Source organism: Neofelis nebulosa, chromosome 15 (assembly GCF_028018385.1).
Source record: "Neofelis nebulosa isolate mNeoNeb1 chromosome 15, mNeoNeb1.pri, whole genome shotgun sequence".
Taxonomy (NCBI): Eukaryota; Metazoa; Chordata; class Mammalia; order Carnivora; family Felidae; genus Neofelis; species Neofelis nebulosa.
The window spans coordinates 2,103,996-2,248,174 of record NC_080796.1 but is presented as its reverse complement, the minus strand read 5'-3'; the positions used below and the strand labels follow the sequence as shown (position 1 = coordinate 2,248,174).

Here is a 144,179-nt window from a genome sequence, read left to right as displayed (position 1 = left end):
AGAGCCTGACGCAGAGCTCAAACTCATGAACTTCGATATCATGACCTGAGCTGAAGTGGTCAACCAAGTGAGCCACCCAGGTGCCTCTAGTTTATTTTATTTGGGAGAAAGAGAGAGAGAGAGAGAGAGAGCGCACACAAGAGTGGAGGGGGGCAAAGGGAGAGAGAGAGAGAGAGAATCTTAAGCAAGCTCCAGTCTCAATGCGGAGCCAGACGCAGGGCTCAATCCCATAACCCTGGACTCCTGACCTGAGCAGAAATCAAGAGTCGTATGCTTAAACCACTGAGACACCCAGGCACCCCTCAGGGCCTACATTTTCATTTGGCACTGGGCCCCACAAATTTATCACTGCAAAGTTCCCACCAGGGCACGTCCCCCCTCCCCCCACCCCACCCAACCTCCTCCCACAAGACCCTCCCCTCGACCCCACCGCACACTAGTCTCCCTCAGAATGAAATCCAACCTCCTCTCTGGGCCCACAGACCCCACCAATCTGGTCCTCAAATCTTTGCTGCCCTCGCCGCCCTCGTCCACTCGGCTCCAGTCACAGTCTCCACCTTTCCGTCTCAGTGTCCTCCCACTGGCTGCTCCTTGGCCTGGAATGTGGCTGCCTGCTCAGAGGGGCCCTCCTGGCCCTCCAGCTACAGCGGCTGTCCCCTGCCCAGGTCTTCTGCTCCCCAGCACTCACAGCGGAAGCTAGCAGTCTCCTTGTTTACCTGTTCGTGGTCTGTCTCCTCCACCCACACCCTGGCGCTCAGAGTGTCAACAGAACAGGGTCACCTTAAGCCTGCCAGCCTCAGTCAGCGGTCACCGGTCACAGTGGAGCCCCACCCCCTAGAACAAAGCCTGGCCCCGAGCAGACACTCCCTAAACAACTGGTGTCTGAAGACACACCTTGCCTGAGAAGTGATGACAAGTACCATCTAGTGTGGGGTGGCAGGCCCGGCCAGTGCGAGCCCATACATGGCAGGGTGTTCTCCCCTGATCCCAGCCCCAGAGAACCCGCACCCCCCCCCACTCCCCGCACTCCCCATCTGGATCCGCACTGCCACTGAGATCAGCACAGGGTGTCTGGCAGTGCCAGCCCCTCCCACCAGGCTCCCCCATCCTCCAGGGGGACAATGTACAAAGGGCCACTTCAGCACGGAGCTTCAGCTCCATCTCTAGCACACAGGCCTGAGGTGGGAGAGGGGAGGGGAGGGTGGGCCCCAGCCCTCTTCTGTCCTCTTGGAGCCTGCTCCAGCACAGGGCCAGGAGGGTGACAGATTCAAGCTGTAGTGCGGAGAGGCTTTGTTCCAGGAGCTGAGCCTTGCGGCCTGGGGGAGATGCCCTTGCACAGCGAGTGGATGAGACACATCAATGCACAGGGTCAGCGTGCTGGGGCAGAGGACAGTCCCTGTGTACCCAGGCAGCAGGAGTGGAGTGGCGCTCGCCCATGTGTACAGGGCACAGTTGTGAAGTGCAGCCGTGCACTCAAGAGGCTAAAGTGCCTGTAGGGTGAAGGGAGAGAGAGGAGCAGACCAGGCGGGGTCTGGGCCAAGCTGGAGGGCAGAGGCCTGGGCTCAGAGTCGGCTCCCATCCTGCCTGGGACCCTCCGCCGCAAAACCAGGCACAAAGAACTCGCTCAAATACTGTTTCCCAAAACCTGAGCTGATAACCCGAGATGTGACCATCCACCCAGTCTCCCAGGCCAGGAGCCCGGCAGTCATCCTGAATCTGGCTTCTCGTTGACCTCGAGCTCCCCATCGCCAGGCACATCTCTTCGATGCCCAGGTACTTGTCATCCCACCCGGCCCCCTGTGCCACTGTCCCATGCTGCCTGCGCCACCATCCCCGCTCACCTGGACAACAGCAGGAGCCTTGCCAGGGAAGGGGCTCCTGGCTTCAGCCCCAGGAGCCAAGCAAAAGCCACATCTGATGTTGTCCCTCTCAGCTTGGAACACCTGCTCCCAGGATAAAGTCCAAATCCTCTAGGAGGCTCCAAGTTTCTGTGTAATCTTTCACTCCCTGCCCAGGTAGGCTCAGCTGAACTGCACTTCCCCCAGACTGACGAAGGACTGAGCTCCCTCACCCCTGGCCTGCACATCAGGGCTCCTCACCCTAAACTGTACAGTGCTGACCAACTCTCCTGGGGCCCCAGGACAGACCCTGATACAAAGGAGGTGCTGACGACAGCCCCCCCTCCGCCCCCAAATCCACATACCTGCACCTGCAGTCAGTGCTGCTGGGCTCTCACAACTGGTCGGGGGTTGTAAAAAGTCTAGTCCTGCCTGGGCAAGGCACACCCCGATGAGGTGGCTCATGTACAGGAACTCGACAGGTCCCCCACAATGGGAGGGAAGTGGTGGAGAGCGGAGACATGGGGAAGGGCTCCAGCCTTCAAAGCGCTCTGAGCAGGACGGCTGATGGTCCGGAGGAGACCGGCAAGGAAGGAGGGGAAACAGGAAGGGATCTCAGTTCACCTCTGGGTGCTCAGTTCACCCCTGGTTCACCCCATCAGTGCCTGGCACCATGCCCGGCTGCTGCTGGCTCAAAGGATGGGCTGGGACCCTTGCTCTGCCCCCCGCCCCCAACTCTGGAATCCTACTCTCTTGGAGGCAGAAAAGCGGGGGCTGGTAATGCCGCCTCACGGGGATCTGGGGAAGTGACCAGGCTGCTCCTGGCCCAGATCCTACAGCTCTGGCTCTCTGGGAGCCCGATCAAGGTATTCCACCTCCTTCAGGAGAGGTGGCCTGGAGCAGGTGCGCCTGGGGAGCCTCCGTGTAGCTGGAACAATGAGCCCTTTCTCTTTTCCCTTCCCAATGCACCTCTGCCCACCCCTGCCTTCGAGGGTCCGTGGTGCCCTTGGCTCAGGACCCGACTGTCTCCACCGGGGGACACTCAAGAAGCCCTCACCAAATGGCACAGGGCACCATGCAGGGCTGTAGGTACCAGGGCCTGCTCCTTCATATGGAGCCGCCAGTCTGTTCTTGCTCCTCTGATTAGTCTTTTCCCTCTGCTAGATCCCGAGAGCATTCCAGAAAAGGGCCGCAAGTGCCCAAATGTCCCACTGAGTGTGAGAAAGAAGAGAAAGGAACAACAGTGACCAGACCATCACCACAAGGGGACAGAGTCATTCAGGAGTCAAGTGGCCAGGGTCCAGGCCTTAGCAATGCCACTAAGCTTGCCGGGAGAGCCTGAGCACCAGGTGAAGTGCTCCATCTTGTCTCACCATCACGTGACCATTTCACAGAGGGGGAAACTGAGGTTTTCAGAGGGGACAGGACTCGCACCAGGTCAGGCAGCAGCGAGCTGTGGAGAGGTCCTGGCTCAGCAGAGACCACGTGCATGCCACTGCAGCTCACCAATGCTCAAGACCTCCCCGTTCTTGCCAGACCTCAGTTTCCCCCACTGACCATCAGGGGCACAGACTGGATCTTCCAGCTTCTGGCTGACTTGAGTGTTCCAGGTTCTAGAAGGCCCACATTCTAGGTCTGCTGCTCCATCTTCCTCCTCTGAGTTCCGTGATCCCGCTTCTCTGGTCTGGATCATGGGGTGCTACTTTCCAGGTGCTGTGTTCTGGTGCCTGGTCCCCAAGTTCGCCTCTCAGAAAGGTCTGCAGCCCAGGCAGTTTCTCCAGCCCACATGCTTCATTTTCATTCCCTGTATTCTCTCCCAGCCCCCAGCAGTCGGGGCCCACAGGTCACCACCTGAAGCTCCAGTTCCGTCGGCCTTCAGGGCTGCTTTAGGGCATGAAAATAGCTGGGGAGGCCTGTCCCAGGCCCCAGGTCACTGGGCTGAAGGGGATACTGGAGATCATACTCACAGCTGGGCAGGAACACTCTTCCCCACTCTTCCCTGTGTCTCCAGGACCACGTTTCTGACCACCCCCAGCCCTGCTGGCTTCTGCCCCCACGAGTCCGCACGGCGACAGCCCCCAAGATGGCACTTCCCGAGGACAGAGACCTTGGGTCATTTTTCTTTGGGGTCAGAGCCTGGTACTTCCTTAGTGGGTGTCTGTTAAACACTTGCAGAATGAATTAACCAGGTGTGCCCAGAGTCCCAGCAGGATTACACACTGTCACAGCCTCAAAGACAAGAGTTCACATATGACAGAGATGCTCACGCTGTGTGTGCGTGCAGGTGATGTGCACAAAACACGTGCTCAAAAACACAGACACGTCACATCCTCAAGTTAGCAGATCTGTGCCCCTGGCACCTAGCCTGGGCCCTGGCACTTGGCTGAATAATAGCTGATCGAATGAATGGGTGCTCTGTACTAGGTATATGGGGGAGATGGAGATCGAATCCTCACCCAGGATCAAGGCTCAGCTGTGATTCCAAAGACCATTTCCACGAGGTCGAACTTGACTACATTGTAGGAAGACCCCCTGGAAAGGCACTTCGGGGCCGGAGTCAGTAAGGAAGGCAGTCAACAGTGCTACACACCCACCTGGGCACCCAGATGGAGGTGAAGCAAATAGCCTTAGGGCCACCTCTGGCTGGGAGGGGCAGAGGGCAGCCTGGGGTGGGGTGGCTTTCCAGGTGGAGGTGGGAAGGCGAGGGCCCTGAGGCCTAACCCACACGACAGAAAGGACAGCAGAGGTTTGAATGGAATTCTGGGTGTGCTACATCCCAGTAGTCCCAGGTCTGGACTCTCTCTGACCCCAATTCCGAGAAAGAGAGACACATAGGCTAAGCTGTCTGCCCCAGGCACGCCTGTTCTGGGGGATGGGCCCGGGGCCAGGGTCCCTCTGGAAGCCACTGACACTTGGTGACCCCAGAGTCTCATGAATGGGGAGCTGGCTGTTCTCAGGGCACCTTTTCTTAGACCACTCTCCTTTACATGGTAACTTCATTTTTCTGGCTATAAAGGTTTCACCTACAACCTAGGAAATGTGAAAATCACAGCGAAAGAAGGGTAATATCACCCACCATCCCTGGCCTAACATTTGGGCCTAAGTTCTCACAGGCTTTTTTTCCCGTGCACCTTCTTGCTAGAATGAGCTATCGATGTGGATTTCCTGCCAGCTTTTGGACAGCAAGCCTTTTCTCTAAGGAGCTTTGTCCTCCACATGGGAAGACCTAGTGCAGACCTGAGCCCTGGGGACTTTGCTCTCCTGGGCTTCTTCCCATCCCCCTTAGACCTGACCTGGATCCTGCAGACAAATGTTCCAGCCGGGGACCGGAGTGGGGGAGGGGTACGGCCACATAGCCCTGGGCTCTCCTCTTACAAGCCACAAAGGGACTACCAACCACTCCCCAGGGTGCTCTGGGTCAGTCCCAAGCACCTCGCGCCTTCAATGTTTCCTCTGTGAAATGGACGTGTTTGGCTAGCTCCCCAGCGTGGTCTCCTCTCTGGGCTGCAGGGACAGTTGCCTGAACTGGGCTGCGCCTTACAGCTGTTTTCCCTGTCCACTCCACTGGCATCTCAGACCAGGCCCTCAAGGTTCTCAGCATCTTGTGGAGCAGCCAGATGGAAATCCTGTCAGGGTGGGTCAGCCTGGCCCTTGGGGTTGGAGTCAGGCAGGGCTTCCTGGTGGGGTCTTAAAGGATGATCCAGCACCTGCCAGGAGAGGAGGGGAAGGCCACTGCAGACAGAGGGATAGCAACTGCAAAAGCCCAGCGGCGGGGCGGGGCGGGGCGGGGCGGGGGTGGCGGAGGTGTGTGTGGGGGAAGCCAGCACCTGGATTCTAGTCTGGATGGGGTGCTGGTGCATTTCACCCTCCCCACATGACAGTGCCTGGAGGCAGACCACAGAGTCTGTTACATTCCCCACTGGTGGCTGTAGGACCACTGCCCCTACTCAGGTATGGCCCTGAACTTCCGTGACAGCAATAATATGCCAGGCCCCACAGCAGTCCTGGACACCCCTGAGAGGGGGTTTGCCTGGGGGCCCTTTGGGGCCAGGCTCTGTGGTTTAATGGCTCTGACAGAGGTCATCCCGCACACACAGAATGCCCCTGCCCCATTCCCTGGACCTCTCCGCCTTGGTGGAGGAGCCTCACACCCTCTGCTCTAGTCCTTATGGCAGGTATAACCTTGGACCCGTCATCCACACCCTGTGGGCCTTGGCTCAAAGACTGGAGACTGATCTGGGCTGTTCCAAGGTCCAGATGGGACCAGAGCTGGCTCTGCCTGAACTGACCACAGGGGTTCCCAAACACCTACTATGTGCCAGAGCCCTCAACACTGCCTCTTTGGTTTCTCTCTCCTGCCAGCCCGGAGGCAGGATCTCTTCCCACCACCACCCCTTACAGACACAGAAGGCCCCTGGATGCAGGTTTTCTGACCCTGGGATGTGGGCACAGGTGAAAATGTAGAGCCACACCTCCAAGCCACAGCTAGAACCAACTGAGATAATGTGTTACTGCTTCAGAAACTGTAGAGTGCAGACTCATTTATTTTTTTTTTCACACAATGGGCAAGGCTCCGTTCTGCAGGACCCCTCCCAGCTGTGTGACCCTACTAAGTCACCTGTCTAGGGCTCAGTTTCCATTGAACGAAATAAGGATTACATCAGTACCCCCTCCCAGGGCTCCTGAGATACTGAAATGAAATCAAGCAAGAAAGCACCAGCCCCTCACTCCCATCCAAGCCATAAATGAGTTCGGACCATTAATATTCACGGTCCTCAGAGATGGCCCGGAAGGCACCTTCTCCATCTTTTGCCTAAACCGGCCAATCTGCACTGCTTCTGGAAGTGGCCCTCACCTGTCACACGACCCAGCACCATTCATTAAGCAGTTAAGAAACAGTCATCAAATGCCTTTTGCATGTTAGGCAACGTGCCGGCCCCCAGAGAGTGCCTGTGTGCCCAGCCTAGAAGCCCCACGTGTCATGGGCAGCCCTCCCTTGTTCCGCCTTCCCCGGCCACCATCGCTCACCCACCATGATTCCCCCAGGCTGTGTGCCAGGCCCGGGTTAGCAAGAGTGGGGCCACGATCGACCTGCCCAGAGTATTAAACAAGCTCTGTGGGGTCTGTGGCCAGCTGCGACCTGTTTCCAGAAGGGAACAGCAGCAGCAGCAGGTGCCTGGATAAAGGCAAATTGGGGCGTGGGGGGTCAGTGTGGTGTGGTGTGTGCAGAGCTGGGTTAGGGTAGCAGGGGGCAGAGGCTGAGAACACAAGCGGGGGCAGGGTCATACGGATCTGGGTTAAGGGCAAGGGAGTCTCTTAAAGCAGCCTGAACTCCACTGGGCCGGGCAGTGGTTCTGGGAGTCTGCAAGCCTCTGTATCCCCAGGACAACATTTTAAAATCTGGGTTTCCAGCCCCCTCTCCCGTAGTGGGACTCTGACTCAGCGGGGTGTGGCAGGGCCTAGGAAGTCTGTATTTTCCCCAAGCCACCCAGGTGAGGCTACATGGGGCTTCCATAGACAGAGCCCAGGACTATGGGGAAGAAAGGAGTGGCAATCAGGGCCACAAGGAGGGTGGCCTGGAGGCCAGGACACCAGTGACGTGGTTGTCTTGGGCGTCCAGGCTTCAGAGACCGTTCCCTTTTGAGTGACTGAGGCGCCTATCCAAGGGGCCCCATCGGGCTATGGGGGTCCTTTAGGCTGGATACAATCCCAGCCCCACCACTTCCCGGCCCTGTGCCCCGGGCCCCAGGCACACTCAAACTGCCAAAAGGGGAGAATAATAGTACCTGCTTCAAGGGAAGTTAGCAGGCATAGCTGAGATGATGCCGACAAAGTGCTTGGCCCAGCGCCGAGCACATAGTAAGTGCTCGATAAATAGCAGCAAATTATTATGACTCAGAGGTTGAGCCTGGGAAGTCATCCTTTATGGGCCCCAGTCAACCAGAATCCTGGAGTCTGCCTCTGGCCACCCTCCCTTGCTCAGACCCCCATCTGGGTTGCTGCTTCTGGGAAGTTCCCAGCCTGCTAAGAGAGGGCAACTGGAGGGCAGACCCCGAGGAGGCCCCAGCATCAGAGCAGGCTCTGGTCTCCTGCCTTGGCCCTCACCCTGCCCCTCCCAGGGGATTCCTCCTTCAGCAGGAGCCAAAGTCTAGAACCAAACAGGCTCTAAATTCGTAAAGCAATGGAGTAATTAGGGTGTGTGAATGATTGTTTCCAACTTTATTTTTCTAGATAAAACAAAAATAAGTGGGCCAACAGGGGAATTTCCACATGGGGTGGTGCAAGAAAACGTATTTTGGGACCCCGTTAACTTCCTGGGTTACAGGCAGTGCTGTGGGCCCATGTCAGCCCCACTCGAGACCACAGGAGGGTGGTCCACTACCCTTCTACCATGCCTGCTTTCAGCCCCGCCCAAAGCCTCACTTCCCCGTCCCTTCTGGCAGGTGTGGCTAAGCAGGGTCCCTGTGACCATCCCTCCATGGTGTCAGGATGCCCTCTGGAGGGTCAGTCTCCTCCCACAGGGATGGAAAGGGAGGAGGAATGGGTAAAAGAACAGGGATGCTCCCTGGGGCTGAAAGTCATTCACTCATTCATTCATTCTTTCATTCATTCAAGCTCCCATAGGATAGGGAACTCACGGCCTAGTGGAACACGCCACAGCAAACACACTGAAGAAAGAGAAGTGGTGCTCTGCCCAGCCCACAGCAAGGAGCCTCTCTGCACAACGAATGGCTGCTCAAGCCGAGAGGCAAAGGATGGGTGGTCGATAACAAGACAGAGCCTCCATTGCCCCATCTGCAAAAGGGATTATCACAGTACCTCTATCACAGGTTGTTGTCCAGATGCAACGTTAGCTACTAATATTTTTATGGGCAGGCAGGGTGCACACGAGAGGGGCTGTAAGGCCAGAGAAACAGCAGAAGGGGAGGAGGGTCTGTGGGATTTGGGGTGGAGGCTTTTGAAGGGTGACAGAGTTTCAGGGCACATAGGAAGAAGTGGGTGGAACAGACATTCAGGCAGAGGGAACAGCATAAGCAAGGGAATAGAATCTGACATTTGAGACCCGTCTGGACCCTTTCTCAGAGCTCTGTCAGGTTAATGCTTGGGATCCAGTTAGGTCATGCTGTGCAGACAGCCCAAACCAGGCTAAGGTCAAGAGGATCCAGAACAGAAGTGACGCAGGGTCAGAGGTGCAGAGGTTCCCAGGAAGGGAGGCCACCAGTCCTCCTTCCCCTCTGCCCTCCATCTCACCATGGGTTACTTATTCAGAGTGGTCTCTTTTCCTGGCCTCAGCCTGTCGGATGCCTCCCTCTCTCAGCTACAGTATGGCCTGGCAGCTCTCCAAGTCTCTGGAGCCTTCTCTCCTTATTCAACCATCATTTATTAAGCACCTACTGAATGCCTGGGTGCTAAAGCTGGCATGGACCAGCTCCCACTGCGAGATGGTTAAGCTGTTGGTAACCTCAAATAGGCCTTGCTGGAAGATTTACACCATGGAAACCTGCCAACGCTGTTTATCAGGTACCTTTTTCTCCCAGAGGGCCTGTTGCCAGCACACCATTGCCCCCTGCCCAAGCAACGGACACAGAAAGGCAAGCCCCCGCCTATAGGGACTCACACACAAGAGGAAGATGATAGCCTACTGGAGCAGGCTGTGTAATCTTCCTGGACGCAGGGGTGAACTGGGAGACCCATTCTGGAAGAGGGGGCATAAATGCCCACTAGAAACAGAACCAAGCTGTTCAAATAGCACTAGTGTGCCTTGTTCCCATTTTACAGGCAAGGAAATAGAGGCACTGAGAGGCAGAGTCACCAGTCCACATTCACACAGTAAGAAGTAGCAGAGTTGAGATTTGAACCTGGGCCACTGGATCTGGAGTCCTTGCTTTTAACTTCTGCCCTTGACTGTCCCATGGTGCAATTATTGCAACGCCCAGTCCCCCATCCCCCCAATCCCGGCCCCCCACACACACCCCTAAGCAGCCAGCACAGGGCCACGCAAGACCATGGAGGCCCGACTGGTTTTGCTGCCCAAATAGATTCCATTCTCCTGGGGCTAAGGTCTGTGTCCTCTCCACCCGGCTGCCCATGACAGTGCCCCTCGCAGGAAGATATTGTGTTTGTTGGTCTCAGTGTCTGAAGATCCTTCTGGAAGGGAGCTCTGGTCCCCCATGTGCAGGCCTAGGGCTGACTAGGAGGAAGGGGTGCATCGTGCAGCATGGAGAAAAAAGAGGCTTTGGCCTTGGGGAACACAGCAGGGTCCATTGAATGCCATGGCTAAGGTGCCTATAGGGGCACAAGGAGGGCCACCCCACCCCGGTCGCCGCCCACTGCTTCTCTCTTCTTCCAGAATAGCATGAGCACACGGACTTACAGTGCCCCCAGCCCTGGCTTCCCTGGATCACATCCAGCCCTCACAGGATCCTCATCGCCACAGGGTAAATTGAGACTGGCCCACCAGCTGACATCAATGCCCCCATTTTCCAGGTAAACATACTGGCACAGCGGCCAAGGATTTCCCGAGGCCTTCTCAGGGGCTGGGCTCCCTACACTCATCACCTCATGCAGATCTCCCCACAACCTTGTGGAGGAGTCTCCCCGTTTGACAGATGTGGACACTGAGACTCAGAAAGCAGACTTGCTTGGGGTGGTCCAGCCACCAGCAGATGTGGGCCAAGCAGCCCTGACCACAGCAGGGACCCTGGGCAGACTCCAGAGGGGCTGCTGAGCCAGATGGCAGCACTGCCGCCCCATCAGTTCCTCGCTGTCCTTGGGAGCTTGCTTGTGCCAGATCGCTGGGATGGCCTGACACCTCACCTCCACTTGGCCCTCCTTCCCTTCGTTCACATGGGTCACTCCCATACCTGACTAGCCCCCCCTTCCACAACTCTCCACCCCGACCAGGCGCTCACATCTCACAGCCTCTGTTCCAGCCATTCCCTCTACCTAGAGTGCCCTTCCCTTTAGTTCTGAGCAAGCCAACTCTTCCAGCAACTTCTCTCTCCTCCCTGGGCTGGCAGAACCTCTTCCAAACTTTCCCAAGACCCTGTGCCTATCTCCTCAGCACCCAGAGGCCTGGATCTTCAGTACCTGCCCTGCCCGGGTAGGTGACCCGCCAGTATCCACAGCTCCTCATCAAGGCAGGTCAGGACTGGTGTCCCAGGAGTGGCAAGGAGTGCTATGGGGATGGGGCAGTGCCAGTTCTGGGGGGCCATGGAGGGGTCTCTCTGGGGTAGTATTCCTGCCCACAGGCCTTCTAGGGAGTCTTCCAGAGCCAGGAGAGTCACGTGACCTCCAGCTACTAGGGCTGGCTGAGACTCACCTCTGCTTCTCATGGCACTCCAGCTCAGGTGTCATCATTCTGACTTACATCCAAGCTTCCCTCCCCAACTCAGCTTCCAGAACTCACTATTTGCAGATATTGATAGAGCCCTCCTCCGGCCAGGTTCCCTTCCCCACCCTTTGCAGTGCAGTGAAAAGCAACTGAGCCTCGCCACGCCCCCCCAACCCCAACGAAAGGACTAAGGGTGCCCTCTCCACGCCCCTCTGCCTGGTCCAGACGAGCAGCCACAGTCCCAGCCTCCGCCTCGCCCTGTTCCACGACCCCCAAGCTGGAGGCTTGGGGAGTGGGGGGCACAGCTCACAAAGAGCCTTTTGAGCCCAGCGCCTAGGGGACGCCCCTGCCCAGGCCTAGGGAGGGGATCTAAGGCATGAGGCTTTGCCCTCCAGGGCCTGGGAAAGGTCCTAGGGCCAGCCTGGTTGGGTGAGGGGGCATCAGAGCCCAGTAGTCTCCCTGGAATCCCGCCCCCACATCCTTGTCTCTATGCCCCCAATCCCTGTTTCTGGGGATCCCATTCCCTCCCATAGGGTGACGCTCAGGGAGGGAGTGGGCTGTGTGAGCCCTGAGGGCTTGGCGGGGTGGGGGTTGGGCCGGGAGCCCAGAGATGGAGGCGGAAGGCCAGGAGTGCGGGGATGGAGGGACTGCGGCTAGGGTTACCCTGGACGCCAGGGTCAACTCACCCATCTCCAGCCTGGTCTCGGCAGCGGAGGCAACAGCAGCAGCGTCGGCGATGGCTGCGCGGCACTCGAGGCCCCAGCGGGGAGATACTGGCGTCTGCTACAGCCTCTCACCCCATCTCGAGCTCCTGCAGAGTCTAGGGCGAGCGCAGGGCATCGTGGGCCTTGAGGCCCCGCGCCCGGCCCACATCCCCGCCTCACGCCCCCACTTCCACCACTTCCGCCTTCCAGGCACTGCCGCCAGGCTGCACCCTGGGACGCGGCGCGGGGGAGGGGCCCCCCCGGGAAGGGTGTGTGGGGCGAGAGGGGTGCCAAAGGGAGGCCGGAGCTAGGCGAGAAGAGGTGCCAGCTCCTGCCAGGCTCCCCGGCTCCGGACCCCACCCCATTCCCCCACCGGAGCCCCCTGCCTTTTGTTCGCAGTTCCCCTGTAGGCCCGGGGCCCTATAGTCTCCCTGGCATCCAATAGTCTCCCTGGCATCCGACCCTCACCTCTCTGTCTCCACGCCCGCAACCCCCGGGCCCGGGGCTCCCACTCTTGCCCCAAGGGTCACGCTCAGGGAGGGAGTGGGCTGTGGGAGCCCTGACGCTGTGGGAGGGTGGTTGTGCCGGGAGCGCGGAGATGGAGGCTGAGGGCCAGGAGGAGGGCATGGATGGAGGGGCTGCGGAGCGGGTTCCCTGGGATGCCAGGGTCAACTCACCCATCTCCAGCCTGGTCTCAGCAGCGCAGGCAACAGCGGCGGCGGCGGCGGCGGCGATGGCTGCGCGGACCTCGAGGCCCCCGCGGGGAGATGCTGGCGTCTGCTGCAGCCTCTGACCCCATCCCGGGCTCGGGTGGAGGCTGAGGCATGCGCCCGGCATCGCGGGCATCGCGGCCCCGCGCCCGGCCCATAGCCCCGCGTCCCGGCCCCACCTCCACCCCTTCCCGCAGTCCAGGCACGGCGGACAGGCTGCACCCTGGGACGCGGCGCGGGGAAGGGGCCACCTGGGATGGGCGTATGTGGCGAGAGGGGTGCCAAAGGCAGGCCTCAGCGCGGCGAGCAGAGGTGCCAGCTCCCGCCTGGCTTGGCAGCTCCGGACCCTGCCCCACCACCCACCGGAGCCCCCCCCCCTCCGTTCACAGTGCCACGCTGGGCCTGGGCGTGGGAGTGGGAGCCCAATAGTCTCCCTGGCATCCGGCCCCCACCTCCCTGTATCGAAGCCCCCAACCCCCGGGCCCGGGGTTCCCGCTCCCGCCCCTAGGGTCATGCTCAGGGAGGGAGGGGGCTGTGGGAGCCCTGAAAGCGTGGGGGGGGGGGGATTGTGCCGGCAGCGCGGAGTTCAAGGCGGAGGGCTAGGAGTGCGTGGATGGAGGGGCTGTGGCGCGGGTCCCCCGTGACGCCAGTGTCAACTCACCCATCTCTAGCCTGGTCTCAGCAGCGGAGGCAACAGAGGCGGTGGCGGCGGCGGCGGCGGCGTTGGCTCCGCGGCCCCCGGAGCCCCAGGCTGGGAGATGCTGGCTTCCGCCGCAGTCTCTCGTCCCATCCCGGGATCCGGTGGCGGCTGCAGCGGGCTCCAGGCTTCGCGGGCGTCGCGGCCCCGGCCCGGCCCCTATCCCCGCCTCACGCCCCACCTCCACCCCTTCCCGCGGTGCAGGCACGGCCGCCTGGCTGCACCCTGGGCTGCGGCGCGGGGAAGGGGCCCCTCGGGAGGCGCGCGTGGGGCGAGAAGGGTGCCGAGGCGAGACCCGAGCGTGGCGAGCAGAGGTGCTGGCTCCCGCTGGGTTCCGCGGCTTTGGACCCCGCCTCACCCCCCACCGGAGCCCCCTCCTCTCTGTTCGCTGCGCGGCGCTGGGCCTGGGGGGGGGTGGGGGGCATCGGAGCTTTGGTTACCGTTGACAGTTAGGCCTCTGTGCGCATGCGCAGTGGATGCCTCTTCTGAAGTGCGCAAGCGCGCTTGTGTCTGGCGGTATTGCTTGTTGCCGGTTACTGAGAAGTGGCAGCTACCAAAAGGCGGATCCTCACTGCTGGGGTGTTGTGGCCAGGCGGGTTTGGCCTGTCTCCGGCGCTAGTGTTGGGCTCGGGGGGTAGTGGAAAGGGAGGGCGGGGTGAAGTCTCTGTGGAGCCCGCAGGCTTCACAATGAAGAGGAATTGGGGGTTCGGGAGGGAGAAGGGCATGTCGCCCTTGGGCTCCGCTTCTGGCTTGCAGAGGCAGGGCAGGGGCGTTGGGCAGAAGAACAATGGAATTGACAACTTGCTGCTGGGTTACCATGTCCAAGACAGAGATCTCAGAAAGATCCACAAGGCTGCCTGTGTGGGCAACGCAGCGCAAGTGCAGCAGATTCTGTTCTTCGCGGAAAATGGCGTGGATGATAGAGACAAAATGAACAGGTAATAGGGGCTTGGAGGCTGGCAGGGAGGAGGCGGGACGGACCTGGGAGAAGAGCACACCTGGCCTAGCTCTACCTGTGCATCCGAGCCCTCCCTCGGGGAGCTGGGTTCTCTTCCCTCCTGAGGTCCCGCTGCCCCTCGGTCGTGGGAACCCTATGTGGTCTAGCACCAGGCCAACAGCGTGAGCGGCAAAAACAGAGTCTTCAGCTGCCCTGGCACGTACCCCGTAATTCCTGAATAGACCACTTGACTCTCAAATTTGACGTGATTTACCCAAATTTCAATAGTAATACACACGAAATTAAGTGTCGACAACATGTTGTTTGTAATGGACTCATTTTCATACCATAACGTCACAGAAAAGTGCATAATGGGAGAAATAATTCCTGTAATCAACTTCTGGGCTAGAAATTCTTGGGACAAAATCCAGTATCCAGTTTATGTCTGTGTACACTTAGGTATGTGTGCTATTTCCTGAGGGACCTTGGAAGGACATTTTGAAGTGGAAGATGGCTCTGAATAGGAGGACTCCTTTTTCTCAAAATGTGTGCCCTTCCTGTATTTGTCAGTGTTAGGTAAAGCAAATGAAAGCATCCTGGTTTTAAGAATTTTGAGCTACACATGCTCTTCTTGTGATGTCATTAAGGAAAGTTTTGGACTCACTATCTTGTACATCTGAAATTTATAGAACACTGTATGTTAACAAACTGGAATTAACCTAAGAACTTATGTTTTTATATAGGAGGTAGATTTGCCCTTCCAGATATCAAAATATACCTGAAATTTCCACAAATTATTCATTTACACACAGCTGAAAAGACAGATAAAGGAGTGGTGCAGAGTAGAACATGACCAACGCTCAAATATACATAAGACTTTAGAATTTCATACTGGTGACATTTCATATTAGTAGGAAAAGGTGAACTATTCGTAAGTAGTGGAGAAACAGCCGATTTGGAGAAAACTTGTTAGAATTTTATCTCCCTAAATTAAGTTCCAGATGGGATGTCAATTTAAAAATTTTAATTGGCAAAATAAGAAAAGTAACAGAAAAAAATCCTACAAATGCCTATTTACCCATCCTAAGAATGACTTGAAAAGCAAGACTTTTGGGGGGTGCCTGGGTGGCTCAGTCAGTTAAGCCTCTGACTCTTGATTTCGGCTCAGGTCATAATCTCATGTGTTCGTGTTTTCAAGTCCTTCGACGGGCTCCCTGCTGTCAATGTGGAGCATGCTTGGGATTCTGTGTTGCCTCTCTCTCTCTCTCTCTCTCTCTCTCTCTCTCTCTCTCTCTCTCTCTTTCTCTCTCTCTCTCAAAAAAAAAATGGGGCCCCTGGGTGGCTCAGTCAGTTAAGTGGTCTGACTTTGGGAGTCATGATCCCGTGCTTTGTGGGTTCGAGCCCCGCTTCAGGCTCTGTGCTGACAGCTCAGATTCTGTGTCTCCCTCTCTCTCTGCCCCTCCCTTGCTTGCACGCTGTGTCTCTGTCTCCCAAAAATACATAAATATTAAAAAATATTTTTTTATATCAAGAATTCTGGAGATTGATTTAGCAACATAAAAAACTAAAAGCCTCTATCAGAAAATAATATTATTAAAATAAAAGACAATGCACTTGCAAATATTTACAACATATTTGTATCAGACAACAGAATCTATCTTCGTTTTACAGAGAAGTCTTTGAAATCAAAATGAACAAAAACCTGTAATTTGAAATCGTGCAAAGTATTTCTTTGCATATCTACAAGGGACCAGTGGACATAGGGAAATATAGTGTCCCTGGGAAAAAAGAAATTTAAGTGAAAAAGCGACTGAAATACAGTTTTCCATCTACAACCTTTGTGAAAATAGAGTGATGGTGCTTATACTGCCGCTAAAGTTTAAGTTGTTTTCAACTTTCCAATAGACAATTTCGTGTAAGTACCACATTTAAAAAATATGTATTCCTTTTACCCATCAATTTTATTTCTACTAAAATATCTTTAGGAAATCACTAGAGATAAATGACATACATTTTGCTTTTCTCAGCACTATTTAAAATAGCAATGTATTAAGAAGAACTCGTATAATGGCTTTTATAAGTAAATGTCATTACATCCATAAGATGGATATGTGATCATTGAAAGTGGCATAGATAATAGATATACACAGAGATGCAGAGCTGTGCTTTAGTTGATCATTAAGTGAGAACAAAAATCAGTGTGATCATAGGTACACACAAGCAGACTACGGTTTTATGTTAAGCCCAAATATGCACAAAATGGGATGACATTTGTTATTTCTGAGCCTTTGTATTTACATGCATTTTTCTTTGCCTTCAAAGAAAATCTGTGCTTTCTACAGGAAAAGGTGTATAAAGGTCCTATTAAAAGTTTATTATCAACAGAAAGGGTTTATTGTCGTTGAAGTAATCCTGGAGAAGAGCAAGAATATTGATCTTATATACATAAAAATAATTTCTCACTTTGTGTTAAAAAATATTTTTGGATGTAAAATAAGAAAAGTGAGTTAATTAAAATGATTTTTGAGGATTGGCATATTTGGACAACTTTTGGCCTCTTCAGAAGTAAAGGGAGTATTTTTATTTGCACTTGTAGATTTTATTATGCATATATTAAGCATATACATATGTTTTCTGTTATAGGTAGCTTTATTACGAGTAATAGGTAAATGGTTTATATTAATCATGAAAATAAAATATATTAGTTGTGTGCTTATGAAAAAAATAAGACTTAGCAGATATAAGTGATTATTTACTGTTTCAGAAGTATGCTTTCCTTTATATACCTTTTCTTTAAAAATATTGAACTCTCCAAATGTATTTATCCACTCTTTCCATCCATTTATTTATCACCTAGAACCTGCACATATATTATTTAGCGGACATACTCTACCCAAGATCCTTTTGTTCACAAAGACTTCATTTTGCACAGTATGAGCAAGATGAGGAATTTTATTTATTTATTTTCTAAAGATTTTATTTTTTTAAGTTTATTTATTTATTTTTTGAGAAGGATGGGGTGGGGGTGGGGATGGGGACAATGGAAGGACAGAGAGAGAATCCCAAGCAGGCCCCGTGCTGAAAGCAGGAACTTTTCCAATACACTTTTCCAAGAGTCCCAGCATGGGGCTTGAGCCAGTGAACATGAGATCGTGACTTGAGCCCGATCAAGAGCTGCACGCTTAACAGACTGAGCCACCCAGGTGCCCCAGCTTTTATCTTGTTTACTTTATGTTTTAAGTGTTATTTATTGTTGAGGGTGAAAGCATGAGCAGGGGGAGGGGGAAAAGGAGAGGAGGGACAGAGCATCTAAAGCAGGCTCTGCACCAGATTTTATTTTTAAGTAATCTCTATACCCATCGTGGGGCTCAAATTTACAACCCTGAGATCAAGGTCCTATGCTCTACTGACTGAGCCGGCAAGGCACCCCTAAGATGAGAAATTTTACATTGAAGTATTAGGATTTACTCTCAATGGGAAGTTTTCCTCTTTCCTGTCAAAGTTTCTGAATATAGGAAATTGTAAAAGATAACCTTTACCTGCCCTTCTGAAATTTACGATAGTAGTAGGTACTAATATTGATCACTGGAAATACTTGATTTTCGTACAATCTGTAGACCTCAATACCTAATAAAATGAGCTGTTCCTAGTCATTGGAATCCTGAGTTTCCTGTGGCTTAAACTTTCTTGAGAAGCAAAGTAAGGAGTCCTTAAAAAATGTTTTCCTTTTGTTAATTTAGTCCTCTTTTCCTATAATGCTTTTCAGAACTAAAATTTATTTAAGTGCCAATCATATGACTAGAACTGCAATAGACCTATTGTATATACCATCATTTCACATAATGGAAGGCACCAAGATTCTATGGTGTCCCACTATTTTATATGCCAATTATTTTTTTAAAGTCCTGCCATTTACAGTTGTAAGACATTTTGAGTTATAAATTGCATTCCAATATCAGAGATATTAAAATGTGACAAAATGAGCATCTTAGAATCATTGAAACGCAGTATTCTTGCTAATCCTTAAAACATATCTGCAAAGTAGGTGTAATTGTATCAAGGTACCTAATTGAAGTGTTGTTTATGTAAAGCAGTAGTAATGGTAAAAATTATATTATCCAACAACTATTGAGATGTTATTTAATTATATTATCCAACAACTATTGAGATGTTATTTGTGCTAGGAAATGTTCTAAATACTTGCATAGATCCTCATTTAAGCATCACAACGAGGTCTTGTGAGATAACTACTCAGTATTTCATTTCATTTCATTTCATTTCATTTTATTATCTTTTTTTTTTTTTTACTAATCTCTGCACCTACGTGGGGCTTCAAACTCACGACCCTGAGATCAAGAGTTACATGCTTTTCAGACTGAGCTAGCCAGATGACACGAGACAACTACTATTTTTATCCCCTTTTGTTGAGGACATTGAGGATAAGTCTAAGCAATAACTAGTGAGTGACAGAGTTAAACTAGGATTCAAACCCAAGTGGAGCTGAATCCCCAGGTCATGCTCTTTCTCTTCAAACAGGCCACTCTTTTATTAGTGTGATGAGTAATCACTACTAAATATTGTACTTTCTCCAGAGGAAAACTGAATCTTTGTTTTGGAGGCATAGGAATAACATGCTACTTAATGTTTACAATTTCCTGAATTAACTGCAAGTTTTGAGAGAGTGCACTATCATTTCCTAAAAAGTCCTCTCACTTTTTTAGGACTGCTCTCCATTTGGCCTGTGCCAATGGCCATCCAGAAGTGGTGAGCCTCCTAGTAGAGAGGAAATGTCATCTTAACCTCTGTGATCATGAAAACAGGACAGCTCTCATGAAGGTATGTAGTACCAGCTATGTCTGCCTGAGATAGATTTGATGTCATTACTTAGAATGAAAATGAAATTATTGCCTTGAAACAAAACGAATTGGTGAAACCTGTGGCATGCTTACTTTAAATTCTCAGAATTTACACTCTGTTTCTTGGCATATCACTGACAGGCCGTACAGTGCCAGGAAGAGAAATGTGTAAACATACTATTGGAAAATGGTGCCGATCCAAATATTAGGGATGTGAGTGGCAACACTGCTCTCCACTATGCGGCCTTTGGTGATAATATATCCATAATAGAGAAGCTGCTGCTATACAATGCGAATACTGAAGCAAGAAATAAGGTAAAGAACTAATTTATACATTATTTGAAATTTTATATATACACGTGAATATTTTAGCCACAAAATGTTTTATTTCACACACACACACACGCATGCACGCATGCACACACATACTCACTCACTGAATTCTATATATCAGGCCCTTTCATCATGGAAATAACTCCAATGCCAAGTCAGGGAGGGCTAGAAAAAAGTAGTGCCCACAGAAAGGGCAAAGTTGTATCTCCCAGCCACCCTTCCACCCCAGAAAGAAAATGTTTCCATTAGTGCCTACAAGTGGATGGTAGTCTCAGAGCCCATAAAGGACTAAAGGTCTAGAGGGGAGTGAGGCGACGATGGAGGCTGGGTGCTATGCAGGGGCTTAGGCAAGGGGTGCTGCTGGGGATAGGTGGGAGGAGGAATGGAGACCCAGACCCAGCAGGGAGAGCTTGGATGTGTGCAAGCGGGAGGAGAAAGCAACAGGTTGCAGGTGCTGGGCACTGCAGGCCCCGGTGCTCTGAAGATGAGGACATTGGGGTCAGGTCATGTCTGGACATCCAGCAAAGGCATCTACTTGTGTTGGTAGCCACTCGGCCAGCCATGTACCATGTTGGGGTGTCCCACTTCAGAGAGTAGCTCCTGCTCAACCTTGTGTAGCTCCTCAGCAGGGTTGTAGCTGTACATGGGGAGTAGATGATGGCCACACTTGCTGGCCCACCTTCCTTTTCTTTGACATGCATTACCTCTCACTGCTGAAGCCCCTAGAGGAACACCCTTGGTTGACATGGGCAGGGTCAATTTTACGTATTCGGAAGTTCAAGGGTTCCCTGAATGAAAATATTTGGCAGTAACTTATTTATCTAAGATTTCTTTCTTTCTTTCTTTCTTTCTTCCTATTATTTTTTATTTATTTTTGAGAGAGAGAGAGAGAGAGAGAGAGAGAGAGAGAACAAGAGGGGGAGAGGGGCAGAGAGAGAGAGGGAGACTCAGAATCTGAAGCAGGCTCCAGGCTCCCAGCTGTCAGCACAGAGCCCAATGCAGGGCATGAACTCATGAGCCATGAGATTAAGACCTGAGCCAAAGTTGGATGCTCTACCAACTGAGCCACCTAGGCACCCCTACGATTTCATTTTAAATAAGGATACTTCTAAAGAAACAGAGAATACTGCTTTGTTTTATGTATTTATGGCAAATATTTATGAAAACAATATATTTGTTAAAGGTAAAACTTATTTTTTTTCAAATATTTTTCCCATCCAATTTTTTTTATTAGTGAAAAACAACACAGGAAAGCAAAATTTGCCCTAGGCTTTGTCTTAAAACTCAAAGAAAAGAAATGCATTTTACAATAAAAAATATTGCTGCTGTTGACAAGTTCCTATTTGATAAAAAAGTGATTTATAAAAATGGGATTTATCTTTTATTGGCCAAGGCTTAAGAGAAAAAAGGGGAAAGGAGGGAGCAGTCAGAACTAAGTGGGCCAATTTGGAAATTTGACAAGTGAGAGAAAATATCAAGAAGAGGTTGTTTGTTTTATTGTTTTTTTTTCCCCTTCAGTTTATACGTTTAGTCAAGGAGTCTTCAATGTTTGAGGGGAATAATTGTTACTTAGGGAAAGAGTGAGTTGCAAACCTGCCTAGAGACCAAGTGTAGGAGGACTCAGAGGAAATCAGATTGGCAGTGAACAGGTGGTTGATTAAGTGGTCAAGGAGAAAAAAGAACAAATAATTCACTGTCATATAATCCTATTCTGGCAGAAACAGCCACTTAGGTAAGAGTCTAAACTCTGCTCTGAAATCTAGAATATCTTGATTGGAAGTAAGAAGTTTAAAAGTAATGCAATCAAGTTGCATTTGGACTTTACATTTAGTCCCTGTTCTACCTCTGCTCAGGGAAATTAAATGCAGTTTTGATAAGTCATTTTTTTGGCTAAATCTTTAAATGATAGAGGGAGTTGGCCACATAGATGAGACTGATGTGATTGTCTGCTGCACCACCTCTCAGCTAGAATTGTGGTGGTGAATCCCCGTGCCCTGGGGAAGTTTCAATTTTTTTTTAACAAGCCTAAACTCTCCCCTGAAGAGTTTGAGTAAATCTAGTAACATGTATACATAGACATGGATATTTAGAAATATTTTTTTTGAGACTGTGCTACAACTCTTGGTTAAGAACTACTGGGGTGTGTGGGTGGCTCAGTCGGTTAAGTGTCTGACTTCAGGCTCAGGCATCATCTCACAGTTCACAAGTTCTAGCCCCGTGTTGGGCTCTGTGCTGACAGCTTAGACAAAGCGTGGAGCCTGCTTCATATTCTGTAGTCTCCCTCTCTTTTTGCCCCTCCCCTGCTCGTGCTCTTTCTCTCTCTTCCACAAAAAGTGCACATTTAAAAAAAATTAAAAAAAGCTAACTATTGAATGCAGGGGTACACAGGTTTTTCGGTTGATTAAGTGACCGACTTCCACTCAGGTTGTGATCTCATGGTTTGTGAGTTTGAGCCCCACATTGGGCTCTGCACTGATGGTGCAGAGACACATGAGAATCTCTCTCCCTGCCCCTCCCCCACTCGCTCATGCTTGCTCTCTCTCTCTCTCTCTCTCTCTCTCTCTCTCATATTCATAGCCATTTGGTTATTACAAGCAGTGTTTTCCTGATTGCAATAGGATAAAATCTTCAATCTTCTTTATTAGTTGAAGCTATGTGACCGACTGTCTTATGATGTCTGTTAAATTCATATCGCCCTGGTATAATCCAAATGGTAGTTTTAAACATGGAAATGTAGTTAGTGACAATGCAGTTGGGAATTGTTTTCATAATTTAGTTTTGGCATAGTTGTGAACTAATTTGTCTATTTGATTAACAGTCTGGGAGAATTAAACACAGATAGATTGCGGTTTTAAGAAGCGTTGGAAAAATTCTTAAAGTGGGTGTTACGAGTCTTTTTGTTGTGATTCTTTTAGACAGAGAGAGTGTGAGTGGGGGAGAAGGGCAGAGGGAGAGAGGGAGAACCTCAAGCAGGCTCCAAGCTCAGTGCCAAGCTTGATGCAGAACTCAGTCCCACAACTCTGGGATCATGACCTGAGCTGAAGTCAAGCGTCAGATGCTCAAGTGACTAAGCCACCCAGGCTCCCCTCTTATGAGTCTTTTTTTTTCTTGTTTTTTATTTATTTTTTTATTTTTATTTTTATTTTTTTATTTTTTTTTTCAATGTTTTTTATTTATTTTTGGGACAGAGAGACACAGAGCATGAACGGGGGAGGGGCAGAGAGAGAGGGAGACACAGAATTGGAAACAGGCTCCAGGCTCCGAGCTGTCAGCACAGAGCCCGACGCGGGGCTCGAACTCACAGACGCGAGATCATGACCTGGCTGAAGTCGGCCGCTTAACCGACTGCGCCACCCAGGCGCCCCTTTTTCTTGTTTTTTAAAATATTTTTTTAACATTTATTTATTTTTGAGACAGAGAGGGACAGAGCATGAATGGGGGAGGGGCAGAGAGAGAGGGAGACACAGAATTGGAAGCAGGCTCCAGGCTCTGAGCCATCATCCCAGAGCCTGACGCGGGGCTCGAACTCATGGACTGTGAGATCGTGACCTGAGCCGAAGTCCAACGCTCAACCGACTGAACCACCCAGGCTCCCCTACCCTCTTATGAGTCTTAATAGCAATTTTTATTACATGTCGGGGCCTAAGTTTTTGCTAAAACGTGATACTGATACTTCAGGAAAGATTTACATACAAATATTTGCTTTATGCACAACCAAAATACCCGTGGGCTATTGACTAAATTTGTCCCCTGGATGTGTTTCGTTTCCTCCATAAATTGAGTCAACATTTAAAATTATGACACTCATGCAGAAATCTGGATCAGACACTTCTTATAGAATCATACCTGGTACTTTGAGCCCATACTACTGTTTGGTATGCATTTCAGCGGCTGACCTTTTTATATGAGGTATGTGTGTCTCCAGTTTGCTACTGTCCCCACTTAGGTTCTTCACTTACTCAAGTCACCTACTTTGCCTCCATAAGCAATGCGTTTACAATTACTGTTTTATTATATATATGTATATATATATGTATATATATATATGTATACATATATACACATATATATATCATATATTTCTGTGATATACACAAAAACATACACACATATATTTATACATATATATATATATATATATATATATATATATATATATATATATATTAGACTGTGCTAATCAGATCTCTTTTGGACACAAAGAAATCTTGGTAATTTTTTTTAAAGTTAATTTTGAGAAAGAGAGAGACAATCCCTAGGAGGCACTGGGTTTGAACTCATGAATCATGAGACCATGTCTTGAGCCAAAGTCAGGAGTCAGATGCTTAACTGACTGAGCTACCCAGTCGCCTCTGTTTTATGGTCTATTTTGATAAAGATTTCAAGGGTTTCAAGGCAATCCATATTAATTTATAATATATATTTTGTATTTTATGTTAGTGTCTTCGGAATAGGATTGAATTTTCCAGGTTAGACTTTCTAAGTTGTTTTTGTATTCTATTCATTTTTTTTAATGTTTATTGATTTTTCAAAGAGAGAGAGCACGTGCATGAGTGGGGGAGGGGCAGAGAGAAAGGGAGACACAGAATCCCAAGCAGGCTCCAGGCTGAGCTGTCAGCATAGAGCCCAATGCAGGGCTTGAACTCACAAACCATGACATCATGACCTGAACCGAAGTCGGCCTTTTAACTGACTGAGCCACCCAGGTGCCCCATAAGTTAGTTTGAAAACAAGACACTTTTTCCTTCTGTATACTATAAATAATCGTATTCCTGGGGCGCCTGGGTGGCTCAGTCGGTTGAGCGTCCGACTTCGGCTCAGGTCATGATCTCGCTGTCTGCGAGTTTGAGCCCCGTGTGGGGCTCTGTGCTGACAGCTCAGAGACTGTAGCCTGCTTCGGATTCTGTGTCTCCCTCTCTCTCTGCCCCTCGCCAGCTCATGCTCTGTCTCTCTCTGTCAAAAATAAATAAGCATTAAAAGAAACAAAATTTGAATAATCATATTCCTATTGGAATATTTGCAAACTGTATTAGATTAATCATGGTTACAGTTGAATAGGTTATGCCTATTGCAGACAATATTCTCTTTCTCCTCAGCATTGTTCCCTAAAAATGCAAATAATGTAGTCACTTTCATTATGCTAAAAATGATCTGTATAAATCAGTGTTTGAGTTTTTATTGATAAGCCGTTATATTTTTATTTCCGATTTATAGTTTGCCTAAAATATAAAGTAAGTAGCTATTCCAGTGGAAACTGGAATACAACTAGAATACAAACAATTTTTTTAGAAGTAGATACATATTAGGGTCCCAGGATTATTATAATTGACAATAAAATTTCATATGGAGCTTCCTAACAGTTAAGATAAAAATTTAGCATTTTATAATAGGAGAAAGACCATGGGCTATTTAATATTAAGTAATCAAAGTTCATTTGAGGCTTAACTCTTGGAGTTCTGAGCCCATCTCCTTAGTGACCCATTTGGAGCAGTGATGCCTTATGTTGACATCTCGGATGTCAGTGGATCCTGATACCACTGACAGAAGACAAGCAAGTTTGTATAACTTGGGGAAAAGCTTCACCTTTATCGGAAATCTCTCCAAACTATATCCCTGAAACTCTGATTCCTCAAATGTGAATGTTTGCCACAAAAAGGATTGTCAAATGGGGACTGAGCAGATTTACATGGATTTGTCTAGCTCTGTGAGTTTCATAGTGTTCATAGTGTTGTGGTCTGAAAATATGCACGGTATGATCTCAATCTTTTTGTACTTACTTAGGGCTGATTTATGTCCCAGTATATGGTCTATTCTGGAGAACGTTCCATGTGCACTGGAGAAGAACGTATATTCTGCTGGTTTAGGATGAAATGTTCTGAATATATCTGTTAAGTCCATCTGGTCCAGTGTGTCATTCAAAGCCATTGTTCCCTTGTTGATTTTTTTTTTTTGATTATATGATCTGTCCATTGCTGTGAGTGGGGTGTTGAAGTCTCCTACTATTATGGTATTACTATCGATGAGTTTCTTTATGTTCGTGATTAATGGATTTACATATTAAGGTGCTGTCACATTTGGCGCATAAATGTTTACAATTGTTAGGTCTTCTTGGTGGATAGACACCTTGATTATGACATAATGCCCTTCTGCATCTCTTGATACAGTCTTTATTTTAAACTCTAGATTGTCTGATATAAGTATGGCTACTCTAGCTTTCTTTTGTTGACCATTAGCATGATAGATGGTTCTCCATCCCCTTATTTTCAATCTGAAGGTGTCTTTAGGTCTAAACTGGGTCTCCTGTAAACAGCATATAGATGGACCTTGTTTTCTTATCCATTCTGTTACCCTATGCCTTTTGATTGGAGCATTGAGGCCACTGACATTTAGAGTGAGTACTGAAAGATATGAATTTATTGCCATTATGACGCTTGTACACTTGGAGTTTCTGGTGGAGTTCTCTGCTCCTTTCTAATCTTTGTTGCTTTTAGTATATATATATATATATGTATATGTATACATATATACATATATGTATATGTATATATGTATGTATGTATGTATGTATATATATTTTTTCATCTTTTCTTCCCTCAGAAAGTCCCCCTTAAAATTTCTTGCAGGGCTGGTTTAGTGGTCACAAATTCCTTTAATTTTTGTTTGTCTGGGAAACTTTTTCTCTCTCCTATTTTGAGTGACAGCCTTGCTGGATAAAGAATTCTTGGCTGCATTTATTTTTTTTATTTGTTTAATGTTTATTTATTTTTGACAGAGAGAGAGAGAGAGAGAGAGAGAGAGCATGAGCAGAGGAGGGGCAGAGAGAGAGGGAGACAGAGAATCCGAAGCAGGCTCCAGGCTCTGACCTGTCAGCACAGAGCCCGACAGGGGGCTCGAACTCACAAACTGCGAGATCATGACCAGAGCCAAAATTGGACGCCTAACCGACTGAGCCACCCAGGCGCCCCTGCATATTTTTCTGATTCAGCACACTGAATATATCCTGCCACTGCTTTCTTGCCTGCCAAGTTTCTGTGGATAGGTCTGCTGCAAACCTGATCTGTCTTCCCTTTTAGGTTAGGGAACTTTTTTTTTTTCCTTGCTGCTTTCATGATTCTCTCCTTGCCTGGGTATTTTGTGAATTTGATTATGATATGCCTTGTTGGTCGGTTTTTGTTGAATCTAATGGGGGTCCTCTGTGCTTCCTGGATTTTGATGTCTGTGTCTGTCCCCAGGTTTTGTAAATGTTTTCCGCTATCATTTGCTCACATAACCTTAATAACCCTATATCTCTCTCTTCCGCTTCTGGGACCCCTATGATTCTGATGTTGTTCCTTTTTAATGAGTCACTGGTTTCTCTAATGCTTACATCATGCTCTTTTGCCTTCATCTCCCTCTTTTTTTTCCTGCTTCGTTATTCTCTATAAGTTTGTCCTGTATATCATGGATTCTCTGTTCTGCCTTGTCCATCCTTGCTGCCACTGCATCCATCCGGATTGCAGCTCAGTTATATTATTTTCAATTTCATTCTGGCTATTTTTTACTTCTTTTATCTCTGCAGAAAGGGATTCTAATCTATTTTCGACCCCAGCTAATATTCTTATTATCGTGATTCTAAATTCTGGTTCAGACATCTTGCTTGTACCTGTGTTGGTTAAATCCCTGGCTGTGGTTTCTTCATGCTCTTTCTTTTGGGGTAAATTCCTGCTGAATTCTGTGGTTCGGGTTGTGCAGATTGTTGTGTTAGTCCTCCGATCAGTGTTCTAGGTGTGTAGGATGGTTTCGTGTTGGCCTGGCTGTATTTCATGGATGGGAGACACACACACAAAACTTCCATGTTGTTCCGCCATCTTGGCCCCTCCCCCCATTCACAAATATTTTAAAAACTTATCTCAGGGTACCTGGGTAGCTCAGTCGGTTAAGCATCCAACTTAGGCTCAGGTCATGATCTCACAGTATGTGAGTTTAAGCCCCACGTGGGGTTCACATTGGGCTCGCCACTGTCAGTGCAGAGCTTGCTTCAGATCCTGTCTCCCTCTCTCTCTGCCCCTCCCCTGCTGGCTTGCTTGGTCTCTCTCAAAAATAAACAGTTAAAAAAATTATCTCAATAGATGTGAAATAAACATCTTTTAACATTCAATATTCATTCATGACAGAACTTAGAAAACTAGTATTATAAGGGAACTTCCTTAATATACTTGTAGCAGAAAGACCCTAAGTGACCCCATAATATCTGCCCTTTAGTGTTGTCACCTTTTCTTTATAAATCTTTTCGCTTAAGATCTGTGACTTGACTCTAGCTATTAGAATATGGCACATGTAAAGGAAAATTGCAGACATAATTAATTCAGTTAATTCAGAGTTAATCCAAAGGAGGATTATGCTAGGCAACCCTGATCTAATCACGTGAACACCCTTCAAGGAGGACTGAGCCTTCGCTGAAGTGACATTCTCCTTGCTGGCCTCCTAAACTAAGCGGCCGTATTGAGGAAGTCTGCGTGGCCAAGAACAAGGAACAGCCTTGCTCTAGGCTGAATATTTGTGTCCCCACAAATTCCCAAATTCATGTGTTAACTCTTAATGTTCAACGTGATAGTATTTAGAAGTGGGGGATTTGGGAAATGATGAAGTCACGAAGGTGGAGCCCTCATGAATGGGATTAGTGCCCTTATAAAGGAGGGCTGTGAGAGCTCCCTTGGCCCTGTGCCAAGCAGGAAGACCAGCGTCCATGAACCAGGAAGCAGGCCGTCGCTGTACACTGAATCTGCCAGTGCCTTCATTTTGGACTTCCCAGCCTCCAGAACTGTGAAAAATAAAACTTTTTTTTTTTTTCATAAGCCTATGGTATTTTGTTAGAGCAGCCCAAAAAGACTAAGACAAGTGTCTGGGAACGCTTAGGACCTAAGCCTCCAACTAGCCTCCAACTGGCAAAGAGCTGTGGAAATGAGTCCAGTCATACGGTCACAAGGAAATTCTCTTATAAACAAACTCAATGGGCTTGGAAGCAGATTCTTCCCCGTTGAAGCACCCAAATGGGGAAGCGCAGTCTAGCAGACACCTTGAGTACAGCCTTGTGAGAACCTGAACAAAGGACCCAGCTAAGCCATTGCTTAGCTTCTGGCCCATAAAAATGTGAGATAAATGCGTGTGGCTTTAAGACACTGTGTGGATGGTGATCTGTTGTAAACGGCAAGAGCAAACTAAGAGACTAATAAAAGACGCACACTTTTAAAAACCCCACTATCTACATAGTTATAGAAAACTACTTTTACATGCTGCAATTTCAAGAAGACATGAACACTCACTATCCTCACATTTACTCAACGTCATTCTTGTAGTAGGAAAGAAAAAAAATGAAGGCTCTAGGAATTGGAAACAAAAATGCCACTATTTATAGATTATATGTCACTGCATGTACCAAATCCAAAAGAATCTGCAGAAAAAACACTCGAGTAAGAAACAATATATTGTGGGGAATAAGCTTAGATAATTAAAAGACTAGTTGTTTGGAAAAATCAGTATAAGAAATGTCTTTCCTTACAAACTGTTGGCCGATTTGATGCAATTCCAATGAGAACCGGCTTTGGAGAGCTTGCCAAGTTGATTATAAAAGACCCGTGGAGCCCTTCTTCCTTTCTTCTTTCTCATCCCCAACATTTTAGTTCCCAGTCCTAGAAACAGAGGCATGGAGTTGTGGGGGTCCAGAGTGAGGTGTTAGAGCTTAGAATGGGGAAGGCATTATGTGTAGGACAGTCACCCTGCACAGTGTTGGAGCTCAAGTGAGAGCATCCCTGAAAAGTGAATGGTATAGAATAATGAAGTATCACAGACTGAACAGGGTAGGGAGGCATCTGCACAGGGGAAGAATAGCCCAGTGGGGGTTTTCAGAACCTGCAGGGGGGCAAGTCATCTGCAGAAGAGGTGGCCTGGCACAGGGTGTCTGAGAAAGGAGATATTTACATGTCTCAAAGTACTTCCCCATAAAATACTAAATAATTGGAAAGTGGAAAGTTAACATTCCAGGCGAGAAACCTGGCAGATACTACCTCCGGTGGCCAACATTAACATCACCAGTATGGGGACAAATCAAAATTGTAGGTCACATGATAGGATGCAAAGAGTAGGTTGTAGTGATACTCTTGCTAAACATGTATGGTCTGAATTTTACCATAAGGAAGCCTAAGAAAAATCCACATTGAAAGACATTCCACATTACTGGAATTTACCCGTCAAAAGGTTAAAAGTCATGAAAGTCGAGGAAAGACAAAGGAACTGTTCTGGAGTGAAAGAGACCAAGACACACAATTCAATATATGGCTCTAAACAGGACCTTCCTTGGTATAACGTATACTACAGATAAGTGACCAAACTTAAAGAGAATTATGAGGAATAAATGATAGAATTATACTGAACCCTTGAACAAAAGAGTTTTAATGGGTGCACTGACTACACACAGATTTTTTTTTTCAGTACTGGAAATGTAATTTCTTTTATAATTTTCTTCATGGTATTATTTTCTGTAGCTTACTTTAAGAATATAGTATGATACGATAATATACAAAAGATTACTGGTAGTAGTAGTGGTTAAGTCTTTGGGGGTCAAAAGTTGTTCATGGCTTTTTGACTGTGGGGGGGCGTGGTCAGAGCCCTTAACCCCGTTGTTTAAGAGTCGAGTGTATTAGAGTTAATGTTCTGATTGTGAAGGTTGTGTGGTAGTTATGTGGAATGTACTGACTTGTAGGATTTAAATGCTACAGGAATCAGGCATCCCATTAGCAGTTTACTTGCAAATGGCTCTGGGGCGGGGGGGGGGGAGGTTTTTTTGTTTTGTTTTCTCTAATTTTTCTTGTCTCTAACTTTGTTTCCAAAAAGCAAATCAAAAATAAATAAATAAATAAATAAATAAATAAATAAATAGAAAAGTTGAAAAGCCTTAGGCAAATCTTATTTCTCCATGTGGAAAGAGCTACGAATCAGTGTTTACAATTAAAATTATAGATAGGTTTTATGGTAGTATAAAAAAAATTGTAATATGTACACACATTGGCAATAGGCATAGCAGGAATATATCAACATAATGTCTAAATCTTTAGGCCCACATATAGTCATAAAAATTGGAAAATACAAAAAGCCATCCATGAACACTACTGAAGTATTAATGACAACTTGGTTGTTTGGGTGCTGTTCAAACCGCTGGTAGTGGAGTGGTCTGATGTATGTAAAACCCTCTAGTGCTGGTTTCCACGTACAAAATGTGCTTAAAAGTTAATGAGATGCCAAGAAACATAGTTTAAAATATTATAAAGATTTTCATTACACACATATGAAACAAAAACTTTTTCCTTTAATCAAGATTTTGCCGTATAGTGTGTTCAATTGGGAAGCAATGAAAATGTTTTGTAAGCATCCAGTAAATTTTTTCTATTTATTTTTCAAATTGTATAATTTTTGTTCAAAATCTGTACATATTCTCGTGACGCTTTCCATACTGGATCTTGATTTAGAATTGAATCATCAGTAGATACTAAAGGATTTCTACAGGATCCTCATTCAAATTCGGTAGCAGCTGAAAAGGAAAAGAAAGAATTATTTTCTTTCTCCAAAATAATTTTCAACTACAAGTGATTAAAAAAAAAAAAAGAAGAAGAAAAGAAAAAAAAAAAGAAAAAGACAAAAAGAAAGTTGGGGCCTTTATGATGTTAAGAAAAATGAAAAATACCTATGTACAACTGCAATATGAAACCCAAGATTAGTATTAAATATATTTTGCTCAGGGTTGCACACTGAATTAATTGCTATTGTGGATACATATCAGAGTTTCTGGTTTTTTCATTACAAGGTGAAATTACAAGATGAGGACACAGTCCACCCTGAACAATCATAAACTATAAACTGAAAAATCAAACAGGCATTTCCAAACAGAGCCAAGTAAACAGATGTAAGTGACAGGTATAAAACACAGCACTACTGGAACATACGGAAGGGACATCCCAGTTTTGTGTCAATATTGTCTGCTCTTTGGTGAAGGTGATATGTCAGCTGATACCTGAAGGACAAGGAAAAAGTATGCTAGGTAGAGGGAAGAAGCACATACAAAGAGCTAGAAGTGAGGAAGAACACTTGTGCAATTATGAGTAGTTTAGTTTGACAAGGTGCTAGAGCAAAGCAGCAGAGTAGGGCAAATAGTGAGAGACAAGGCTGAATCATCTGGCAAGAAGCAAACTGATTTGGGTGTTTTCATTCCATGCTAAGGAATTTGAAGTTTTACCCGAGGGCAAAAGCAATGACAAAGTCAATGAGTGAAGATTGAAACCCGTTACCTGTCAAGTGACAGCTATATGACCTCTAATTACTTAACCAAGCATTACTAAGACGACTTTGGATTTTTGGGTCTTCTATCACTAGCAGAAACAACAATTTGATAAAGCACACCTTTTCTGAGACTTGTGCAGGTTGACAGTTCCACAGGGATGGCACCAGTGAAGGAAGATTGTCGCCAGAAATAATAACAGATATATAGACTTAGGGAGATTGAAAAAACTTCTTTAACGTTTATTTTTGAGAGAGAGACAAACCACAAGCGGGCAGGGGCACAGAGAGAGGGAGACACAGAATCTGAAGCAGGCTCCAGGCTCCGAGCTTTCAGCACAGAGCCCTCTGTGGGGCCTGAACCCACCTGAGCTGAAATCAGTCGCCCAACCGACTGAGCCACCTGGGTGCCCCTAGACTTGTGGGAGATTTTAAAAGAGCTATGAAACATGAGGACTAAATGAGGAGGAATTGTGTTCTTCATTATGCTCATGCTTTTACATTTTTTATTAGATATGTACAAAAAATGTGAATGTAGTATCTATTATCCAAACAATGGAAAGGGATGACATTTACTATTTATAGTTTAGTTCAGAAATCAATGATATATAACTTCATACATTTTGGCAACATACCTTCTTCTAGTGCTCTGGTTATTCTTTTTCCAACTCCCGCTGCATCTGAAATAAGCCAAATATTATTTAGAATGTGTAAGGTAAACAAGACATGGTAAGAATTATATATAGCTTACGACATGTGGTCTTGAAATAATACTTGTAGAGATTAAACCAAAGTTAGGGATTGCTTAAATAGAAAAACTATCACATGAATAAAATAAATTCCTACCTATTTTATTTTAGTTTTAGATAACGGAGAACAGATACATACACACACACACACACACACACACACACACACACACACGTGAATATGTATACACGTGTATATGTATGTATAATACATATGTATTATATATATGTATACATATACACGTGTGTGTGTATACATATATATAATATGTGTATATTATATATATAATACATTATGTGTATTATACTAATACATATAATATGTGCATATTATATATATATGTATATATATATATATATACATATATATATAATACTATTTAAGTGAATGTGATAAAAAGCACAATCAATATTGATCTATTGAATGTGTATAATCTCTGAAACGTGATGTTTAGTCTTACTGGTACAAAAAGTTTAAACAAGAATCATATTGTATACTGAATTATTACTTGGAAATGATTAGAAAAACTGCCATTTATGAAAGTTTAATCAGTTTTTTACCTTAATGAATAGTTCCTTAAAATGGGCTTTCCATTTTTTCACTTTTAGAAAAACAAAATTTGAAGGAATGCTTTTTGCTATTAATTTTTCAGGACTGACTCTTAAATACATATAAAATGAAAAAAGTGGGACTGTCTTACTGTCATGTGGAAATTCTACTGGCAAAAAATTGAGTAAAAATATTTTGCTATCTGTATTATGACTAAAACACTTATTTCTTTTCATATGCACACAAAGATTTCAGAAAATCTCTTTGAAGAAAGGAAAAATAGAGGGTTACAACAGTTTTCAAAGTTAGCTTCTGATGTATAACTTTCTCCATTAGAGATAAGGAAAACAATATACAATTTTCAATTGTAACTTTGTTTCCTTTCTCCAAATTAGGACCAAGTTTTGAAACACTTGACTTATTAAAGTTATGGTTATCCACTTACTTATGAAATGTGTACGAATATTTAAAACTATAGGTGACCCTTGAATAACACAGGGGTGGGGTACAGTCAAAAACCTGTATATAATTTTTCATCCCCCAAAACTTAATTACTAATAGCCTACTGTTGACTGGAAGCATTACCGGTAACATAAACAGCCGGTTCATACATGTTTCGTACAGTAGAATAAGCTAGGGCAAAAAATGACATTAAGAAAAATGGAAGGAAGAGGAAATACACTTACAGTACTGTACAGTATCCAAAAATAATCCATGTGTAAGTAAAGTAGACCCGCACAGTGCAAAACCATGTTGGTCAAGGGTCAACTGTATATTACAACTGTTCCTGTCTAGAATGTTCTTATTTAGATCTTTCTTAGACAAGGTAGCCTCTCCCTGAATGCCCCAAACAGGCTCCAAAATAGTGTACAGGACATAATCAACACTGTGGTGATAAGGATTCCAATGTCTTTACAAATTTAGGTGTGAGGACAAATGTTTTGGCTGACATATTTCCCAATATTTTCAAAGACTGTTTTCCCTAATACCTTTTTTATAATTGAAGTATAGTTGACATACAATGTTACACTAGTTTTTCAGTATACAAATTCAGATTGGACAATTGTATACACTATGCTAAGCTTGCTACCATACGTGTAGTTACCCTCTGTCACCATACAACATTAATACAATATTATTGAGGATATTCCATATGCTGTATTCTTCATTCCTGTGACTTATTTACTTTATAACTGGAATTTGTACCTCTTACTCCCCTTCACCTATTTTGCCCATACCTCTCTACCCACCTCCCCTTTAGCAACCACCAATTTGTCCTCTGTAGTTATGATTCTGTTTGTTCACTTGTTTTGTTTTTTTTTTGTACTCCACATGTAAGTGAAATAAGATAGTATTTATTTGTCTCTCTCCGAATTATTTCACCTAGCATAATACCCTCTAGGTCTATCAATGTTGTCACAAATGGCAAGATCTCATTCTTTTTGATAGCTGAGCTATATTTCATTGTATGCATATTACACATTGTCTTTATCCATTCATCTGTCCATGGACACTTAGGTTGCTTCCCTATTTTGGTTATCGCAAACAATGTTTCCATAAACATAGGGATGCATACAACTTTTCAAATTAGTGTTTTCATTTTCTTTGGGTAAATACGCAGCAGTGGAATTAATGAATATCTATTTTTAAGTTTTTGAGGAACCATAACACTTTTTTGACAGTAGCATTATATTCAGGCCTTATAAAATGAATGGGACAACATGACTATACCAGACTTATAAAATTAATAACTCAATACCAGATGATGGGAGAAGGCTTTATTCAAACAATTTTATATTACCATTAATAAATACGATATAAAATATAAACCTCGTTTTCTATATGACATGACTTAAGGAGCTACCAAGGTAATGTTGCATCTTTTCCCCAAAAGCTTTTTTCCTAAATATTTACCTTTGTGACCTTTATATTTTTATCTAAGTAAAAACTGTGTTTCGATGGTGAAAATAGCTTTCAAGTCCATGAATAAGAACACATGTGTACTTTTATGTATACCTTTCCATTGATCAGAAATATAAGAGGGTGAGAAAATTATACACAGAAAAACTATATATCAGCAAATTTTAATTCAAAGAACATTTTTAAAGGATTTTTAATTAGAAGGATTTTCTCATTAACTGTTAACATTCAAATATGGCCCATAGAAATCTAAGGTTCGGTTGGGGACACTGCAGGATTGAGGGACAAGGAAGTCACAGCCGTAGTCTCCATCTCTCCTTTAGTTAGACAGCTCTACTTCTCTCTGTTTTACACAATACAGTTTAATGCAAAAAGCAAAAAACAACGTTCTATTCTTTGAAAAAAATTATTTTGAAGGTATAAAAGTCACTAATTTAGTCAAAATCCCGAATTTTGTGTAATAGACAAATAGGGCTCAGAGAGAGTGTACTTTGCCTGAGGTCATGAAACCAACTAGATGCAGACCAGGAATACACTTGTGGTCTTACCAAGCCTAGAGTTCTATGCCAGTTACTTCCTCATAGTCAGGAAAAATACGTGTATTTTAAGTATGACTCAGAGAAAATGAATACATAAAACTTTGTCATGTGGTTCAGTAATGCTTAGGTATGAGGTACACAATAGTAGCTCTCTAACTAAATTACAAATTTTAAAGTCATGAATGAAAATAAAGGAACAGAAATTATGTTAACTTCTTTTAGTAGCAGTCAATTTTTAAGCACAACTTTTCTTTAATTTTTTTTAATGTTTATTTACTTTTGAGACAGAGAGAGACAGAGCATGAATGGGGGAGGGTCAGAGAGAGGGAGACACAGAATCTGAAACAGGCTCCAGGCTCTGAGCTGTCAGCACAGAGCCCGATGCGGGGCTCGAACTCACAGACCGCGAGATCATGACCTGAGCCGAAGTTGGCCGCTTAACCGACTGAGCCACCCAGGCGCGCCAAGCACAACTTTTTTAAACCACAGGACAGAGAACTTGAAAGAGAAAATCTTTAGGTGAAGCAAGCAAGCTGAAACTGAGGAAATTCTTCCTGAAAGCATTATTTATTCTTTCCAAAGAAAATTTGGTTTATCAACATCAATCAACCAATGAGTGAACCCATGGTGTGGTTATTTATAGCAAAATTTGAAACCCAACACAGATTTCTCTTTCCCATCTAGCATGCTTCTGCCTAACCTCTCATCATTCGTTGGTATGTACAAAAGACACAATTGACTTTATTAATAATTTAAATCCAGTCGGAAATTATAGGTGAATCTTCACTTCTCACATGTGGACTTATCTCTCTCTCCCTCCCGACGGGAAAGGAGACTTACCTAACAGGTGAATTTGGGAGAAGGAGCTAAGCAGTGCTGATGTGTTTCTGAATCTCCTCTTTGAAAAGATGTGCCTGCCCACAGTAACATGAATTTGGGTCTGCTCTCAGCTCTGTGGTAAGCACCCTGCCCCCGGGGTGGGTGTCAAGCATTTGTTTCCTCAATTTACAACTGTGTGGGGAAGTGCCCAATTTGGGAGGAAGCCCAATGTGGCTAACATAACCTAAATCATATCCTCCAATTTGTTAGTGTGTATTAGTAATAAAGCTACTAAGTTTATCTCCATCTCCCTGTCTCCTGTGTTCTGAATTTAGAAAGAAAAGACCAGGGTTACTTGCCACCTACCCAGTGTCACCTGTCACAGCTCCACCAAGAAAAATGACTAGACAACACTTACAGAAACATTCTCTTCTTCCTTGACTTCATAACTAACGTACATTGTTCAAAAGCAACGCCCACTCGAAAGAGAGAAAAAGTTGATAGGAACCATTTTAGGAACAAACATGGAAGTCAGACAAACTGAGGACACAGAGAGTACATTCCAAATGAAAGAACATGAGAAAACCTAAGAAAACAACTAAGTGAAACAGAGATAAGTAATGTACCTCATAAAGAGTTCAAGGTAACGGTCATAAAGATGCTCAGTGAACTTGGGAGAAGAATGAATGGATCCAGTGATAACATCAACAAAGAGACAGAAAATATAAAAAAGAACCAATCAGATCTGAAGGATACAATAACAGAAATGACAAATACACTAGAGGGAATCAACAGCAGATAAGAAGATGCAGAAGAACAGATCAACAATTTGCAAGACAGGGTAGTAGAAATCATCCAAGCCAAAAATAAAAAATAAAAAAAAATTTAAAATGAGGCTAGGTTAAGGGACCTGTGTGACAACATCCAGTGTAATAATACTTGCATTCAAGGGCTTCCAGAAAAAGAAAAGAGAAAGGGGCAAAGAACTCATTTGAAGAAAAAAAGGTTTCATTTTAAAAATTCAAATATTTGCTTGATTTAGCTATTTATAAAATGCTCTACAATCACTCATCAAGATATTTTATAAAAATAGAAACAAAGGTGGTATAAGTCAAAAAAAAGGAAAAAGAAAAAAGAGTGCCATAAATAAGAAAGCAATTAAAGATGTATTCTCGTGTAAGAAAATAGCAAAATTTTAACTTAAAAGAGAAATTAATCTTTTTAGTGTTACAAGTTGATTTAATTCATAAAAAGGACTTACCATGGATTCTTTTTTTTTTTTTAAGTAGCCTCCATGCTTAGCGTAGAGCCCAATGCAGGACTTGGACTCATGACCCTGAGATCAAAACCTAAGCTGAGATCAAGAGTTAGACGCTGAACTGACTGAGCCACCCAGGCACCCCCATGGATTCTTTTAAATAGTAAACATTCATGTCGTTAAGTGTTTGGAGGACGAACATTCACTGACATACAGGGGTGCAAAAACTGGATTATAACAAAACGTTCAAATGTTTATGAACCACTGCCAACTGAAAATAAGTCCAAGCATCTAAGTGTACCTATGGTTAGCAGGCAATCACATTTACTTTCTAAAATCAAATTTAAATGAAAGCTTTTCAGGAAATTTTACATGGGTCAGTTTAGTTGTATTTACTGAATACAGTTAATACTAGGTGTCTCTTGTGGTGCATCTGTGTGGCTCAGTTGTTTTTAGTGTCCAAATCTTCATTTTGACTCAGGCCATGATCTCATGGTTTTGAGACAGAGCCCCACATTCAGCTCTGTGCTGAGCATGAAACCTGCTTGGGATTCTCTTTCTTCCTCTCCTTTTGCCCCTCCCCTGCATGCACTCACTCATTCTCTCAGTAAAATAAAATAAAAATAAGTATCTCTTAGAAATGAGAGATCAAGGGACTAATATTATATATATTATATATTATATTATAATATATATTATATACATTATATTAATATTATATATATAATATATTATATATATTATATTATATATATATATATAATTTTACCTCAGTTCTTTCTTAGCACATATAATTATGACTTTTACTTCGTATGTATTAGTTACTTAAACAACTCAGAATTTCACCAAAATAAAAGTAACTATTATATCAGATATCTGAAACCCAAAGTAAAACAGATAATATAACTAACCTTCCACAAGGAAGTCTCTCAGTAGTCATATGACGGCCGTGGGTTCAAGGTAGGAATCACTAAGTTTCCTCCTGGAGTAAAGTTTCCATTGAGCACTAAATTATTTTCAAAATGTCCACAATAAGGTGGTTCCAGGCCTGGGCTCATAGTAAGGGTCCTGAGTAAAGTTTGGTGCTGCTGTCTCTCCACAAGAAGTTTTGTATTGCTCTCTGACAGTCTCTCATTACTCCTGTGAAGATTAAAAAACACAAATACATTTTCTTTTTCCCTAAATCATTCCTAAATGACATACATTTTTTTAAGTTTCCATAATAGTAAATAGCATTTGCCATTGAACAGTGTTTTAGCACTGAACATGTGACAGAGCACACCTACTATCTAAAATTGTACTTTTAAAACTGTTCTAAAGAAATACTTTTGTTTCCAGGGGGATTCCTAACAATTCAAATTAGGGAAGGGAAATAAGTGGCTATCAGTGATGTACATGGCTTAACAAATAATACTTGCTGTCTTCTGGGATGGCTGTACTGACAGGATGCTTCAGGATACCATTATATATACACACTTATATTTAGTAAACCTGTTTACAGATATAAAACTAAACCATCCCTCAAAGACATTTTCAAGCATTTGCTTTCACCACTCTTGTACATTTCACTTATTATCTCAAAGAAACTGAGCATTTGACACTGAGGAATCATGAGACCAACAATCTCTAGGGGAGATAGTAGATGACAGACGTGTGATCAGAAAGAACTAAAACAGCTACAGAGGCAATTAGCTTATAACAGTTACCAAGGCACTGGAGGCAGAATCTGCCCTTTCTGTCTTCAGTCTTCCACATATCTCCCTCCCACCATGGTGCTCTTTTTAGCCATTTTGGGAATTATACTACCCTTCAGCCCTGTGTGAGTCTTTCTGTATTTCACCTGTATGCCTTTATGTAATGTAGAAAAAGCATAAAGGATAGTTTTTCTCAAGGCCCACTCTAGTAATCATACCAAAGATCACAATCAAGAGAATAAATGTACCAAGCTGCCAGGATGAATAGTAGTAGTAGTACTTGACCTTTTAGGTTAAAGATGTAATCTTCCAAAAAGAAACTCATCGACATTTCTATTTAGGGTAATTCTGACAATCAATTTTATACTAATATGCTTCTAAATGAGAAAGCTTCAAACAATGCACTTAAAGACTAGCAGATCCGATCAATGGAAAATATACAGGGCGGGGGGTGTGGGAGGGGGTGGGGGAAGAGGTCCTGTAAACCCGAAAAAAAGAGGAGGGATTGAAACTGTCCTGGACTAACATTTCAAAGGTAAGTTCACTTAGAAACATCATTTCTCAAAATGACACGATCTAGTTGGCTTTCACTTCCTACTCATCTCATGATCTTGGCTCCACAGAAATTATGCTTTAGAAGCAAATTAATAAGCTAAATTTCTTGACTATGATTCTGTTTTGACTTACGTGTTCAGCTTATTTCTCAAGGACTTTCTAACTTTTAATTCTTCTAGGTAGAGTTGCCTGTAGGTTTCCAACTCTGTTTTAGTCGAATCTTCTTGAGAAGTCTTCATTGTAGAGACCTGAGATTCCAGATCTCTAATTCTAAGTTCCATTTGACTTCTCGTTGAAGCATGAGCATTTTCTCTTAACTGGTCCAAGTCTTCTTGAGCTGCTGCTTGTGCCTAAAGCAAATTAACAGGATAGTTTTAAAATAGCTATAAACTGAATAACTAATTATACCTGTTTCCTTTAGTTCGGAGTCAATGATTCAGAGAGCAATTTTAAATGAAAAAAAGCTCAAATGTAAAATATTTATCATATCATAAATATCATATCATATTTATCATATGATTTATAAAATTAAAGTTGAATCATTCTTGTATTAGTATTCACACAATCTGATAATTCAAATAGTAGAATCAATGACAAAATTTTAAAAGTCAACAATAAACTTAAGAATAATCCAAGTACAGTGCAATTTTTAAATCATTTTTCTTTTCCTCTTCATAGTGAGACTAGTTGTTTAAATCATCATTTTTTCTTATCCTCTCGATTTAGTAGGAATAATGATGAAAACTGAAATCTTTAAAGGGGGGAACAAATGCCTCCAGAAATCTACAAATTACCATAAAGCAAGTAGAGGAAACCCCTACAATACATCTATCCAAAATGTAATTTGCAGTGAAATGAATTACAGCACATTACAGATCAATCAATTAACCTGTAAAAACAGGTTGACTTCGTGTAATTTTTCTTCTATGTCCAGTCGTGCTCTTTCTTCAATCTCCCGTTTATACTGTTCCACTTGACTGCGTTCTACCATATTTATTTCCATAAATTGTTTCAATTTTACTACTTCTTGCTGTAACTTCTTGTTATTGCTCTCTAGTTTTTCACGTTCTTCTTCGAAAGATTTCATTGATAATAACTCTTGTTGAAGAACTTGATTTTTTGCATCCAGGTGTAGACATTTTGAAGATGTAGTTTCCAGTTCTGTTGTAAGGACATCAGCCTGCATGAATAAAACACTATAGTTTGGAAGGGAGTGAAAAGAGTCTAACTCAAAACTACTATGAAAAAAAATGTTTTTTTCAGATTTTAAGTAATCTCTATGCCCAGTGTGATGCTTGAACTCACAATCTCAATATCAAGAGTAACTGAGCCAGCCAGGCACTCAAATTTTAAATAAACTCATTTGCAATAAAATGTTACCTGTCTTAGAATGTGGAACCTTAAACAACTCAGAAAATCAAGAGCCAAGTTAAAGCCATCAGGTGTTACTGAAATAGATCTTTGCTATCATTCTCTTTACTACACAACATTTGCACTCAATTCTATACTTTTATTTTCTATGATTTTTTCATATCTTTCTTTCATAAGTCCCCTCTTAGGAGAAAGTCTCTTGGCCCTTCCCCCATCTTAACACTCCATAACTTTTAAAGAAGTTTTAGCAATATCATATTGACTTATGTATGCCCACGTCAAAAAATACGTCCCAAGATAAGACTCTGGAAATAAGACTCTAATTCATGAATCTATAAGTAATGACTCTAACACCATGGTCTGTTTCTGAACTGCAAATGTTTTATGCTAATTTGAAGTGCATTCGCAGGAGAAATGATTCTCCAGGATGTGTTAAGAAATCACATCTCCCAGTATAAAACATTAATTGGATGATCCACATATTTTTTGAAGCAAAAAAATATTTAATTCAATACTGTTATCTTGTAATCCGTTGTTACTTTCCAGAAAATAAGAGATCATACTAAACAAAAACAACCACAACAACAAAACTGGTGGAGTTTCAGTGATGCTGAGTTGGGAAGGACTTCCATCCATTCTATATGATTGGTAAGACAAGGTGAATGGATGTGGTGGTTTAATAAATTCGTTGATACTTCTGTGAAAATTCCTCCCCTTAAATATATGCTGGCTTCAGTAACTGGTTTCTAGTGAACAGAATATGCAGAACTGCTGGGATTTTTTTTAAATTTTTTTTTTAACATTTATTTATTTTTGGGACAGAGAGAGACAGAGCATGAACGGGGGAGGGGCAGAGAGAGAGGGAAACACAGAATCGGAAGCAGGCTCCAGGCTCTGAGCCATCAGCCCAGAGCCCGATGCGGGGCTCGAACTCGTGGACCGCGAGATCGTGACCTGAGCTGATGTCGGACGCTTAACCGACTGAGCCACCCAGGCGCCCCAACTGCTGTGATTTTTAAGGCCAGTTTAGAAAATGTGATACAGCTTCCATCTGACTTTCTTTCTCTAGGGAAGCTCACCCTTAGAACCCAGCCACCACGTTGTGAGGAATCCTAGGCTACCTAGTGAGTCTTCGTGTAGATACTCCAGCTGAGACTAGCCAACGTCCTAGCCAAAGGCCAGCCTCAACAGCCAAACACGTGCGTGAACAAGCCTTTAGATGATTCTAGTCTCCAGCTTCCAGTTATGCCAGCTGATGCCAAATGAAGAAGAAATGAGTTGCCCTACTCTGCTTTGCCTAAAATAAGATTGGTGAACAAGAGAAATGCTGTTTTGAACTACTAGGTTTTGAGGTGGCTTATTATGCGGCAGTAAATTGCTACCACAGATACTGATACTAAAAATGGTGTGCTGCTATTCAAAAAACCCTAAAAGTAAACTTCCTTTGAGCCAAGATTAGGTGGAAGTGGAAAGATGTAGAAAAGCGTAAGGATGAGACCCAAAAATGGCCTCCACAAGACTCTTAGTGGAACCCTGAAGGCCTATGAAGAGGCTGACAGCAAGGGTCTCTAAGCAAGTGAAGAAAATGACACCGGAAGAAAGGAAAGTCATGCTACAAAATACCTGAAAGTGAAACGGATAGGAAAGAGAAACTAAAGAAAGACTATGCAACTGAAAGGAACCAGGACTTACAGGGTTCAAGTATCTGTTTCTCCTTTACAGCCTCTCTACATGTTGAACTGTCAAATAATGCTAAAATAAAGAAATGGCTTTTGGGTTAAGAAAAAATCCAGGGTGCTACCAGGAAAACAGGAAGATTTAAGGTATGCCTCCAATTTCTTTAAGGATCTTAAGAGTGTAAGATTTTTTTTTAAAGTAGGTTCCACACCCGACATGGGTGTGGAATTAGCATAAACTCAGCACCCAGAGATCAAGTGTCACATGCTCTACCAACTGAGCCAGCCAGGAGCCCCAAGAGTAGACGAATTTTAAAGGCATTTTCCTATAAGAGCTTCACAGGAAACTGAAGCGAAAAACTTATCTCAAAAGGACTTGCGAGGGTCGCTTTGCTAAAACACGACATGAAATCCAGTAATATTTACAGAAAACTAAAAAAGGTAAGAGATTTATAGTAGCAAACATACTATTTGCTACCTTGGACTAAAAGGGGCCAAATAGTGTAAAATGAAAAGAGGCCTTTGGGTCTTAGAAATCCCACAGGGAGGAAGCAGGATGAAAAAACAGCTGCAAATACAAGTCATTCCTTATGAAAAGGAAGGAACCAAGAGTTTAAAGAGTAAAGAAAGGGAAGAGACATGGAGGAAGTATTCCCGTGGTTAGGACTAAGTCCTAACTTAAGAACTGACAGCATGCATCAGGCTATATTTCAAAACTCTTATGGACTATGGTGCTTCCCATCTTCTTTTTCTGAATGGGAGAGTCTTCAGCAGTTGACTAGAATGTTCCATTTGTGAGTGGTAAATAACTGTCTCTTTCGTTCTCAAGTCCTCATATTGAGAACCCTTGCAATCAAGGGGCTATACTTGAGATACCATAACCCAGGCAGCTTATCCCCACTGCACCTGATTAAGATGGTAAGATCTTGGACTCAAGCCCTGAAGCTGATGCCATGATAACTGAGACTTGCAGGAGGTATTCGAGGAGGAGGGGAGTGAATGTATTTTTCAGGTGGGAAGAATACAAACATTTGTGGCCAGCGGGTAAATTATACTACTTTTTAAAGGTGTCCATAGGTTTTATTTTTTTTTTAAATTTTTTTTTCAACATTTTTTATTTATTTTTGGGACAGAGAGAGACAGAGCATGAACGGGGGAGGGGCAGAGAGAGAGGGAGACACAGAATCGGAAACAGGCTCCAGGCTCCGAGCCATCAGCCCAGAGCCTGACGCGGGGCTCGAACTCACGGACCGCGAGATCGTGACCTGGCTGAAGTCGGACGCTTAACCGACTGCGCCACCCAGGCGCCCCATAGGTTTTAAATATTAATTCCATTAAAAAAAAAAAAGGCCATGGAACAACCTTAGTGACTTGCTCCTAATGAACAGAATATGTGACTATGATCCTGTGTGTATTCCAAGCCTAGATGACAAAAGGCGATACAGCTTCTGCCTTGCTCTGTATCTCAGGCTGCTTACTTGGAATCTAGCTCCCCATCTAGTGAGGAATCCTAGGCCACAAAGAGGGTCTAGGTGTGTCAGTTTGTTTCTGCTGCCTCCTGAAGTCCCAGGCAACAGCCAGCATCAACCACCAGACGTTAGTGAACAAATCTTCAGATGGATCCAGCCCCAAACCTTTCAGTTGCCCCACCTGAAGCTGAGCAGGGCAGAGACTACCTGTCCTGGCCACACTTTTCCTAACAGATTTGTGAACAAAATAAATCTAACCTTTGGGGAGTTTGTTAAGAAAAAAACCAAAATGATAAATTGAAAAGTGGATGAAAAAAAAGACACATAAACTTGTATAGGAGAAATTGGTCTCCATTAAAGTAGGATATAATAAATGTTAAGATTAATTTATTAACAACCAATGGTGCTCATGAGAAGCAGATAACTAGAAGCAAGATCTAAGAAATTTTTCTCTCAGTTTTTCCCCAGCTAGGATCATATTAGCTGTTCATTTTCCATATATGGCCTTTATTATGTTGAGGTATGGTTCCTCTAAGCCTACTTTGTTGAGGTTTGTATCATGAATGGATGTTATAGTTTGTCAAATTCTTTTTCTGCATCTATTGCAATGATATGACTTTATGCTTTTTTGAAAATTAATATGAGATATCACATTCATTGATTTGCAAATATTGAACCACCCCTGCAAACCAGGAATAAATCTCATTTGGTTATAGTGAGTGATTGAATGATTTTTTTAATGTTTATTTTTGAGAAGGAGCACAAGCAGGGGAGGGACAGAGAGAGAGGGAAACACAGAATCTGAAATAGGTTCCGGGGTCCAAGCTGTCAACAGAGCCTGACACTGGGCTCAAACCGATGGACCATGAGATCATAACCTGAGCTGATGTTGGATGCTTACCTGACTAAGCCACCCAGCTGCTTCTGCCCCCGGTGAATGATTTTTTAATGTATTGTTGGATTCAGTTTGCTTATTTTGTTGAAGATTTTTGCATGTTCATCAGAGATGCTGGCCTGTAATTCTCTCTGTGGCATCTTTATCTGGTTTTGGTATAAGGGTAAAGCTGGCATAGAATGAATTTGGAAGTTTCCCTTCCTTTTATGTTTTTCTGGAACAATTTGAAAAGGGCAGGTTAAACTTTTTTTTTTTTTTTTTTTGGATTAGCTCTTCTTTACATGTTAAAATTTACGTCTGAAGGCATCTGGTCCTAGACTTGTGTTTGTTGAGAGTTTTTTGATTCTTGATTCAGTTTCCTTGCTGGTTATTGATTTTTTTTCAAATTTTCTATTTCTTCTTGTCTTACTTTGGTAAGTTATATATTTCCAGGAATTTATTCATTTCTTCTAAGTTGTCCAACTTGTTGGCATACATTTTTTCACAATATTCTCTCATAAATGTTTGTATTTCTGTGGTGTTGGTTCTTATTTCTACTCTCACATTTGTGGTTTTATTTTGGTCTTTTCTAGTTTCTGGTTGATTACTCTGGCTAACACCTTATCAGTTTTATTAATTTTTACAAAGAACCAGCTCTAGGTTTCATTGATCTGTTCTAGTATTTTCTGTTTTCTGTTTGTCTATCATTCATTTCTGCTTTAATCTCTTTTTTTAAATTTTATTTTGAGAGACACCACACGAGTGGGGGATGGGCAGAGAGAGAGAGAGAGAGAGAGAGAGAAAGCAAAAGAGACAATCCCAGACAGGTTCCATGCTGCCAGCAGAGAGCCTAACACGGGGCTCGATCTCACAACTGTGAGATCATGGCCTGAGCCAAAATCGAGAGTCAGACACTTAACCAGTTAAGCCACCCAAGGGCCCCTGTTCTGATCATTATTACTTGCTTTCTTCTGCTGGCTTCAGGCTTCATTTGTTGTTCTTTTTCTAGCTCCTTTAGGTATAAGGTTAGGTTGGTTGAATTTTTTCTTGCTTCTTGAAGTAGGCTTATATTGCTATGTACTTCCCTCTTAGGACCACGTTTGCAGCATGTCAAAGGTTTCAGACCATTGTTTTTTTTTGTTTTTGTTTTTGTTTTTTTTTTAATTTCCATTTGTATACACGTAATTTTTTAAGTTTCTTCTTGTATCTCTTGCTTAACCCATTCCAGTGTAGTAGCATGTTATTTAACCTGCATGTATTGTTTTTAATAATTAAGGCCTGTTTTTTGTTTGTGATCCATTCTTGAGAATATTCCATGGACACTTGAAAACAACGTGTATTCTGTTTCAAGATGGAACGTTCTGAAAAAATCTCTTAAGTCCAATCTGGGCCACTCTGTCATTCAAAGCCATTGTTTCTTTTTCTTTTTTTTTTTTATTAAATATATGAAATTTATTGTCAAATTGGTTTCCATACAACACCCAGTGCTCATCTCAACAGGTGCCCTCCTCAATACCCATCACCCGCCCTCCACTCCCTCCCACCCCCATCAGCCCTCAATTTGTTCTCAGTTTTATTTAAGAGTGTCTTATCCTTTGGCTCTCTTCTACTCTAACCTCTTTTTTTTTTTCCTTCCCCTTCCCCATGGATTCCTGTTAAGTTTCTCAGGATCCACATAAGAGTGAACACATATGATATCTGTCTTTCTCTGTATGGCTCAAAGCCATTGTTTCTTTGGTTGTTAAGATCTGTTGATGTAAATGGGGTGTTAAAGTACCCTATTACTGTCTTATTATCAATTAGTTCCTTTATGTTGGTTATTGTTTTATGTACTTGAGTGCTCTCGTCGTGGGTGCATAAATATTTACATTTGTTAGATCTTCTTATTGGATTGTACCCTTTATTATGATATAGTAGCATTCTTTGGCTCTTGCTGCGGTCTTTGTTTTTGGTTGTTTATTTATTTTGAGAGAGACAGAGTTGGGGAAGGACATAGAAAGGGGGAGAGAAAATTTCAAGCAGCCTCCATGCTGTCAGCCTGGAGCCCAACATGGGGCTCAAAGGCACCAGCCATAAGATCATTACCTGAGCCAAGACCTAGTCAGTTGCTCAAATGACTGAGGCACCCAGGTGCCCCACAGTCTTTCTTTTAAGGACTCTTTTGTCTAACAAAAGTATCGCTATTTTTTTTCTTTTAACGTGATAAATTTTTCTTCATCCCCTCGCTTTCATTTTTTTTTAATAGAATTTATTGTCAACTTGGCTAACATACACTGTGTATAGTGTGCTCTTGGTTTTGGGAGTAGATTCCCGTGGTTCATCACCTATAGACAACACCCAGGGCTCATCCCAACAAGTGCCCTCCTCAATGCCCACCACCCACTTTCCCTTCTTACCCACCGCCCCCATCAACCCTCTCTTTGTTCTCTGCATTCAAGAGTCTCCTATGGTTTGCCCCTCTCCTGCTCTGTTTGTAACTGTTTTCCCCTTCCCTTCCCCCACGGTCTTCTGTTAAGTTTCTCAAGTTCCACATAGGAGCAAAAACATATGATATCTGTCTTTCTGTGACTTATTTCATGTAGCATAATACCTTCTAGTTCCATCTATATTGCAAGAGATAGCACGATTTCACTCTTTCTCCTTGCCAGGGAGTATTTCAGTGTATATATAAACCACATCTCTTTATCCATTTATCAGTTGATGGGCATTTAGGCTCTTTCCAGAATTTGGCTATTGTTGACAGCACTGCTATAGACATTGGAGTACATGTGCCCCTATAAATCAGCATTCCTGTATCCTTTGCATAAACTCCCAGTAGTGCTATAGAGGGGTCGTCGGGTAGTTCGATTTTCAATTGTTTTGAGGAACCTACGCACTGTTTTCCAGAGCGGCTGCACCAGTTTGCATTACCACCAACAGTGCAAGCATCCCCTCACTTTCAATCTGCAGGTGTCTTTATGTCTAAAATGAGGTTTTTATAGGCAGCATACAGATGGGTCTTTTTAATCCATCCTGTCACCCTAGGTCTTTTGGTTGGGAGTGTTTATTCCATCTATATCCAAAGTAATTATTGACAGGTATGTATTTATTGTCATTTTACTACTTGTTTTGTGGTTGTTTCTGGAGATTTTCTCAAATCCTTTATTGTTTTTCTCCCTTTGATGTCTTTCTAATTTGCTTTAATGATATATTTGGATTTCTTTCTCTTTATTCTTTGCATGGTTATTAGTGGGTTTTGGTATATGATAAGCATTAATTTGTATATCACCTCTTCTGCGTGTAGCAGTCTATATTAAGTTGATGGTCACTTAAGTTAGAGCTCATTTTTTTTCTCCTCCCCATGTTTTGATAAGCTATTATATTGTATATCCTTTTGGGGGGCATTCCTTGATATTTTTTTTACAGAAATATACATTTTTACTGCTTTTACATTTCCTTCCTTTATACTGTCACTTTTGATCTCTCCTTTCCACTCAGAGTCCCCGATAATATTTCTTACAGGCTGATTTAGTGGTCACAAACTCCTTCCATTTTTGTTTGTCTGAGAAATTCTTTATCTCTCCTTCTATTATGAATGATAGCCTTACTGGATAGAGTATATTTGGCTGCAGATTCTTCTCATTCAGCACTTTGAATATATCATGCCATTTCCTTCTGCCTTACAAAGTTTCTGTTGAAAAAACTCCTGCTAGCCTTGTGGGTTTTCCCTTGGAAGTGAATGACTTGTTTTGCTGCTTTTAAGATTTGTAGCAGTGGGGCGCCTGCGTGGCTCAGTCGGTGAAGCATGACTTGATCTTAGCTCAAGTCGTGACCTCGCAGTTCGTGGGTTTAAGCCCTCCAGTGGGCTCTTCATTGACAGCACAGAGAGTGCTTGGGATTCTCTGTCTCTACCCCTCCCATGCTTGTGTCTGCGTTCTGTCACGGAAATTAAAAAAAAAAAAAGCAAAAAACAAAACACTAAAAAAAAAAGATGTTAGCAGTATATTTTGCAAATTTAATTACAACATGTCTTGGGTGTTGATTTTGATGGAAGTTCTCTGTGCCTTCTGGATGTGTATGTCTGTTTTCTTCTCCACATTAGGGAATTATTCAGTTATTGTGTCTTCAAATCAATTATCTGTCCCCTTCTTTCTGTCTTCTTCTTCTGGGACTCCTATCATATGAATGTTTTTACATTTGACGGAGTCATCGAGTGTCTTAAGTCTATTCTTGCATTGGATAATTCGTCTTTGTCTTCTTCAGCTTCACTGCTTTCCATTACTTTGTCTTCTAGGTCATTAATTTGTTCCTCTGCTTCTTCCAGCTTGCTGTTCATTTTTACTGCCCTCTTCATCTCTGATTCTTGAACTCTTTTATGTCTGTGGTAAGGGTCTCTCGGATGTCTTCCATTATTTCCTCAAGTCCAGTGAATATCCTTATGATCATGGTTTTAAATTCTCCATTAGGCGTGTTATTTACATCTGTCCCATTTAGGTCTCTGGCCATGGCCTTATCCTGTCCTTTCATTTGGGATAAATGCCTCTGTCTTTTTATTTTGTCTAAATATCTGCCAGCTTCTGTGTGTTAGAGAAGCCAGTTATGTCACCTGCTCCCGAAAGTAATGGACTTAGGAAAAAGACGTCATATAATGCCCAGGGTCTAGCACTTCAGGGAGTGTCACCAGTGTGTGCTGCATGCGGTCTGCTGTTGTGTTCTGGCTATGCTATCCTTCAGGCCAGTCATCTGCAGAGGCTCTCTTTGCCTGGTCTGGTGAGTGGTCCCTGGCCTGAACATAGCGAGTTTTAACTAGGTGTGCTCTGGTCTGCTTAGGAAATGAGACCTGTCACCACCTCTCCTGGAACTGAGGCCAAGGGAAACTCTCTGGTTGGGAGATGTGGTGTGGGCAGGCATTTGTCCTTGTCTTCTGGGGGAGGGGTAGCTGTGCTGGAACTCAAGCAAGAGTGATTGAGAAAGGTAGTTCCACCAGAGTGCAAGGGGGTGGCGTTTGGTGTAAGCAAGTTAGGTACCCAGTGTTAGCAATGCACTGCTTCTTACAGGTGGCTTTATGTTTGTGGTGAGGGGCAGGAGAAGGAGATGGTGCCAGCCAGCGGCTTTGTTCCTACAGACAGGTCTCTCTGAACGTTGCCTCTGAGGGACGTGCTCTGAGAAGAGCAAATAATCTCCCCACTGTGTGCCCCAGGCACTCTTCAGACCACTCTACCCATGCTATATGCTCCCACGTTGTTTGCCTGCCCTCTGTCCATGAGCAGTGCAGTACCTCAGGGCTCTAAACCAGCTAAACCGGATTCCCTTTAAAACTCCAGACTTTACGCACTACTGGTTGCAAGAACTCACGAAATTTTTCCAAGCCAGTGGCTATGGGGAAATGTTCTCTTTGTGCATTCCCTTGTGCGTTCCTCTCTCTCACCCTTACCCACAACCTCAACTCCCTCCCCTCTGCAGAAGCCAGGATCTGTTTCTCTTCTAGACGACATTTCTGCATCAAGGACATTCTTTGATGTGGCCTCTTCTCTCCCTTTTGTTGTGGAGTTTGTTCTGTCAGTCTTCAGGTCAATTTCTGGGGTATTTAGGGTGAGCTGATTGTTATCTAGTTGTATTCGTGGGATGAGGCAAGCCTAGAGTCCTCCTACTCCTCTGCCTTCTTCCTATCTCTAAGATCTTTTTCTAAGATTCCCTTCAATTCCAACAATTCTTACAAGTAGGAAGGAATGCCTCTTTAGAATGTCCCCTCAAGTTAAGGTAGAAACACAGAGACATACGATTTGAAGCACAATAGTTGAAAAACTAGAAAGAGTCAATTTGATAACCAAAATTGGGCCTTTGATCTGATTTAAATTAAAGGAAATAGGCAGTTTTGAGTATTTTTTAAACCATTGAATGCTCAATCTTCATTCTCCTTTCCTCAGTGAGGAAATAAAGAGAATGTTATGGAATCATTTTTCATCTTTTCAGTAGCAAAACAAATGCACTGTCCTTTAGCACTACTTAAATTAACTCCACATTCTCCTTTACCTTACTCCAACCTTCTTTGTGTGGGGAGGTAAGATCACTTCATCTTTGTGTTGTCCCACAATGCTTCTCCATATCATACAAGTTGGCTTCAAAAGTTTGTTGTCATTCAAATTACCAATCTACTATTTGTCTCTGATAAATCAACTTAATACTACCTCACTTTGTACAGCTGTATTATTTGAATGATGTAATGTTTATTCCATTAATTATACACTGAGCTAAAACATATAGCTATGCATATCTTTCTATTTAAGTGAAAGAAGGGGAAACAGGCTACTGTGTTTTCCAAGAATGTAGGTTCTGTGCCAAGAACAGGATTAACACCAGTGTTACACACAAGAACTAGGTCAGAAGAGGATCTCATTGTGAATTGTAAGATGATGGGTTAGCAAGATTGCTTAACAGGAAAGAGGAATAGCCCAGAGTTAATCTTTTCCTTCCTAGATGGTGAAAACTATGGATGAGTCTATGCATTATAATGAGATAATAAAACATAATGAAGTAAACGGTAGACTGAGTCAAGAGATCCTATGGCCAAGATTTGATGGAAATGAAAGTGGGCAGCACTGACTGAGACACTAAAAGTTTGCACAGGCGGGGAACCTGGGTGGCTCAGTCAGTTGAACCTCAACCTCTCAGGTCATGATCCCAGGGTCATGGGATCAAGACCCCTGTCAGCCTCCACACTAAGTGTGAAGCCTGCTAAAAATTCTCTCTCTTCTCTTCTCTCTCTGTCTCTCTCTCTCTTTCCCTACACAGCCCCTCGTCCTGCTTGTGCACGCTCTAAAAAATATATAAATATAAATAAATAAATAAATAAATAAAAGTCTGAACACACTAAAGAAAGAGCATTTTATGTTTTTGAGCCTGACTTCACATCGAGTCATGGGGTCAGCAAGGCATAGGCTGGCGAAAGGGTCCTTCAAGAAACAAAAATCTCTATAGGAGCAAAGTTAAGTTCTACTACATTGGCTTTTTATTATTACATAAGTGACTGGTAATTTGCAAGATAACATGGAAAAAGTTTTCATAAAATTTGATATGGTACTGGCATAAGGACAGACATACAGATCAATGTATTAACATTGAGAATCTAAACATAAACTCTCACATTATAGTGAACTGATTTTCCACAAGGGTGCCAGACAATTAAATGGAATAAGACTAGTCTTTGTAACAAACGGTACTGGGACAAATGGATATCCACATGCAAAGCAATAAGATCAGACCTCTACCCCATAGCATATATAGAAAATTAACTTAAAATCTAAGAGCTAAAATGATAAAACTCTTGGAAAAAAGCTTACGTGTATGTGTTTGTGACTGGATTTGACAATGATTTCTTAGACATGACACCAAAAGACAAAAGCAGATTAAGTTTATTTCATCAAAATTAAAAACTACTATGTTTCAAATATCACCATCAAGAAAGTGAAAAGGCAAGTGACTAAATAGGAGAAAATACCTGAAAATCCCATATCTGCTAAGGGATTTGCATGTAGGATATTTAAATAACTCTTCCAATAATGAAAAGACAATCCAATATAATAACGGGCAAAAGAATGGATTAGTTCTTTAAAGACGATACAGAAATGGATAATAATCACGTTAAAAGGGAGATGTTCGGGGTGCCTGGGTGGCTCAGTCAGTTAAGCTTCTGACTTGGGCTCAGGTCACGATCTCACGGTTCATGGGTTTGAGCCCCGCATCGGGCTCTGTGCTGACAGCTGGGAGCCTGGAGCCTGTTTCAGATTCTGTGTCTCCCTCTCTCTGACCCTCCCCTGTTCACGCTCTGTCTCCCCGTCTCAAAAATGAGTAAAACGTTAAAAAAATTAAAAAAAAAAGATGTGATATATATATATATATATATATATATATATATATATATATATATATATATTCATTCCATGGAGTATTACTCGGCAATCAAAAAGAAGGAAATCTTGCCATTTGCAACTACATGGATGGAACTGGAGCGTATTATGCTAAGTGAAATTAGTCGGAGAAAGACAAAACTCATAGGACTTCCCTAGTATGAGGACTTTAAGAGACAAAACAGATGAACAAAAGGGAAGGGAAACAAAAATAATATAAAAACAGGGAGGAGGATAAACACAGGAGACTCATAAATATGGAGAAAAAACTGAGGGTTGCTGGAGGGGTTGTGGGATGGGGGATGTGCTAAATGGGCAAGGGGCATTAAGGAATCTACTCCTGAAATCATTGCTTCACTAAATGCTTACTAATTGGGATGCGAATTAAAAAAAAATAAAACTAAAGATACAACAAAAGAGTAACGCCCCCCCCCCACACACACACACAATTTTTCAACCCAGGAAGCCTCTGGTTGGGGATTCAGGAGATAAGGACCTTCTAGAGAAGTCAGAGCTATGGACTGAGTTGGCTGAAAGCTATCTAAGTTTTTGTTTCACAGGGAAGACCTTAAAGTGGCAGACAATTTCATGCCATAATCTAAATTCCTTTCTAAAGGGATACACAGAAAATCCCTCGTTATTCTTTAATAAGCTTCACCAGTTTCGGATATTCTTACAAATTTTAGTTTTTGAGACTTTAAAGATTTCTTTAGGACACAGTAGCAGGACAATGCCTAGCACTCTCATTCATAGAAGACTGATCAACAGAGAGTCATGTTACTCGCATGAAAAGTTCCCTATTACTATGTGACTCATTTATAAGACGTCTAGAAAAGAAAATAATTTTCAATGCCTCTTCAGCAACAAAAAGGACCAGTCAAGAGAATGTTCTAATTCCTCTGACGGGTATAGCTGTCTAATGAAACTTGCATGTATATTATATAGCTTTTGCGACTGACAGAAACGAGTTGGTCAGTGTATCTCCCTCATTGCTCCCACTTAGGATTTACAATGAGAATCCTACAAAGGAGGGTGTGTGTTCGAGGACATTAACTGTTCTGCTTGGAAAACAGTTGGGGTTTCACTACATATCAATAAATGAGAATCCTGAATGGCACATTAGTCTTTTCTGAGATTGAATTGTGAAATCTGTGAAAGGCTGATTAACTCAAGTGAGTGGAAAAAGATAATGAGTTTCTGAACTTGCAATGGTAGGAGCACTATGTTACTAGGTAAGGCCCTGACAGAGCAGCCATTTCTCCTTTTTCACTGGCATTTCTTTTCCTTTACAAAATCCAACAAAGAGAAAAGTCCATTCCTTTGAGAAGGACGTTTGCATAACGACCTGCTAGTCATTGTTGATGAAGAGAATAAGTTGCAAACTTGTAATTACAAATTACAACAAATCATCATTAAAATAACCCGTTCTCAAACTCTCACTGAAGGGTTGAGACTACAAGAGAAAGTCAGAATTCAAGATGACATGATCACTCAAAGCGTGCGGAAGTTTGAAACACGCTGAAAAATATTAGCAGGGACTCTCACACATCTGTATGCCAACGTTCACAGCAGCATTATTAACAGTAGCCAAAAGGTGGACTAAACCAAACGCTCACTGTGGTATATATAAAATGTTGCTTTTTTAGACTCACAATGTTTTTATGAAAATGTCACTATAAACATCATTACTTTATGAGTTCAATCAACTTCATCTCTATAGAAAAATTCCATCGCTAATAGCAAGTAGGAACAATATCAACCTAACATTTTGATCAGTGAGATTTTTCCATATGATCCAAAACATTCTTATGTACTACACCTATTGAAATAAGGATTCCTTTTCAGTAGGACAGACATCAAGAGACTGACTTACTAAACTTGTCCTTAACAAGTTGCTCGGAAGATTGTGAATTGGGGCCGCTTGCTGTTTGATGGTTCCTTCTGGCCTGGCATGTTGCACTTCTAGCCTAAAATGCAGATCTTAAGGTAATTATTCTCACAAATAAATTTACAAAAATACCATATAATTTCTGACAAATGAGGGGATTACAGAAATTCTTAAAATTGTATCAAGAGGAAGATTTGGCAATTGAGCCATTTTTCTCATTGTCTTTTGTGGATAAGGTGCAAAATTGAGATATAATGTGCCACAATTCTGCATTTCAAAATAACTAAAAGCTGGAATTTGTATCCAGTTTAACAAGGATATACTGGCATAATGAATACATTTCTCATACTACATTGCTTATCTGTTTTATAAAAATCAAGCTATTTTCTTTGAGGATTAAATTATACTTTTCCATATGATCTTACATCTTCTCAGCATATCTTATGGCCTCTGCATGTTGATCCTTTGCTTCTTGCAACTAAAATAAAGAAAACAATATAATTTTAACTACTGACAATCTAGTAGAAACAATCACCTGTTTCTGTAACTAAATGTTTTTATTTTTTTACTTGAGAGAGAGAGAGAGAACACACACAAGTGGGGAATAGAGGCAGAGGTAGAGACAGAGAAAATCGTAGGCAGGCTCCAAGCTCAGGGTGAAGCCTGATGTGGGGCTCGGTTTCATGACCGCTTTCATGATGTGGGGTTTAGGATCATGACCTGAGTGGAAATTAAGGGTCAGGACACTCAACCACCTAGCCGCCCAAGTGCGCCTGTAATTAAATCTTATTGGACCCAGCCAGGCTCTCCGCTACATGCTGATTGATGGCTACTGTTAGATCGTAACAATAAAGTTGAGCTGCTGCAACAGAGACTATGGCCTACAAAGCTGAAAATGTTTCAATACTCTTCTAGAATAATGTACCAACCTTACTCTGCTACAAAATCAGAACGTTTTTAAATTTATTTAATTATATATGAGCAGATAAATGTACAAATGTATCTACTGGTGAAATGGAGGAAATATAGGAATTAACCTTATGGTAAACATTTCTGTTTTCATATTACAAACACTGCATCAACTATGATTTTACATATTCACATAGGTGAATGACATTTCTATTCTTGTGATGATAAAACTGAACATGCTGTATTCAGTGACAACAAGATATTTCATGGAAGAGTTTCAGAAGCAGCATCCTAGTAGGAGTCAGAAAGCCTGGGTATGAATTCCCAATTCTGCTCGTTATGAGCTGTATGACCTTGAGCACACTACCTAAAACTTCCGTGTCTCAATCTCTGCATCTGTAAAATGAAGTTAATGACAGCACCTACTGGGGCACATGGGTGGCTCAGTTGGTTGAGCGTCTGGCTCTTGATTTCGGCTCAGAACATGATCTCAGGGTCATGTGATTGAGCCCCACATCAGGCTCTGCGTGGACAGCGAGGAGACTGCTTGGGATTCTCTCTCTCTCTCTCTCTCTCTCTCTCTCTGTCCCTCTCTCTCTCTCTCTCTCCCTATCTGCCCTTCCCACAATCTCGCTCTCTCTCTCAAAATAAAGAACCTTTAAAAAGTTATTTCAAAATAAATAATAATAGTATCTACCCCACTGGGATGTTGGGAAGCTTAAATTAGGAAATAACAGGTGAAAAACTTAGAAGGGTACGTGGCACATAGTGAGCTCTAAGTGTATGCATTTAGCAAGATTACTTTTGCTGTATTTTGCATTCCAATACATTGAGATAGTTAAGGCAGGTGGCATGCCAATACAAGTGGTCCCCTATACAAATTATACTGAAGTCATTCTTCATACCACTGCAAGTGGCAGCAAATGGGGACCATGAGGCCCAGAATCTCTCCTCAGTACTTCACACAACTTTCGCCAATGCCACTAGCAAACAGTACTTTTTTTTCCCCCACTTATAATACTTTTAACTAACTCCCTCTCTATACTACTCAGTGGACAATACTCACGGACTACAGTACAAATAGCACCTCTTAGATTGAGTAATAGATGATTTACATGACCATCAGAGGCAGGGGAAAGCCACTGACATGAATATAATGGAGTCTTGCTAAACCAAAGTTCCTCAATCATTTCATGCCCATACTGTTTATGTTAGGCTGCTTTACTGGGTACTCTGATGAGGAGATTAAGGCTTTGTGGTAACAGCATAACAGAAAAGCTGGCCCCAGAGCTTTACAGTTGGTAAAGTGCTATAAATCTGTAAATCCTAGCACTGGGTGCATAAGGAAAAAAAGATTTCAATTTCTCCTTTTCTAGTAACCATTTGCTTAACTTTTGAAGCTCTGTCCATCTATCACGCTGCTTCTCCCCTTGCAGTGGACTCGAACATTCTTTAATGTATCGTCTCATCCACAGAATCAACTTTTCTTCACTTATTTCCTTCTTTTACACTAAAATCTAACTTTCACTCCTATCATTCCACTAAGACATTTTGAGGGTCATCAAGAACCACTTTTTAAAAAAATTTTATTGGGGCGCCTGGGTGGCGCAGTCGGTTGAGCGTCCGACTTCAGCCAGGTCACGTTCTCGCGGTCCGTGAGTTTGAGCCCCGCGTCAGGCTCTGGGCTGATGGCTCGGAGCCTGGAGCCTGTTTCCGATTCTGTGTCTCCCTCTCTCTCTGCCCCTCCCCCGTTCATGCTCTGTCTCTCTCTGTCCCAAAAATAAATAAATAAACGTTGAAAAAAAAATTTAAAAAATTTTATTAAGGTCTCTATCCTGCTTCACTTTTCAGCAGCAGCTGAGAAAAATGACCATGCCCTCCCTCTGCTCTTTTAACCACACCTTTACCTAGGCCCTTTTACCTAGGCCATGTGTCCTTTTCGCTCTTCCATGTAGGTGCTCATAGACAACATCCTCAACCGCACACTCAAAAATCATTACTTGACATGGAGTACCTTTGTAGACAGCTAATCGTGTACATTTTATTTGGACTCTTTTCTGTGTTACTTTGAGTGTGTTTTTCTTATTGAGTCTTAGGGAGCACCCTTACCCTTAGGATACTGACCAGCATACTTTGTCTCACTTTTCTTTGTAACACGACATTTATCACAAGGGCTGGATGATCACTGGCTTGCCTTTGTTTCCTTTTGAGTAACTTCTTCGTCCATAGAGATTTCAACTTATGGAAGTCTTCTGAAGTTCCTTTCAGATGCATACTTGACTATATTGTTAGGAAGGTTAAGTTGGCTAGAGCTACCTCTTCTTCCCAATCCAGATTCTTCACCTCAAAATTGTGTGCATCAAATGCCTTCACCCAGGTAGCCCCTGGTTTGGGGATTCAGGAGATAAGGACCTTCTGGAGAAGTCAGAGCTATGGACTGAGTTGCCTGAAAGATAACTAAGTTTTTGTTTCACAGGGAAGACCTTAAAGTGGCAGACAATTTCATGCCATAATCTAAATTCCTTTCTTTACGGATCTACACTAAATCCCTCGTTATTCTTTAATAAGCTTCATCAGTTTCAGATATCCTTACAAATTTTAGTTTTTGAGACCTTAATGATTTCTTCAGGACACAGTAGCAGGACAATGCCTTGCACTCTCATTCATAGAAGACTGAAAACAGAGTGTCATGTTACTCGCATGAAAAGTCCCCTATTACTATGTGACTCATTTATAAGACGTCTAGAAAAGAAAATAATTTTCAATGCCTCTTCAGCAACAAAAAGGACCAGTCAAGAGAATGTTCTAATTCCCCTGATGGGTATAGCTGTCTAATGAAACTTGCATGTATATTATATAGCTTTTGCGACTGACAGAAACGAGTTGGTCAGTGTATCTCCCTCATTGCTCCCACTTAGGATTTACAATGAGAATCCTACAAAGGAGGGTGTGTGTTCAAGGACATTAACTGTTCTGCTTGGAAAACAGTTGGGGTTTCACTACATATCAATAAATGAGAATCCTGAATGGCACATTAGTTTTTTCTGAGATTGAATTGTGAAATCTGTGAAAGGCTGATTAACTCAAGTGAGTGGAAAAAGATAATGAGTTTCTGAACTTGCAATGGTAGGAGCACTATGTTACTAGGTAAGGCCCTGACAGAGCAGCCATTTCTCCTTTTTCACTGGCATTTCTTTTCCTTTACAAAATCCAACAAAGAGAAAAGTCCATTCCTTTGAGAAGGACGTTTGCATAACGACCTGCTAGTCATTGTTGATGAAGAGAATAAGTTGCAAACTTGTAATTACAAATTACAACAAATCATCATTAAAATAACCCGTTCTCAAACTCTCACTGAAGGGTTGAGACTACAAGAGAAAGTCAGAATTCAAGATGACATGATCACTCAAAGCGTGCGGAAGTTTGAAACACGCTGAAAAATATTAGCAGGGACTCTCACACATCTGTATGCCAGCGTTTACAGCCGCATTATTAACAGTAGCCAAAAGGTGGACTAAACCAAACGCTCACTGTGGTATATATAAAAATGTTGCTTTTTTAGACTCTCACAAAGTTTTTATGAAAATCTCACTATGAAAGTAATTACTTTATGAGTTCAATCAACTTCATCTCTATTGAAGAATTCCATCGCTAATAGCAAATAGCAACAATATCAACCAAATATTTGGATCAGTGAGCCTTTCCATGTGATCCAAAACATTCTTATGTACTACTACTAGTGAAATACGGATTCCTTTTCAGTAGGACAGACATTAAGAGACCGACTTACCAAACTTGTCTTTAACAAGTTGCTCTGAAGATCTTGAATTTGGGCCGCTTGATGTTTGATGGTTTCTTCCTGTCTGGCATTTTGCACTTCTAGCCTAAAATGCAGATCTTAGGATAATTATTCTTACACATAAATGTAAAACAATACCATATAATATCTGAACAAATGAGGGTCTTACAGAAATTCTTTAAATTGTATCAAGAGGAAGATTTGGGAATTGTGCCATTTTTCTCGTGTTTTGTGGATAAGGTGCAAAATTGAGATATAATATCCACAATTTTGCATTTCAAAATAGCTCAAAGCTGGAATTTGTATCCAGCTTAACAATAATATACTGGCATAACAAGTATATTTCTCGTACTACACTGCTTATCTGCTGTATAAATAATCAAGGTATTTTCTGTGAGGTTTAAATTATACTTTTGCATATGATCTTACGTCTTCTCCGCATATCTTATGGCCTCTGCCTCTCGATCCTTTGCTTCTTGCAACTAGAATAAAGAAAAAAATAATTTTAACTACTGACAATCTAGTAAAACACCATCACCTGTTATTGTAACCAAATGTAATTTTTTTTTGACTTAGTGAGGCAGAGAGAGAGAGAGAGAATGCCCAAATGGGGAAGGGAGTCAAGGGAAGAGACAGAGATACTAGTAAGCAGGCTCCAAGCTCAGGGTGAAGCCTGATGTGGGTCTCAGTCTCATGACCGCTCTCATGATGTGGCGTTTGGGATCATGACATGAGCAGAAATTAAGAGTCAGGACGCTCAACCAACAAAGCCACCCAAGTGCCCTTGTAACTGAAATCTTTTTGGACCCAGCCACACTCTCCCCTACATGCTGATTGATGGCTACTTTTAGGTCAAAACAGCAGGGTGGACCTGCTACAACACAGACTGTGGCCTACAAAGCTGAAAATGTTTCAATATTCTTCCAGAATAGTTTACCAAACTTACTCTCTTACAAAAACATAACGTTGTTAATATTTATAAATTATATATGATCAGATAAACATACAAATGTATCTACTGGTCAAATGGAGGAAATATAGAAAATTACCTTATGGTAAACATTTCTGTTTTCACATTACAAGCACTGCATCAACTATGATTTTAAATATTCACATAGGTGAATGACACTTCTATTCTCGTGATTGAAACTGAACATGCTATTTTCAGTGACAATGAGATATTTCATGGAAGAGTTTGACAAGCAGTATCCTAGTAGGAGCCAGAAAGCTTGGGTCTGAATTCCCAATTCTGCTGGTTATGAGCTGTATGACCTTGAGCACACTACCTAAAACTTCCATGTCTCAGTCTCTGCATCTGTAAAATGAAGGTAATGACAGCACCTACTGGGGCACCTGAGTGGCTCAGTCGGGTCAGCGTGTTGCTCTTGATTTCTGCTCAGGACATGATCTCAGGGTCACGTGATTAAGCCCCACATTGGGCTCTGCGTGGACAGCAAGGAGTCTGCTTGGAATTCTGTCTTTCTCTCTCTCTGCCTCTCTCCCTCTTTCTCACTCTCCCTACCTTCCCTTCCCCACAGTCTGTCTCTCTCTCACTCTATCTCTCTCTCTCTCCCTCTCAAATTAAGGAACCTTAAAAAAGTGATCTCAAAATAAATAATAATAGTATCTACATAACTGGGATCTTGGTAATATAAATTTAGGAAATAATACAGGAACAACTTAGAAGGGTACGTGGCACATAGTCAGCTCTAAGTGTATGCATTTACCATGATTACTGTTGATGTGTTTTGCATTCCAATACAATGATATAGTTTAGGCAGGTGGCATGCCAATACAAGTGGCCCTGTGTACAAATTATACTGAAGTTATTCTTCATATCACCGCAAGTGGCAGCAAATGGGGAGGATGAGGCCCAGAATCTCTCTTCAGTACTTCACACAACTTTCGCCAATGCCACTAGCCAACAGTACTTTTTTTTCCCCTCTTATAATACTTTTAACTTACATCCTCTCTATACTACTCAGAGGACAATGCTCACAGAGTACAGTACAAATAACACCGCCTAGACTGAGAAGTAGATGCTTTATATGACCATCAGAGGCAAGGGAAAGCCACTGATATGGAAATAATGAAGTCTTGCTAAACTAAAGTTCCTCAATCATTTCATGCCCATACTGTTTACGTTAGGCTGCTTTAGCAGGTACTCTGGTGAAGAGATTAGGGCTTTGTTCTAACAGTATATCAGAAAAGCTGTCCCCAGAGCTTTGCAGTTGGTAAAGTGCTACAAATCTGTAAATCCCAGCACTGGCTGCATAAGGAAGAGAGATTTCAATTTCTCCTTTTCTATTAACCATTTGCTTAAGTTTGAAACTTTGTCCATCTATCACGCTGCTTCTCCCCTTGCAGTGGACTCGAAAATTCTTTAATGTATCATCTCATCCACAGATTCAAGTTTTCTTCACTTATTTCCTTCTTTTACACTAAAATCTAACTTTCACTCCAATCATTCCACTAAGAAAATTTGAGGGTCATATAGGACCTTTTTAAAAAAAAAAATATTAAGGTATTTATCCTGCTTCCCTTCTCAGCAGCAGCTGAGAAAAATGCCATGCCCTCCCTCTGCGCTTCTAACCCCACCTTATTTATGAAGGAGGGCAACCCCTGACATTAAATCCTTGCCCCTTGCTCTCTGTGTTTTGAATTGCTCTTAAGGCTTCACAACCAGATTCTCTAATTCACATTTCCAGCTTTGGCCCTTTTACCTAGGCCATGTGTCCTTTTCGCTCTTCCATGTAGGTGCTCATAGACAACATCCTCAACCGCACACTCAAAAATCATTACTTGACATGGAGTACCTTTGTAGACAGCTAATCGTGTACATTTTATTTGGACTCTTTTCGGTGTTACTTTGAGTGTGTTTTTCTTATTGAGTCTTAGGGGGCACCCTTACCCTTAGGATGCTGACCAGCATACTTTGTCTCGCTTTTCTTTATAACACGACATTTATCACAAGGGCTGGATGATCACTGGCTTGCCTTTGTTTCCTTTTGAGTAATTTCTTAGTCCATAGAGATTTCAACTTATGGAAGTCTTCTGAAGTTCCTTTCAGACGCATACTTGACTATATTGTTAGGAAGGTTAAGTTGGCTAGAGCTACCTCTTCTTCCCAATCCAGATTCTTCACCTCAAAATTGTGTGCATCAAATATCTTCACCCAGGTAGCCCCTGGTTTGGGGATTCAGGAGATAAGGACCTTCTAGAGAAGTCAGAGCTATGGACTGAGTTGGCCTAATGCAATCTTAAGTTTTTGATTCGCAGAGAAGACCTTAAAGTGGCAGGTAATTTCATGCCATAACCCTAATTCCTTTCTATAGTGATGTACAGAAAATCGCTCGTTATTCTTTAATAAGCTTCATCAATTTCGGATATCCTTACAAATTTTAGTTTTTGAGACCTTAATGATTTCTTTAGGACACAGTAGCAGGACAATGCCTAGCACTCTCATTCATAGAAGACTGATCAACAGAGTGTCATATTACTCGCATGAAAAGTTCCCTATTACAGTGTGACTCATTAATAAGACGTATAGAAAAGAAAGTAATTTTCAATGTCCCTTCAGTCATAAAAAGGACTAGTCAACAGAATGTTCTAGTTCCCCTGACGTATATAGCTGTCAAATGAAACTTGCATGTATATTATATAGCTTTTGTGACTGACAGAAACGAGTTGGTCAGTGTATCTCCCTCATTGCTCCCACTTAGGATTTACAATGAGAATCCTACAAAGGAGGGTGAGAGTGTGAGGACATTAACTGTTCTGGTTGGAAACAGTTGGGGTTTCACTACATATCTATAAATTATAATCTTGAATGGCACATTAGTCTTTTCTGAAATTGAATTGTGAAGTCTCTGAAAGGCTGATTAACTCAACTGAATGGAAAAAAAAATGAGTTTCTGAACTTGCAATGGTAGGAGCACTATGTTACTAGGTAAGGCCCTGCCCGAGCAGCCATTTCCACTTTTTTACTGGCATTTCTTTTCCTTTACAAAATCCAACAAAGAGAAAACTCTATTCTTTGGGAAGGACGTTTGCATAATGACCTGCTAGTCATTGTTGATGAAGAGAATATGTGGCAAATTTGTAATTTTAAATTACAACATATCATCATTAAAAGAACCTTTCTGAAACTCTCACTAAAGGGTTGGGTTTACAACAGAAAGATAGAATGCAAGATGAAATGATCACTCAAAGACTGGGGACATTTGAAATACACTGGAAAATATTAGCAGGGACTCACACATCTGTATGCCAATGTTCACAGCACCTTTATATACAATAGCCAAAAGGAGGACTAAACCAAATGCTCACTGTGGTATATATAAAATGTTGCTCTTCTTAGATTCTCACAATATTTTTATTTAAATCTCACTACAAACATCATTACTTTATGAATTCAATCAACTTCACCTATATAGAAGAATTACATCACTACTGGCAAGCAGGAACAATATCAACCAAATATTTTGATCAGTGAAATTTTCCATATGGTCCAAAACATTCTTATGTACTTCTACTAGTGACATAAGGATTCCTTTTCAGTAGGACAGTCATTAAGAGATCGACTTACCAAACTTGCCTTTAGCAAGTTGCTCTGAAGACCTTGAATTTGGGCCGCTTGATGTTTGATGGTTTCTTCTTGCCTGGCATTTTTAACCTTTATCCTAAAATGCAGATCTTAAGATAATTATTCTCACACATAATTTTAAAACTGTATCGTGTAATTTCTGAACAAGTGAGGGTATTACAGAAATTCTTAAAATTGTATCAAGAAGATGATTTGGCAATTGTGCCAAGTTTCTAGTTGTGTTTTGTGGTAATGGTGCAAAATTGAGAGATAAGATGCCAAAATTTTGCATTTCAAAATAGCTCAAAGCTGGAATTTGTATCCAGCTTAACAATGATATACTCGCATAACTAATACATTTCTCATAGTACACTGCTTATCTGCTTTATAAATAAACAAGTTATTTTCTGTGAGGTTTAAATTATACTTTAGCATATGATCTTTAATCTTCTCAGCATATCTTACGGCCTCTGCATGTCGTTTCTGTGCTTCTTGTAACTAAAATAAAGAAAAAATAATAATTTTAAATACTGACAATCTAGTTGAACACCATTACCTGTTTCTGTAACTAAATGTTTTTGTTTCTTGTTTTTTTGTACTTGAAAGAGAGACAGAGAGGGAGAGAGCACACACAAGTGGGAAGGGAGTCAGAGGGAGAGACAGAGAAAAAGGCAAGCAGGCTGCAAGCTCAGGGCGAAGTCTGATGTGGGGCTCGGTCTCATGACCGGTCTCATGATGTGGGGTTTGGGATCATGACCTGAGTGGAAATTAAGAGTCAGGACGCTCAACCAACTAAGCAGCCTAAGCACTCCTGTAACTAAAATCTTATTGGACCCAGCCACACTTTCCTCTACATGCTGATTGATGGCTACTTTTAGGTCATAACAAAAGAGCTCAGCATGTACAACAGAGACTATGGCCTACAAAGCCGAAAACATTTCAATACTGGTACAGAATAGTTTACCAATCTTACTCTCCTACAAAAACATAACGTTGTTAATATTTTTAAATTATATATGATTAGATAAACATACAAATGTATCTAATGGTCAAATGGAGGAAATATAGGAAATTACCTTATAGTAAACATTTCAGTTTTCATATTCCAAGCACCATATCAACTATGATTTTCAATATTCACATAGGTGAATGACATTGCTGTTCTCGTGATTATGAAACTGAACATGCTATTTTCAGTGACATCGAGATATTTCATGGAAGAGTTTGACAAGCAGAATCCTAGTAGGAGCCAGAAAGCCTGGGTCTGAATTCCCAATTCTGCTGGTTATGAGCTGTATGACCTTAAGTACACTACCTAAAACTTCTGTGTCTCAGTCTCTGCATCTGTAAAATGAAGGTAATGACAGCACCTACTGGGGTACCTAGGTGACTCAGTCGGGTCAGCGTCTGGCTCTTGATTTCGGCTCAGGACATGATCTCAGGGTCACGTGATTGAGACCCACATCCAGCTCTGGGTGGGTAGTGAGGAGCCTGCTTGGCATTCTCTCTCTCTCTCCCTCCCTCTCTCTCTCTCCCTACCTGCTCTTCCCACAATCTCTCTCTCTCTCCCTCCCTCTCTCTCTCTCCCTACCTGCTCTTCCCACAATCTCTCTCTCTCTCTCTCTCTCTCAAAATGAAGAATCTTATAAAAGTGATCTGAAACATAAATAATAATAGGATTTACTTCACTGGGATCTTGGGAATATAAAATTAGGAAATAATACATGAACATCTTAGAAGGGTACATGGTACATAGTCAGCTCTAAGTGTATGCATTTAGCATGATTACTGTTGCTGTATTTTGCGTTCCAATACAATGAGATAGTTAAGGCAGGTGGCATGCCAATACAAGTGGTCCCCTATACAAATTATACTGAAGTCATTCTTCATACCACCGCAAGTGGGAGCAAATGGGGAGCATGAGGCCCAGAATCTCTCCTCAGTACTTCACACAACTTTCGCCAATGCCACTAGCAAACAGTACTTTTTTTTCCCCCCACTTATAATACTTTTAACTAACTCCCTCTCTATACTACTCAGTGGACAATACTCACAGACCACGGTACAAAAAGCACATCTTAGACTGAGTAAGAGATGCTTTACATCACCATCAGAGGCAAGGGAAAACCACTGACATGGAAATAAACGAGTCTTGCTAAACCAAAGTTCCTCAATCATTTCATGTCCATACTGTTTACATTAGGCTGCTTTAGCAGGTACTCTGATGAAGAGATTAAGGCTTTGTGGTAACAACATATCAGAAAAGCTGGCCTCAGAGCTTTGCAGTTAGTAAAGTGCTACAAATCTGTAAATTCCAGCACTGGCTGCATAAGGAAGAAAGATTTCAATTTCTCCGTTTCTAGTAACCATTTGCTTAACTTTTGAAGATTTGTCCACCTATCACGCTGCTTCTCCCCTTGCAGTGGACTCGAGCATTCTTTAATGTATTGTCTCATCCACAGAATCAACTTTTCTTCACTTATTTCCTTCTTTTACACTAAAATCTAACTTTCACTCCTATCATTCCACTAAGACATTTTGAGGGTCATCAAGAACCTCTTTTTTTTTTATTTTATTAAGGTCTCTATCCTGCTTCACTTTTCAGCAGCAGCTGAGAAAAATGACCATGCCCTCCCTCTTCTCTTTTAACCACACTGTAATTCTGAAGGACGGCAACCCCTGACATTAAGTCCTTGCCCCTTGCTATCTGTGTTTTGAATTGCTCTTAAGGCTTCACAACCAGATTCTCTAATTCACATTTCTAGCTTTGGCCCCTTTACCTAGGCCATGTGTACTTTTCACTCTTCCATGTAGGTGCTCATAGACAACATCCTCAACCGCACACTCAAAAATCATTACTTGACATGGAGTACCTTTGTAGACAGCTAATCGTGTACATTTTATTTGGACTCTTTTCTGTGTTACTTTGAGTGTGTTTTTCTTATTGAGTCTTAGGGGGCACCCTTACCCTTAGGATGCTGACCAGCATACTTTGTCTCACTTTTCTTTATAACACGACATTTATCACAAGGGCTGGATGATCACTGGCTTGCCTTTGTTTCCTTTTGAGTAACTTCTTCGTCCATAGAGATTTCAACTTATGGAAGTCTTCTGAAGTTCCTTTCAGATGCATACTTGACTATATTGTTAGGAAGGTTAAGTTGGCTAGAGCTACCTCTTCTTCCCAATCCAGATTCTTCACCTCAAAATTGTGTGCATCAAATATCTTCACCCAGGTAGCCCCTGGTTTGGGGATTCAGGAGATAAGGACCTTCTAGAGAAGTCAGAGCTATGGACTGAGTTGGCTGAAAGCTATCTAAGTTTTTTTTTTTTTTTCCCACAGGGAACACCTTAAAGTGGCAGGTAATTTCATGCCATAACCCTAATTCCTTCCTATAGGTATCTACACTAAATCCCTCATTATTCTTTAATAAGCTTCACCAGTTTCGGATATTCTTACAAATTTTAGTTTTTGAGACCTTAAAGATTTCTTCAGGACACAGTAGCAAGACAATGCCTAGCACTCTCATTCATAGAAGACTGATCAACTGAGTATCATGTTACTCGCATGAAAAGTTCCCTAATACAATGTGACTCATTAATAAGACGTCTAGAAAAGGAAGTAATTTTCAATGTCTCTTCAGCCACAAAAAGGACCAGTCAACAGAATGTTCTAGTTCCCCTGACGGGTATAGCTGTCTAATGAAACTTGGATGTATATTATATAGCTTTTGTGACTGACAGAAACGAGTTGGTCAGCGTATCTACCTCATTGCTCCCACTTAGGATTTACAATGAGAATCCTACAAAGGAGGGTGAGAGTGTGAGGACATTAACTGTTCTGGTTGGAAAACAGTTGGGGTTTCACTACATATCAATAAATGAGAATCCTGAATGCACATTAGTCTTTTCTGAGATTGAATTGTGAAATCTCTGAAAGTCTGACTAACTGAAGTGAATGGAAAAAAAAATGAGTCTGAACTTGCAATGGTAGGAGCACTATGTTACTAGGTAAGGCCCTGACAGAGCAGCCATTTCTCCTTTTTCACTGGCATTTCTTTTCCTTTACAAAATCCAACAAGGAGAAAAGTCCATTCCTTTGAGAAGGACGTTTGCATAATGATCTGCCGGTCATTGTTAATGAAGATAATAAATTGCAAACTTATAATTACAAATTACAACAAATCATCATTAAAATAACCCGTTCTCAAACTCTCACTGAAGGGATGAGATTACAAGAGAATGTCAGTATTCAAGATCAAATGACCACTCAAAGATTGGGGATGTTTGAATCACGCTGAAAAATATTAGCAGGGACTCACACATCTGTATGCCAATGTTCACAGCATCATTATTAACAGTAGCCAAAGGTGGACTAAAACAGATGCTCAATGTGGTATATATAAAATGTTGCTTTTTTTAGATTCTCACAATGTTTTTTATGAAAATCTCACTATAAAGGTCATTACTTTATGAATTCAATCAACTTCATCTATATAGAAGAATTACATCACTAGTAGCAAGTAGGAACAATATCAACCAAACCTTTGCAGCAGTGAGATTTTCCATATGGTCCAAAACATTCTTATGTACTACTACTAGTGAAATACGGATTCCTTTTCAGTAGGACAGACATTAAGAGACCGACTTACCAAACGTGTCTTTATCACGTTGCTCTCAAGATCTTGAATCTGGGCCACTTGATGTTTGATGGTTGCTTCTTGCATGGCATTTTTAACCTGTAGCCTAAAATGCAGATCTTAAGGTAATTATTCTCACACATAAATTTAAAACAACAACACATACTTTCTGAACAAATGAGGGTATTACAGAAATCCTTAAAATTTTGTCAAGAGGAAGATTTCGGAATTGTGCCATTTTTCTCATCGTGTTTTGTGGATAAGGTGCAAAATTGAGAGATAATATGCCACAATTCTGCATTTAAAAATAGCTCAAAGCTGGAATTTGTATCCAGCTTAACAATGATATACTGGCATAACTAATACATTTCCCATACTACACTGTTTATCTGCTTTATAAATAAACAAGTTATTTTCTGTGAGGCTTAAATTATACTTTTGCACATGATCTTTCATCTCCTCAGCATATCTTACGGCCTCTGCATGTCGTTCCTGTTCTTCTTGCAACTAAAATAGAGAAAAAATAATTTTAACCACTGAAAATCTAGTAGAACACTATCACCTGTTTCTTTAATTTTTTTGACTAGAGAGAGAGAGAGAGAGAGAGAGAGAGAGAGAGCATGCAGAAGTGGGGAAAAGAGACAGAGGGAGAGACAGAGAAAATGGTAAGCAGGCTGCAAGCTCAGGGCGAAGCCTGATGTGGGGCTCTGTCTCATGACTGGTCTCATGATGTGGGATTTGGGATCATGACCTGGGTGGAAATTAAGAGTCAGGACCTCAGCCAACTAACCCGCCCAAGCGCCGCTGTAAGTAAAATATTTTTGGAGCCAGCCACTCTCTCCTCTACATGCTGATTGATGGCTACTTTGAGGTCATAACAAAAGCGTTCAGCTTCTACAACAGAGACTATGGCTTACAAAGATGAAATGTTTCAATACTCTTACAGAATAGTTTACCAACCTTACTCTCCTACAAAAACATAACATTGTTAATCTTTTTAAATTATATATGATCACATAAATGTACAAATGTATCTATTGGTCAAATGGAGGAAATATAAGAATTTACCTCATGGTAAACATTTCTATTTTCATATTCCAAGCACCACATCAACTATGATTTTACATATTCACATAGGTGAATGACGTTTCTATTCTCATGATTATAAAACTGAACATGCTATTTTCAGTGACAACAAGATATTTAATGGAAGAATTTGAGAAATAATATCCTAGTAGGGGCCAGAATGCCTGGGTCTGATTTCCCAGTTCTGCTCATTATGAGCTGTATGACCTTGAGCACACTACCTAAAACTTCCATGTCTCAATCTCTGCATCTGTAAAATGAAGGTAATAATAGCACCTACTGGGGCACCTGACTGGCTCAGTTGGTTCAGTGTCTGGCTCTTGATTTCAGCTCAGGACATGATCACAGGGTCATGTAATTGAGCCCCACATTGAGCTCTGCATGGATAGTGAGGAGCCTGCTTGGGATTCTCTCTCTCTTTCTCTCTCTCTCTCTCTCTCTCTCTCTCTCTCTCTCTCTCTCTGTCTCTCTCTCTCCCTTTTCCTCTCTCTCCCTACATGCCCTTCCCCACATTCTCTCTGTCTCTCTCAAAACAAAGGACCTTAAAAAAGTGATCTCAAAATAAATAATAATAGTATCTACCCCACTGGGATGTTGGGAAGATTACATTAGGAAATAATAGATGAACAACTTAGAAGGGTACGTGGCACATAGTCAGCTCTAAGTGTCTGCATGTAGCATGATTACTGTTGCTGTAGTTTGTGTTCCAATACAATGTGATAGTTTAGGCAGGTGGCTTGCCAAAACAAGTTTTCCCCTATACAAATTATACTGAAGTTATTCTTCATTCCACCGCAAGTGGTAGCAAATGGGGAGCATGAGGCCCAGAATCTCTCCTCAGTACTTCAAAAAACTTTGCCAATGCCACTAGCCAACAGTACTTTTTTCCACTTATAATCCTTTTAACTTACTTCCTCTCTATACCACTGAGTGGACAATGCTCACAGACTACGGTACAAATAGCACCTCTTTGACTCAGTAGTAGATCCTTTACATGACCATCAGAGGCAAGGGAAAGCCACTGACATGGAAATAAACGAGACTTGTGAAACTAAAGTTCCTCCATCATTTCATGTCCATACTGTTTACGTTAGGCTGCTTTAGCATGTACTCTGATGAAGAGATTAAGGGTTTGTGGTAAAAGAATATCAGAAAAGCTGTCCCCAGATATTTGCATTGGTAAAGTGATACAAATCTGTAAATCACAGTTCTGGCTGTGTAAGAAAGAAAGACAAATTTAGCGTGCTTTTTCATAGTGAGAGGGAAAAAAAAAACTAAACATTTGATTGAACACTTCTCCTCTATTTGATTAAGTGCTTTCATTAATAGTTTTACTTATATAAGTGTGTGTGTGTGTGTATAGAGATATACACACATTTTTTAACGTTTATTTTTTGATACAGAGTACGAGTCTGAGTGGCTCAGAACGTGAGGGACACAACGAATCCAATGCAGGCTCTGCTGACAGCAGAAAGCCCAATTCAGGGCTCCATCTCAAGAACATGGAGATCATGACCTGAGCCAAAGGCAGACTCTAATCCGACTGGAGCCAGCCAGGCACCCCTCAATTTAGTATTTCATTTCTTAGCATACATTTAGAATAAAAGCTTTGCTATACCAATGTTTTCAAGAAGAATTTATTGATACGGTATAAAGTAATTAATTTTATTGGAAAAACTGTTAAGTTAAAGTATTTTCAATTTATACAAGGATAAGTATCACCCGTGTCAAATATTACTATCCCTTAAATTTATACTTAGGAAGATGAAATTACCTGTCATGAAAAAAATAAAAACAATGTCAAATAAAGGACTAAATTGTTCTGCACAGGCTAGATGACAAGTGTCAAGAGAGTTAAAGCTAATGGGAGTTAGAACAGTCAGAGAAAATTCATTGGAAAGGAGACTGTGAGCCAAGTCTGAATAACATAGGTTTACTCAAGAGGAACAGAACTAAAAAGACAGGACAGCATGAGTAACGGCTGAGAGATGGTAAAATCAACCCGATTAACTCAGAGGATAAAATCTGATGGCAGAGACATTAAAAACGGATATCCACACAAGAACTACGTAAATGTTCATAAGCAGCCATATTAATAGGCAAGAAGTGGACACAACCCAAAGGTCCATCAACTGATGAATGAACAAGGGCCTTAGCCCACAATGGAGTACTGTTTGACAATAAAAAGAAATGAAGCACTGATATAAGCTGTAACCAACACAGATGAACCCAGAAAACATTAAGTAAAGCTAGCTAGTCCCAAGGGACCACACGTTGTGTGACTCCATTTATATGAAATATTCACAAGAGGCAACTCCATTGAGAGACCAAGTAGTAGACTGGTGGTTGCCTGAGGCTGGGGGCAATGGTAAGGGTTTCCTTTCAGGATGAGGAAAACATTCTACTTGATGGCAGTGATGGTTGCACGAGTGTACACAGAGACAGTGAACTGTGCGTGGCAAATGGGTGACTTTTATGGTATGTGTATTGTACCTCAAAATAGCTTTAAAAAAAACCCAATGGCAGGACACAGAGAATGTTCTTAATTCTCGCTTTTGGGCGTCCATACTACACATGATCAGAATATTTCCGTGCTTTGACAATATGTCTAAAAGGCAAAGAAAATGAAGGAAATGCCGAAGTTCAAGTGGTTTGTTAAGTGATCTTTCTGTACAAGTCATCCTGAAATCAATATACATTCTTCTCAAAAGTGAAGATGAGAACTAAGATAATTATCTGAATCATTCCATTAAACATTATCTTCTGATTTGATCCAGCTTGCCTCATCATGGTAATAGAGATATCATTAAAAAACATTGTTTAGTATGGGACAAAGTCTCTTGGGGCACCTGGGTGGCTACGTCAGTTAAGCGTCCAATTCTTGCTTTCAGCTCAGGTCATGATCTCACGGTTCATGAGACTGAGCCTCACATTGGCTCTAAACTGACAGCATGGAGCCTGCTTGGGATTCTCTCTCTCTCCTCTGTCTGCCCCTCCCCTGTTAACATGCATGCACACACTCTCTCTCACTTTCTCTCTCAAAATAAATAAATAAACTGTCAAAAAAATTTAAATTAAAGAAAGAACGAAAAAAGTCTCTCAATTTCTCTGAGGAAGGATACAAAAGCCTCAACTTTCCTAAAAGTAAGTATTATAAGAAAACAATGTATAACACAAATAGGAGAAGGAGAGGCAGAAGTTTATGAAATAAATGCATTGTAAAGATACTAAAATCATAATAAATTAATTATAATGAAAATACCAAAGAAAGCGGTCCATGGAAATTGGTATCCTAAAACACTTTATATTATTTAACTAGCTATAAGTTAGCTGTTGACAGGTTACATTTACTACATACCTGACTTCTGATTTGACCTAATTTCTTCTTGAGATTCCGTGTTTCATCTTCCAGATGAAGATGTGACATAGACTGTTTCTTCAGAGTATCAGCCAGTTCTTGTTGAAGTTGTCTCACAACTACCTAATAAGACATTTCTGTTACTGATTTTCTAAATCATCTTATTATTAAATTATGTTAATAATAGACAACTCTCACATACGTACTTTGAGAAATATCAACACATACATCAATTCACCGTCTTTTTGTAACACATACACATTCCTGTTCACTGAATTCAGTTAAAGACACTAAAGGTGTTATCTCCCTGTCTACTTCTGATTGTTTATGGTGTCTCTTTCCAGTCTCAGCACGACAATTTTATCCTGCAACATGTGGTTTTTATGCAACCGATCTTGTGTTTTCTCATGATCATCAGAAAGCTAAGTAAAACCAAAAACATTTTCAGATAGCACTCAATAAAATGGCATTATCATGATTTTCTTTTAAATGAAAGCATAATCTATGTTTAAACAATGAAAAGGTTTCAGGGGGTGCCAGGGTGGTTCAGTTGGTTGAGTGTCTGACTCTTGATTTTGGCTCAGGGAATGATCTCACATTCTGTGGGTTTAAGCCCTGCATCAGGCTCTGTGCTGACAGTCAGGAGCCTGCTGAGGATTATCGCTCTCCCTCTCCCTCTCCCTGCCCCTCCCCTGCTTGCATTCTCTCTCTCTCTCTCTCTCTCTCTCTGTCTCTCTCTCTCTCTAATGAATAAAGAAACATAGGAAGGAAGGAAGGAAGGAAGGAAGGAAGGAAGGAAGGAAGGAAGGAAGATTACAGTAAGTGAATATCCAACTGGAAAAAAAATAAAGTTGGCTCCAAATCTCAAATTTTATACAAGCGTAAGTTCCAAAAAGTTCAGAACTTTAACTGTAGAAAATGAAGGCATGAAAGTAAAAAAGAATTTGTGAGAAAAGTGTTCAGAATCTCAGAATTGGAAAAGCCTTTCTCTGATTTACAACAAACCAGAAGGCCTAAAATAAAAGATTAATAAACCCGACTACACTTAAAAATTGAATTTACAGTAGATATCGAACACAGAGACCCCACAGTAAAATCCTTAGCTCTGCATATACTCGGACAGATTAAATTTCCTAAAATTCTTCTTTCCTGAGAATATTTCATAGGTATCTACTTTGCTACCATTTCTATAGTCAGTTATAAGAATTATATCTATTGATAACTGAAAAATCTAGGCACTGTACTATAATAGAAACACTTCTACACACATCAATGAACTCATTTGGTTATCACAATTCTAGAATGGAGAGATTAAAATGGTGAGCTGTAGGACTCTCCCCAGGTCTTCTCACTCCACAACAAGTGCTCTTGCACCAACCACTGCCACTTCTCTAGTGTAAATACACAAGTACGAAAGAAGTCTTGTATTTCAAAATACTCATAGGAAATAAGGTGAAATTTATACATCTCTTAGAATACCATGAGATTATTTACTGCTACAATAACTTGTATTGCCTCTTGTTGAAAACAGTAATAAATATAAAAGAGGGGAAATACACTCAGCTATTTTATTAGGAATAAAATACCTATCAATAAATTATCATTAAGTATATACCACAGCATACCATTGTTATCAAAAGTTCCTTGTAATGAAATAGGATGCTTCTTGAAGCAAAACTGTTACTTTTCTCAAAAGTAGGAGACTTGATACCGAAAATATGATCAGTGAACTGGCTACACTTGCCCTCCTGTCCATTAGCGGAAGTGTTCAACTAACCTAGTAATATATCAAGGCAGTGAAGTAACTGTTCAAAACCAAAACACATGTTGCTAGTAGCAATAGTTTTGAGATTAGGGAGAGCTCATCAATTCCTACAGAAAGTAATAAAAGCCTCTCCCTTGGATGAGGACATTATGAATGTCACTATTTGTTGCAGACAAATGCATTTAATCAAGAATATTATTTTATCCAGTGAAGCAAAAATGCCACCATCCCCCATGACCCTCCTCAAAATATATGTGCTTTTAAAATCCTCTATAGTTTCCATGATGAACACAGTTCAGTTTCATATATACATACATATATATGTACACATATATATACATAACACACACACACACACACATATATATAGATATATATATATACATACATACATACATACATATATATATACATACACACACGGAGAAAAAAGTAATAATAACTAAAAAATAGAATATATACAAATACATACACACATGTACTTCAAAATAACTAAAGAAGATACCTTAGAACTAGTTTTCTTATGAGCCATTTCTAGCTCCTTTTGCTTGTAAAGGTGATTGTTTAGACTTCCATCTTGTAAGACTCTGGCCTTCTGATCTGGAGAAAGTTGCCACTGAGTGTCACTGCGCTCTTCTACAACCTGGAGACACATTTCATTATGATTCTGGTCTCATACCGTTAAAAAAAAAAAAAAGGTCAAAAGCTGAAGTGGAGAACTTTAAAAAAATGTTCAAAAGAACATAATCCCATGTTTTAATTTATTTTAAACCTAAATAATATATCTTGAGTCAAAGGGATACTATAAAATATATATGTATAATATTACACTATGTAATATGGATGGAAATACAGTTTTTATCAAAAACTGATTTACCTGATTTTTGGTGGCCTTCAATTCCATGTTTAGCGTTCTAAGAGCGAGTTCAACTTGTTGTTTTGTTTCAACTTCTTTCTTATATTCGTCTTCTTTTCTTCTTAACTTTTCCCTAATATTTTCATATAACATATCAGCATTTCTTCTTTCTTCTTCTTCTTCTTCTTCTTCTTCTTCTTCTTCTTCTTCTTCTTCTTGTTTTAAGGTACATCTGCAATTACATGTGCTTCTTTTAAAATTTGCTTTGTTAGACATAAAAAGTTCATTTGATGATCTGGTTCCACAAATGTTGGCTTATTATCCAAATGAAAAATTTCTATGTTTTCCGATTGTTTTTCTTGTAGGGCTCATGTTTTTAATTTGTCACTTCAATCTCTTCCAAACCATATATACAGTTGAAAAAAAGCCAGGAGAAAGCATTATGCAACTTCGTTAGTTTCAGTCAGTAATAACTCTGGTAGATGTTGTAGGAAAGGAAGTTTGAAATTATTCAGGAAAGTTAGAGTTGAAAATTACCCCCTTTCCCACAGGTATAATTATTCCTCCATAGGACAGATAATTCAGTTTCTCATTAAAAAGAGAAGTTGCTGTTTATAAGCAAGTTTATCAACTCACTGGAAATGAAATCTCCACTTGATGAAACCTTACAGGTACCTCCAAAAATGATGTGCAGTGAAAGAGAGCATCTGTGGATGTTGTTTACACAACATACATGTGCAGATTACTGTCGTCCAAGACTACGCTGACTAGTCTAATATCTGTTGCCTATGCTTTTTGTTTCTTCTTCCACAACACTTGCAACTTACCTTGTTGATGCATACCTACTTTAGGAATCACTTAAACATCCATTCTAGAACACGACAGGATACGTATTAATTAAGTAAACAATAAAGAGTAATATGACCTTTCAGCATACACTTTTGAATTAATTTTATCTACCTATGACAGAGATGTTGAAAAAACTTATCAGTAATCACTTTCTGTATTACTTTTTTTTAGTTTATTCATTTTTGAGAAAGGGAGAGCCCATGCAAACAAAGGAGGGGCATAGAGAGAGAGAGGGAGGCAGAAAATCCAAAGTGGGCTCTGCACTGACAACACACAGCTCGATGTGGGGCTCGAACTCACGAACCCTGAGATCATGACCTGAGCCAAAGTCGGATGCTTGACTGACTGAGCCACCCAGGCGCCCCCATTTTACTTTGTTTAAATTTTTTATTGAGAGAGAGATGACGCAAGTGAGCGAGGGCAGAGAGAGAGAAAGAGAGACAGAATCCCATGACGGGCAGACCGAGAGGGAGAGACAGTGAGAGAAGAGGAGCTCACCTGAAGCGGGGCTCGTGCTCACCCAAAGCCGGGCTCGAGCCCACCCAAAGCAAGGCTCAAACTCACGAGATCATCACCTGAGCCGAAGCCAGATGCTTAACCAACTGAGCCACCCAGGCACCCCCACTTTACCTTTTAACCCCTGCATGTTAAGAAGCAAACGGAATCAATTTTGGGGAATTTTACTGTCTTGAGAAAAATGACCATTTTATACTCTGTTGGTAGGTACAGAAAGTAATATAAACTTTCCTGAGAACAATTTAAAAATATGGATCAGAGACCTTTTTTAAAATTTTTATACCTTATCCAGATAACATTATATTGAAGAATTGATTCCAAGTAAGTAACCAGACATGTAGAAACAGATTTCTATAAAAGACATTCTTGACAGCATTAATTAAAATACAGAAAGATGAAAAACAGGCAGAATTCAATCTCTTAAATAATGATGTTTCTTGGACTATGGTGGACTTTTATATGGCCATTAAAATTGTGATTTGGAATATACATTAAAGTATTAGAAGTATTCACTGTTAAGAACTTGCTGTGTTTTTTCCAAGAATCGCACACCTCACAACACTAAACAAGTATTCTTTCCAGAAAAATCCCATAAGGTAAGTCAGCAATTACAAAATTGCCTCTACACATCTTTGGAAAAAAAGGAAACAGTTGAAATATTTCCTTAAAGCCAAGATGCTGTACCTCAAACTGCAGAATTCACGTTCCCATTCAACTTTTTGATGCTCTAACCGTGATATCATGTCTTTGGTTTCTTGTAGCTCGTTTTGTAGTGCACTAACCATTTTTTCCATTTTTGTCATTTTTCCCATAAGAAGTTTACAGTGATTTTTGTTAAGTTTCCTTAATTTCTCATAGGAAACACGTATATCTTGGATTTTCAAGAAGCCAGCATAATCTGCATCAGAGAAGAAACAGAAATAAAATAGATGAGTACTTTTTGCATATACAGGCCTGTGCATCTTCAATTCACTCATTCAAACATTGAATAAATATATACCTTCATTGGAAGATGTTATACTCAGCTCTACACATACAATAGAGAAGACCCCTGGCTCTTGATTAGCTTAAAGTCTAGTGAAGGAGAAAGACAACTCAAACGGTAATTCTAAATTCAGATAGTTCCTATTAGAAGACAGAGTTCTGTGATCATAACTTGATCTAGATTGGGCCCAAGGAAGATAGATGTCCCTGAGGAAGAGATAACTATACTGAGGAATGAAGGAGGAGCAGGAGGCAATTAAGCAAAGGAGGAAGACAAGCACTCTCGACAGTCTAGAGCATGTGCTGAAGTTCCACTGTAATCTACTTCTGGACAAGATGGGGTAACACATACTGATTGATCTTCCTATCTTCCTACCTGAAGCAAGCAAAAACAAAACAGACAAAATACAATTTTAACATGATTTTCAAGACACAGATCTTCAGAAAATGAAGGACAATGATCCCTGAAAACAAAACACGTTAGCCTAACACGTATGCCCAAACTCATTCCCTTGAGAGAGTTTTCAGGCTACGACACAGGAGACATAAATTATTTAAGTAGATTTCACCATACTCCTTGTGTCAAGGTGGCAAAACTGAGAGTGTGGTGAAGTCAAGACAGATAGAGACGACAGGTCAGCATCCAGGAGAGGAGAAAGCAGGACACAGAAAGAACCCTGGGCATCTGCACAGGGTCCCCTTTGGCTATTCAGCAGAGTAACAACCAGTGCATACATGGTTGTTACTTCCTAGTCATCAAGGGAAAAAAATCTGAAAAGAGTAGAGGAAACACTGCCTGGTGCTCCCACAGCACGAGGGACAGTGTCTATTCACATTAGCTAAGATAGAAAAACTCATAATTTGCCTTAGGCTGATCACCACTCTGGATTCAGCCAATAATTCGTAAGAGCAAGATTAAAGGATCCAACTGTTTGTAAGTAACTTAACTATATCTCCAAACAAAGCATGAAAAGATAACTAGAGGCATAGAAGCTATAGTTTTAAAAACCAAATAGCACTTACAGAGATGTAAATTATGTTAGCCATGAACAATACGATGGGTAGGAATAAACACATATTAGACATCACAAAACAAAAGACTGAAGTTTAACATTGGAAACCTGGGAGAAAACTTCAACTGGGAAATATACAATTGCCCAAAGAGGCAGGGGAAAGGGACAGGAAAAAAATATGGCCCAAATCTTCCTAAATTTCATGAAAACTATAATCCCACTGACCCAGGAAGGATCTGTCTAGGAAAGAAGAAATGGAAGTCAACTCTTGTAATTTGCCTAAACTCTATACGATGTGGTATAACATTACTGGAAGGGAGACTGTGATGCTGAAGCCATAGACTATAAACCCTAAACCAACAACTAAAGCAGCAAAACTGAAAAGTTCTAGCTAGGAAGCCTAAATAAATAAGTGAAAAAATGAATACATGAATAAATGAATACGTGAAAAAATAAATAAATGGATAAAACTGAATCATAAAAATTACTCGATTAAAAGAAAGCAGAAAAAGAAGAGAACGGGAACAAGGAGCAGATAAGACAAATGCAAATCAAACAGCATGATGACAGATTCAAATCAACTATCTCAAAAATCACAGTAAATGGCCCTTTGTAGCAACGTGGATGGAAGTGGAGAGTGTGATGCTAAGTGAAATAAGCCATACAGAGAAAGACAGATACCATATGTTTTCACTCTTATGTGGATCCTGAGAAACTTAACAGAAACCCATGGGGGAGGGGAAGGAAAAAAGAAAAAAAGAGGTTAGAGTGGGAGAGAGCCAAAGCATAACAGACTCTTAAAAACTGAGAACAAACTGAGGGTTGATGGGGGGTGGGAGGGAGGGGAGGGTGGGTGATGGGTATTGAGGAGGGCACCTTTTGGGATGAGCACTGGGTGTTGTATGGAAACTAATTTGACAATAAATTTCATATATTGAAAAAAAATCACAGTAAATGAAAACGGTCTAAAAGCCTCAACTAAAACGCAGACTGTCAAAATGGATAAAAAAGGAAGACTCAACTATATGCCACCTATACAAAATGCACTTTAAATGTCAAGACAGAAATTTGTTCAAAAGATAGAAATATGATATGCCACACTAACACTTGACCAAAGAAGGCTGAGCTAGAGTGGCTATATGAATAGCAGACAAAACAGTTTCAAGCAAAAAAATCATTACCAGCAGTAAACAGGTCATTATATAATCATAAAAGGGTCAATTAAGAGCAATCTTAAATGTTCATGTATCTGTTAATAGCTTCAAAGTACATGAAGTAAAAATTGATAGAACTGAAAATAGAAATAGGCAAATTCACAATTATAGTCTGATATTTCAATAGGCTCAACATCAGCAAGGGCATAGTAGACTTGGCCACCACTATTCTTCTCAAGGATCTATGGAACACTTACCAAAAAAGACTATGTTCTGGGTCAAAAATAAGCCTTAATAAAAGGAAGAAGTCAATAGGCCTGAAGTCATAATAGTGTGTTCCCTGACCACAAAACAATCAAATCAAAAACAAGCACAAAAATATCTCTGGAAAATACTCAACTGTTTGTGAACTACAGAACACTTCGAAATATCCCCTGGGTCAAAGAAGTAATGAAAAAAGAAAAAAAAATAGAAAGGATTCTGAACTGAATGAAAATGAAAACATAGTAGAATTTGTAGTGCTACCCTAGTAGCACTCACATGAAGACTGATAGCACTGAATGTATACATTAAAAAAGAAGAGGGAAGTGCGGTGCTCCTTGCTGCCTTTGTGGCTCCTCCCCCAGCTTCCCAAGTGCCCCGCCCTGCCCCGCCCCACCCTGGCAGTGGCTGGAGAGCAGGTGTTTTGTTCACAGGCTCACAGCAGGCACTTGGCCTTGTGGGGGCGGGGTCCGCCACCTGCCGGGAATTGAAGGTGGGGGAGTAGCTGTAGGAGGCGACCCCCCTAGACTGAGGTGGGCATGGGCCGGGCCCCAGGCTCTGCTGGAGCGGGAGGCGGCGGCAGTGGCAGAGGCATGGCCTTCTGGAAGGGAAATCCCAATGCCTGTGCACCTGTCTCTCCTCCCTTCATCTCCGCCCCTGCTATGAGTTTTGTGTTCTAGCTCCCCACCTTTTTCTCACTACCTACATCATCAGCCTTCTTCTGACTTCGCTTCCCAGCTTCTTGCGACCCTTTCTCTCACTTAAGCTTCAGTTACTCAGGCTCTTTTCACCCTAGTCCTGCCAGAGACTTCATATGCCAGCATTCTCTTTCATGGGATGTCCCCATCCTTCCCCTCTCCCCACATCCTATTCTGGGCTGATGGCAGCCAGAAATCCTTCCTATTGCATTTACCGGCAGTTTCTACCTGGCCCTGAAGCTTGGCGCAGATCAAGTCCACCACACCCACGCTGAGAAGGACCCCTAGGAGAACCACTTGTCCCATGGTGGTATTGGACAATATGTTCTCAATTTTCCTCTGGTTGCTTATTTTAGTCTGAATATTTGTTACCTCCACCGCTATACTTTACAAACGTATGTTTTGGCTGCATGACAAGGAGTTAGAAATGAGCCAGAGACCATTCTCAGGTAAGGAGAAGATTTAGACATTTAGGATTAAAGGAAGAAAGGAGAAACAGAATGTTAAGAAGGTTAGATTCCTCAAAGTATTTTGATATCTTTTGTGATCTGAGGAAGTGGAGATTACTGAGCCTACACAGATTGACATTTTGGGAGAAAATTTCATGATGCTTGATTCGCTCTTGGAGTAACGTGAACACAAGTTCTCAAACCTGCATATCCTCTCAGTTGGAACCAGCTGTATATATGAATGTTCACTTTCATCAGAACTTGTATCAGAGAAAGAATGGGAGTCTGGTTCAATGAAAATGACTACGTCCGGGACCTGAAAAGGGTCATTCTGTTTCCTAATAGTGTATATGGCCATTTTAGTGGGCACAGATCTGGATGTTTACAGTTTACTTGGAGTATCCAGGACTGCAAGCAGTAGAGAGATAAGACAAGCTTTCACGAAGTTGGCATTGAAGCTACATTGTGAAAATGTCGATAATGACCCAAAGCAATCTACACATTCAGTGCAATCCCAATCAACGTTGCACCAGCATTCTTCTCAGAGCTAGAACAAACAATCCTACAATTTGTATGTAACCACAAGATCCCAGATAACCAAAATAATGTTGAAAAAGAAAACCAAAGCTGGAGGCATCACAATCCCAGACGTTAGCCTCTACTACAAAGCTGCGATCATCAAGGGAGTATACTATTGGCACAAAAAGAGACACAAAGGCGAATGGAATAGAATAGAGAATCCAGAAATGGACCCACAAATGTATGGCCAACTAAACCTTGGCAAAGCAGGAAAGAGTATCCAATGGAAAAAAGATAGGCTCTTTAGCAAATGGTGCTGGGAGGGCTGGACAGCAACATGCAGAAGAATGAAACAGGACCAGTTTCTTACACCGTGCATAAACTCAAAATGGATGAAAGACCTCAATGTGAGAGAGGAAACCATCAAAACCCTAGAGAAGAACACAGGCCACAACCTCTTTGACCTTGGCTACAGCAAATTCTACTCAACACATCTCTGAAGGCAAGGGAAATAAAAGCAAAATTGGACTATTGGGACCTCATCAATGTAGAAAGCTTCTGCACTTCAAAGGAAACGATCCACAAAATTAAAAGGTACCAACGGAATGGGAGAAGATATCTGCACATGACATATCGGATAAAGGATTAGTATCCATACTCTAGAAAGAATTGGCCAAACTCAACACCCAAAAAACAAATAATCCAGGGAAGAAATGGGCAGAAGACATGAATAGACACTTTTCCAAAGAAGACATCCAGAAGGCCAACAGGCACATGAAAGAATGTTCAACGTCACTCATCATCAGGGAAATACAAATCAAAACCACATTGAGATACCACCTCACACCGGTCAGGGTAGATAAAATTAACAACACAGGAAACAACAGACATTGGTGAGGATGTGCAGAAATGGGAATTCTCTTGCACTGTCGGTGGGAATGCATGGGTGGTGCCACTGCTCCGGAAAACAGAGTGGAGGTTCCTCAAAAAGTTAAAAATAAAATTATCCAACAACCCAGCAATTGCACTACTAGGCATATATCCAAGGGATACAGGAGTGCTGATTCATAGGGGCACATGTACCCCAACATTTATACTATCAACAATCACCAAATTATGGAAAGAACACAAATGTCCATCAACTGATTTATGGGAAAAGAAAATGTGGTTTATATATACAATGGATATTACTTGGTAATGAGAAAGAATGAAATCTTGCCATTTGCAACAACATGGATGGAACTGGAGGGTAGTATGTGAAGTGAAATAAGTCAGTCAGAGAAAAACAGATATCATATGTTTTCACTCATATGTGGATTTTGAGAAACTTAACAGAAGAACATGGGGGAATAGAAGGAGGAAAATAGTTTCAAACAGAGAGGGAAGCAAACCATAAGAAACTCTTAAATACAGAGAACAAACTGAAGGTTCATGGAGGGGTGGGGGAAGGGGAGAATAGGTGATGGGCATTGAGGAGGGCACTTGTTGTGATGAGCACTGGGTGTGGTATGTAAGTAATGAATCATGGGAATATACTCCCAAAGCCAAGAGCACGATGTATACACTGTACGTTAGCTAACTTGACAATAAATTATATTTAATTAATTAATTAATTAAACTACAGCCATGTGTGTTTGTGGGGGGGGAATCTAACAATACGCTAAGGGATAATTTGTTATTACCAAATGGGGTTTATCCCAGAAATGCAGAGTTGGTTTAAGATTCAAAAACCGTATCTATCTCTGTAGATAAAATAAGTTCCTTGTCAAAATTCAACATCCATTCCAGATAAAAACTTTTGGCAATCCTGGAATACAAGGGAACTTCAATATGATTTAAAACAAAACAAAACAAGTCATGATAACTCTATAGCTAACATTATAAACAATGGTGAAAAACTGAATGCATTTCCTATAAGATCAGGAAGAAGACAGGAATGACATTCACTGAATGACTTCTTCTGTTCAGCACTATACTAGCAGGTCTAGCCAATGCAATCAAACAAGATAAAGCAACAAAGGACATCCAGATAGAAAATGAAGTGAAACTGTCTCTACTAGCAAGGACATGGTCACAAAATAGAAGTTGGCAATCTCCAGCCTATGGTCCATGTTACTTGTTTTGGTAAATTAAATTTTATCAAAATACAGCCATGTCCATTAATTTATGCAGTATCTATTGGCTGCTCTTATAGTACAATGGAAAAGCTGATTAGTTGTGACAGAGAATGTATTGGCTACAAGTCTACAATATTTACCATTGTTAGTAAAATAGTAGTTAAAAATGAATTTTATGACCTTTGCTTATGTAGAAAATCTGACAGGATTAAGAAAAACGCTACTAGAATTAATAAATGAATGTATTATGGCACATGGATGACTCAGTCGGTTGAATGTCTGTCTCTTGATTTCAGCTCAGGCTATGATCCCAGAGTCATGGGATGGAGCCCTATGTCAGGCTCGCACTGAGCATGGGGACTGCTTAAGATTCTCTCTCTCTCTCTCTCTCTCTCTCTCTCTCTCTCTCTCTCTGCCCCTCTCCCCTGCTCATGTATTCTCTCTAATATTAAATATATCCATACATATAAACTTATCAAGGTTGGAGGATACAGAATCATTACACACAAATCAACTGTATTTCTATATATTAGCTATAAAGAATCAAAAATTAAAATTTCAGGGCATCTGGGTGGCTCAGCTGGTTAAGCACTGGGCTCAGGCTCAGGTCATGATCTCACCGTTGGTGATTTCAAGCCCCACGTCGGGCTCTGTACTGATAGCTTGGAGCCTGGAGCCTGCTTCAGATTCTGTCTACCTCTCTCTCCGCCCCTCCCCAACTCATGCTCTGTCGCTCTCTCAAGAGTAAGCATTAAAAAAAATTAAATTTAAGATGTATTATTTACAATTGCACTTAAAATAAAAAAATAATCACAGTTAATATCATAAAAGACAGAAAGACCTATACATTAAACACTACAAAATATTACTGAGAAAATTTTAAAAGACCTATATCAAGGGAGAGATATATACTCTGTTCAGGGGTTAAAAGATTCAATAGAGTCAAGAAGCCAATTCTCCCCAAATAAATCTGTAGATTCAACATAATCTAAACTTAATTTCCAGAAGACCACCAGAGTTGTGGTTTGTTTGTTTGTTTGTTTGTTTTAAGAAACAGACAAACTGATTCTAAAATTCACGTGGAAATGCAAAGGATCCAGAGTAGCGGAAGAACACTGAAAAGAACAGAGCAGGACGACAAACACTACCTGATTTCAAAAATCCTTATAAACTGGCAGTGATTTAAACAGCATAATATTGGTACAAAGATGGACAAAGAGATCAATGAGACAGAATAGAGCCCATACATAAAGCCACACATATGTGGCCAACTTATTATGACAAAGGAACAATGGCATAAAGTGGAGAAAACACAGCCTTTTCAATAAATGGTGCTGGAACAACTAGATATCCATATGCAAAAGAATTAACTTGTATCCATACTCTGTTTCACAAATAAAAAAAGAATATAAAATAGGTCATAGATCTAAATGTAAGACCTAAAAACTATAAAACTTCTAAAAGAAAGCATGAGATAAAAGCTTTGTGACCTTGTGCTATGCAAATATTTCTTAGATATGAAAACCAAAAGCAAGAATCATACAAGAACAAATGAATGTGTAAACTGGACTTCACCAAAAAGAAAAACTGCTCTTTAAAAACACTGTTGAGGGGCGCCTGGGTGGCGCAGTCGGTTAAGCGTCCGACTTCAGCCAGGTCACGATCTCGCGGTCCGTGAGTTCGAGCCCCGCGTCAGGCTCTGGGCTGATGGCTCGGAGCCTGGAGCCTGTTTCCGATTCTGTGTTTCCCTCTCTCTCTGCCCCTCCCCCATTCATGCTCTGTCTCTCTCTGTCCCAAAAATAAATAAAAAACGTTGAAAAAAAATTTAAGAACACTGTTGAGACAAGGAAAAGTCACAGAGTGGGAGAAGAAAAACCTTGCAAAAAAAAGAGAGGTGAGAAAGGAACTGTACCTAGCTCTTTCCACCATCTTTCTGTGCCACCATCATGATGCAAGTGAATGTCGTGGCAGATGCTTCCCAAAGCATAACAATACTGAAAAGAGAAGCAAACGCCAGGTTCTTACTAGGCCATGCTCCAAAGACATTGTCCACTTTCTAACTGTGATGATGAAGCATGGTTACACTGGTGAATTTAAAATCATTGATGATCAAAAGAGTTGGGTAAATTGTTGTGAAACTCACAGGCAGGTTAAGCAAGCATGGAGTGACTGGCCCCAGAATTGATGGAAAATGCAAAGATCTAGAAAAATGGCAGAATAATCTGCTCAGTTTGGTTTCATTATACTGACCACCTCAGCTACAGTCATGGACCATGAAGAAGGAAGATGAAAACACACAGAAGGGGAAATCCTGGGATTCTTTTTCTAGGGATGTAATACATATGTGAAAATAAAATGCCTCAGTGGAAACAACAACAACAACAACAACCACAAAAAAAAGAAAACAAAATAAGGAACTGTGTCTAGAATATACAAAGAATTCTGAAAACTCAACAAGTAAGAAAACAAACAAACAAATTTTTAAAACAACCAAAGATTTGGACAATTCAAAGAAGATACACAGATGGCAAACAAGCACATGAAAATATGCTCATCAGTTATTAGGGAAATGTATATTGAAACCATAATGAGATATATACTAAATATCCATCCGAATGGCTAGGATTCAAAAAGCTGACAATACTAAGTGTTCATGAATATGTATGTAGGAATTGGTGCTCTCACAGACTGCTGTTGGGAATGGAAAACCGTACAACTCCTTTAGAAAACAATTTGGCAGCTTCATAATAAGGGAATATGAAGGGACATGAGATTTTTAAGGGTGATGAATATGTTAACTGTCTGGATTATGGTTATCGTTTCATACGTGTAAACATATGTCAAAACTATCAAATGACACACTTCATATATGAACTAAACTTCATATATGAACTAAAAATGTTGGAAACGAAAAGCTCTTTCACAGGAAGAAATGTCTAAAACAGTGGATAAGACACAGACGGAAAGAAGGATGTAAAACAATACAAGATGAAGCCAGAGGACTGTGGCCTTTAACCTAATAGCAATGAGAAGTACTAGCTAAGCTTTAAGCAAGGGGGTACCATGATGAAAGACACATTGTTTTAAAACATATACTAATTATGGTTGCAGTGTAGACCAAGGTCCTGGGAGGTAGAACAGCAGGGAAAACAGTCCTGAAGTTATTTCAGTCATCTAGGAGAAAAATAATGACCTGAACTGGGTGAAGGCACAGAAGAGAAGCAGAGTTAACAAACACATTAGATGTGCCATTCCCTCTAAGAAAGGTACAGTAGAAATGATGACTCTTTGGCTGAGAGGATACAATAGTTCTGCTTTTATTTTAATATAAAACATATTTCTGAGATGAGCAGCTCTATAATACAGCAGTGTTCTATGGTGCAGTAGTAGGCAAGGTGTGCACATATTACTACAGCAATATACGTACCTTTACAATCCATGCCAAGTTGTTCAATCAGCAACATGAAATTCTTAGAGTAAGGCAACTCACAATGCTCTGAAGCTGCTTCAGATGACTGAATGAAGTCGACAAGATCATCCATAGAAGTAATTTGCTTTTTGACCTACCAATGAATAATACCATTTCAAAATGTCCCCCAAATATTTATAAAATATACTAGTTGTAGAGAAGTGATAAATAGCCATCTTTTTATAAAAGCAAAAACAGGGGCACCTGACTGGCTCAATCGGTTGAGCATCCGACTCCATTTTGGCTCAGGTCATGACCTCAGGGTTCCTGAGTTTGAGTCCCACGTTGACCTCCACAATGACAGCATGGAGCCTGCTGGGGATTCTCTCTCCCCCTCTCCCTCAGCCCCTCCCCTACTTGTGCGTGCTCTCTCTCAAAATACATTTTAAAAATAAGTGAATGAACATTTAAAAGCAAAACCATAGAGACTTTTTAAAAGAACGGATTTTTATCAAAAAGACACTGTTATCCATAGCTAGTATTTCTAAATAACTTTTTCACAGCAAATGTCTCTACAACAAAGGAAGATTTTCTATTTTTTCACTACATCTTTCATAAAGTAATTTTTTGCCACTGAACAATATTCCTAACAAATATGTATCAAAATAATATAATAAAATAAAAATAAAACAAATAATAAATAAAATAAAATTACATTGTCTCTTTTGCTTACCTTGTTCTTTTTCTTAGAAATTTTCTTTGCAGGTCTGAAAAAAAAAACAATTCTTTTCAGGCAAATATTAAATACTTAAAATACAAAGCGTATCTAAACCTATTGTTTCTGATATAAAATCTCTGCATTTGAATCTAATTTTCTACAAAGGGGATTAAACAACAGAGTAACATTAAACAACATAGAAAACATACTACTGCTAATATTAACAAGGGATTAGGTGTATCCAGTTGTAGTATATGTGCTGCTGAAGCAAGCACAACAAAGTACTAAAGTTAGGTAATAACTAACAAAAGCAAAGGAAAATCCTAATGCTACTTGCATTATTTGATAGGAATGATACCATTGTTTGTGTTGTTGTCATTTTACTAAAAATAAACTTTTACTGGCACTAAAACCTACTTGGAAAGTGCAAGTTAAGTCCCTATATGAAAGAACCCCTTTTTAACAATCATGATATTAACGTGTTGAAGACTCACTATGCAACTACTCTCTAGGCATTACTATGAGCACTTTACATGTCTTCAAGGTATTTGAAGCCCCACAACAATCCTATGAAGTAGGTTATTATATTAGGTATTTTACACAGGAAGAAAATGAGGCACAGAAAGTCGAAGTGACTTTCCCAAGAAGACCTCGTCGCTGGCCAAGAACAGACCCTGAATTCAAACCCAGGAATGTGCCTTCAAAGCATGTGTTTTATACTATGTGGTTAAAGTAATACTCCAGTGTTTCTAACTAATATGACAGCAAATGAATCTATATTATGATTCGATTTCTAGCTATAGTGATACATAACAATTTCTGAATCTTACACATTTTTTAAGAGACTTTATACTTGGCAAGATGAGAAATCTACTTTCAGTAAACTAAAGATTTGCTTCTTCTAGAGAAGTTCCTCAACAGGCATTCATTCATTCATTCATTCATTCCACTGTTTAATTCCACATTTAACACATACTTATTGAGCATACAATCTGTGTCAATGGCACTGTTGGTACAGGAAGCATGGTTTTGGTAATTTAGAGCTCTCTAGTCCAAAAGGAATAATCTGTTATGGATTACTAGTTTCTTTTCCAATTGTAAATAAACAAAATCTTCCCCTTTCCCCAGAACCTAAATAATATTAATTTAATAGAACCAGATACTTTAAAGTCCCTAACACAATCATAGCTATTTGTGATACTATCAAAGGCACTGGATATCTAAAATCATCAAGGAAGGATTAGTTTTATTCAGAATGGCCTCAGTGTTTGCATACATTTATGATAAGGGTGTGTGTGTGTGTGTGTGTGTGTGTGTGTGTGTATACAAATATATACATATAGAACTTATACACATATACTTATATATACATATATAAGAAATTATACATCTAATTTGAATATTATGCATATACATATACATATGTATATTATACATATAATATACATATAATAAATATACATATACATACATATAAGAAATTATATAGCCATATATATATAAATATATATATAAATATATATATGTAAATATATATATAAACATATATGTAAATATATATATATATATATATATATATATATATATATATATACTTGCATACATACATATATATTTTTAAATCTGCATATTCAATTGTATGAGAATACCCCATTGTGGAACCAATTCAGAATAAACCAACTTCTTGCACAAAATCACATGAATAAGAGTACTAAAGACAATTACTATAATCTTTAAAAGATAATGTAATACAATCAACAAACTTCCTAATGTTTGGAAATGCAAACAATATTAAATTAACTAACCATGTCTATCTCTATTGATCATTTCCAACAGAATACATACTCTAAAAGCTCCCATCTTAAAATAAAAAGAGAAAGAAAATGCCTTTGCAATTCACATTCTTTTTCAGTTATCATCCATTTCTCTATTACCTTTCCCAATTAAAATGCTCTAAGGAGTTGTTTACACTTACTCATCTTCCATGCTTCCATGGTGACTACTGAAACTGCTTCTTGACAAAGTCACTTACCCTCATCACAACTTTTCAAGCAGTGTGTTTGATATGTTGAGTATTTCTTGCTTTAGCTTGGACCTACCTGCACTACAGCATTTTATTTCCACAAAAGGTAATCACTGCTAAAATTCCTTCACAGGCACATAAAGAATTTATAGATTTTACCTGCTTTCATGCTGATCCTTTTCACTGAAATGGCTGCCATCATTCTTTTGTAGTGGACCACCAGTTAGGGAATCTGCCTTCTGCAACACTGGTGTGATCACAGATCCTTTTGATGTCCCTTTTTCATTTTCACCTTTCTTTAACTTCTTCACATGTAAACCAGGTTCCCTCCTTAAAAAAAAAAAACAAAGCCATTAAAAAGCCATAAAAAAGCCAATGTTTTCTAATAATTTTACTGATAAAGAATAAAAAGACCATTTTCATCAAGTTCTGAATTTTACCTATCTGACTTAATTTGATTAATTCAGAGAACAGTGCTGAAGTACCAACCGTACAAAAGGAAATACTCATCTGTTGCTTCAAACACAGGTAAATATACAATTAGAATACAATGTGATTTGTAAGAATTGACATGTGAAAAGCTGTAAGTGAGGACGAGAAAGGCTTTACTGAAGAGGGAAAATAAACAGCAGAGGTCACCAGGGAAAGAAACGGGAGAAAACCATTTTCTTAGAGATTAGAATGTGAGCACAAAGATTACACAGATGGCATCTAGGTGCCTTGAAAGGAAAAAGTATAAGCTTATAGGAACTTGGAAAAAAAACCATAAAATACATGGAAGCAAGTAGTAAGAGATCAGTCAGGAAAGAAATTCTGAAGAACCTTGAAGGTTACACTAAAAAGTTAGAGTTCATTTCCTAAAGGCAGTGACTCTTAGACATGGGAGTGATAACTAGATGTGTGCTCTATTTTTGGCTTTGCTTTTAAATATAAGAATGCTTAATTTCAACAAAGTTTTAAAGTAGCAGGAGGTCCATATAACATGAAAGAAGAAATCAGGGAAATATCTTAGGGGAAAAACTACTTTTAAAATACCCATATGTCAGAGCGATATCAGTATCATAGCTGAACAAGATGTACGTTGTTGCGTCTCCCCACCTACAACAAACTGGCATCTTATCCACCCACGGGCAAAACTGCCTTTGCAGGAGCTGTGGGGATCTAGCACTATATTCCAAGGGACCGAGGAAAAGTCTTGCCTACCCGTGCATCAGGTAACAGGCAGACATACTACAGTCTAATCTGTGGACCTAGCAATAGCCCATAAAGCGCCTCCAGCCCCTCCCTCTCAGCCACATCGGTGAGCCCCTCCCTAGAAAACACTCTCTAAGATAATCACCCGTGGATGAGAGAGCCTTTTTGGAAAACCAGGTGTCCTGCAGAGAATTTCCAGCATCCCACTGGAGCAAAAAAATCAGGTTTGGACACACTGAAGAGGTAGTCATTAAAGACTGGAGGAGGTGACTGCTACTTCAAATGCAAAGACAGCAATGCAAAACTGCAAAGAATATAAAATATCAAGGAAATATTATACCATCAAAGGATCACAATAATATTCCAGTAATCAATCGGAAACACAGGGAGATCTGTAATTTAATCAAAAGAGAATTCAAAAATAGCAGTTTTAAGGAAACTCAGTGAGTTACAAGAAAAACACAAAAAGCCAATTCAATAAAATCAGAAAAACACTCTATGAATAAAATGAGAAGCTTAACGAAGAGCTGGAAATAGTAAAAGCTAACTAAACAAAAATCCTGGAGCTGAAGAGTATAATGAAGGAGATGAAAAAAGCAAGAGTGATCACTGACAGGAAATGGGTCAAGCAAAAAAAAAATGTGAATTGAAAGACAGGAACTCTCAGATTATCCAGTCAGCAGAGAACAAAGTCAAAAGAATGAAAAAGAGTGAGGAAAGACTATGTGACTACAAGTGAACCCTCATAAGGCTATTAGCAGTTTCTCAGCAGAAACCTTACATTCCAGGAGGCAGTGGGATTACATATTCAAAGTGCTAAGAGAAAAAAGACTACCAATCAAGAATACTTTACTCAGCAAAATTATCCTTCAGAATCAAATCGAATAAATACATTTGATACATCGCATTAACAGAGTAAAAAAAAGTCATATCATCATCCCAGCATGGGAGGAAAAAGCATTTGACCAAATTCAACATCTTTTCAGGATAAAAACTCTCAACAAAGTGGGTACTGAATTATCACACCTGGACATAATGAAGCCCAATATGATAAGCCCATAGCCAACATCATATGCAGTGGTAAAAAACGGAAAGCTTTTACTCTAAGTTCAAGAACAAGGCAAAGTTGCCCACTTGACCACTCCTATTCAACAGGATAGAGGAAGTCCTAGCCAAAGCAGTCAGGCAAGAAAAGGAAATAAAAGGCATCCAAATCAGAAAAGAAGAAATAAAACTGTCTTTTTTTGCAGATGACATATTCTTATATATAGAAAATCCTGAAGATACCACCAAAAAGCTGTTCCAAGGATGAAGGATACAAAATCAACATTAAGATGCAGGGGTGCCTGGGTGGCTCAGTCAGTTAAGCTTCTGACTTCGGCTAAGTTCATGATCTCGTGGTTTGTGGTTCAAGCGCCTTATTGGGCTCTGTGCTGACAGTTCAGAGCCTGGAGCCTGCTTTGGATTCTCTCTCTGTCTCTGTCTCTCTCTCTCTACCCCTCCCCTGTTAACACTCTGTCTCTTTAGCCTCTACTACAAAGCTGTGATCATCAAGACAGTATGGTATTGGCACAAAAACAGACACACAGACCAATGGAATAGAATAGAAACCCCAGAGGTGAACCCACAAATGTATGGCCAACTACTCATTGACAAAGCAGGAAAGAGTATCCCATGGGAAAAAAAGACAGTCTCTTTCTTCTGGGAGAACTGGACAGCAACATGCAGAAGAATGAAACTAGATGACTTTTCTTACACCATACACACAAATAAACTCAAAATGGATGAAGGACCTGAATGTGAGACAGGAAACCATCAAAACCCTAGAGGAGAAAGCAGGAAAAAAAACCTCTTTGACCTCCGCTGCAGCAATTTCCTACTTGGCACATCTCCAAAGGCAAGGGAATGGAAAGCAAAAATGAACTATTGGGACCTCGTCAAGATAAAAAAGCTTCTGCACTGCAAAGGAATCAATCAACAAAACCGAAAGGCAACGGACAGAATAGAGAAGATATTTGCAAATGACATATCGGATAAAGGAAGGGCTAATATCCAGAACCTGTAAAGAGCTCACCAAACTCCACACCCACAAAACAAATAATCCAGGGAAGAAATGGGCAGAAGACATGAATAGATACTTTTCCAAAGAAGACATCCAGATGGACAACAGATACATGGGAAGATGCTCAACGTCACTCCTCATCAGGGAAATACAAATCAAAACCACACTGAGATACCACCTCACACTGGTCAGAGTGGCTAAAATGAAAAAAATCAGGAGACTACAGATGCTGGCGAGGATGTGGAGAAACAGGGACCCTCTTGCACTGTTGGTGGGAATGCAAACTCTGGAAAACAGCGTGGAGCTTCCTCAACTAAGTAAAAATAGAACAACCCTATGACCCAGCAATAACACTGCTGGGAATTTACCCAAGGGATACTGGAGTGCTGATGCATAGGGGCACATGTACTCCAATGTATACAGTAGCACTTTCAACAATCGCCAAATTATGGAAAGAGCCTAAAAGTCCATCACCCGACGAATAGAGAAAGAAGATGTGGTTTATACATACAGTGGAATGATACTTGGCAATGAGAAAGAGTGAAATCTGGCCATTTGCAACAACGTGGATGGAACTGGAGGGTATTATGCAAAGTGAAATAAGTCAGGCATAGAAAGACAGATACCATATGATTTCACTCACATGTGGATCCTGAGAAACTTGACAGGAGACCATGCGTGGGGGGGTCGGGGGAAAAAGTTACAGAGAGGGAGGGAGGCAAACAATAAGAGACTCGTAAACACTGAGAATAAACTAAGGGTTGATAGGAGGTGGGGGAGAGGGGAAAGTGGGTGATGGGCATTGAGAAGTCACCTGTTGGGATGAGCACTGGGTGTTGTATGGAAACCAATTTGACAATAGATTATATGTAGTAAAAAAAAAAATGACAAAATCAGCATCAAGAGATCAGTTGCATTTCTAAACAATAACAATGAAATAGCTGAAAAAGAAATATAAGGAAAAAATCCCCTTCCCCAAAGCATGAAAAAGAGCATAATACTTTGGAATGAATTTAATCAAGGACTTTCTGAAAGATAGGTACAGTAAAAACTACAAGACATTGGTAAAAGAAACAGCAGAGACACAAACAAATGGGAAGATACCCTGTTGTTTATGGATTCGAAAAATTAGTATCATTAAATATCCACATTACCTGAAACCACCTACAGAGTCAATGCAATCCTTGTCAAAATTCCAATGACGTTTTTCACAGAAATAGGAAAAGCATTCCTCAAATGTGCAAGGAACAAGAAAGACCCCAAATAGCCAAAACAATCCTAAGAAAGAAGAACAAATCTGGAAGCATCACACTTGCTGGTGTCAAACTATTACAAAGTTATGGTAATAAAAACCGTATGAAGTTGCACACACACACACACAAAACAAAACACAAAGATGAATGAAACAGAATCAAGAACCCAGAAATAAACCCATGCATAAAGTCAACTAAAAACCCGTGCATAAAGTCTCTTTGTTAAGAGACCCAAGAATACTCAAAAGAGAAAAGGTAATCTCTTCAATACATGATGGTGAGAAAACTGGATATTAACATGCAAAAGAATAAAACTGTGCCTCTACCTTACACCACTCACAAAAGTCAACCCAAACGCAAATAAAGACTTCTATATAAAGTCTTAAATCATAAAACTCGTAGAAGAAAACATAGGATAAAGGCTCCTTGACATAGATCTTACCAATGATTTAGGATAGGACATCCAAAGTACAAGCAATGAAAGCAAAACCAACCAATGCAATCAACAATGTTTCTGCACAGCAAAAGAAACAAGCAACATGACGGAAAGGCAACCTATGGAAAGGATGGAAACATTCGCAAGCTACAAATACGATAAACGTCAATATCTAAAAATGTGTAAGGAATTCGTACAATTCAACAGCTAAAAATAAATATAATTAAAAACTGGGCAAGGCACCTTAAAAGACGTCTCTCCTCAAAACATATTCAAATGGCCAAGGGTACATAAGAAAGTGCTCGATATCACTATTCATCAGGAAAATGCAAATCAAAACTGCAGTATATAGATATCACTTTGACCTATTAAAATGGCTATTGTCAAAAAGACAAGAGATATCGTTGGCAAGGATGTACAGGAAAGGAATTCCTTGTACTCCTGTAGGACTGTAAATTGGGACAGCCACTATGTAAAACAGTATGGTGGCTCCTCAACAAACTAAAAATAGAACCTCCATATGAGCCAATAATCCCATTTCTGGGTATATATCTTAAAGACATGACATCCTTACCTTGGAGAAATATCTGCAGCCCTATGTTTATTGCAGCATTATTTACAATAGTCAAGAAACAACCTAAGCATCCATCAGTGGATCCATCGATTAAAAAATATGGTATACATTTACAATGGAATATTTTCAGCCACAAACAAGAAGGAAATCCTGCCATTTGTGGCAGCATGAGTGAAACTTGAGGGCTTTATGCTTAGTGAAAATAAGTCAGACACAGGAAGTCAAACACTGTATGATCTGACTTATATGTGGAATTAAGAAAAAAATGCGTGAAAAACAGAACAGACTGGTGGTTGCCGGGGTTAGGAGGCTTTGAGAAATGGGTAGATATTGGTCAAAGGGTACAAACTACCTGTTACAAGATTAATACATTCTGGGGATTTAATGTGCAGGATGGTGATTACAGTGAACAATACTGTATCCTATCATTGGAAAGTTGCTACAAGACTAGATCATCACAAACAAGAAATGATATTTATGTGAGATGATGGAAGTATTAACACTATTGTGGTAAGCATTTGACAATATAAAAGTGTATCAAATTAATACAGGTACACCTTACAGTTACACAGATGTGTGTTACTTATATCTCATAAATCTGGAAAAACTTCAAAAATTCAAAAGTACTCATATGTCATTATCTATCGCTCAAAAATAAAAATCATCGGATTAGTTATGCTTTTGTTTAAAAAAAAATGGTTTGCGGCGCCCGGATGGCTCAGTTCATTAAGTGTATGACTTTGGCTCAGTTTGTGATCTAAGGGTTTGTGGCTTCGAGCCCCACATCGGGCTGTGTGCTGACAGCCCAGAGTCTGGAGCCTGATTTGGAATCTTTGTCTCCCCCTCTCTCTGCCCCTCCCCAACTCTCACTTTGTCTCTCTCCAAATGAAGAAACATTAAAAAAATTTTAAAAAATGATTTGTTAACTTTTGTATACTTTTAGCCTAATATCTAATCCTAATAGAAAAAAATGGGGGATTCCCCAAAAAGAAAATTATAATTCTGTTTTCATGGACTAAATGCATGCAACAGAATATTATTACCATACAGCTATGTACATTTCCAAAAAATAATGAAATTTCCCACAGATTATTTAGGACTTAAACATGAGCCCCGAAGAGCACCAAAAACAAAAACAAAACTAACAATTGTTTTTTTTTTTTTCAAAAAAAACTGTTATACAGATAACTTTTCTCATGGAAATAACATCCAAGAAAAGAAGAATCTTTCTGAAAGCAATTATCAAACAATTCCTCTTGACTCAAACTTCAAAAATGAATCTGTAATTATAGAATTTGAAATAGCTTTCATTTTGAACCCAGTCAATAGAAGCAACCTTTAAGTAGAAAACATCTGGTGAAAGCCACCTCAAACTTAGAAAAAACAAAACAAAACAAAACAAAAAGAAACCCTAACACGTAGCTGTGGTAACAAGAAGCCACCAGAATCAGTTTTAAATGTGTTAATCAATGTGCACCAGCCCTACTCACCAACCAATCCATTTCAGCTCCTTCCTTCTGAAAGACAGCGAATAAAGGACAAAAATCACTCCAATACACATGCTTCAGCGTGCCAACCAATCCACAACAGTCTCACCCAAATAAGCATGGTGCTTCAGATGATGACAAACCATTTAATTTTCTGAAAGTTCCCCAATCCTTAAACTCCACTCTTCCCCAAACCCTGTATAAGAATAGCAGACTGCTCTGTTAGAAAAGACTACACCTAACCAGCATAGCTCGCTCTTATTTGGAAGTGATCAATTCCAACTTCATCTTTTTATTTCAGATATTGAGGGCTCATAATCCTTTGGCAAGAATTTTTAAAGTCCTATAAAAAATTGCCACCATATTTTAGTTTCCTTAATAAATATAAAGGAAGTTTGCTATTCCTTTGATACATTTCACCATAATGAAAACTAACATAAATACAACTAAAAGAATAAGTAGCAAGTAAACACAATATTGGGTCCCCCAAAATCCAAAAACTGTATATAACTGGCAGGTTTAGTTGTCAGAATGAACCCACGCCAAACTTTGTCAAAGTGGGGACTAGTATTAGGTTAAAAAAATTACACACAAGTTAAACTCCGTTCACTCAGTAAACATTATTGAGTAATGTTTACTAGTACTATATAGTACTAGTACTATACTATAGTTTACTAGTACTATATAGACTAGAACATTTTCTAGGCATTGGGGACATGGCAATGAACAGATAACAATCCTATTCATGAGTGAAGTAAACATACAATAACAATAAGCTACACAGGCAAAATATACAGTATTAGAGGAGAAAAACTAAAGCAGAGAAATCACATTTGATGTGTTATAGGGAAAAGGGTAGTTGAAGTACTAGTCAGGATGGCCAAGAAAGGCCGTGCTGAGAAAGTGACTTTTAAGCAAAAACCTGAAAGGAAAAACAAACAACAAAGGAAAAATCAAGCCATGAGGTATCTGAGGGAAAGCATTCCAGACAGAGTTAACAGCAAGTACAGAAGTATGTCCAAAGTACTTAAAGAGTAGTGAGAAATCGGTATGGCTGGACAGAATGAAAGGGGTAGAAAAGAGTTCAAATCAGAGAGAGAGAAGGAGACACCTGATCATATACAGGCCTTGTCGGCATTAGGAAGAGTTTGGGCATGTACTCTGAGTGAAATGGGAGGCAATTCGGCTTGGAGCAGAGGAAGGACACAATCCGACTTATGTTTTACTAGATCCAATGTGTTTAGAATTAACAGAAATCGGAAAAACAAAAGGAAGAAACAAACAAACAAGAAGACCATTTAGTTACCTATTATACCAATATAAACAACAGATGACAGTCTATTGGTCATGGAAGATGTGTTTGGATTCTGGATATATTTGAAGGAAGACGTGACAAGATTTGCTGACAGATGAGATGTGATGTGTATGAAAAAGAAAAAGAAAATAGAAGGAAAAAGTGAAAGGAAAAGAAAAAAAGACAGGAGTCAAAGATGACACCAAGTTTTTTAGCAGAGCAACTCATAGAACTGTTATTAACTCAATTAGGAAAGACATGAAAGGCAAATATTAAGAAGGAATATCAGGAGTTCAATTTGGGACATGTTAAGTTTGCAATAGCTATCCAGAAAAAGATATCAAGTAGGCAGTTTGATATGCGGGCCTGGAATTATGGAGAGAGATCCGGGATGGAGATATAAACTTGAGGATCATTAGAATATACAAGATAGTAAAAGTCAAGAGAAGGAAAATCAAAGGCAAATTCCTGGAAGACATCAATGGGTTAAAAGGTGGGGGACGAGAAGAAACAAGCAAATCAGGCTGAGGTGTACAGACTAGAAAGGCAGCGGGAAAATCAGGTGAGTGAGTGATATCCTACAAGCAACATGGAGACAGAATTTTGGAGGAGAGAGTTTTCCATTGGGTCAAATATTGCTGAAAGGTTAAGTAAAATGAGATGTATGAATTTATGTTTAGATTTATTAAAGTGAAAATCGGTGGTAACCTTGAAAAAACAATTCTGGAGGAGAGGGAAAATTGCTACAATGAATTCAAGAGTGGATGGGAGGGAGGGAAATCAGGATCAAAGAGTGAAGAAGGCTCTTGAAGGATTTCGTAGCTAAGTGGAATGGTCATGGTTGATCTAATTTTCTATTATTGCTGTAGTTTTCAATTGTTACATAATGATTAGGTAGTATTTTTGTAATATTTGGAAGTCTTAAAAATTGCATATATGTAACAGTAGTTTTTTTTTTTTTTTTTTTTGCTTTTTTGAAATACCAGACCAAGGTAGTAAATAACTCACAAAATTATACACTGAGAAGACTCCTTAAAAATTTTCTAGATATATGATATTATATAAGCTGATTACCATTTTTCTCATGCTTAGAAAGACCACAGAAAAACTAAGTTTCAAGGGCAGTATTTCATGCTTGATAAAAATTATTGAACTCTAAGGGCACCTGGGTGGCCCAGTCCTCGAAACATCCATCCCTTGATTTTGGCTCAGGTCATGATCTCTATGTTCTCTAGCATCGAGTTCTGCACTGACAGCATGGAGCCTCCTTGGGATTCTCTCTCTCCCTCTCTCTTTGCTCGTCCCCCACTCACGTGTTCATGCTCGCTCTATCTCTCTCTCTCAAAATAAACAAACATTTTTAAAAAGTCACCCAACTCTAGGATATTTTATACTATCCAAAGTAATGAGTCATATTAAAATTTTATACACAGAAGAAAAGGGGTTGGGAATGCAGAAAATAGTCCTACTTTGTAAACTGAATTGTACAAATTGTATAACATGAAGGTACTGTTGAAAAATTTGGTGTGGTTCATGTTGAAATATATTCTCTACAAAGGCAGGATAATGGCATGCAAGCAAGGTACCTTTATAAAAACGATTCATTGCATTACCAGCATCTTGGTTTATAGCACAGGGGTCATGAAATGTTTATATAGAATATGAGACATGTTGCCACATGAATCCTCTTGACAATATTCAGACTAAGTTGAGGGTCCGACGTTGGAGCACTCATGCACTGGGAAACAAAACCAAAAATCTAAGAACTAGGAATTTTGTTGGTAGACTGCCAGTGTAGCAGGGAACTTCTGTTTGCAATTCAGTAGATATTAAAAGTATTCTAACAAAATGTGCATAAGACATGACACCAAACCAAACCAAATGCTTTAAATATACTTTGTTAAACCATCAGTACACATAGACCTAAATTCATTTTTTATTTTTTATTTTTTTTATCGTTTATTTATTTTTGAGACAGAGAGAGACAGAGCATGAACGGGGGAGGGTCAGAGAGAGGAAGACACAGAATCTGAAACAGGTTCCAGGCTCTGAGCTGTCAGCACAGAGCCCAACGCGGGGCTTTAACTCTCGGACCGTGAGATCATGACCTGAGCCGAAGTCGGCCACTTAACCCACTGAGCCACCCAGGCGCCCCTAAATTCATTTTTTAAAATGGTCACATGCCCCATTACTTTATAGAAGTGAAACTTTACTTCCTTATTAATGAATTGATATTTAGCCTATCTCTGGGGCACCTAGGTGGCTCAGTCTGGTGAGCATCTGCCTGTTGATGTTGGTTCAGGTCATGATCTTGTAGTCGTGAGATCGAGCCCTGTGTTGGCCTCTGCACTGTTAACGTGGAGTCTGCTTGGGATTCTCTCTCTGTCCCTCTCTGTCTCTGCTCCCCCTCGATGCTTGGGCTCCCGAGTGTGCACATTCTCCGTCTGTCTCTCAAAATAAGTCAATAAACATTTAGACAATCTCCAAATGTTTGATATGGGAATGCTATAATAAATATCCTTCACATATACATGTAACATATTTATATAAGTAACCTTAATATATCTGTTCTATTTTGTATATGTAATAATATATAATAAATGCCCTTAGAGTGTGGTGTGTGTGTGTGTGTGTGTGTGTGTGTGTGTGTGTGTGTGTTTGCACGTGCAGGAGCATGTGCTTGCTTATAGAAGTCACGTATTTCAGAAGGACCCAGTCCTGGCAATGAAACCATTAGAATAAACGGATGACCTACCTGAAATATTTTTCTCACGTTATATTATTTATTTCTGACAGTGACAGAGACAGAACACAAGCAGGGGAGGGGCAGAGAAAGAGGGAGACACAGAATCTGAAGCAGGCTCCAGGCTCTGCTCTGTTAGCACAGAACGTGATGCAAGGCTCAAGCTCGTGAAGTGCAAGATAATGACCTGAGCCAAAGTTGGATGTTTACCTATCGGTGCCATCCAGGTGCCCGACATATTTGAAATTTTGAAATACACTGCTAAATCACCTTTCAGAAAGGAGTTACCAATTTCATCCAGCCACAGGGTCTAAGAAGGTCATTTTCCTCACATTTCCTAACTTGGGTTATTTTTTTTTTTAATTTTTTTTTCAACATTTTTTATTTATTTTTGGGACAGAGAGAGACAGAGCATGAACGGGGGAGGGGCAGAGAGAGAGGGAGACACAGAATCGGAAACAGGCTCCAGGCTCCGAGCCATCAGCCCAGAGCCTGACGCGGGGCTCGAACTCACAGACCGCGAGATCGTGACCTGGCTGAAGTCGGACGCTTAACCGACTGCGCCACCCAGGCGCCCCTTTTTTTTTTTAATTTTTTTTTTCAACATTTTTTATTTATTTTTGGGACAGAGAGAGACAGAGCATGAACGGGGGAGGGGCAGAGAGAGAGGGAGACACAGAATCGGAAACAGTAAAATAAAATATTATTACTATGACTGCAAAAATCACTATCTCACTGGTATTTACATTTTTCTCATTAGCACGTAGGATGAAATATCTCCACGAAAAATACAAAATTTGTTCATCATGAACATTAACTCAAACTAGGAAAGTTTGTTGCATAGGAAAATAACAATTACCTACTATTTAAATATTGCTATAGGCTTACCTATCAGAATCTTTATTTTCTGTAATAGGCAATTGATGGTTATCAGTTTTTCCATTCTGTCTTTGTGGAATTAATCCAGCAGCCGCAGCATCATGTATGTTTTCTGATACTTCTATGTCACTTCCTCTGTGCTTCTTTTTTTCTTCAACCTTTAATGGAACTTGATACTAAAGGTAATTGTTACTTTAGTCAATAAAAAGAAATTTTTTTCATTAACTTTATCAGTTGACACTTAGTTTGTCATAAATTCAATGGAGGAAAATATTTTGTGTTTACTTTATCATTACAAGTAATTGTAATTTTTATAAACTCGGCTTCATTTCTGATGGAATTTAAAAAAAGCAGAAGTTACCAAAATTTCTAAAAGGGCTTTCTTAATTTTGTACTCTTATTCATATCCACACGTTGCTACTGAGAATTCCCCACCCACCCCCACCCACCCCATCTGACCAAAAGATACAAAGAAATAAAAAGACAAGAGACAAAATTTGTCCTTTTCTATCCTTACCACCTGGGTTTAACACAACAGCCAGATTTAAAACATGTGACATGGAGGTGCTCCTGTAACAATACCAGGAAGCTTTCCCCTTTCTGCATGGAGCTATTCTTTCCCTGAATGCCTTTTACAATTCTTTTTCTTTTGGAACTTAAGGTTCTCAAAAAAAGTGACAGTGTCCCCTAAATTTATGAACCAAAGTTTGCCACAACACAAAAGGAACAAAGTGAAATGGACGTTAGGGTGGAATTCTGTGAAATTAGTAATGCTCTCCAAATCTCACATTCAATAACCATAAAACTTTATAGGGAGAGGGTATAAAAGTAATGATCACCTTTAATCCCATTTGCTACTGATAATGCGAGTAAAACTCAAAAAAGTTAAACGATTTGTCCCAAGTTCCTAAAGTGTCATTAGCTAGCATTTTATGGCACCAAAAGAGACGATATAATTCTTGAATGCTGAATCAGAGAAATGACCACAAATTCATTAAATTAGTCAGATGCATGAAAAGTGTGACTTTGGCACAGTAAATTAATACCTTGATAAGGGACAAGGAGATTAGCTACTTATTCTTTTTAAAGGAGGGTATCTCTAGGTTTTGTCTAAATAGACAAAGTCCACACATCTCAAAACTCAGTTTTCTCCCTTAGAGTTAAATACTGAAGGTTTGCTGAAGGTTTATGCTACCTACATGGTAAAAATCATACAGGCCAAAAGGTATCATACGCTATTGAACATAAAGTGAAGGTTTGACTCAACAGAAACATCTGAGAATGAGATTAAAAAATGTGAAAAAAGGGGTGATAACACAAATCGCTGTTATTAAGCCTATCTCAAAGGGGTCATGTTGAAATTCTAAGTTCCAAGATTTTGAGTAAAGCAGACAAGACTGCCTATATTTGTGGGCAATAAGCTTAGGAATTCCCTGAGCCTGCACTGATGGGTTAACCAGGCATAGAAAATTACAAAGCCATAGGATGCTCACACCCAAGTTTGGGTAAACAATATTAGGTATCTAGGTATAGAGAGGGCGGGGCAAAGTCTCCAAGACCAAGGTGTGAGAGGTAAACAAGATTAGATATTCAGGAGGACACACTCCCCAATTTAGTACTATGGCAGAAAGCTGCTTTCACAGGAAGGAAGGACCAAATGAGGTAAACAGGTAAGTAGGGCTATAGGCTGTAGGCTGCAGGGTGAAGATGCCCAGAGGGGAGCTAATTAGCAAAAGAAAGGTGCCTTGTGGATCCTGAGGTAGCATCTGTCTTCTCCCCTAGACTAGCTAAGATAAACAGAGAAGCTGCCTCAGGTCAGCTGTTAACAACCATCTACCAGGCACCAGGATTTTGTTTTATATTGACCCTAACACCTAACACCCTATATCTTGAAACCCCCTTTCCCTCATGCCCATGAGTTCATGTTCACAGATTGATTTTCTCTTTGTGCACGTCCATCACCATGTTTGGAAGCCTTCTGATCCTATTAAAAACAGAGCAAGGACCCTTAATCCGGGCTCGTGTGTGCTCTGGGACATTAGCTGTCTCTCCCATTGTAATCCTGCATCCCACTGCTGTCTTGCTAGACAAGCAAGAACCCTAGACCCAGAGTCTACAGACACATACTGAAGCAATACATAGATTGCTTTAGCTGGGAATGTGTTTGTATTCCTTCTCTTAGTTATTGCTTCTTTCTCATTTTATTGTTTATGGAAAGGCAATTTATATTTAAGCCAATATATTAAAAAAAACAACAACCTGGAGATAATTATGTTTTTTAAGCAGTTTCTTTATGGTTATTCTGGTTCGTGAGGTCACATGGTACTTATATAGCTAAGTTAATTTCCCAGTTCTTATACTACTTGGAAGACTGACACAGAAACTTTAAGGTAAGCAAATCACAAGAATGTTTCCCTGAACTCCTATTTGTTAGATAGCAGAAATAATCTATTTCCAGACACAATTACTTATTTAGACAATTCCATTGTATGCACACTCTTGTTCTCTTGAGTGGAAAATCAGAATCGATCAGATAATTGCTAAAGAGAAAAAAAAAAAAAACAAGAGTAACAGCAAGGCGGACCTCCTTCTCTTTTGGAGGTTGAACTTTCTCTCTTTCCAAAGACAGGAACTCTACTTGAGACATGCCTATCTCATTCTTAAACCTTTGCATATCTTGATGTGATTCTTCACTTAGATGTACTTCAGATGCTGGAAAACTAGATGCTGAAAAAGAACTCACAATTTCTAATTCAGAATCAGTACTTTTACAGTTATGATTACTGTCATTCTCTGCATATAATGGCTTCTGGAAAAAAGTCTTGTACTGGTTTTGTTTTCTCGTGTTTGTGACATCACAAATATCATGCTTTTTTGTCTGAACCATGTGCTTCATCACATCGCAGCAGGCAAGCCACAAATGAAAAAGGCTCTCTGAATCACTAGACTGAGGTCTAATTTACAATCGGTGGTATTTTGGTCCATATTTTTTGCCATTTGCATGTCAAACTCTCTTGGCCTTCTTTCACTTTAAATGTAACTAGTGGGTTCCTTGCTTTTTTATTTTCTATATCATTTTAAAAATCCTCATTGTTGTTAAAAAGGTGCTCAATGTCTGGTTTGTTCTCATTTCCATAGTCTGATTTACTTACTTTCTTTCTTTCTTTTATTTGAAATTTATTGTCAAATTGGTTTCCATATAACACCCAGTGTTCATCCCAACAGGTGCCCTCCTCAATGCCCATCACCCAGCCTCCCCTCCTTCCCATCCCCCATCAATCCTCAATTTATTCTCAGTTTGTAAGAGTCTCTTATGGTTTGGCTCTCTCCCTCTTTAAGGTTGTTTTTTTTTTTTCACTTCCCCTCCCCCATGGTCTTCTGTTAAGTTTCTCAGGATCCACAAAAGAGTGAAAACGTATGGTATCTATCTTTCTCTGTATGACTTATTTCACCTAGCATCACACTCTCCAGTTCCATCCATGTTGCTACAAAAGGCCATATTTCATTCTTTCTCATGGCCAAGTAGTATTCCATTGTGTATATAAAGCACAATTTCTTTATCCATTCGTCGGGTGATGGACATTTAGACTCTTTCCATAAATTTGGTGATTGTTGAAAGTGCTGCTATAAACATTGGGGTACAAGTGCCCCTACGCATCAGCACTCCTGTATCCCTTGGGTAAATTCCTAGCAGTGCTATTGCTGGGTCATAGGTTAGGTCTATTTTTCATTTGTTGAGGAACCTTCACACTGTTTTCCAGAGTGGCTGCACCAGTTTGCATTCCCACCAACAATGCAAGAGGGTTCTTGTTTCTCCACATCCTCCCCAGCATCCATAGTCTCCTGATTTGATCATTTAGCCACTCTTGACTGGTGTGAGGTGGTATCTCAGTGTGGTTTTGATTTATATGTCCCGGATGATTTGCTTTCATTTAAAGAAAGCTTAGAAGAGGGGCGCCTGGGTGGCGCAGTCGGTTAAGCGTCCGACTTCAGCCAGGTCACGATCTCGCGGTCCGTGAGTTCGAGCCCCGCGTCAAGCTCTGGGCTGATGGCTCGGAGCCTGGAGCCTGTTTCCGATTCTGTGTCTCCCTCTCTCTCTGACCCTCCCCTGTTCATGCTCTGTCTCTCTCTGTCCCTCTCTGTCCCAAAAATAAATTAAAAAAAAAAAAAAAGAAAAAAGAAAGCTTAGAAGATGACTGGAAAGCATATTCTGGGGACGCAGAGTATGAATGAGAGAGAATGACATTTTCAAGACTAGGCTCTTTTTGTTCAGGAAATGCCTGAAATACTACCGAGACAGACACTCCAAATGCATCTTATTCCTCACAATCAAGTACAGTATTTGTCCAATTCGAAGGTATTTCCTTTCAGTTGGATCCTCCTTAGAGTGACCCCGTGGTGGTTCTTCTTCAAGATGAGTAGGAATGCTGTATTGTTAACAAATTTCACCAAACTTCAGCTTTCACTCACTGGTGATGAGTTTTAAGCTATTTTTCCAGTCTAATTTGCCTCATTTGATCCACATTTCCTCAAAGTTTTGCATAGAAGCATGTCTTAAATATAGACATATATCATGCTCCCTATCACATTCCTTATTCATTTCTGGTCCTTGAGTCATTCTCTGCAGTTGCAAAAACGGATGGTAATTTCCTTGTTTTGATTTTCACATGTCTTTTCTGCCAGGATACATGTTTGTAAAAACACCTTGTCCTTAAGTAATCAAGTACGGACAAAGAAAAATGAGAAAATAATTACAATTGTACTGTTAACTTTCTTCATCTATGTTTAGCTGTTCCCAAGTCACTGGATTGTAACTTCCTGTAAGAAGTGAAAACTAACTTGCCTTAGCCTAAGACAGAAGAAAAATATGAACTCATAAACTTAAGCTTGTCAGTTTTTGGAACTAAACAATTCATTACGTGTTAAATCAACCAAAAAATAAGTTAGATGATTTTTACTGTTACAAATCTTAAAAACTATTTAGCTTACCATCCCTTATAACGAGCACTAAAGTGTATTTGAGTGCTTTTTAAAGATTAATAGCTAGAGAATTAGAAAACTTTAAATTATTAGCAGCCAAATCAATATCAAAGAGAAAGAAATATGCTGGCAGTGTGAATCAGCTTAAGATTCTCTCTCTCACCCTGCCCTCACTTACCCACGTGCTCTGTCCTCACTCTCTCTCTCAAAAGTAAAAATTAATAGAAAAAGAAACCATAAGCAACAGAAAATACATTTACATGATGGTACTCTATTTATTGAAAAAATTTGTGTGTAAGTTGATTCCCACAGTACAAACCCACATGGTTCAAGGGTCAACTGTATACCTATATGATGTCTCCTCTAAGAGATTACCAGAACTTAACATAGTGTCAAATTAGAAAATCAAAAACCCATTCCTACTTTCCCATTCTTTTCTGGACCCTACGACCATTTTATTGGCCTTCAGACATCTTCACATTTAAAACAAATATTCTTGGGGGGTCTGGGTGACTTAGTCGATTAGGTGCCCAACTTTGGCTCAGCACATGTTCTCACGGTTCATGAGTTCAAGTCCTGCATTGGGCTCTTTGCTCTCAGTGCAGAGCCTACTTCGGATCTTCTGTCCCCCCACCCCACTCTCAACAATAAACAAACATTCACCAAACAAAGTATCCTCAATATTTAGTAAGTCACTAAAAGCCACTGTGATCATTTTGTCTTCTATTTCTATACCACCCTTTACAGGTTACAAAACGTTGCCACATTTGTTCATTACGCATAACCAAGAGGTGGGTATTGGTGCCATTTTTAGGAAGGAGGTCATTGACCTTGAGGCAAGTTTTTCCAAGATCCCACAGCTAGGAAGTGACGGAACCAAGATGCTACCATGTCTTTGATTTCAAATACAGTGCTTGTAGCATTATGCATCAGCAGCCTGGGCCTAAGAGATCAGGACTTTTTTACCTCCTTCCCTAGTTGTCATCTTAGAACAGGTCATCATTACTTTACTTATATCACTACAAGTATGACTGCGATGTTATTTTAATCATTCAAAAGTCAAAGTCAAAGCATCTCTTGGATGTTTTAACATCGCTCCATGACTATACTTAAAAATAAGCAGAAGAGGGCGCCTGGGTGGCGCAGTCGGTTAAGCGTCCGACTTCAGCCAGGTCACGATCTCGCGGTCCGTGAGTTCGAGCCCCGCGTCAGGCTCTGGGCTGATGGCTCGGAGCCTGGAGCCTGTTTCCGATTCTGTGTCTCCCTCTCTCTCTGCCCCTCCCCCGTTCATGCTCTGTCTCTCTCTGTCTCAAAAATAAATAAAAAACGTTGAAAAAAAAAATTTAAAAAAAAAAAAAAATAAGCAGAAGAAAGTACCTCAGGAAGAGAAGGTGATTCTACATCTTCCTCTTCTCCTAATTCTAATGCTGACATGATATCTACAGAATAGGGTCACAGATAAATTAATGAAAACATGTGTTACTATGAATTATAAACACATACACAAGTCTATCTCCATTCATGAATATTTCAATAAAATAAAAGGAATAGCAGAAAAGATGTTCAGGGGGTTCAAGATTTTCTGGAAGTAAAAGGGGGTAGTACTTGGGATACTTCTAAAGAAAGATAGCAACAGAAAAATACCTTCACTAAAAAAGGATAATATATTTGGAACTACATACTTTCATATTTTTTTCAACTAGAATTTAATCATAGGAAAACAACTCACAGAGATTCACTAGCTTACCACTTCTGTCATTTTTATGCACTCCACCAGCAGAAGTCAAACTGCCATTAACTGTTTGCTCTGGTGGCACATTTTCAATAATACCAACACCATCTTCCTTTGCTTCCGTTGCTGACTTTGCTGTTCCTTCCTAGAAAAACAGCACAAAACAAAAACCCAACTTCAGAAAAATATCACATTAATTCATTTGGTCACACACTCACCCACTCAGAAAGACAGGCACATCCTGTATCTGTCAAGTAATAGCCACGATCCGGGGCAGAGCTGGAAACAGAAATAAAACAAGGAGTCTGTTCTATATGCTAGTAGCGGTAGAGATGCATGAAAACAGGTAAGGACAGAAAAATACCATCCACTAGTTCTGCAAGGGAAGTGAATAACGTACAGTGAAGGCACAAAGGAGGAAACACTTACATTTGGGAAGCTCAGCAAACACTGGGAAGATAGGGCTGTATCTTAAAAGACACACAAAGTGCACAGGGAGGGTGTGAAGGGCATTCTAGAAGGAGCAAAAGGATCAAGTATGAAATAACATAGTAAGTGAAAACACCTATGCGATATGGCAAAACTGGAACAGAGTTCTTGGCAATGGGATAGATAGAGATTACTGGAACATGAGGACGAAACAAAAAAAAAAGGGGGGGAGCAGTGTTATGCTAGAACATGAATTTTCTCCTTCAGATAATGGGGATCCATTGAATAAGCAGAAGAATGACACTGTCACAAGTATATTTTAGAAAGGTCACTCTGGAAGCAATGTAGGAGGAATGTCAAGGAAGCAAAACCAGAAGAGTACTGCAAAATTATAGGTGAGAGACTGAATTACAGGACTAACATATGAAAAATGGTAAGCAGGTACAAACTATCGAATGTGGTGAGTGACAGCATGCGGTCATTTCAGGGAAGTTCGGAGTCCAGGACTTTTCCTGTTTCAGGGATGCTATTTATCAGACTAGGGAACACAAATGACAGAGCAGATTACAAAGAGTCAGGAAAGAGGAAAGGGAAAGCATCAGAAACAATGTCTTTAAACTAGGGCGTATTAAATTTAAAGTACCCAGGGGACGTAGGAAGAACATGTTAGGGCCGCCTGAATGCCTCAGTCAGTTAGCACCTGACTCTTGATTTTGGCTCCGGGCATGATCTCACAGTTCATGGGTTCAAGCCCCCCATCTGGTTCTGCGCTGACAGTGCAGGGTCTGCTTGGGATTTTCTCTCTCTCCCTCTGTCTCTCTGCCCCTCCCCACTGGTGCTCTCTCTGTCTCTCTCTCCAATTAATAAATGAATAAACTTTAAGAAAAGAAAAAGACAGAAAATTCAGATCAATACAGTCCAAGTAAGAAAAAAGCCCATCATAAATATCTATAAAACATATTAAACTGATATAATGCAAACCTACACAGAACTCTGAAGTTGTGAAAAGGAAAGTAAAAGGAGGCGGGAGGAGTTAAGATGGCAGAGGAGGGGGATCAGAATTTCCCTTGTCCCTCAAACACAGCAGTATTGAGGTCACAACACTCGGAATACCAGGAGTACAGGCTGCAGAGGGACAGAAAAATCTCCACAGGTGCAAACAGACAGCTTGGCGGGAGGACAGAAGGGTGTGTATGCGAATTGGGAGACATAAAATGGGCAGCACAGGCATGGAGTGGGGGAAGCCCTTTGGTGGAGAAACCAAAGGAAGATAGAGAGAGGGGCTGCGGGAAGTGCATTTGGATATGAGAAAGCCTGTCTGGACCACAGACCAAGGAGAGGTCCAGAGAGCCAGTTTCTACTTTGGAAAACAGCCTTAGAGGCTAAAAAACAGGATTTTCAAGGTTGCCAGACTTTCTCTAGAAAAGAGCTACCACCTCCCATGCCTGGTGGGGAGGGAGCCGCCCCTAGGCTTGGTAGCAATCTCAGGGCTACCCTGGGAGAGAACACCTTGAGTATGGTGGAAAGGGGAGGTATTGCCCTGCCCAAGGGAAAAAGACCCTGCAGGCACGAGCCAGAGGCCCTCTGTCCACTGCACAGAGTGGCGCTACTCCAGAACCAGGTCCGAGCAAAGCGGGATCCTACAGGGTTTTGAATCCCAACTCAGTGCTCAGGGAGCACAGGAGACTGTGCAGCAAGGCAAGCCGGCCCCCCAGGCTATTCCGTGAGGACGGCCTGAACAGTGAGTTTTGAGACACCTCGTGTGGGCAGGAGAGATTGGGGTGTCGCCATTTCTCTCCCCATGACCTACATCGTGGGGCTTCAGGGAACGGACAGTGAGCCTCAGTGGAGGCAGGCCCATTACACCAAACCCTGCCTCTCTGTGCCTGGTAACTGCTTCTCTATGGGAGTGACACTGACACTGATGGGACCAGACAGCCCCTCCCCTACACCAGCACAGCCACCAGTCCCAGGCACCAACAGACAACTCTCCTCTGGTTTCGTATCTGAGTTTGTTTGTTTTCATTTGAATTATTGTTCTTTTCATCTTTTCTTTTTTAATGTTTATTTCTGTATTTTGAGAGAGAGAGTGAGTGATCAAGCAGGAGAGGTACAGAGAGAGGGAGAGAGAGACAGAATCCGAGCAGGATCCATGCTCTCACTGCAGAGGCTGGTGGGGGTATCGAACCCACCAACAGCGACAACATGACCTGAGCCAAATTCAAGAGTCGGACACTTCATCAAATGAGCCGCCCAGGCGCCCATCTTTTCTTTCCTTTTCTGTCCCTTTCTCCTCTTTTTCCCTTTTTTGTCTTTCTACTCTCCTCTTTCCTCTTCTCCCGTTGGAATCAGCCTAGTAGTCTCGAGTTGATTTTCAGTCAAAGCTAATTATATATATATATTTTTTTCTCTTTGTTCCTCTGTTCTGATTGTTTGTTTGTTTGATCGGGCATTTTCTCCATACCTTTCCAGATCTCCTTCTTCCTTTTCCTCCTTCTCTTTCTGCATGAAGCCCTAGAGCTCCTTTGAGTCACTGCCTGGTCTTTTTTTCCACTCCTGTCATTTCTCGCTTTGTTTGGGCTAAGGATTCTTCACCACCCTCTTCTCCTTTTTCCCAAGATTACATCAACAAACAAATCAAAGCACACTGGGTGGAAGGCCCAAACTACCACTCCAAGTAGTGTGAGAAGCAAGCAAAGGTGCACCAAAAGAGTGCACACAACACACTCCAAAAACACTCGTTCGACCGCCAGGCCCTGGACAGTGTATGACCCCTTTTTATTATAGTAGTACTCACAGGTGTGGGACACAGAACAAGCTATTACAACACATAAAGGACAAGAAACTAGCCAAAACGACAAAACGGAAGAATTCTCCTCAAAAACAATTCCAGGAAGAAAGGACAGCCAGAGAAGGGCTCAAAAGAGACAGAAACAATATATCTGATCAAGTTTTTGGAACTGTCACGTTGAATGCTGAAAACGAAATGTTGTCAAGGAGATACAAAATAAACGGGATGCAGTGACAGCAAGGATGGGAGAAGCAGAAGAGAGAATCGGTGAAACAGAAGATACAATTGTGGACAAAGATGAAGCAGAGAAAGAAAGAAAGGAAATTACTAGACCACGAGGCAGGTACTAGAGATCTAATTGACTCGGTGAGATGAAATAACAGCCACATCATAGGGGTCCCAGAAGAAGAAGAGTGAGAGAAAGGGGCAAAGGTTTATTTGAACAACTTGTAGCTGAGAGCTTCCCTCATCTGGGGAAGGAAACAGGCATCCAAGTCCTGGCGGCACAGAGAATTCCCTTCCAAATCAACAAAACCCGGTCAACACCATGACATGTCATAGCGAAACTGGAAAAATACAAAGATCAAGAGAGAATTCTGAAAGCAGCTAGGGACAAACGGGGCTTAATCTGCAAGGGAAGACACATAAGGGTAGCAGCAGACCTGTCCAATGAAACTTGGCAGGGCAGAAGGGAGGGGTAGGAAACAGTCAATGTGTTGAACGGGAACATATGCAGCGAAGAACGCTTTCCCCAGCAAGGCTGTCATATGAATAGAAAGAGAGAGAAAGGCTTCCCCAGACAAACAACACCTCATGGAGTTCATGACCACTAAACCAGCCCTGCAGGAGATCCTAAGGGGCGACTCTGTGAGTGGAAAGCAGCAGAGACGACAAAGGACCAGAGGCCTCACCAAAAGCATGAAACCTTCAGATAACACAATGACACGAAATCCATATCTTTCACTAATCACTCTGAATGTCAATGGACTCAATGCCCCAATCAAAAGACACAGGGAATCAGAATGGATAAGACACAAAACAAAACCAAAGAATAAGATCCATCTATATGCTGTCAACAAGACACTGATTTTAGACCCCAGGACACCTCCAGATTCAAAGTGAAGGTGTGGGGAACAACCTATCATGCTACTAGAAGTCAAAAGAAAGCTGGAGTCGCCATACTTCCACCAGACAGACTAGATTTTAAACCAAAGACGGTAGTAACAGATTCAGAAGGGCGTTTTATCATAATTAAGGGGTCTATCCATCAAGAGGACCTAACAATTGCAAACGTTTATGCCCCCAAAGTGAAACGCCCACATATATGAATCGATGAATCACAAACATGAATAAATGTATACATACAAATACCATGATTGTAGACGACTTTAAGACTCCACGCATGGCAATAGGCGGATCGTCAAGGCAGAATATCAGTAAGGAAACACAGATCCTATGTGTCACTGGACCAGATGTATTCAGATATACATACATATATATTGGCCTTAAGATATACATTTACATACACGGATATCAACACCGATATATTGAGATCTTTTCATCCAACAGCAGTAGAATGCACATTCTTCTTTTTTTTTTTTTAATTTTTTTTTCAACGTTTTTTATTTATTTTTGGGACAGAGAGAGACAGAGCATGAACGGGGGAGGGGCAGAGAGAGAGGGAGACACAGAATCGGAAACAGGCTCCAGGCTCCGAGCCATCAGCCCAGAGCCTGACGCGGGGCTCGAACTCATGGACCGCGAGATCGTGACCTGGCTGAAGTCGGACGCTTAACTGACTGCGCCATCCAGGCGCCCCAGAATGCACATTCTTCTTAAGTGCACATAGAACATTCTCCAGTATAAGTGACATCCTGGGTCACAAAACAGCCCTCCACAAATATAAAAGGACTGAGATCGTACCTTGCATATTTTCAGATCACAACAACGAGCACTTGCTCATTCTTTCTCTCTCGCCCTCCCTTTCCAAGAGAAATACAAACATTACAAAAACATTTAGCTCACCTTCTTTCAAGAAAGAGAAGAAAAGAATAAACCTTGTGGGGCAATGAGTCATGGATGAAAACCACACACAGAGAGAATTCCATAACCAATATGTTGACAACAGAGTTGACAGAAAGTGATGTACTAAGAGAACAGACACTAAAGAAATGTTTTCTGCAAGGAAATATTAGGGTAGGGGTAAACCATTAAAAAAGAGCATGGTGGGGGGGGGACACGTCGGTGGCTCAGTCAGTTCAGCTTCCAACTTCAGCTCATGAGTCATGATCTCACGGTTTGTGGGTGTGAGACCTTCATTGAGCTCTGTGTTGACAGCTCGGAGCCTGGAGCCTGCTTTGGATTCTGTGTCTCCCTCTGTCTCTGCCCCTACCCCACTTGCTCTCTCTCTCTCTCTCTCCCCAATATAAATAAACTTTTAAAAAATAAAAATTACATTAAAAAGTATGGGGGGATAAGAGGAAAAAAGGAAACAATAGAAGACACGACCAATCAATCAAGCATGAGCTTAAGACAAGGAAGAAAAGGAGAAATGTGAGTAAAATAAGGTAAGTGGAAACAACATACATTTTTCAGCAGGTACATAAGTAGGATTGGGAATATACTATGAACAATAGACTCTTTGAAAGCTTTTCAAGGTATATATATATATAATCTATACGTAAAACAGAGGCTTTGATTCACAGTATATCCCTAATAATACTGACTTTTATCACTCTACAGTTATCTGGTTATAAATACTTTAATATTTAAGTTCTGTCATTATAAAATAAATTGTTCAATTACTGGTATCTATTGCTTCCTAAAAGCTATAAATTATTACTAGACTAATGAAAAAACAGAAAAAGAAAGGTTTCTAACACATCAACTGTCACTATGGAGAAAGAATTGGGAATGAGAATTCTAGAAAGAAATGTGAACCTTCAAAAGATGTATGTAATGGGACACAGATGGGGTTAAAAAAAAACAAAGGCTGAGGAATTTTTATTTGCAATTCTAAGCTCACAATGGGAGGATACTAAAAATATACGGTAATCTTCTTTCGTATGTAACTCCTGATTTCCTCAATAGAATTCATTTGCGTTTATACGTATGAAACACCAAAACGGAATATAAACTGACCTTACTTTTTAAATTCACATATCTAATTGTGACATATCATGCGTATTTCATTACTTTTCAAATTCCATTCTACGGAATTCCATTTCCCTACTCCTTTATTCACATTCAACAACTATGACATTGCTTCTTACAAGCAAGACTTCATTCTAGGAGCTCCAGGAGTCAAACAAGTGTGTTTCCTAACCTCCAGTAGCTTATAATGATTTAGGGGCTTTGAAATGAATATTTAACTAAATATCAGGTGTCTGAAACTTAAATTTTAGAATCTGACACAACGATTAGGAGGAGATATTTTTAAAAGCTAGAATATCAAAGATTTCTGAAATTAGAAATTTGACAACTTGGCTAAGAAGAGCCTCTGCTCATAGAGCTACTCTTCTCAGCAAAATACGTATTCTTCAGGGAGATGCACAATTTTAACTTACTCTTCATGGAGTTATTTCAAAAATACAGGGAAACACCTTTGTAAGGTAAATGTTGAGAAATAATGTAAACATCTAAGTTTTTACATTTTCTAATATTATTTTAGTCTAAATGTAGAACAAAGGATACAGACAAAGGAAAATCCTGTATCTCTCTCTCAAAATAAAAATTGCCCGGGGCAGGGGCAACCTACAATAGATAATTAGATCCAATAAGATTTCATTAGGCTTCAGTATTATCAGTCATGTTAGTATCACAGTAAGAATCCTTATCCTTAACCAAATGTCATATTTCCTCCATTATGGGAAAGCTTTTCCCAATATAATTTGACAGTCATTATATATTTTCCAGCCCATTCTTTTCTCAGCCTCCACCTCTAGGAATTACCAAAGTAAAACAAAACAAAACAAAAAATTCAACGTGTCATGTATCTGTCAAGGGGTTTGTTCTTGCTAAATTTCCATTACACACATAAAATGATGATGCACAGGCTACTCTTAAATTTTCAGAGTAAATAAGGGAGAAAACTAAATTCAGAGCAGGAAAGTGAGTTTCACAGGAGGGTACTTTACCTTGGTACCGAAATCTAAGTCTTGGCTAGCTGATGTAGGCCATGAATCATCAGGACCAGGTTTGTCAGAAAGCCTTTAGAGCAAAAATATACAACAAAAACATGTTCATTTTTTTAAAAACGAAATTTTCAAAAATTATGGGAAAGGTCAGCTATCTGTTTATTCAACGAAGTTTCTTGTTATAATTAGAAGTTGGCCTCTGTTTTTTCTACTAAGTTTTATTTTAATTCCAGTAATAGTAACATCCAGTATTATATTAGTTTAAGTTGTACAATACAGCGATTCATCAACTCCATACTCACCCCGTGCTCATCATGACAAGGACACTCACTCCATCATCCCCATCACATCCTTCACCCCGCCCACCACTCACCTCCTCTCTGGGAACCATCTGTTTGTTCTCGGCAGTTAAGAGCCTGTTTCTTGGTTTGTGCCCCCCTTTTTTCTCCCTTTGCTCATTCGTTGTTTCTTAAGTGCTACATGAGTAAAATCATATGGTATTTGTCTTTCCCTGACTTTGCTTAACATACTACTCTCAGGCTCCATCCAGGTGATTTCAAAAGGCAAGATTTCATCGTTTTATGGTTGAGTAATATTCCAGTGTGTGTGTGTGTGTGTGTGTGTGTGTGTGTGTGTGTGTGTGTATGGATATACATATACACACACGCACATACATATAGGACTTCTTTTTCGTTCACTCATTTGTCAATGGACCCTTGTGCTGGCTATTGGAAATAATGCTGCAATAAACACAGGGGTGCGTGTGTCCCGTGGAATTCGTGTTTTTGTATTCTCTTGGGTAGTATCCAGTAGTGCAATTACTGGATCATAGGAGAGTTCTGTTTTTAATTTTTTGAGGAACCTCCATACTGTTTTCCACAGGGGCCGCACCCATTTGCATTTCCACCAACGGTGCAAGAGGTTTCCTTTGTCTCCACATCCTCGCGAACACTAGCTTCTTGTGTCTTGGAGTGTAGCCATTCTGACAGGTGTGACGTGGTATCTCGTTGTAGTTTGGGGAGCATCTTTTCATGTGTCTGTTGACCATCTGTATGTTGTCTTTGGAAAAGGGTCTGGTTATGTGTACTGCTCATTTGTAAACTGGGCTTTTTTGGAGGGGGGTGATGTTGACATGTGTCAAGTTTTTAGACATTGTGGATACTAACCCTTTACTGGATTTGCCAAATATTTCCAAATTTGTTCTCCCATTCCAGAGGTTGCCTTTCAGTTTTGACGGTTTCCTTCCCTGTGCAAAAGCTTCGTAGGTTGGTATAGTCCCCATACTTTATTCTTGCTTTATTTCCCTTGGCTCAAGAGGCATAACTAGTAAAATGTTGCTACAGCCAAAGTCAGAGAAATGACGGCCTGCGCTCTATTCAAGGATTTTTTATGGTTTCAGGTCTCACACTTAGGTCTTTAATTCATTTTGAGTTTATTTGTGTGTATGGTAAAGAAATTGGTCCAGGTTCATTCTTTGGCATGTGACCTGTCCAGTTTTTCCAACACCATTTGGTGAAGAGACTGCCTTTTCCCCGCTGGATAGTCTTTCCTGTTTGTGGAAGATTAACTGACCATGCACTTGTGGATTTATTTCTAGGTTTTCGGTTCTATTCCATTGAGCTATGTGGCTATTTTGTACGCCAGTACCCACCATACTGTTAGGATTACTACAGCTTTGGAATAAAATTGAAAGCTGAGATTGCGATACCTCCAGTTTTCCTCTTTTGCAATATTGCTTTGGCCATTCAAGGTCTTTTGTGGTTCTATACAATGTATAGGATTGTTTGTCTAGCTCTGTGGCAAATGCTGTTGGTATGTTGACAGGGATTGCATTACATCTGTAGATTGCTTTTGGGAAAAATATGTATTCTTCCCATCTATGAGCATTGGATATCTTTCTCATTCTTTCCGTCACCTTCAATTTCTTTCATCTGTGTTTTACGGTTTCCAGAGTACAGGTCTTTCAAAATTTGCACCCTGTTTTAAGAAAGCTTCCAGTTCTCTATTTTGCCTCCACCTCTCCTAACCTGTGAAATCTCCAGGAAAGACCCAGTCTGAGTTTCCATAACCAAGGGTGACAGGCAGGGAATTCTCTGAAATGGTTGAAAATTAAATCTATAAACGTTACCACAATGACGTCTCACCTCACATCTGTCAGATTGGCTCAGTTTCACCATACAGGAAACAACAAGGGTTGCTCAGGGTGTGGAGAAAAAACAACCCTTGCGCACTGGTCGAGATGTAAATTGGTATCGCCACAGTGAAAGCCAGTACGGAGGGGCTTCAACAAATTAAAAATACAAATACCATAGGATCCAGTAATTCCACTACTGGGTATTTCGTTACCCAAGGGAAATGGAATGCTAATTTGAAAAGATATATGCACCCCTATCTTTATTATAGCATTATTTACAATAGACAAGATATGGAAGCAACCCAATTGTCCATCAATACATGAACAGACCACGCACAGACACACCCATACACACACACACACACACACACACACACACACACACACACTGGAATATTACACAGCTATAAAACAGAATGAGATCTTGCCATCTGCAACATCATGGATATACCTAGACGGTATGAGGCTAAGTGAAATAAGTCAGAGAAAGACAAATCCTATGATTTCACTTCTATGTAGAATCTAAAAAAGGGAACAAATGAGCAAATAGAGAAAAAGCAGAAACAGACCCATAAATGCAGAGAATTGGCTGTTGCCAGAAGAGAGGGCTGGTGGGGGGTTGGACAAAGTGGGTGAAGGGGAGAGGGAAGTTCAGGATTCCAGTTATAGAATGAATAAATCACAAGGCTCAAAGGTACAGCATAGGGAATCTAGTCAGTGGTATCGTAATAGCATCATACATTAACAGATGGGAGCTACGCTTATGGCGAGCATCGTGGAACATCCAGAGTTGTTGCATCACATATTATATTGTGTGTCAGGTAGACCTCCGTTTAAGTAAATATACCAAAGTTAATGTTTCTATGATATGAGTGGAAGTACTAACTAGAGATTAAAAGACAAAAACTTACCAAGGCCAACTCTTTTCCTCCACTGGTCTTGCCTTATTTAGGTCCATAATAACTAGCAAGACCTTCCAAGCCTTCAGGGGCATTCAGCTACCCAAGGAGAGAGACTGCGAACAAAATGGTCCTGGTAGTTGTGCCTCTATTTCTCTATATGCTGCCTGAATATTTTCTTCCCGATGAGCTCCCACTCCTACATCACTCTTCGACACGGTTCAGTGGCATTCTCCAACCTTTCAATCTTTAGCCTATGAAGGCACACACTCCTACAACAAGGATGGGCTCAAATGACCGAGGGTAGGAGCCATGTCCTGCTCCTGGAAAACAAGCTAATTGGGAGTCTCAGTCATCCGCACAGTCACCTCAACATAGGCATGTTATCACCTATCCAGATGAAGTTCCCTTACTGGTTTGACAAGTCAGTCCTACCCCTGCCCAGCCCTACAGGTACATGGGAAAGGCATCACAGATTTAGGAAAAGAGGTGGAGTGAGGAGACAGCTTGCCTTGGGCCATACATCTCTGTTGTTCAGAATCTCCACCACCCACCCCCAATTCCTTGAGAGGATCTAAGCCATCCTCCCTAAGTTGGGGTGGAAGTCGATGATATCATACTTCTATTTGCTGTAAACAGACTGTCCCAGCAGCGCAAATGATTTTTAATCTCTCTCATCAGAAAATCTGAGGTATGCTCACACCTTCAATGAAACCAACACACACAGGAGCAGAAACCTGGTCAGGACCCTCTTGAACTCTCTATTTGAATATGCCTTTCTAAACAACTCCCCGAATCCTGGGTCCTTCATTTCTGTCATTTACCTATATCTCACTGGGCAAAAACCCCCATATTCTGACATCTCTTCTAAAACTCTTATTCCCACCTAACTCAGTGTTGTTCTTCTTGAAACCCGGTCTCCTCTGCTAATTCGATGCTTACCCTCCTTCACTGTATTCATTAGACCCACTCCCCAGCTTTCTATTATTTAAATTTTGCCTGCAAGGTGAAGAAAAAAAAACAAAGAAAAGAAAGAAAGAAAGAAAGAAAGAAAGAAAGAAAGAAAGAAAGAAAGAAAGAAAAGAACCCAAATTGAAATCTCATTTCTGTCACTTATCATATCCAAATAGGTCACTTCAATCTCTTTTGAGTTTCAAATTCTCCATGGAAACAACCATTGGTCAAGGAGGTTAAATGTAGGTTGACGTACCAGAGGGTATTTTGATGAATCAATCTCTGAGGTTCCTTAAATCATGAGATTCTAAGAGCTTTTGCTTTGACCTCTGGAAAAATGGAGAGTCCTTCGCTGGCAGAAGTGGAAAAATTAATGGAAAAAAAAAAGGAATACCAAGAAAATCAGAGAGAAAGTAAAAAGGCAAAAACACAGTACAGAAAAGTCATGGGAAAAACATCTCCAAAAAAAATAAAAGCTTCCTAGAACTAGTCAAGGGTACTAGCCCAAAGGGAAACCAGACTGGGAACTTAGGCAACAGAGAATCATATAGCAATATCCTCGAAAGAGAGGCTGAATTTAATTAACATAACATGGCCTACAACTAGATATCCTTCCCTTACAGAAAAATGATTTGTCTCAGAAGAGGAGATATCACCATATCTAAGGCGCTGCCTGAAGAGACCTTGCTTATTATGTGAAAGCTGTGACACCATGGCCACAGCTGACATCCACCCTAAAATCTCTGATGGCAAAAACATGGCAGTAGTTACCACTGCACTAATTATTTTGTTAGCACTAGTAGTCAAATATATAAGGGCAAATGCTTGGACTAACCTGGGTTCTTAAGAAAACCCTAAATTAGAGTTCCGACACCATTACCTTTGACATTCTGAGTTGATCTGCCCTAGGATCCGGATCTTCATCTCAGTGCTGCTGAGGAACCAAGGAATGGATGTGGAAGCTTCACGGGCTGATGGGCAAAGCCCCTCAGCTACCCATTAACTATGGAATCATGGGGCGAGTAATCAACTTCCCTAAACCACACTTGCCAAAGAAATAAAAAGTAGGCTACAATAACACAGCTACTTTGCAAAGCTATGCAATGACTATACAACTGAACGGATGTTACGCATAGGATATAGTGTCTAGTCCAGGGTAGAACACTCAACAACTGCTTTTGTTCTCTGCATTCCCTTAAGAAACACATCATTTTCAGTTCATTCATTTCCTTTCCTTTCCTTTCCTTTTCCTTTTCGTTTCATTTCATTCCTTTATACTTTCAGAGTGAGTGCACACAGAAAGAGGGAAAGATATCCCACGGAGCCTGTCCACGCAAAACCCGACGTGGGGCTTGAACTCACAAACCTGAGGTGAAATCAAGAGTCACACCCTTAACCGACTGAGCCACCCAGGTGCCCCAACAAATGTCATTTTTACAAATCCATACAAATCCTACCTGGTTATAGAGTCTTCCTCAGCATTCTTATCTGTTCCTAAAGAAGAAAGCAAAATACATGTTAAATCAACAGAATTCCCCAGCCTTCAGTAGAGACTGTTCAGTTTTAGGATGAAACACCCCCTCACAAAGTGGGCTCTATAGCTATTGTCCTTTGCAGCATGTCCAAACCACAGCAAACAGACTCTCCCTGGCCTTATTTCCAATGGCAAACTAAGAAGGAAAGATTGCCATTCCAGTTAGGTAAAGTTCTAACCTCTTGAGACTGTCTCTTTCCATTGCTATAGAGTCTATCTCCACCCACCGCACATCACAGAGGAGGATGCTCCCAATGTGAGTGCTATGTAGTGGTTCATGATGTCATTTTTCTCAACCCTCCCCATTAGGTGACACACATCTAGAGCAATCATGCTTTTTTTCATGGAAGGCATAGGTCATCAGATCCTCTCCTGGTGAGCAACAAAACAAAACAAAGGGCAAAGAATGTCTTGAATGCCTACCTTCAATTACCAGGGAATTTTAACTTTCTAAACATTCAAAGATATCCACTGTATGATTCTAACTATATGACACTCTGGAAAGAGCAAGGCTATGGAGGTAAGGGTTGGGGTGAATGGAGGGATAAAGGGGCACAGCACAGAGGACTTTTAAGACAGTGAAACTCTTTCACACGATACCACAAAGGTGGATTCACATCATTACACATTTGTTAAAACTCACAGAATGTGTAACACCAAGGATGACCACTAATGCAAATTAGAGATTTTGCCTGAAAATGATGAGTTAGTGTCCATATAAAATGCACGACTGTTCTCAGGGTGCCTGGGTGGCTCAGTTCGTTCAGCATCCAAGTCTGGATCTGAGCTCAGGTCATGATCTCACAGTTCATGGGATCAAGGCCTGCATCAGGCTCTGTGCTGACACCACAGGATTCTTTCTCCCCTCTCCCTCTGCCCTTTTGCTGCTCACACACATGCATGCTCTCTCGCTCAAAACTAAACCAAGGAACTGAAAAAAATATACTACGAAAAATGGACCACTGTCGTGCAAGATGTTGACAACAGGGGAGGCTAGGTGTGTACGGGGGTATGGTATATGGAGACTCTCTGTACTTTCTATTATATTTTGCTGTGAACTTAAAACTTGTGTAAAAAGTAAGGCTTATTAAATGTATAGAACAACACCAACAACAAGACATGGTATCCACTGAAGCTACTCTTAGCATATATTAACGCATGATACAGTCACCTTGAAAATGAAGATAGAGATCAAAGTAACACAGTAGGGGGACTGTCTCCCATATGGAAGTATATGAAAATACATAAAGCAAAATGCAAAAATACAAAAGTTATTTGTATACTTAGGCAAGAAAACATTTGGTGAATATGATCAAATATCTTATAACTATAAACAGGGATTCAGCATATAGGAATCAAACCTGGGTTTTCCATATAATTACGAGATTTCATTCTAATTTTAAATCAAAAATCATTATGTTGATCATATCTAAGAATCATAATGAAAGCTTAGCCACATAAAAAGATTATAATGAACTAATATTGCCCTAGTAATTTTTGTGCAAATACCTACCTCATATGGATGATGAAACTGAAACCAGTACCATGGTAACCATCATATTACTTGCTAGCAAAATAAAATCTTAAGACAGCACCAAAAATTAAGTCAGGGCTATAATTCCTATGCAGAACAGGTTTCATCCAGCGGGCCAAAGATGGCTACCTTCCGAACATCCTACTTGAATGACTGGCCCTTGGTGGTTCCCTGGGATCTTGGATCTCAGGAGGGTTCCCACCATTCCCTAGCTGGTTAAGAGTCGCTCACTCTGCCTAAGTGCTGGTACAATCAATGTGCTTCAGGCCGTACACTTGATTTCCTTCTGGAAACCTGGAATTTGGGGACATGCTAAGGAGAAGATGCCTATGTGATCAGCATTTGATGAAACCTCGGGCACTGAGTATCCATAAGCCTCGTACTGGCAGACAACATTTCACTTGTGCTGCCCTAATTGCATGCTGGAGGAATTCACATCCTGCTAACTCCATAGAGAAAGGGTTCCTGGAAGCCTGCGCTTGGTCTCCTCTGGCCTTCACCCCATGCACCTTTCCTCTGTGGTGATTGGCCTTTCAGCCTGTCCCCGTACCAAACCACAGGCACGAGTACAAGTATATGCTGAGTCCTGTGAGCTCTTCTAGTCAATAATCAAATCTGGGTGTCGTTAGGGTGCTTCCAACACAACTGTGTTATATGAAATTTTTATTATTTGGGTTGATGTCTTACACGTGGTTACAGTCAGAAGGTTATGTCACAGAACACTTTTCCCGGAAACTCTTTTTCTTGGGATTTGTTGAAAATTCCTACATTCCTATATACCCATTTGAAGAAAGGTTTAAAAGGAATAGATGAAATCATGTCAGAAAGTGTGAAACAAGCAACAATCCTATTTTACTCAGAAAAAAAAACAAAAGAGAATCCTGGTGGTTGCCACTATGTTCTACCATATACAAGTTCCTCTCAAATATGAAAAATCAGTTAATCTTCTCCCACTAACTAGGTCTTAGTTCATTTTTTCTGGCAGATAGGAATCAAGAGAAGTAACAGGGATTGTTCTAGAAAAAAAACAGAACTATCAGACCCAGTATAACAACATACTATTGATTATAGTGTTTTGCTTGTTTGTGTCTTTTCCTTAATTTCTTAGAAAATTAAAAATATAGTTCACCTATTAAAGGCAGTTATTGCCAAGATAATCAAAAAGTCATAATTACTGTGTCCTCATTCCTGCTGCTCTCCTCTGTTCATCTGATAAAGTCCTACTCATTCTTCACGCCCAATTTAAATGCCTGCACACCACCTGGAAACCTCTGAATCTTCTGAGAGTTCTCTCTCACCCCCTAACTTTTGATATTCAGGAATCACAAATTCATATTAACTATACTGTTTCGGTCTCTGCTTTATCTTTCCCGTGCCAGTGCCGTAGTCAAACATGAGTTCTTAACTGATAATTTTCGCAGGGAAAAAAAAAGCCACCAAATATTATTGGTATTTCTTAAATGATTAAAAAAAGTTAACCAAAACAAATGAGAAAGACACAAGGCCCAGAAACAAAAATTAACGGAGTAAATTGAACCCCCTGACGTTTTCAATCTACACAGCTGAAAGTTTCATAATGGACTAATACTAGGCTAAGAAAACAGGAGCTTCCTCTGCCTCCCAGTCTCTATATGTGGTTTCCTATAAGCGATCCTCCATATGAGGCTTCAGCAAACTACGGCCACAGGCCAAATCCAACCTGCCATCTGGTTCTGTAAACAGTGTTTTCTTGGGGCATAGTCCCATGTCTTCACTTACATATTGCTATGGCTGCTTTCACACTACAAGGGCAGAGCTGAGAGACCACATCACCTAAAATGTTCACTGGCTCTTTAGGAAAAAGGCTTGGTGATCTGTATTTTATGCATCAACCAGAGTGTCCTAACTCAAATCTAATCTTATTAGTCTTCTGCTTCAAATTCTCCAAAATCCCTGCATCAAATACTGCTGGCTCCCTCCTTCTAAGAGCCATTCCGTATTCTTCATTCTTGCTAGAGAATCACAACTTTATTTGGATATTTATTGTCTCCATACACAGAGAAGGTGGCCTCACCCTGGCTTCAAAAAGAGAAAGGATTATTCTAAGCTAATCACAGTACCTGATTTACCAGGGACCCGTTGAGGAATGAGTGTGTGACCTAACCTAGTCTTTAAAATGTTAGAGGAAGTCTACTGCAAGCCTCTTCCTAGTGAAAAGAAACACCTAAAGAAAAGCAGTCTTTCCCACCCACTGGGTGTTCCCATGAGAATATGATACCTGGAACCGTTGCTAATTAGCCACCCCAGAAAGGAGAAATAAAAATACCACCAACTCCAAAACTGAACAAGAGACGACTGGCATCCTGATGACATCACTGAACCATCAAAACATTTCTGTTTCCTACTGCTTTAGTCACTGATAGAAGTCACCTATTATTTGCCGCTAAAAGCATTCTACCAAAGAAATTTCCCAAGGCCTATCGGGTAAGATCTACTCCTTTCTATAGCACTAACAAACTTCCATAAGCTTGTCTTACCTAGGTACTCACCTCATTCCCAACCATTGCCATAGCACACGTTTTCTACCAGCAAAACCCAGCTGCTCCTAAATCCTGCTAAGTTCACTCGTACACCTTCGCCTCTGCACTGCTGTGTACTCCACCAAACACGTAATCGTGATAGTTTACAAACACTGTCAAACACACCAATGTTGGTCCTTCTGCCTCTCTACCTGGCAAACTGAACTACTCACTCTGCACGCTTACCGTAGGTTCTACCCAGTCTTTGAAAACTCGGATTCCTCACCGGGAACTTACGGTAACTGGAACAAATGCCAATACAAAATAACAATGATAATTATAAGCTCTACGAGACTCTGGCACCTAGAAAGCACTAAACAGAGTAAATAATACAAAGGACAGTGGTAACAACAAACTCCTGGGGTGCAGAGACTGGTTTTGGAACGTTTGTATTCTACAACAGGATAACACTTAGTAGCTAACAGGCACTTAAGAGTTACTTGTGAAGTGAACAAATGGCCATGAATAAAAATGAATTCCTTTGAAAATTATTTTTAAAAACTACAGAAAGTTTCCTGTTTCAAAAACCCCAGGGACAGCTCTATTCTGTTATGAGCACCTTAATGATCCAAACACTGTCTGCTCGATCTCTGTCTTTCCTGTAACTTCCAAAACTAACTTACAGAAGGTCTTTGGTAACAGCCTACCAAGTTAAAGCTTTCTTCCTACTTTTCAGATGGTACAGTGCACTAGTGTCCGGCTTCGGCTCAGGTCATGATCTCACGGTTTCTGGGTTTGAGCCCCACATCGGGCTCTGTGCTGACAGCTTAGAGCCTGGAGCCTGCTTCGAATTCGGGGTCTCCCTCTCTCTCTGCTCCTCCCCCACTCCTGCTCTGTCTCTCCTTCTCCTTCAAAAATAAATAAAAACAGTACAACATTTTTTAAATAGAAAAAAATTAAAAAGCAACTGACTGTTACGCCAACAGTTCCAGAAAGAAGGGTGGGAGGTGTCTCTGGGAAAGGCTGTGACAGGCAGGGATGTGGCTCCTCTGAACCCAGAAAATGGGAGAAGGAAGAGTTGACTTGACTCCCGATCCTCTAGGCAAAGAGCTTCCCTATGCCACTCCACTGGAGCCTGGCTCTCTGATACTGGGGGGGAGATGTTCCCCAAAGAGGTGGGCAGAGAAAGGGAAGGAGAGAGGAAGTCGGCTTTGGTGGGACATGGGCTTGTGGCCATGCTCTCAGGGGGCACCCGGGCTGAACAAAGGGCTGACAAACAGAAGACCTGAACTTGTCCTTTACTTGTTCTCTGCCCTTGGGACATCATTTATTCTCTCTGGGCCAGTTTTCACATCCGTGCGATGGACATCATCCACCACCCGTGCTGACATTGCAGTGCTGCGGACACGTGGATGGACACGTTTGGGTTATGAGAGGTAAAAACCTGGCTCTGTGCCAGACAGACCTGGGGGTGAAGTCCCTGGCTCCGCACCCTGTCGGCCATATGCTCTTGAGCAACTCACGCCTCCCCTCCAAGCTCGGTTTCTCTGTCTCTAAAGTGGGGACAGTTGCACTCACCTCAGAAAGTTACCTGTCCACACAAGGTACGGCACAGAGTAGCCTCCAGTAAATGGAAGTTCTGATTCCTGAAACGATGTGCCCCAAGAAAGACAGAATTCAGAATCAGCCACCAACTCACTACTGTAAGCCGTGCCTTCTGACTGCAGATCCGGAGTGAATGGGCGCTAGAGGCCTTTTGCCCAAATCTGCGAGGTTCTGTCCCTGCCCCCCTGAGGCACCAAGGGGGATGCCACACAGTCTCTCTGATCAGGCGATGGCCTTGGCCTCCTGTCAGGCAGAAAGCTCATTCCATGCCCCAAACTCGGCTGCTCCCAGGAGGCAGGATGCACGCCCACACCTCTGGTCACCAGGGGCAAAGTATACCCACCCCACCACCCCACCCCCCCTCCCCGCGGCCAATAATCCAAACTAGACTGACATGGGTGGGACCTCCAAGGACGCTCCTTCTCCACGTGTGGAAACTGAGTCCTTGAGAGGGGAAAGGACTTGTCCAGGGCATCGAGGGAGCTGCTGGCAGAGCTGGGACCAGGGTCCCAGCTGGAGCCCTGCCCAGAGGCAGATGCCTTGTTCACACATTCTTCTGCCTGTGGCCCCCACTCCCAGTTGAACAGCCAACCATTTCCTTGAAAACACAGCAATTCCAGTTGCAAACATCTGGAGAGCACATATTACAACCAGGTTTGGTTAAACAATGAGCAAAGAGTCTGCAGGTTTTTAACCTGAAGGCTTTTCGGGGAGGTGCTAGAGACACCCTCCCCTAACATAGTCATCAGAATATTGTAGGTCTGTATGTTTTGTTGGAAGGTGGTCTATCTACACAGAGCTTTCTTCAGGTCCCCACAGGGCCTCTAAGAGGGCTAAACTGGAAACATCTGGGCCTTTCTGAGGAATTCCACACATCCCACCTTATTCCGAAATGCGAGAATGAGGGGTGCCTGGGTGGCTCAGTCGGTTAAGCGTCCGACTTCGGCTCAGGTCATGATCTCGCGGTCTGTGAGTTCCAGCCCCGCGTCGGGCTCTGTGCTGACAGCTCACAGCCTGGAGCCTGCTTGGGATTCTGTGTCTCCCTCTCTCTCTGACCCTCCCCCATTCATGCTCTCTCTCTGTCTCAAAAATACATACACGTTAAAAAAACAAAACAAAAAAAAAAGAAGAAGAAACGCTATAATGTACAGTCAGCCCTGGAGCTGATTCTTTCAACAACGCGGGACGCGCCACACCTAGAGACCTACACGCAGACACATATGCCCGAGCTTTCTGCGCAGGGAGGGGCAGCAACCGGTCCCGGCTTCAAGGCTGTCCTTTGGTGGCTGTCTGCCACCAGGAGGGGAGGGGCTTCTTGGTGCTCAGTGATGACACCAGAGGCGGACACCCTCAACACACATCCACAGGCGCAGAAATGAGGCCAGCCCCCAAGGGCTGCGGGCATTTGTGGTCTCAGGCTGAGGACTCAGGATACAGGGCTGGGGCAGCTCAGCAGTGGCAGGGTCCCAGGATGTGAAGTCACGTAAGGAAGGCAACAGACTCACACACAATCACACGTACACGGTCACGGCCTCTCCCATGTACACAGAGACTCATGCATCACACAGATGCACCTCATACTCGCGGAAACACATAAACACACAGACCCGTGTACACGCGATAAGAAGATGTACTTGGATATCTCCAGACCGATGCACAGACATTCTCAGAGGCACACACTCACAGCCACATGTCCTCGCCCACAGAGGCGTGTGCATGCTTTACACACACGCACACACACGGTCCAAGCATCTAAATGCTTCCCAGGAACCAACCACTACGGATTCTCCCCTCTGCGGGCAGTCCAGGGCTAGAAGCTAAAGGCTGGACTGGGTTCCCAGTTGGCCCCAAGGAGAGGGAAGGGGCAGAGGGACAGCTGAACCTTGCTTGCTTCTCACTCTACTGCATGTGGGGGTGGGGTAGGGGCTAAGGGACACCCAGCTGCCAAAACAGCAGGGGACGAGCCCACAAATGGAGTAACCCACTTGCCAGGGGCTTTCAGGGATGGGGGCGGGGGGAGTCTCTTGGCTCCTGGGGGTGGCTCCAAGCATTGAGAATTTGCGGGAAAGGGCAGATCTGGGATGAGGGGCATTTTTCCAGTGAACCTTTCCCCCCTTCCGAAGTCTGGTCTCCCTTCTGCAGCTCCATTCAGCCCCCCACCACCCAATACGCCCAGTCAGCACCCCCAGGCGCTGGCCTCACCTGACTGAGACCCAACCACAAGAGGAGGTCCTACCCACACATATCCAGGGGTGCCCCACACGCGGGGGGCCCTCCCGCTGCACCCGCCCCTGCACGCAGCATAAAAACATCCAGAGTCCCCCTATACCCCCACCCCCAAACTCGGCCGCCTTCAGTTCCGCGGGAGGTACATACCCAGCCAGGTGAGCCCCAAACCGGAAATGGCCGTCCCGCCGCCGAAACCGGCTACCTCTCCTTCCAGACCCTTCCCCGGGGGGGCTTGGAAGCCCCCTCCCCCAGGATCGCGCCCCGAGCCCCCGCCCCCGCCCCCGGCACCCACCTCCTTCTTGACGGTGCGCAGCAGCCTCCGTCGAGTGTCGGCCTGTGGGACGAGACGAGGGGGCACACGGTCAGCCAAGCGCTGGGGACGGGGCCGGGGCTGCCGTCCCGCCGCCCGCTCGCCCTGCGCCCGCTTAGCTGCGGCGCCGGAGGCCATGGCCGCTCGCGCTGCGTTCCAAGCCCAGGCGGCGGCGGTGCCGGCTCTCTGGCTGCGAGGCTTCAGCCGCGTTGGGGCGGGGCCGAGCGCCCGGTTACGTCAGGCCGCGCCGCGCCGCCGCCCGCGCGGAGGGGGGAGGAGGAGGGGGGAGGGGGGAGGAGGAGGGGGGGAGGAGGGGGGAGGAGGAGGGGGCAGGAGGAGGGGGGAGGAGGGGGGAGGAGGAGGGGGGAGGAGGAGCCGCCGCCTGCCCTGCCGCCGCGCAGCCTGGCCCCTGGCGGGAAGGTCCTCGGGGCGACGCACGCTCTGGGCCCCTACCACCCGCAGCCCCGCCTCCGCGGGAAGCCCCGCCTCCCACGCCCGGCGGCCCAGCTACCACTCCCCCTCCTTTGGGCAGGGCGGAAATGTATCCTTCATTCCTGGAGCAGCTCCTGGCCGGGCTGCAGGGAAGTGGCCTGAGGCGGTGGAGCCTGTTACGGACACGCTCCAAGCCCCATGGTTCCCATCTTTAAGATGGATGTAATAGGGGCGCCTGGGTGGCTCAGTCGGTTGAGTGTCCGACTTCGGCTCAGGTCATGATCTCATGGTTCGCGGGTTCGAGCCCCGCGTCGGGCTCTGTGCTGACTGCTGAGAGCCTGGAGCCTGTTTCCGATTCTGTCTCCCTCTGCCTCTGCCCCGACTCCGCTCGTGCTTTGTCTGTCTCTAAAATAAACAAACATTAAAATATATGTGTACGTATAAAATGGATGTAATAGGACCGCCTCTTCGGAACGATACCAGACATAAACGAGATAGTGAATATAAAGCACTTAACAGAGACCTAGGAAAAAACACCAGCAACCATAAAAGCTGCCATCATCATCATCATCATCATCATCATCATCATTGGGTCTTCCAAGATACAGTGGCTCTCCACCCAGACTGGCCAGGCCTTACGTGGCTCCCTCCCCCACACGCAGGTCACTGCGAGAGTGGCAGAGAGGGATCCTTCCAGGACCCCAATAGGGCACTTGTCTGCCAGGAGTGAGTCAGCCAAGACCCTTTGCGACCAACGCTCGTTCCACCAAGTTCCTGACCGCGTCCACCCAGACGGCAACTCGGGTTTACAAACGTTTATTGACACCTACCACATGCCAGGTTACTGTACTGAGGATACGGAAGTGAGCAAGATGGGCAAAAGCCTGCCCTCACAGGGCGTGGGAGGTAGACAGAAAAATAAATAAGCAGATGATGTGGTATGTTGGAAGTTTCTGGAGAAAACTGAAGTAGGCGAAGGAGACAGGTGTATTTTTGAAGTAGGGTGCTTGAGGCAGGCCCCGTGAGGAGATGCCATTGAGCAAAGAAGAGAAGAGTAGATTGGGGGATTTCTGGAGGAAGAGCATTCCAGGCAAAGGGAACAGCAAGTGCAAAGGCCCTGAGGTAGGAGGGTGCCACTGGGTGGGACAAATAGCTAGGAGGCCAGTGGGGCTGGAGTGGCATGAACAAGAAGGACTGGCAGTCTTCCAAGGTCCTGTTAAGGCCTTGAAGTCCACTTAAAGGACTTGCATCCTGCCCTCAAGAGCCCCCCGGGTTTCAGCCCTCCGGTCACTAGGACTGGGGACAGCTCAGAGCAGCCCTCTTGCTGAGGAGATTCAGAGTCCCTTGTCTCCATTTGTCAGTGCCATAAGCCAGAGAAGATGATTTTCACTAGCCTAGGGAAAAGAAAAGAAGCTGGAAGGATAATGGGCCTTCCCAGAGTCCAAGGGGGGCCTGGAGGACTGGGCTGAAAGCAAGGTAGCTCCAGAAAGAGAGACCCTTGGGAATAGTCGCCTGGCAAGGACGGAGTGGTTAGGGTGCCACCACTCAGGTGGAAGGAGCTCCAGGGGTTGGAGGTTCCCGTTCCAAGGAGGGAGCATCCTACTGGCCTGGCCTGAGACCTACGCCTGCTTCTTGCTGGGCAAGGGGAGTCTCAGCCACAATCCCACCACCCCACTATCTCCAGTGAGAGTCCCTGGGGAGCCCAGAGAATGTGAAATGGTTGCTTGGTAGCCAACACCCCCCCCCCCATATACTAGAACCATATATTGAGGACCCGCTGTGTGCCAGCCACTGCATTAAGGGGCTTTAGAGTTTGGGTTGCCTGCTTTCAACACAACACGGACATGAGCCCAAGCTTCACTTTTGGCCTCTTAATACTATCTTCTTCAATATATTACATTGTGAAAGGTGAAATGAAAGAGTCACTTATGTCAACAGGTTTTCAAATGGAGCCAGAGGCCAGTAAGGAGATGGGCCTTATGCACATCCTCACCGGTAGGAGAACCACAAGTGTTGGAACCGGGCCAAACTGCATGTCTTCCAGGGCCTCTGCCCAAACACCCGCAGCTTGCTATAGTGAGAGACCCCGCTTAGTGATAGCCTTAGAAACCAGGTACGGTCACCAAGTTTACTCTCCTGCCACCAACACCAATCTTGGTCATCAGAATTCTTAGTAAATGACATATACAAGCATTCCCTTTTGTCTTCAAAAACCTCTTACTTTTCTTCCCTGGATGGGGGTGGGGAGGGTAGAGGCACTCTTTTGGTTGCTGCCCACATGTGTCTTTCCCAAACTGCAATTCTGAGACCCCAGATAAATAACTTTGTTTTTATTTCAGCTCTGCCTCTTCTCTCAGTTGACAGATTACATCCTGCATCGCTAAGTAGGAATGCACAAATCCTTTCTTCACAGCTTCTAGGCCTCTTAATTTTGATACAATTTGAAACCTGTGGGGGTGGTGGGCGGAGGAATTCAAGCCCCGCACAAAGCATCTTGATATATTGATCAACCGAATTCATCAGTTGTTAACTGCGATTCATCAACTGTTAACATTTGCTGCCTTAACTTTATGTTCTCTGTCTCCCTCTCTTTACAACAAATTGCACACATTCATTGTATACATCTCGATGACTTTTCTCCTATGCACTCCCCTGTAACACCATCACTATAACCAAGGTACTAAACATACCCATCACCTCCAGAAATGGATGTGTGTTCTTTCGTGGTTATTTATTTCTTTGGGTAGGAACGTGTAGCATGTGATCTATCTCCTGGCAGGAGAGGCGTGGGAACAAGGTGTGGGAGGGAAACATGAAGGAAGCAGAGAGGGAGCAATTGATGTGATTTTATGCAAGGTGGTGTAGACAGCCATCCCTTTTACCCAGGTTTCTCCATTACTTTGCAGAGGCCTGCTAATTATTCCTCTTCTCCTTTCCCTCTCTGTGATCATTTCTTCTCCAGAGTGATCCAATGTATACAGTGTAATTCTGGATAACACCCAAAGGATAAAAGTAAATGTGTGTTTGGGGGCCACAAATTGTTGGAACTCTCATATTGTTAAGGTCTCTCTTGGACAACTCTTTATGTGAATGAAGGAACACATCTCCCCAAATACTGAACCCAGTACCCATTTTTGGTATAAAGCTTATAGGGAAAGCATGTTAAAAACAATGATGGATACCTTCCATATCAACCATTCTGGATTCACTCTACATTTCTGTAATGAATAATTTGAATACATACTTTTGGAGTTTTAAAAGATCCTACATTACAATAGACATTGCCATATGTTTTCTCCTAGGAATACCTAGTGGTGACAAGAAAGGGGTGCAGGATATAGGCCACTTTTCTCAATGAAGAAAAAATATCAAGAGAGCTATCTTGATAGAATAACCGAAAATCAAGAGATAAAACAAAACTATAAAACATATTCATAACTCCGAACGACCAGATAGAGGAGATTTTAAACCATGGAAAAATATTTTGAGCAACAGCTAACTGTCCAGTTAGTAGCAGACAGTGTTAAGAAGATCTTTATGAACATACCACGGCAGCAACAAATCAGATTGCCCATCTTCGAAGACGCTAGGTATAGATCTGAGAACTCACTCGCTATCAGATTTGAAGTGCTCAGCTCAGAGACTGGCATTTGGAAAAACGGGCATCTTACATCATTTCATCGCCATGGCAACAGAGCTTTCATGGGGAATGCAGGTGCACACCGTCCAACGTCTGCTGTGTGGACAGGTGCGGCTCTACAGACACAGGGACACCATTGGAGATTAAGTGCTTGTGTTTCAAAAGCTGAATCCTGGTCTCACACATTGTCATTCTCTGTTTTGAAAATAAATTACATGAAGGGAAATGACCTGACCCCTCCAACACCAATTATAATAACTAGTCAAAATTGCAGGGTGAAGAGGGAAAAAGAGAATATTTTGAGAATAAAGAGAGGTCCCATTTTTTTATTTGCAACACAATCCATACCCATTTCTACCAACCTCAGTCCCAGGACACCTCTAGAACAAAGTTTAAATTTTGTCCCAGATGAAATATTAGAAGTAATCATTATATCTTAAAGTAATTTAGTCAGGTTATAGACCCATTAATTATAAACACAATTTGATGTAGAGTAATTACACAGAAGGCATATTTATTTTCTTAGCAAAGGTGTGGGACAAGGAGTTTACCTTTAGCTCTTCACTGAAACACACATGCCTGTGTTTTTGATAAAACACTAACAGCTACATTAATTACATGTCTTTTCTCTACCAAATTAGTCTAGGAGTTTAGAATCAGGGATGGTACATATAGAAAAAGTCATAAAATGAAAAATAGTAATTAAAATAATATTTACATTAAGAAAAGATAATAAAAAGAAAATTTTCAGCTAAAACTAAGGGAAAATTTTCTTGTGTCAATATGGGAAAGGTGAACAGAAATGTTATCGTGTTCTTTTTGAATGGTAGAATGAGACTTCTATTAATTTTATATGTTCTAAATCTTAAGATTTTCTACTCTGCCATTGTATGTATGTTTTCATCAGAAAAACAATAGGAAAGGTATTAAATTAATATAGATTTTATAAAGGTATAAAATTAAGTAATAAAGATATGTATTTACATTGCAAAAAAAGAAAAAAAATGTCCAGGGCTTTGAGCTGAGATGCAAGGAGGACCCAGACTTAGCAGGATCCCCCGTTCTGTCTGCATGTACTACCTGGCCTAGACATGAACCCAGGACAAGGGTGACTTTCAGGATTCCAACAGGGCACAATTCTCCACCTTCCAGGTCACTGTTCTCTGATAAAAATTATGCAAAGCACATACATAGTTTTGGCTTTGCCAGTAAACACACTGGAAAAAGGAAAATCAAAAACAGTAAAACAGTGAAGCTAATGTGAGTAATATATTTTTGATCCGATCCATCCAAAATGTTAAGATTTCCACTGTGACACATGAAACGTGACCACATTTCAAGGGCTCGAGAGCCGCTCAGAGCTGGTTGCTACCGTAGAGGAGAGTGGAGATGGAGATCATTCACAGCACAGCAATAGAGTGGACGGTACTGTTCAGGATCTCCTAGGCTATACTTTAGGAACATAATGAAATAATCCACTTTGTCAGACTGAGTACTGAGAATCACATCTCTGCCTGGAATCTCCAGACCCAGAGTCAGTGTGTGACAAAACCACATCCGTGTTGCCAGGCATGGATTGGATGGTCGGCACTCAGTAATGGTTTAATCATCTAAATTCTCCATCTTGCTATCTCCTTAGCCATCTTCTTTAAAATGTGAGAAACCAATTAATTTAATGAATGTATAGGAATCATTTGAATTACCTAAAAGAATTCAGCGCTCCCCTCACCTCCCCTTGAATCCTGGCCTCCAGACTTACATTGGAGTTTCTACGAAACTTCCCTCTCTACCTCTGGTGACGTCCTTTGTTTCCAACTCCGCTGTATCTGATGTGAATTAGAGCTTCTCCGGCCTTCTGATGCTGTTTGCATACCTTTTTCTGTTCACTCACTTCTTACCTCTCTGTGTCTTTCTATTTAAAAGAAAGGAAATTCCTGTAGACCCCGTATACTTGGATCTCACACTTTTCTCTGTTCTGGCCCTGCTACTTAGTTATTTATGTCCTTATCACTTACAGATTTTTTTTTAGTTTTTAATTTCATTTATTTGTTTTTTCATTTACGCCCAAATTCGTTCGCATATCGTGCAACAATGATTTCAGGAGTAGATTCCTTAGTGCCCCTCCCCCATTTACCCCATCTCCCCCCCCCAACCCCTCCCGTAACCCTCGGTTTGTTCTCCATATTTATGAGTCTCTTCTGTTTTGTCCCCCTCCCTGTTTTTATATTATTTTTGTTTCCCTTCCCTTATGTTCATCTGTTTTGTCTCAAAAGTCCTCATGTGAGTGAAGTCATACGATTTTTGTCTTTCTCTGACTAGTTTCGCTTAGCATAATACCTTCCAGTTCCATCCACGTAGTTGCAAATGGCAAGATTTCATTCTTTTTGATTGCCGAGTAATACTCCATTGTGTGTGTGTGTGTGTGTGTGTGTGTGTGTGTGTGTGTGTATGCACACCACATCTTTATCCGTTCATCCATCAGTGGACATTCGGGCTCTTTCCATACTTTGGCTCTTGTCGATAGTGCTGCTATAAACATGGGGGTGCATGCATCCCTTCGAAACAGCACACCTGTATCCCTTGGATAAATGCCTAGTAGTGCAATTGCTGGGTCGTAGCGTAGTTCTCTTTTTAGTTTTTTGAGGAACCTCCATCCTGTCTTCCGGAGTGGCTGCACCAGCCTGCATTCCCAGACAGATTTTTAAAAAATAATCTCTATACCCCACATGAGGTTCAAACTCACGACCCCAAGATCAAGAGTTGCATGCTCCACCGACTGAACCAGCCTGATGCCCTAGGCTGAGCCTTTTTTGTGTGTTTATTAACACTAGATGTGATTATTGGTATAGTTCGATTTGGGTGTATCATTTTATTCTATTTTTTAAAAATGTTTGTTTACCTTTGAGTGAGAGAGCACAAGCCGGGAGGGACAGAGAGGGGGGGACAGAGGATCCTGATGGTGGAGCTCGAACCCATGCACCGCCAGATCATGACCTGAGCCGAAGTCTGATGTTCAACTGACTGAGCCCCCCGGGTGTCCCTCAGTTTATCATTTTCTTGTTTTCTGTTTGGCTTAGTTTTTTATTTTAGAATTGCATTTTAACTTACTGGCTTTTTAGCTGTACTGTCTTCACATAATTTTTTTAGCGGAGGCTCTAGAAGTCACAATATACATTCTCAGGTTTTCAGTCTACCTAGAGTTAATGTATCACTTCCCATAAAATGTGGAAATCTTGAGAAGTGCCTGGGGGGCTCAGTCAGTTTGGGTGTCCGACTTCGGCTCAGGTCACGATCTCACGGTTCGTGGGTTCGAGCCCCGCGTCGGGCTCTGTGCCGACAGCTCGGAGCCTGGAGCCTCCTTTGGAATCTGTGTCTCCCTCTCTCTCTGCCCTTCCCCTGCTCACGCTCTGTCTCTGTCTCTCAAATACAAGTATTAAAAAATTTTTTTTTTATGTGGAAATCTTGCAACTGTATAGGTCTGTTTACCATCTCTGTCTTTTATGGTCTTGTTATGTATTTCAAATTAAGAGGAAAAGTCTTTTATATTTATGCACATATTTACCATTTCTGATGCTTTTCATTCCTACTTAGAGACCTGGTATCATTTCCCTTTGGCCTGAAGAATTTTTTTTTTTAATTTTTCTAATGTTTGTTTATTTTTGAGAGAGACAGAATGAGAGGGGCAGGGGCAGAGAGAGAGGGAGACCCTGAATCCAAAGCAGATTCCGGGCTCTGAGCTGTCGGCACAGAGCCCGACGCGGGGCTCGAACTCACGGACCGTGAGATCATGACCTGAGCCGGACGCTTAACTGACTGAGCCACCCAGGCGCCCCTTTGGATCTGTAAACTTAATACCATTAATCAGATTTGGGAAAATTGTGGCCATTGTTTTTTCAGATTGTTTTTCTGTCCTATGTTTTCTCTTCTCTCCTTCAGAGACCTTGCCTACAAGGGCGCCAGCAGGCCTCTGTGTGGTCCCTTCCGTGCCTGAGTGTTCTGTACCCCGTTCCCACGCACACGTGCCTATCAACTTCTGCTGTGTAGAAGGTTCTCTGATGATCTCCTTTCCGTTCTGCTAAGCCCGTATAAGGAACTGACTGGATTTTGTGATTTTATATTTTTCAGTTCTACAATTTCCATTTTATGGATTTTTTTTTTTTTAAGTTTCTGTCTCTCTGCTGGCACCTCCTGCCTTCACATTACCCGCATGATTTCCGGCACATCCCTGAGCACGGTTAGGACAGCTGAGTCCTCCCCTAACGATCGCGGACTCCCTTGTTTGCTCAGCCTGACACTGGATTATCTCGGCGTCAGTCTTGGTGGCCTCTCTTGAGAAGGGGTCTCATTCTCCCAATTCCTCACCCATGAGACGGCTTCAGATTCAGTCTTGGATGCGGTAAATGATACGGAGAATCGGTTCTATCCTGTGCCTCCCAGATTTCCTCGGTGTGCGAGTCCCCGGGGACGGTGCCCAGGGGTGGGGCCAAAGCTGTAAGAGTAGGAGACTTCCCTAGAGCCCTTGCCTCTTCTAAGTGTCAGCGCCCCTCTGGTCTCTGCCTGCTCCTGGTTTTCGGCAGTGTATTCAGCTGGGTTTTTATATCCCGTCCAGGGTCTATAGTTCATAGTCACGGGAGGGCCGGTCGGCGTACCAGAAGCCGACCCTCTGCTATCGCACTACGGATGCGTGTGCGCCTGCATCGGTCTGCAAACTCCCAAGAGATGCGTAGATTTTGAGATCCGAAGGGGTCATTTGAACTTGGCGGAACCGTTCGGACACACCCGTTCTGAGTCTTAACTCAGTGGGATGAGACAGTGTGCCTGGTTTCGCGCGGACGCGCTCTCGTCCCGGGGAGAGCGACGCCTCTTAGTGTCGCGGTTGAGAGTGTGGATTCTGGAGACCCTGTGGTCCTGGCTCTCGCGCGGCTTCACTCGCCGTGTGGCTTTGGACACGTGAACTGGCCTCTCTTGGAATCAGGCCAGCCCCCTGTAAAAGGAGTAGGGGTAGGGTTGTGGTAGAGGGTACACAAGGTATAAATGTCCAGCGCTAAACCCTGCACAGCACTTAGAAGACACTCTCTAAGCTGTTGGTGTTATCTGATTTTTCTTTCTTTCTTTTTTTTTTTAAATTTTTTTTTAACGTTTATTTATTTTTGAGACAGAGAGAGACAGAGCATGAATGGGGGAGGGGCAGAGAGAGAGGGAGACACAGAATCAGAAGCAGGCTCCAGGCTCTGAGCCATCAGCCCAGAGCCCGACGCAGGGCTCGAACTCGCGGACTGTGAGATCGTGACCTGAGCTGAAGTCGGATGCTTAACCGACCAAGCCACCCAGGCGCCCCAACTTTCTTTCTTTTTTTAAATTTATTTTGAGAGAGAGACAGAGAGTAGGGGACAGAGCGGGGGAGGGGCAGCGGGAGGGGGACAGAGGATCCCTAGCAGGCTCGGAGCCCGACCCCGGGCTCGAAATCACGAACCAGGATCATGACCCGAGCCGCCCATGCGCCCTACGTGATCTGATTTTGCAGACGATTTTCCTGAACGAAAGTCACTGCCACGATGCCCTGCACAGAGGGGGCAGGAATTCTTGGTTGGCATTCCGCGACATGGTTGGGCAAAACGGGACAGCAGATGGCCCCGAATCAGATGACTTCAGAGGGATCACGGGGCTTCAAGTTTCAGAGAAAGAAAAACCCATTTCTGCGATCCCCTGTGATCTGTAGATTCCCCCTGGGGCAGGTGAGAGTCTGCAAGGGGGAGTGAGGTGCAGACGTACGTCCAGCATCTGGCCCGACGTTTCCGAGGCCGAAACAAATCTTGGGATTGAGCTCAGGTGTCTACAGAGGGAATCGACTGAAGTTTCAAAAGGAAGTGCGTTTTTTGGTATTTCCAAGCATGTCTTGAGTATTCGTTTCATGGTGATAGAAAACAACCTTCCAGAGGTTTTACTATGTTTTTCCTGGTTTCCGTTAATTGCTTTTAATTAATTAATTAATTAATTTATTTATTATTATTTTTACTATATCTGAACTCCCCTCCCTTCCCTTTTTTGTAATGGCTCGGGTTTTTATTTGGGCCCAAATGAGTGTTCATCGTTTGGCTGCCTGAAGTCTGGCCAGGTCTTTAATTCTTTATTTTTGTCTTTGGTCCTCTGGTATTCCTAATTTATTTTTCTTTTTTAATATCAACAGTATGTGAGTGGTGCATTTTCTGAACCCTCACATGGCTGGCATTCTGTTGGTTCGCACAGGCAAGGCCTTGACTGGGGCATCCAAACCTTGGCTTTCAAACGCCCAGATGTTTGCTATTGTTTTTCGGTGTCAGGGAAGAGGAAGAAGCTTTATGCCTGTTTCTGAGTGTCATTTCTGTTTCATTACATACGGTGTGAGTTTTTCTCCTTAGACACTTCTATATTTTCTTTCTCCTTCAATCAAAAAAGGTCACCAGGTGGGGCGCCTGGGTGGCTCGGTCGGTTAAGCGTCAGGCCAACTTCGGCTCAGGTCACCATTTCGCGGTTCGTGGGTTCGAGCCCCGCGTCGGGCTCTGTGCCGACAGCTCGGAGCCTGGAGCCTGCTTCGGATTCTGTGTCTTCCTCTCTCTCTGCCCCTCCCCTACTTGCGCTCTGTCTCTCAAAAATGAAAAAAACATTAAAAAGTCGCCAGGTTATTTCTAGGCGTGGTCTCTTCCTTAATAGTTCTTAGTATCGGGTGACCCTTTTGAGGTTTCAAGACTGGCCTTATTTTAGACCATTTTTTTCCTACTACTCAATTGTTGCTTTTTTCTCTGCTCTGTTCCCACGGAACCTGAGTTTTCTGTCGCATCCAGTCTGCCGTTTACCACTCTTCATGTCCTTGTCGATTCAACAGTTAGATTTTTCCCGTAGAAAATCTTTCTCCCTCCAGATCGGACCTGGTCACGCTGGCTTTGGTCTTATAAATGTGCACGTACACGCTGGGCTTGGCGAATCTCTTTTTTTATTTCTTTCTTCTTTCTTTCTTTCTTTCTTTCTTTCTTTCAATTTTTAAATGTTTATTTAAAATTTTAAATGTTTTTATTTATTTTTGAGAGAGAGAGAGACAGAATGTGAGTGGGGAAGGGGCAGAGAGAGGGAGACCCAGAATCCGAAGCAGGCTCCAGGCTGTCAGCACAGAGCCCGACGCGGGGCAAGAACACACGAACGGCGAGATCATGCCCTGAGCCGAAGTTGGTCAGACGCTTAACCAGATCTTGTTTCTTTCATGGGGACACGTTTCCTCTCATCCCTCAAGTTGATCTCTTTGCAAATACTCTTTTTTTTTTGTTTAACATGTCCACCTGTCCATGAATGGAGGTCTTTTAGGAGGAGATAGACGTCCAGGAGATCCTCTGGGGGCCTGTGCGGAAGTGGGCAGGAAGGGTCCAGACGCAGGACTCCCATGGAAGGCGAGGGAAGAAGGGAGGCCAGTGTAGGAGGAGTCCCAGACTGCAGCGCATTTCCCAGGAAGGTTCGGCCAAACCGACGAAGGAGCCTCCAGCTAAAGTGACCTGTCAGAAGGGGCATCTTGCCGGCTGGGGCTGCCTCAGTGCTGCCGCCGTGCTGACTGGCCAGAAAGCGTCGGCCCAAAGTGTGGCCCTGGTGGACCAAATCCTGCCTTTCCCACCTTGTAGTAGCGTTTTCTCAAACGAGCTACGTAAACTTTCCGAGCATCCGGTCCCTAAACCTGCCACGAAATGGGGATCCTATCCGTTCTCGGCTCCCGAGGCTTAAATAAGATTGTAGGTAAATGCTTGACAGCTTGTGGGTGCTCAATAAACAGAAGGTGCCGGAGTATTCTGGGGACCACCGTCGTCCGATAGAAAAGCTGCGTGAGCCGCACACGTAATCTGAAATTTTCCCACAGTCACATTAAAGAGTATAGGGGCGCTGGTTAATTAAGCATCCGACTGCGGCTCAGGTCGTGATCTTGTGGTCTGTGGGTTCGAGCCCCACATAGGGCTCTGGGCTGACGCTCGGAGCCTGGAGCCTGCTTGGGATTCTGGGTCTCCCTCTCTGTCTGCCCCTCCCCTGCTCATGCTCTCTCTCTCTCTCTCAAAAATAAACAAACATTAAAAAAAATTAAAAAAGGAAAACGAACATTTTATTGAACCCAATACATTCAAAATATCATTTCAACATGTAATCAATATAAGACAATAATAAGATAGTTCGCTTTGTTTGTTTGTTTGTTTTGTTTTGGTAATAAGTCTTTGAAATCTGGTGTGTTTCACTCGGTCCGGACTAGCCGCTGCCCTTTCCCATCTGCCAATGCTCCCTACTAGTTATTTTACTTATCAAATATCCCTCTCCCCCCACGGAGAATAAGCTCCATTCATGGCAGAGATTTTTGCCTGCTTCGTTCATGCCGGGTAATAGTTATTGAACGAGGGAACGTACTGTTGGACTAATGTGATGTATCCTATAAGGCGATAATAGAATTCCAAATATTCTCCCCGTTCATCAGTGGGTCACACGGCCCATCCACGGGGTGTGTTTGAAACCTGCGCCTGCCGACATGGGATGCCTTGGACGGCTGTTAAGGAAAATGACCGGAACTGAATGGTTTACCGAAAGCAAATCCGAGAGCAGCCCAAGCGCCCGTGTGAGAGGCTGTCTGTCCTACATGCAGCAAGGGGTCTCCATTCGCCGCCCAGCTCTGCGAGGAAGGCAGGCCCTTGTTGCCAGCAGGGGGAGCTGGGCGCCTACAAACGGGATCGGCAAGCGAGGAGGGGCTGGCGGCGGGGAGGGTCCCTCAGACCCTCAGACCCACCGTCCCCCACACAGAATAAGGGACAGCTTACGGTTAGAGGCGGCCGGCCTGGACTGGACCAGACTCAGTCCTTCCTGGCTCTTGGATTCTCCCAGTTCCCCTCTGCCTCCGCGCCGCAGCCGTGAACCCATCATTTACAGTCCCCCCCAAACCTCTGCTTCTCCATAAATGCTTCCTTCCTACTCACTCTTGTTTTCTGCTGGAGGAATTTGCATATTTGACAACCGCTTCCTTTTTGTGTTATAAAACATATTGGGGGGCGGGGCACCTGGGGGGGTGGTGCTCAGTGGGTGAAACTTCCGACTGCGGCTCAGGTCATGATCTCCCGGTGGTTCGTGCGTTCGAGCCCCGCGGAGGGCGCTGTGCCGACAGCTCAGAGCCTGGGGCCTGCCTCGGATTCCGTGTCTCCCTCTCTCTCTGCCCCTCCCCCACTGGTGCTCCCGCATGCGCAGGCCTGCTCTCAAAAACAAAAGTAAAATATAAAGAAATAGGGTTTGTTGATAAAAACAATTTTGAAAGCATTTGGGCATTCATTCTTTATGGAAACATGGGTTTTGGAAAAACGGAGAGTCCCAAACTGGGTAAAGGGGAAAGAACGGGTGAAAATGATGGCAAGATGTACGAACGGAATATCGCACCTGGGGTACAGGTAAGAGCGGCCACATATAAAAATCGTGCGTAGAGAACGCAAGATCATTATGCGAAAACAAAGATTATACCTCGGGAAGACGTCCCAGGACATACAGGGGAAGGTTCGCCGGAATTATCACTGGGGGTGTGAAACGGATTATTTCCCCTCCCCGCCCCGATCTCCACGTTCCCTACCTAATCTGTGACTTGGGGGTCGAAAGCTACTCTCCCGCCCCTGACACAACATGGCTGTCAAGCTGGGGGGGGGGGGTTCCGCGTGCCACCCCGAGGTCTCCCGTACGCAGCTAGTGCCCGGAGCTGAGCGGGGAGGCTTGGC

At 41.9% G+C, this 144,179-nt stretch overlaps 3 protein-coding genes and 2 long non-coding RNA genes across 5 annotated transcripts; 2 read left to right on the top strand and 3 right to left on the bottom strand.

Annotated features, from left to right (window-relative positions):
- Positions 1-11,434: 11,434 nt before the first annotated feature.
- LOC131495900 (uncharacterized) lies at positions 11,435-13,442 on the bottom strand. The gene is made up of 2 exons (XM_058701079.1): positions 12,554-13,442; positions 11,435-11,992 (listed from the first exon to the last, which is right to left on the bottom strand). Exons 1-2 carry the CDS (start codon positions 13,098-13,100, stop codon positions 11,850-11,852), a joined length of 690 nt encoding a protein of 229 aa, XP_058557062.1. The 5' UTR covers positions 13,101-13,442; the 3' UTR covers positions 11,435-11,849.
- A 321-nt stretch (positions 13,443-13,763) lies between these two features.
- LOC131495904 (ankyrin repeat domain-containing protein 26-like) lies at positions 13,764-19,455 on the top strand. Its single transcript, XM_058701083.1, has 3 exons — positions 13,764-14,221; positions 18,942-19,056; positions 19,218-19,455. Exons 1-3 carry the CDS (start codon positions 13,971-13,973, stop codon positions 19,401-19,403), a joined length of 552 nt encoding a protein of 183 aa, XP_058557066.1. The 5' UTR covers positions 13,764-13,970; the 3' UTR covers positions 19,404-19,455.
- Positions 19,456-30,730: 11,275 nt separating this feature from the next.
- On the bottom strand, positions 30,731-38,681 carry LOC131495945 (uncharacterized). The gene is made up of 3 exons (XR_009254192.1): positions 38,462-38,681; positions 32,351-32,395; positions 30,731-30,972 (listed from the first exon to the last, which is right to left on the bottom strand). It is a non-coding gene; the product is annotated as an uncharacterized LOC131495945 (long non-coding RNA).
- Positions 38,682-39,910: 1,229 nt separating this feature from the next.
- On the bottom strand, positions 39,911-120,046 carry LOC131495931 (ankyrin repeat domain-containing protein 26-like). Its single transcript, XM_058701107.1, has 14 exons — positions 119,707-120,046; positions 116,662-116,734; positions 109,321-109,450; positions 108,951-109,012; positions 102,603-102,769; positions 90,831-91,001; positions 88,664-88,697; positions 87,949-88,084; positions 78,011-78,224; positions 75,983-76,193; positions 75,611-75,748; positions 73,341-73,463; positions 40,689-40,979; positions 39,911-40,149 (listed from the first exon to the last, which is right to left on the bottom strand). Exons 1-14 carry the CDS (start codon positions 119,751-119,753, stop codon positions 39,928-39,930), a joined length of 2,019 nt encoding a protein of 672 aa, XP_058557090.1. The 5' UTR covers positions 119,754-120,046; the 3' UTR covers positions 39,911-39,927.
- On the top strand, positions 51,065-51,712 carry LOC131495988 (uncharacterized). Its single transcript, XR_009254243.1, has 2 exons — positions 51,065-51,547; positions 51,646-51,712. It is a non-coding gene; the product is annotated as an uncharacterized LOC131495988 (long non-coding RNA).
- Positions 120,047-144,179: the final 24,133 nt, after the last annotated feature.

Bases quoted from the DNA above. Each gene is read 5' to 3' on its own strand.
- LOC131495900 (XM_058701079.1), bottom strand. From the start codon at position 13,100: ATGACCCTAGGGGCGGGAGCGGGAACCCCGGGCCCGGGGGTTGGGGGC. The intron at 11,993-12,553 runs GTGAGTTGACCC...CGCTCGCCCTAG, and splicing joins TGAGACCAGGCTGGAGATGG to ACTCTGCAGGAGCTCGAGAT.
- LOC131495904 (XM_058701083.1), top strand. From the start codon at position 13,971: ATGAAGAGGAATTGGGGGTTCGGGAGGGAGAAGGGCATGTCGCCCTTG. The intron at 14,222-18,941 runs GTAATAGGGGCT...TCACTTTTTTAG, and splicing joins GATAGAGACAAAATGAACAG to GACTGCTCTCCATTTGGCCT. The intron at 19,057-19,217 runs GTATGTAGTACC...TATCACTGACAG, and splicing joins ACAGGACAGCTCTCATGAAG to GCCGTACAGTGCCAGGAAGA.
- LOC131495931 (XM_058701107.1), bottom strand. From the start codon at position 119,753: ATGGACCTAAATAAGGCAAGACCAGTGGAGGAAAAGAGTTGGCCTTG. The intron at 109,451-116,661 runs GTAAAGTACCCT...CTGTTTTTCTAG, and splicing joins ACTTAGATTTCGGTACCAAG to GAAGGAACAGCAAAGTCAGC. The intron at 88,698-90,830 runs GTAAAATCTATA...TTTTTTTTTCAG, and splicing joins AAGGATCAGCATGAAAGCAG to ACCTGCAAAGAAAATTTCTA.